The sequence below is a fragment of the Erigeron canadensis genome, chromosome 2, assembly GCF_010389155.1.
Source record: "Erigeron canadensis isolate Cc75 chromosome 2, C_canadensis_v1, whole genome shotgun sequence".
Lineage (NCBI taxonomy): Eukaryota > Viridiplantae > Streptophyta > Magnoliopsida > Asterales > Asteraceae > Erigeron > Erigeron canadensis.
This window is the reverse complement of record NC_057762.1, coordinates 3,002,912-3,147,090: the sequence shown is the minus strand read 5'-3', so window position 1 is coordinate 3,147,090 and position 144,179 is coordinate 3,002,912. Positions and strand designations below refer to the sequence as shown.

General features: G+C 33.5%; 12 protein-coding genes, 1 long non-coding RNA gene and 1 pseudogene across 16 annotated transcripts in view; 8 read left to right on the top strand and 6 right to left on the bottom strand.

Annotated features, from left to right (window-relative positions):
* Positions 1 to 39,906: 39,906 nt before the first annotated feature.
* Positions 39,907 to 40,554, bottom strand: LOC122587515. Its single transcript, XM_043759700.1, has one exon. It carries the CDS (start codon positions 40,552 to 40,554, stop codon positions 39,907 to 39,909), a length of 648 nt encoding a protein of 215 aa, XP_043615635.1.
* A 19,387-nt stretch (positions 40,555 to 59,941) lies between these two features.
* On the top strand, positions 59,942 to 60,343 carry LOC122586597. The gene is made up of 3 exons (XR_006322044.1): positions 59,942 to 60,028; positions 60,117 to 60,194; positions 60,289 to 60,343. It is a non-coding gene; the product is annotated as an uncharacterized LOC122586597 (long non-coding RNA).
* A 35-nt stretch (positions 60,344 to 60,378) lies between these two features.
* On the top strand, positions 60,379 to 61,827 carry LOC122587514. The gene is made up of 5 exons (XM_043759699.1): positions 60,379 to 60,463; positions 60,551 to 60,641; positions 60,726 to 60,811; positions 61,356 to 61,450; positions 61,533 to 61,827. The coding sequence occupies exons 1-5, from the start codon at positions 60,379 to 60,381 to the stop codon at positions 61,728 to 61,730; spliced, it is 555 nt and encodes a 184-aa protein (XP_043615634.1). The 3' UTR covers positions 61,731 to 61,827.
* A 768-nt stretch (positions 61,828 to 62,595) lies between these two features.
* LOC122587513 (lysine--tRNA ligase-like) lies at positions 62,596 to 64,759 on the top strand. The gene is made up of 6 exons (XM_043759698.1): positions 62,596 to 62,789; positions 63,059 to 63,155; positions 63,252 to 63,408; positions 63,878 to 64,021; positions 64,122 to 64,190; positions 64,703 to 64,759. The coding sequence occupies exons 1-6, from the start codon at positions 62,600 to 62,602 to the stop codon at positions 64,757 to 64,759; spliced, it is 714 nt and encodes a 237-aa protein (XP_043615633.1). The 5' UTR covers positions 62,596 to 62,599.
* Positions 64,760 to 67,809: 3,050 nt separating this feature from the next.
* On the bottom strand, positions 67,810 to 69,345 carry LOC122587512 (L10-interacting MYB domain-containing protein-like). Its single transcript, XM_043759697.1, has 3 exons — positions 69,007 to 69,345; positions 68,393 to 68,923; positions 67,810 to 67,887 (listed from the first exon to the last, which is right to left on the bottom strand). The coding sequence occupies exons 1-3, from the start codon at positions 69,343 to 69,345 to the stop codon at positions 67,810 to 67,812; spliced, it is 948 nt and encodes a 315-aa protein (XP_043615632.1).
* A 14,105-nt stretch (positions 69,346 to 83,450) lies between these two features.
* On the top strand, positions 83,451 to 84,350 carry LOC122587511. Its single transcript, XM_043759696.1, has one exon. The coding sequence runs from the start codon at positions 83,451 to 83,453 to the stop codon at positions 84,348 to 84,350; it is 900 nt and encodes a 299-aa protein (XP_043615631.1).
* A 9,366-nt stretch (positions 84,351 to 93,716) lies between these two features.
* LOC122586476 lies at positions 93,717 to 94,062 on the top strand. Its single transcript, XM_043758461.1, has one exon. The coding sequence runs from the start codon at positions 93,736 to 93,738 to the stop codon at positions 94,060 to 94,062; it is 327 nt and encodes a 108-aa protein (XP_043614396.1). The 5' UTR covers positions 93,717 to 93,735.
* Positions 94,063 to 96,406: 2,344 nt separating this feature from the next.
* LOC122589505 lies at positions 96,407 to 102,413 on the bottom strand. Of its 2 annotated transcripts, none has more exons than XM_043761803.1 (11): positions 101,897 to 102,413; positions 100,692 to 100,783; positions 100,318 to 100,508; positions 99,584 to 99,623; positions 98,820 to 98,901; positions 98,648 to 98,725; positions 98,431 to 98,556; positions 97,956 to 98,077; positions 97,609 to 97,648; positions 97,035 to 97,112; positions 96,407 to 96,951 (listed from the first exon to the last, which is right to left on the bottom strand). In XM_043761803.1, exons 1-11 carry the CDS (start codon positions 102,130 to 102,132, stop codon positions 96,768 to 96,770), a joined length of 1,269 nt encoding a protein of 422 aa, XP_043617738.1. In that variant the 5' UTR covers positions 102,133 to 102,413; the 3' UTR covers positions 96,407 to 96,767. The 2 variants fall into 2 exon arrangements, with proteins under 2 accessions (XP_043617738.1, XP_043617739.1); XM_043761804.1 differs by having other exon boundaries at positions 97,035 to 97,109; positions 101,897 to 102,412.
* Positions 102,414 to 109,666: 7,253 nt separating this feature from the next.
* LOC122589048 (O-fucosyltransferase 6-like) lies at positions 109,667 to 116,207 on the bottom strand. 3 transcript variants are annotated; one of them, XM_043761289.1, is made up of 11 exons: positions 115,962 to 116,207; positions 115,789 to 115,866; positions 115,600 to 115,690; positions 114,788 to 114,864; positions 114,608 to 114,696; positions 113,968 to 114,151; positions 113,714 to 113,895; positions 112,422 to 112,524; positions 111,631 to 111,962; positions 110,419 to 110,563; positions 110,209 to 110,326 (listed from the first exon to the last, which is right to left on the bottom strand). In XM_043761289.1, exons 1-11 carry the CDS (start codon positions 116,112 to 116,114, stop codon positions 110,303 to 110,305), a joined length of 1,458 nt encoding a protein of 485 aa, XP_043617224.1. In that variant the 5' UTR covers positions 116,115 to 116,207; the 3' UTR covers positions 110,209 to 110,302. The 3 variants fall into 3 exon arrangements, with proteins under 3 accessions (XP_043617222.1, XP_043617223.1, XP_043617224.1); XM_043761287.1 differs by having other exon boundaries at positions 109,667 to 110,563; XM_043761288.1 differs by having other exon boundaries at positions 109,667 to 110,563; positions 115,795 to 115,866.
* Positions 116,208 to 119,585: 3,378 nt separating this feature from the next.
* Positions 119,586 to 124,164, top strand: LOC122587497 (pentatricopeptide repeat-containing protein At5g42310, chloroplastic). The gene is given in 7 exon segments (XM_043759683.1): positions 119,586 to 120,706; positions 120,708 to 120,917; positions 120,919 to 121,395; positions 122,861 to 123,013; positions 123,103 to 123,174; positions 123,559 to 123,778; positions 123,855 to 124,164. Coding segments are annotated over 6 exon segments (2,100 nt in total). The 5' UTR covers positions 119,586 to 119,623; the 3' UTR covers positions 123,664 to 123,778; positions 123,855 to 124,164.
* An 802-nt stretch (positions 124,165 to 124,966) lies between these two features.
* Positions 124,967 to 127,006, top strand: LOC122587510 (annotated as a pseudogene).
* Positions 127,007 to 129,101: 2,095 nt separating this feature from the next.
* On the bottom strand, positions 129,102 to 130,463 carry LOC122587509. The gene has a single exon (XM_043759695.1). The coding sequence runs from the start codon at positions 130,461 to 130,463 to the stop codon at positions 129,102 to 129,104; it is 1,362 nt and encodes a 453-aa protein (XP_043615630.1).
* A 7-nt stretch (positions 130,464 to 130,470) lies between these two features.
* LOC122587508 lies at positions 130,471 to 131,560 on the bottom strand. The gene is made up of 2 exons (XM_043759694.1): positions 131,409 to 131,560; positions 130,471 to 131,329 (listed from the first exon to the last, which is right to left on the bottom strand). The coding sequence occupies exons 1-2, from the start codon at positions 131,558 to 131,560 to the stop codon at positions 130,471 to 130,473; spliced, it is 1,011 nt and encodes a 336-aa protein (XP_043615629.1).
* Positions 131,561 to 135,024: 3,464 nt separating this feature from the next.
* The window catches only part of LOC122587507, a 9,687-nt gene continuing 532 nt past the window's right edge, over positions 135,025 to 144,179 (top strand). Inside the window, exons 1-3 of the mRNA XM_043759693.1 lie at positions 135,025 to 135,204; positions 143,251 to 143,502; positions 143,687 to 143,866. Coding sequence (XP_043615628.1) covers positions 135,025 to 135,204; positions 143,251 to 143,502; positions 143,687 to 143,866 — 612 coding nt within the window. The remainder of the gene's footprint in view (positions 135,205 to 143,250; positions 143,503 to 143,686; positions 143,867 to 144,179) is intronic.

The window sequence follows — 144,179 nt, the reverse complement described above, 5'->3', positions numbered from 1 at the left end:
AGGATATAGACCAAAAATGAATGTGTGATTTTGACAAGTAGTTGGGTGCATGTTACCGAGGACGCAATCAAGGGGAATGGTCAAACGCAAAATGTGTTTTGGTCAAAAAATGAGACGTTGTTTAATAGGGAATCAAAAGATGGTCAGCGTAATGTAAGTCAACTTCATGGAAAATCGAACAAAATCAAATTCGGGTGTAAGAATTTTGGGTTTGTGTTTAAAAGGTTTAATGACAAACGACGGCAAAGCGGCGCCGGCGAGAAGTATATTTTTGATGTCGTCTATGAGCAATACAAGGCGCACTATGGGTCGTCTCAATTTGCATTCGAGAAATGTTGGGAAATCCTTAAAGGTTTCCCAACCTTTTGGAACGACCACGGGACAAAGAAAAAACAGTCACCGTGGGTGGATAAGGTGGATTTGGATGACGACGGTGAGCCATCAGAGGGATTAGAGCAGTTTGGTCAATAGCAAAACCCGGCTGTTGACTCGTTGTTTGGAGATGACCCCATTAGGAGACCATCGGGGAGTAATGTTAGCCAAAAGTTGTCCCAAAGTTCTGATGCAGGTTCGAGTGGATCATCCACCAGGTCAGAAGCGCTACTTGAACTCGACGAAATGCTCAGGTTGCAGAAGGAATCGATAAAGAAAACAGATGAAGATCGGATGAAGTTTGAAGAGGATCAGAAGGCAAGGAAAGCTTCTCGTCACAGGAAGGAAGTTATGGAGGCGTTTAAGTTTCTTCAGAACTCGGTTCCCACTGATTTACCTAGGAAGGAGATGAAAGCGCTTCTAGATTATCGTATGTCTTTGATGGATCAGTTTGAGGAAGACTTTCAAGCGATGGGGGGAAGAAGTGACGATGAAGATGACGAGTTGTTTGTTTGAGTTATGCTTCGTGTTGCTTTGTGTGTTTTCAATAAGTTATCATTATGTTTTATTGTATTAGGAACTTAATGTTTTCTTAATTGTGTTGTAATCTTTTTTTCTTTTTAAATAAATCTTGTGTGTTTTTTTTTTTATTTTTAATGTGTTCTTTTTAAATAAATGTGTGTGTTTTAATGTTAATTATATAGTTTGGTTAAATATATCTAGAAAAAAAATAAATGGTAAGTTAATTGATGATATGGTGAAAAAGTCCTGAGAAAGCTTGTCTTATAGGAAGGGAGAGTCATGAGGGGAGTCCTAAGTGGTGTGATACTGACGTGGCAGTAAAGAAGTTAGAGGACTCTCCTCCTTATAAGCAAAGGCCTAAGGAGGGGGTGTTCTTAGGATGTTTAGGAGAAAGAAAAGCTGTTGAATCGTGGAAGAAGTGTGTTCCTATAAGGAGGGGCCTTACAGGCTTTTGCACACTTTTGTTCTTTTGAGAATTGAGATCACCACAAAAATCCAAATCACAAACCACTTGCAATAACATATTTTTCATTTTAAAATATCACTTTACAATGTATATGTATACCTCTGTGCTACTCACTACCTATCTTTGCCATCAACTCCATTTTGACAGTTCTTCGTCACTACAACCCTAATCATGTAAAGAGGTAAATCTACTACTATTTCATTACAAAATAAATTTGTTTGAAACAAGGGAAAGGTTTACAAAAACCTAATAATAATGCAATTAAAACAAAATGGATATACATAATCTACTAAAGGGTAAAAAATAGAAAGGAAACCTATGATTGTGCATCCTACTTGTGAAGCCTTGTTAGATGCTTTATCGTCCTGTTCTTTGAATCTCGTTTTTTTACTTTTATGAACAACCCTTAAATCTATTTTTGTAAATAAAAAGAAGGTTCTGATTAACAGGGGCTCAGCATACAAATATTGGTTATGCGCTAATAAACATTCATTGCAATTGGGCCTATTGGGGTGGCTGAGCACCTCCCAACCCCTCCCCTCCCTCCGCTTTTGTTAATAACTATTAACACTATTTTAATATCCATTTCCAAGATCCACATGCATTGCAATATAAGTGATTTAATTAAATACAAACTAACCTCGTTGCGGTAGAAGAGTCCTGAAACAAGATTCCAAGTGTTAAAACCCTTCATAAGTGCATACACAAACAATGCCGCAACCAACCGAAACCGTTGAAATATCCTTAAGGTCTAATTTGACTCTTCTTCCATTAAGAAAGTCGAATTCGAATATCCTTTCTTAGGGTTATTGAATTCGAACCTCAACCAAACACAAAAAGGCAAGAAACCTTTTATTGAATAATTTAGGTTTTATTAAAACCCTAAATAAATAAACCTAAAACCATTTGGGGTTGTGCTTCTTTTGAGATTGTGATTTTCGAACAACACTTCAAAGGAGAAGATAATTTCACCTTTAAGTATGTGTTTAGGTTTTCTAAAAGTATAAGAATTAATGAGGGTTTTAGGGGTTTATATAGACATAGTTTCCTAATTAGATTCCCTTACATGGAATTCGACCCTCCTTCCCTTTTCTTTAGAACATTCGGCCATGAGGCCTTAGAGGAAATGGACCAGACTTTTCATATATTAATTAATCCACTATTTATTAATTTGAACCATTAACTAACTAATTATCTAACCCGTTAACTCATTTAACTAATTAAACTACTTTTAACTAATAAGTTATTTATCAACCAATTAAAACTTACTTTAGACGACTTTTATAAATAACAAGTTGTCGGTTTATGGTTAAACATTATAAATCAGGTCCAAAGATTCAAAGACATACGGTTAGTCGGGTTTACAAAAGTCACACAATTTCAACAAACTTAGTTGTTGCTATAATCTTAATGAACAAAAAAGAAGATGGCTATGATATAACCCCAAAGGAAGCGCATACATCCCTTGTAAGTTATGCAGATGGTATAGAAATATGGAAATATGCATAGTCCACCCATTACCCGGTTGCTAGCATAGAATTTTGTGAAACTATAGTTGGTGCTGATATGCATCTCGATGTTGCTCCCTTCTCATCTAAGGGTCCTATCATGATGGTTTCTGAAATAGTCAAGCCTCATATAGTTGCCCCTGGATGTGACATTCTTGGAGCATATGCATTTGCCATAAACAATGCACACCTATATAGAATGTGGTCTGCACTTCTCAGGTGTGTTCTCAAATTTCGAGAGTAGTTGCATTGATCAAAAAGGCGCATCTGGATTGAATCTGATGAGGGAGATTTGTTAACTTAATTTTCAAACAAGTTTTAAATTTATAATTACAAGGTTAACTTCTCTATTACACTCACTCACAGGCAGTGGACCCGTTCGTTCATAGTGTAGTAAATAGGTAAGACCTGGATCGTTCGCATGAACTATGTCTAAGAAAGTAGCTAGGTGTAATTCTAGGGTTTGGGGGTTGTCACGATTTCCTATTTAAACTAATGCAAATAAAAAGTAAATAGAAGTGGCAACCGCTTATTCAGCAAGAGGCGCAATCCGAAAGTAGAGTTGAAAAAGCAGATAGTAGTAATTAAATTAATATACTTGTTTGACATCTCCGATCTCATGCTAGGACCAGATTGTTTATCATGCCCATTGATAGACTGTTGGAAAACTTAATCACAAGTCAGATTCTCGTTAGATTTACTTTGCTTAAGTAACTAGTGCTATACCTAGACTCACACTACTCTTCAAACAAATTCTCGTTAGATTCATTGTTTAAGCTTTAATCATCTTTTAGTATACCCAGATCTTAAGTCATGACCAGATAATAATTCCCTCTGGTGACCACAGTGTTCGTTTCCATGTCACTGGATCGCGTCTGACATTGTTAAGCATCATGTTCAATTTGTACTAATTACTACGCTTCTGGATCCCTCAGTTATAAGTGAATCATTTTTTACATCTAATTATAGACCGACTAGTGTTTTCCATCTTTATTATTAATCCTAGTGTATGATTATAGACCGATCATCGAAATTAAATCAATACATTTAGGTATAGATCGAACCGATATAATATGAAGAAAAAGTAAAACAATGATCTACAATAAACAGTAAAACACACTCCAACGGATCTAACAAATAAAGTAAAATAGATAAACGTGTACATGATCATATCGATCAAGTATTCAACCTATTAGCTTACCATTATTAAAGGAATAACAAGGTCTGAAAAAATGAAAGACATTGCTTACCAACTGAAAGTAAATAAAAGAGATAGATCTAGGTAGAAGATAGGTAGACAATGAAGATCGGAAGGTGTTAGAAGCTCCAAAACCTCCTTGGAATATGCAAAGTCGACCTAGGGTTTGTAGGTGGCAGCTAGGGCTTCTGAATCGACTCTCTCTTAGAGTTTTGAGAGCTGCTTTGAGTATAAATAGGCTGAAAGTTGGTTGCTGAACTGGGCCGCCCGGTGGTGCTGGAGATGGGCTCCAACGGTGCTTGGCCTTGATGCTTATGGGTGTCAGCGGCGCTGGAAGCTCCTGCTGCTCTCCGGTTTGCTTCGTTTGACTCCTGAATCACCTTCTTGTTTCTTGTAACTTCATGGGCCTCCATGTTGAATTGCTTAATGCCATTTACCCTCATTCGCGTTTTATGTACCAATAGTTCCGGAATATTAACTCATTTTAGACATTGAAATGCGGTCTTTTGATAGGAGAATTTATCACAAAATGAACGCTCATCAGTTTCTAGCGGCCATTAATTCGACGCTAATGACGACCGTCGAGATGATTAAAGTGAATGGGGAAATATTTGAAGATGAGCAAAATTGTTGGGCAAAAATTACAACAGTAGGTGCGGATCATGTCAACCCGATAAAATCACCACGTGGTTGATATAGGTTGTGGAACTATAGGTTTTGTTAGTACGCATCACCACGTGGCTCCCTTCTCATCTAGGGGTCCTAGCATGATGACTTATAGAAATAGAATAGTCAAGGTTGATATAGTTGCCCCTAGATATGGCATTCTTGAAGCATCCTGATGACTACATACCCTATCTATTTGGTCTAGGGTATAAGGCAAATGAATTAAGTAAGTCAGATTGTAGGGAAAAAGTTAAAACTTGTATGGGAATTGAATTGAAGGAGCACACTTGAACTACCCATCTTTTATGTTTCACTTAGAAGTTGGAGGGAATAAAATCTTTTCTGTTTCATTTAGAAGTTGGAGGGAATAAAACAGTAATAGGTGCGGGTCATGTCAACCCGATAAAAGCTGCTAATCCGGGAATGATCGATCTTAATTTGACATACATCCTGATGACTACATACCGTATCTATATGGTCTCTAGGCTCTAGGGTATAAGGCAAATGAAGTGCGACGGATTGTAGGAAAAAAAAAGTTGAAACTTGTATGTGAATTGAAGGGGCACACTTGAACTCCCCATCTTTTATGTTTCACTTAAAATTAAGTTGGAGGGAACAAAACATTCTCCAGGACCGTTACCAATGTTGATGAACCTACATCAACATATGTGATGAGATTTGATTCAATTCCAAAATATACAAAAGTTGAAGTTGTTCCGAAGAAACTTGAGTTCAAGTCTTTAAACCAACTCATTTTGTATGCATTGGTCACATGACATGGCTTTTGTTTAGGTGCCAATAAACTTTGAGAGTGTATCGTTAAAGGTAGAATGATATTTGTAAAAGGGCGATAGATGATCCGTATATTCTTTTTTAGAATATTGTATTGTACAATATTATAGAACATGTCGATGATATATGATTAAAAATTTTATTAGAAAGGTTAGCATTTCCGACAAAAACATTATCGCACTTATTTGGCATCAGATCGAAAGTTATTCCCGAAATAAGATGTAGTACGATATAGTACCATATATATTAGCTGTTTATTTAGGGAGGGGGTCTCCCACCAACTGAATTTGCAATGACATGTTGCTATTCAGTCATTCACCAATTTGGTCCACTACTATCTTTAATGAAGATAGTAAGAGACGTAAAGGATATGGCATTTATACTTTCATATCGTATCTTCTATCGATTAAGAATTAGTTCATAAAGTGTATCCAATCGTCACCATGTAATTAACATCATCGATTTAATATAGAAAATAAAAAACAGAGAAAATAAAAGATGATACTTGTTCTGGTTACTTAATAAAAAATTGAGTATTTTCTCTTGACGTATGTGATCTTAGGTGGCTTTTCTTTTGACCATCTTAAGTTATTTAACCAATGAAGTTTAGCTCGATTCTCTTTTAAGACCTTCAAAGGCCATCTTGAAATTGTTCAATCATTTTGATAAATCACTTAATTAGAGGCTATTCATAATTATTCTTTTAAATTAGACGATGCCACTTAATTACATAAATAGAAAAGTAACAAAGTAAACACCCAATGTCATATTCTATAGGTTTTAGTCTCAATACTTTGATGATGTATGAGAGAGGTTACGATGTAGACAGTCTTACCTCTACCATGACAATAGTGTAGCTAGAGATATTGCTTCCAAGTTTTATCTAAGATAAAATAGAACCTCTAGCCATGTAAAACATGAGGATAGAACATATCCTCTAGTTAGAAGTAAAGTATTATTCGCTTATCTAATCTTGCTAATTTCAATTCCATTTGAATTTAAAATTTATTTTTAAGGGACAAGTCAATTTCATCTTAAATAATCTTAATTTAGTCTTAGATGTAAGCATATATACATTTATATATGTATAAAAGAATTGTAAACAAGTTGTCACTCATGAGTCATAATTCACATGCATATAGAAGCTGTAGTTTTTTGGCACTTAGAAAACAAGTTGCGGGGCACCCTTCAATCACATGCACCACAACTATGGTGTTTGATGTTCACATGCATAGCAACAAATGGTTTGCCCTAAAAGAAGAGAAAATGTAAATATTTGTGTAAAATGTATGCCAAAATAGATCTCTAATCCATGAAAAATATATTATATAGATTATTATTTTATGGTTCAAACTGACTAAAGAACTTTTCTTTTAAACAACAGGATATATTTAAATAAAACCAAACTACCAAGACGTTAGTTGGTCAAAGTACATTATACAAAGCAAACAACTAGAGATACAACAAAAGCGATCACAACAAAACTCTAGAAGCAACCCGAGGCGTTAACTGCGAGAAAAGTTTAAAAAATTTTTAAAAAACCCACCTAAAAAAGTTGTGCCATCTATTTTCATTCTTTAGGCGTTTTTTATACACTCCCAACCAGATCCCAATGACGATTCAAGACATAAGGTAAAGCCATGAATGAATCAAACATAAACAACACTAAGCAAGGAGCACACGAGCCGAATATTTTTTGAGGCCTTAACTTCAATAGTTTTTGTCCAAGCTGTAGATGTCAAATTGTCATCTTTCTTGTGTAGATTTATCATTTATGTATGTATTGTACTTAAAGGACTATTGTTGTAATTAGAAGATTGTTAGTTTACTTAGTTATTAAATGGTCATAACTTATGTAGTATTCTTTTTATATTTGAGATATACGAATATATTTTCTCTGTCCCATATTAGATATTTAATTTTGACTTTTTAAGTCGTCTGTTTTCAACTTTGACCTTAAATATTTTTCTTTGTACTATATAATTTTCATCAACTACTATATAACACAAACAAATCGTTTATGGTCAAAATTGTAAGGATAAAATTTGAAAAATCAAAATTGAACATATAATATGAATCGGAGGGAGTAGTAATTTTTATCAATTTTTTTCAAGTTTCTGTGCACATTACATATAACAAAAATGTTTTTGGTGATCTGAAATTTATAAAACTTAAACTTAAGATGTAAAGTGCTATACAAAAAGGATTCACGATACATTTTATTTCCCGCTTGTCTTTCACTTTTATATAAATATATTGGTCGAAGGTTAATGAATGAAAATAAGAAAAAGTCTAGTCGTAAGATGGCGGTGCATTATTCATGATCGAGAACATCAAATCTCATCTCATACAAAATAAAATACAAGTACAAACTACCTAATAAAGTATTTCAAAATTTTTTATTTAGTTTCATGAATGAAAGCTCCAAATAGTGGAATTTGGGCCCAATTTTTGTTTTCCTATATCTATGACCACTTATCCAGAAGTTCATACTCGTATATATGAATTGGTTGCATGCTTCATAAAACGGTCCACCCACATTAAAGTTATGACCATTTAAACAGCACACATCTAGCAAGCATTCTCAATACATGCATCGGGCAGTTCATGTATAATTTGTTTTTAATGATCATGTACTCTAGTATCATACCAATTATTGATACAATTCGGTTGATTTGTTCTATATAAATTTATATCTATAATATATTACGAACATGGTACTCGCGTAATGCGGTGGCGGTGGCTGGTGAGGAAGGCGGTTCAGTGGTGTCGGTGATGATATTATTGGTGGTGGTGTCGGTGTGAAGTGGTGTAGGTTGATGTAATTGTGATAGTGTAAATTTTAAGAAGATAAGGGGTTAAAGTGTTAACTATTAAAATAAAGGTTTAGAGTATAAATTAATTCATTAAGGGTAAATTTGGTATCTTAAAAAAACTCTTTCCATAGTGAGTGTTTATTAAGGGTAATTTAATAATTTCGTATGTAACTATTGTGTAACTACTTCTAAAAATGGGGGATGTGATAATTTTTATAAAGGAGTATAGATAGATAAAACAAACACAACCCCTTCCTTACTTAATTAAGATTTTAAAATACCTAAATTACTCTCACAAATCCAACATTCTTCCCATTCATCCATTAAATAAACCCAAAATACCCATAACAATTCCAATCCACACAAATCTACAATGAAACACTAATCTTATTATCTATCTACATCTATATTATATTATACATCAAATCTCATTTTATTGAATTTTAAGTTTCAATATTCTATAATTCATTAAAACCATAGTACATCAATAATTTACACTACTTGCCGCCGCCACCATCACCAGCAATCGTCGCCGCCAACACCGTCACCCCGCTACCACCGCACGCCAACATTTGTTACTGTCACCATCGTCGCCATTACATCGCCATCACCACTGTCACCTCTATCACCGCCATTACCGCCACCACCCGCCACCGACATCACCGTCGCATGGTGCGGGCCGGTACCCATCTAGTAAATTTCTATAAATATAAAAATGAAAATTGTTGAATCGGCTAAAATCGCATTTTGATGAAATGAATTCCAGCTGTCTTTATTAAAGTGGAAAGGTATATAAATAAGGAAAAAGAAAATAAGAGAAGCTCACTTTCAATCCACCGACTTTTAGAGAACTAGTAGGAACGAATAGTCAGCATAATATGAACAGGATTTATAAGTAAGATTAATGAGAATATAAAGTTTACATGTATCTAATCTTATATATAAATTTTTTCAAATTTTAATATTTTAATTAAAAAGAAACGTTAAGATTCAATCAGTTATTCATTATATAATAAAAGTTACTATAAAGTTAATATATGAAAGATTTTATAATTACGTTTAGATACATGAAAATCATATATGCTCATTTTTTTTATAAATAAGACAAATTAAAATAATATTAAAAGTAAAATTATATTAAGTGAAAAATTGGAAACAAGAAATAATTAAGGGTTCGCTGTCTCACTCCTATAAATTGGCCGAAGGTTTTTCCGTAAATAAAATTTCTATTCTTAAGGTAAAAATAAAATTTCTATCTCGGATCTCTTATACCTTGTGATAGTTGTGAAAGACATGATTGAGTACGATCGCCGCCACTAGTTTTTTTACAAAATTAATGTATTATAAAAAGTTATAGGTTTATTCTTCTACGGGACTAAAGAGTTCCTAGACATTTATTTTTTTAGTTGGTTATAAAAGATGCGATCATTTGAAAAGTATTATAATTCAATTCTTCTGGTGTTGATATGGATTTATCAAAAAAGTTTCTATGTAAGCTTTATTTACCTTTTAAAAGCTACTAGGATAATATGTTCATGTACCTATCTTCTTACTTTTACTGTTTTTGCTTTTCTAAAGAATTATTTCATGACTAAATGTTAACAATTGCTAATTAGATATATTAAAAGTCAATGATTTGAATCTAAACCACACTTATATGACGATGAAGCATATATCAGAAAGTTATATAATTCTTTGAATTACCTAATATACCCTCTACATTTAGCTACTACATGTGAACATGTCATCTATATCTATAATCTATACTATCTATATAAATAAACTACCACATCCCCCATTTAACTCTCTACTTTTGAATCACCTAATATACCCTCTACATTTAAACTAACACCACACACCTTATCCTTGAAATTCTGAAATTACCTTTAATAAAAAAAAACCCCACAATTACCTAAAACCCATATTGTTATAAAATCTCCATTAACTTTAAAACTATTGTTGAAGGTATTGCTACAGATAAGAAAAAACATCTTAATTATCATAGATTATATTACAAAATGTTTAAACAATAATTACCTTTTCATAACTCACGAAATTACGAACCAATTATGTCATTTGTATATTAGTATTAAATTTTAATATTTGACTATTTATTTTTTTTAATTGTCTTGGTCTCCTCCCCTACAATTGTAAGTGGTTATTTTTCATGTTTAGTGTTTGCACTTCATTATTTTTTTGCACCTAATCCACGATTTATTTTTAGAATGATATATATGGTTAGATCCTGCATTGGCGCATCTCATGAAAGTAAACTGAACGCTATAAACCGTTACGGTGTCTAAATCGTTATAGACCGTCGCCGCTGCAACGCGCAGGCACCACTCTAGTATATTATAAAAACAATAGCCCTTTTTATTTTTGGTAATATTGAAAATATGTAATATTTTCACTTGGCATCCCTTAAAAATACATTCACACACACTATCTCCTTAACATTAATGATTAAATTACACTATCAATCATTTATGTTTTAAAATATGTCTATTAACCTTTTACATCAATTATATACACAACTCAGCGTCGCTCCATCACCAACCGTTACCCAACCATCACACCGTCACCGTCATAACTACCGCCGCATCTCGCGGGTAACATGCTAGTATATATTAAATATGATGTACATTACTAATTTTTAACGATACACTATTAATTATGTTTTGTATTGTATTGTTATTGTTATATTATATAAAACAGTAAAGCATAGTTGGTAATGTATTGACAAAATTAATGATGTATAAATCAGCTCATATATTATAAAGTTATTATGAGAATTATTAAAGTATCAATTAAATTATATCTTTTCCAAAAAAAAATGAGTTTTATGCAAAAACACTACTTTTTATAACCAAAAACTCGATCCTAAAAACATTCATTTAAATATGCATGTGACATATCCAAGTCGCCCATTTCCACATTTTCCACAAATTGACCTAATGGATCAATGACCCAAAACTTTAACCTCAGGGTGTTGGCATTGTTTATGTGGTGGGCGAGTGGTTGGCATGGCGCTACAACCCTACGCCACCGCCATTTTCTTTTCACGCATCGAGTGGTGAGATTGAGTGGTTCTATTATTCATTCCATTCGCGTGTGGTTGTTTCTTCTCCTCCGTTTCCTTGTCTTTTTTTTCCTTTTTTTTTTTTTGTCTTTTCTTGTAGGAGATAGTATGGTGTGAGTGGTGGGTTGCCAACAAAATCTGGGTGAGTGATAAAGTTGAGGTAACATAAGGGGATTAGTTAGAGGTGAGTAGTGAGTGAGGGGCTAAGAGATGGGATGCCGACACCCAAACTATATCTCCTAACAAAAATGACTCTATAAAAATACCAAAACTAGTAAAATTTACATAGCACTACCAGTTACCCATCTTGCAATTGACTCAAAAGAGCTTAATAGCTTTGGCTACATACTTGGGGCGTTTTACAACAAGTTAAATAATATAACGCAACTTGTAAACCCCAAAACAAGGTTAATTCAATAGCTTAGGTTGTCATCTCATCACCTCCTTCATGGTCTTATATGCTCACTTTTGACACCCTAAGTGTTTGGTATGATGGAATGGAAAGAGAAGAAAGAGAATGCGAAAGACTTCCCTTGTTAGTTAAAATTGAAGAAAGGGAATGAGAAGGGAGAATCAATTTCATTCTCCCCATTCTCTACAAATTGTAGAGAATGAGTGAGAATGGAAATTAAAAATTTTATTTTTGTATATATTCATTCACTGTGGGTATAATACCAAACAACGGAATCCATTCTCTTTCCAAATACTCATTCTCTTTCTCACTATTTCCATTATCTATTACATTTTCATTCTTTATGATTTCCTCCTACGAAACACTCCCTTAAGCACTTACACCTACAAAATTGAATAACTAACAGGGTAAACAGTAAGCTTAATGACGATATCAAACTCATTCTATAAGGACAGTGTAATACAACTATGTGAGTTTGGTGTACTTATAGTTAAGATATAGTAGCTACCATATCTAGCCAACTCAATTAGAATTTGAATCTTATTTCTTGTATAATAGGTTCATCCATGGCGAAATTAAAACTTGAATATTAGTAGTTTAAGGGGTGTGATATGATATTCAACTTTTAGATGCTAACGCTCACCTCGATCATTTCAATGATGCATACTTGATGTGATTATTGGGTTTCAACTCAACTGGTATCGATTATCGAATGTTTTTAGTCTCATTAAAATGACTTTGGATGGATAAATACTTGATGCAACTTACTGAAACCAAAGCTAGAATTTCTCATTTAATGATGATTAATATCCTAATAATTGTAATAATCGAAATCATCCCCTTTTAAGATTTAAATTTTTGTAAATCAATTTTGAATGGTTGGTGAAACTATTATTGACCCACTATGAGCATGCCATGTGTAAGACCCTTCAAAGCATATGCTGTTAGGTAAAAGGTCACACACTTGTGAAACTTTACGATGGGCCATTAACTGAAGCAGCCCATGCTTGCATCAGTATAATTGAAATGCTGTAGGCCCTCTAAAAACTTGATGTTAGTCAAACTTCAGTGGCCCTCTAAAAACTTGATGTTAGTCAAACTTCAGTGGCCCTCTAATCCCTTATAAGCACTAATTTTGTTTAATATAAAAGTCAAATATAGTAGTATAGTATAACCCCATACATGTATTTAAATATTAGAAAAGTGAGTGTGAGACTCTTATGCATACCCTCACATACTAATTTTTAAATATTTTGAATAAATATTTAGTCCCCGTGTTTTTATGTTTTAGAAAATGGTTTGTGAGTGGTTTTCACCCAATTTATATGTCTAACAGACCCATATTCCCTTCCCCTTTTAAATATTATATATATATATATATAATTATTAAAACAGTAGGAAACCGAATGATTCTAGAGTCTCTAAAAAAGTCTAACCTATTTTATAAATTTGTCACATAGGATTTATCTTACATGACATATTCATATTTTTTTGACAATATTTTACTCTATTTATATATATCTTTAAAAAAATAAAAAATCCATCATATCTATAATTGATTCTACCTTACTAACAAAGTTTAGAAAATTAAACCACAAAATTCATTTGATTTGTTAACCGTTGAATGCATACTCCGTATTCTTTTATTTAAATGATTTAGATATAACTGCATACTCCGTATTCTTTAATTTTAGAATTTAGATATCTTTAATTAATATATTAATATAGTGGATATATAAATAAAGAAACTAAATATTCTAAAAAACCTAAATTTCATTAATAACAAAATCTTCAATTTATAGGAAATATATATAGATTTACTTACCCGATTTTTAAATCATATGTCTTAACTTATAGATTTTTGCATATATAAATAGATGAATGAATGTAAACAACGTAAATTTTTGTATTGCTTTCTTATTAGTCAAAGTGAATGTAGTTATGTTATGGTTTCTAGGTTTTATGTTTTCATGCAAAATAGTTTATATTAATACGAATTGGTTATTTATATAAAGAAATATCAAGCATACTGCTTTTTGGATGTTTTCTAAACCATTGAAATACAGTTAAGTTGGAGCTTCAATATGTTTATAGTAATTTGTTCCTTAAAATTGATGGGTTTTTTGTATATGTTATTTTTGTTAGGTTTTCGTTATCTAGACATAGAGGTCGCAGATTCTTGGTGAATAATAACTTTTTGAAACATCATTATCCAAAAGAACGGAATATATTCATTTTTGTGAGTAATGAATGTGAGTTTTTTTTTTAATTGTTTGTTATTTAGTCGATTATTTTATTTGTTAACTTTGTAAATTGGAATAATTAGATTCTATTTTTAAAAAATTCTATTTGCATAGCTAGCAAATTAAGTAAACAACCATTAAAATTACGATAACTAAATCACATGTTATTGATTATCAATGTTAAAAGTTTTGAAAAATAAATTCAACATCCACGCATCGCGTGGGTAAAAAACCTAGTATATATATATATATATATATATATATATATATATATAAGAATATATGATTGTTAAAAACCTAAACTTGAGTATAAAATTTCTCATATCTTGATATTTTAATCCATAAAAAACATGATAGCCCAACCATTTATCCATTATATAATAAATATGTTTATAAAATTAGTATGTGAGGAGTTTTATAACAATCATATATTCATTTTTTCATATATATATATATATATAGGGGTTGAGTATTGTAAAACAAGTATTAAAGTAAAACAAATAAGACAAGATCTTGACCCTTAGATCATGTTTAAATTGATAAACGAAGATTCACGAAGAAATTGATGCACGATGATTTTCATGATGCACAATGATCTTCAGTGTAGAGAAACCTATTGTTTTATTTGTTTTATTTTAATACTTGTTTTATTTTATCTAAAACCTATATATATATATATATATATATATATATATATATAGGGTAAGGTTAAAGTGAAAACCACGAATATGGAGAGAATCGTGAGAACCACTAGTTTCCCTCCATCTTTCTTCATTTTTGTGTGTTTTTTTTTTATTTTTTTTTTCACTTTTTGAAAATTTTTTTTGTTTCTTATTTTCTTTTAACAAAAACCCATTCCAAAAAAAAAAAAAAATTAAAAAAATATTTTTTTTTGTAAAAAATCATATGGGTTACGTATTAAGAAAACGTATGGATACGGTACGGGCGTTGCCTTACATCCATTCTAAAGGGGTTGTCACCGGACGCATATGGCAATGATATGGATTTGATGGGCGGCGATCCAAGAGAAGGTGACGGTTGTTACGGTACGGGTTTTGCCCTTAATGCTAAGGGCAAAGCCCTTAGAGATGATTTTTCAATGGTTCTCACCATATATGTGTTTCTCACTTGATCCTTTCACTATATATATATATATAAACACGTATATAAATAATACAATACTTTTTGTTAAACACTAATTTTAAAGTTACAAATATTTCAACGTGGAAGAGAAAAGCCAGATGAGAAACTTTGTCATCGTCTTTGAAAGCACCTGGTTTTGTCTATTAAACTAGAGCCAAAAACAGCAATCGCGATAAATTGTTACACTATGCGTCTCAGTTGCTTCTCTATTATAAGGAGTTGGTTTTTAACTTAAATGTGTTCAATATGGTGCGGATATGACAACTTATGCATATTGGTTAGATATCACCGTCTACATTCAAAAAGTCGTATGCTTTGGAAAAAGCTTGTACAGAAAGGGTTTTGATTGATAAAAAAAAAGAATTTATTTCAACAATTCAACCGATATTCCCTTAGGCATAAATAACTAAATATTAACGTGATATATAATTATTTATACATTCAATTCATTTGGTACAATGGAATGGAAAGGGTGAAAATAGAATGAGAAACACTTCTCATGTTTGGTTGTAATGGAGAATGGAAAAGAGAATCGAGAATAAGGAATCGATTCCATTCCCTCAATTCTCTATGAAATGTAGAGAAATTGATGGAAATGAAAATTTTTAATTTTTTTGTTTTGTTTTAGTGATGTTATATGTATTAAATTTGATTATTATTTAAACTTTAGTAATTTTTAATGGAAAGAGATCCCCTCAAGTTACTCCAACTTGATGGGTAAAGTTAGAAGGATCTTGATCCTTAATTTAAAATCAAAGGTTAGGATTCAAAAATAATTATTGAATCTTGACCATTGATCTTAAATCAAGGGTTGGGTTCTTCTTAACTTTACCAATCAAGTTACTATAACTTGAGGGAATCCTTATCCTTTTTTGATATATTCATTCTCTGTTTGTACCAAACGACGGAATCGATTCTCTTTCCAAAGACTCATTCTCTTTCTCACTATATTTATTCTCTATTACATTTTCATTCTTTTTTATTCACTCATACCAAACACCCCTTATAACTCCTAATTTTTTTTAGTTGTATATATATCTCGTATATACTTAAAGAAAATATATACTGTTGGACAAGACATTTTTGATCTAAAGTACAAATCAGATTATTTTCTTTTTAAAAAATGAAAAATAAAAGTTGAACGATGACGATCGCAAAAATTGAAAGCTTTAGTTGTTGCCTTTGTGGGAACGGCTAATAGTCAAAGAACGTAGTTACACGTGGGGTTGAATTTTAGCTGGCATTCCGAAGGGCAATTGGCATTTTGTTGTACGTCGTGTCCATCCATTATGTTTACGCTAATAAACAAAATTGGTAATGATTCAAGCCTAGTTTTAATCATCAAAATTTTTAAGTTAAGCTCGTTTAATTGATAATTACTTAGAATCGAGCTTGAATAGTTTTTGAAAAGTATGTTCGGGCTGTAGCTTGAATAGCTAGTTATTCATTTTAAAAAAACAAACAATTTGTTTGAACTCGGACTCTATATTTTTATGTTTTTGGGCAATCTTAGTTCAACACCCCGAAGTTGTTTAATTTGTTTAAGGCTATGTTTGTTTTTATCTGAATGGAATGGTTTAGCACTTAGTGCTGAATCGGTCAGTATTCTATGTGTTTGTTTTGTCCTTCTGAATACTGAACAAAAAAAAAAACCTGAACCATTCCACTAATACAACCTCAGAACCTCTCTTAACCATTCCCCATCCTCTCTTTTACTCTAATACCCTTCTTCCCCTTTTTTCATCATAGACGTTTTAATCCTTCCGATCCATCCATTTTAATCTTTGTTATTTTGATGCTCAACGACACCAAGGTATCTAGATTTTTCTTTTGCCATTCTCATCAATTATTTAGTTCTTTTTTTTTTCCTGTTTAAAAACAAAAACATAAGAATCTCCATAACCCACATCTAAAATATTTTCATTGTTCTATTAGATAACAGGATCCAACATCTTCATCTTCATCACCATTATCATATTTACTTTTGAGTTCAAGGTCTACTACATATTTATTTATGATTTTTATTTTTACTCTTATTTTTCATATTCATTTTTATCATTATTATTCATTTTTTTTTATCAACTTATCATTATTACTATTATTATTATTATTTTCATATTTTTTTTTTGTAATTGTTGATTAATTAATAATTATTAGGCTTTTCTTTTATAATTTGTCTATTTAAGTGTTTTGGTATATTTTTGTGTTTTTGTGTTGGTATTATGATATAACGAGTCTCTCTAACTTGTCAATTGCTATTATGTTATTTTATATTATGTTTAACATAACATACATTAAGAGAAAAAGTTGCATTTACGATCATTGTTTGTTGATTATGTAATTATCATCTATACATGTAGAAGGTTAAATGGTAATTTTTATCATTGAGAGTATCCATTCAGATTAGGAATCAAACATATAATTTTAATTCAGAACAAGAATCATTCAGAGCCTTTGAACCATTCAGGCTTAGAAATCATTCAGCACTAAATCATTCTGTGTTATTAAACACAACCTAACTTTTAAAATTCAAACTCGAATAATCTCATTTATGATCTTAAAAAATTAATCTTTTAGCTAAAAACTTATAAAATTCACTTTCGATAAGCTTCTTGAAAAATTAAGGTCCCATCTTGAAAAACAACCATCTAATTATCAGGGACGGAGCCAAAATTTTTTTACGAGGGGTCAAATTTAGAAGTCGTTTTTCATATTTATAAGAGTCGTATACGATAATATTAAACGCAATTGGGTCCTAGCTAGAGAATAGAAAATAGACGCCTAAAAGAAATGATGTTACTAGCTAATCTCATGAATATTAATTAAAAAAAACCCAAAATATATAAGTTTGTATGAAACAATTAGTTTTTTTTTACATTTAGTAGTTGGTTGTACTACACATTTATATACTTACTCAAATAAAGAAATTGCTTTCTTCAAGTTTTTTTTTTTTTTTTCTAAACTCAAGCTATACTATCTCAATGGATATATTTATCTCAAAACTAATGCTTCAAATACCAATGACTTTCAAATAATACACTTATGACAACGAAAATAACATTTGTATGTATTTCCTTTTTATTTTTTATAATTTTTTTTGAAGACAAATTATAAATATACTATTTAAATTAAAAAATTTTGCATTGTACCAAGATTGGAGTGAGGGCAGCTGCCCACACTGCCCCCACCTTAGCTCCGTCCATGCATGCTGCTTCTAGCAGCATACTTGTTATCCCCATAAATAAAAGGCTAAAATATATAATATTCGAAACTGCTAAAAAAATAAGTAACTTGGTCTACATAACATACATATAATCGTATAAATTATCATACGACGCGGATTTTTTGGTAACCGAAGACTATAAGGCAATGTGTTTCCAGTGAAGATGATGAGATGAAGATCTATAGTATATCATTTACAAAGAAATACTTCATAGATCCATTTTCATAGATCCACTTTCATTACCACTAATAAAGAAATACTCCGTAGTAATACTTCATATATATAACCTATAAATATGGATATATGATCGACCAAACAAGTAAACCCAATAACAATTATACTAGGTTTTGAGATACTATGTTGATTTCTAAAAAAATATTTGTGGATCTTATAATTTGGTTATGGCCGAATTTAAGCGCTTTACTAGAAATTACCCATAAGTGTGTATGTTTGTTTGGAGATGAGAAAAGGAAATGGCAAATCTGATCGGAAGGAAACATAGGAAACATATTCTGATTTTTCTTAGTTTTTATTAGGTAAATAATTATAGAGTTAATTGCAAAATTGTTCCATGTGGTTTACACACTTTAACAATGGGGGTCTCTTTTTAAATATCGTGGCAATGGGGGTCCCTATTTTGAGAAATTTTTGCAAGATTGGTCCCTTTTTAACATGACCGTTAGTGGGTGTCATCAAGTCTTAACAGAAGGGACCATCATTGCTAATAAACTCAATAAGGACCCTCATTACTAAAATGGAAAAAACATAGGGACCAATTTTCCAATTAACAACTTGATATATTTTTTGATTTAATTCATGAGATTACAACATACAATTGTCAGTGCGTTAGATCCCTAATTATAATTTTTAAGTTTTCTATAAGAGAATGAAAATTAATTAATACTTAATTTAAATATAACTATTAACATACTTTAGCTTTTCATGATTATTGATAATTAAATTATTAAAAACATATTCTACTAAAATATTCTAAAATTGTAAATGCTTCAATTGTTGATGATAATTAAAGGGTAGAGATCTAGAGAGAAAGACTCAATCCATAAAGCAAAGAAGGGAGAGAATGACCTTTTTTTTTTTTTTTTTTAATTTTCTTCACTCTTTTCATTCTTTTTTAAATTAACTCAATCCATAAAAAATAATTTTTAAAAACTAAAAATAAAAAAATATCTAACCCAAGTTAGTGAGTTAGACATGTAAGGGTACGGTACGGGCTCCTTAAGGATATTAATAAGGGGTAGCTGGTGGGAGTGATAGGTTTTAGAGAGTGATAGGTTTTAGAGAGTGATAGGTCATAGGGGTTGATGTGCAAAATCGAGCTTTAAATTTATAAACTAAAACTACCCAAAAACTCACTACTACGCACTCACGGGCAGTGGACCCGATCGTTTGTAATATAGTTAAGAGGTAAGTTTGAGTACGTTCTCAGGGACTGTGAAATGATTAGTTGCTTTGTAAAATAGTTTGGAAAACGGGTGTTGCTTCAAAATTCCTTTTCACAATTAAATAAATCGGTTTGCAAAATGATTGCATAAATTTAAAAGAATAGTTCGGACAGTATAATTAAAAGTCATCCACCCTGACTTCCCTTGACTTCAAATGTGATTGCATTTGATGAAGAACAAATTCTCTAGAGTTTAAAAGATAATCGCGACAAGATTAATCTACTCACGTGGTACCACCAACCGTGAACAAATTATCGAATCACCTAACTACTAGTCGAATTACCCAAGTCGGTACCACCAAAACCAAGACAATTCTTCTAATAATTAGTTTTATTGACTATGAAATCATCAATTGAACGTATGTGACAATAACGTGGTACCACCAACCGATATCAATCACGTTGACAAAATTAATGTTTTCTTAAAACGATATTCACTATCATACCATAAACTAGTGATAATTACTTATAGACGAGTAACCGTTTTAAAATCACATACACATTCAACTGGTACCACCAACGAAGAATCATATGCAACCAATACCGAAATTAATTAATGAAAAGAATTAATATCATCAAGATCACAGAACAACGATAATTAAATAAACCCTTTTGAATTAAAAATGTTGCAATCACATTATCCGTCTAGTTTCATCAAGGTGGATGATTAAAGAGTTAGCCACTCATGATCAATTCACAATAATGGATAAAATAGAAGAGAAACATGATGTACCAATTGTTTGAAGAAAATAAAATGCAAGACAATAAGTAGATACGATCTAGATGGGTGCCCGTAATATCTTCGATGAGTCCACCTAAGTGTTTCACTTGATTGGAGAAGGAAGAATCCTGATAGAGCAGCTCCTAGAAAGATTTTGGATAACCTGAAATTCGTCCCTAGGGTTTATATTTATACCCTCTCAACATCTAATGCAAAACCGACACAACTTTTGTTTTCCCGTGCACCCACTACGGCGCAGTGGGGTTGAGCCTTCCCTCACTGCGACGCAGTGAGGTGATCTTGACTTTGACCTTCTCTTTGACTGAGGCGCAGTGGCTAAGCAAACCACCACTGTGGCGCAGTACGTTTCCACGGCCTCCTTTCTTCTTAACCTCAACTCTTAGCCATCCCCACTGCGGCGCAGTGGGGATTTGTCCATAAAATTCCGTGGGATTTGGCTGTGGCGCAGTGGGTTAGCGCATCCCCACTGCAGCGCAGTGAACACTTGTACAAAGCCAACTTCTTTCGATCTCGATTACTTGCCAAACTTTGTCGTCTCTTCCACTCAAATCAACTCTCAACATCATAACGCACTTCTGGGCCAATAATCATCCGAAAATGTACCAAATGAACGCGTATCTTGTTTAGAGCTTGAAAACACTAACAAACACCATAAACGCGCCAAATGCATACAAAAACGACTTAAAACATATAGTAAAATGGCCAATAATGATGTGGGTAGTGGGTATAAATTAGTCACATCAAATCCCCCCACACTTGAGCATTGCTTGTCCTCAAGCAAATTCAGAATTTAAGCAGAAGTAATCCTTAACAACCAAACTATCAAACACATGACAAGTATAAAAAAGAAGCAACACCTAGCATGTCAAATGACAAAAAATGGGTGAAGCAGTTTTAATCTTAAATGAAAACTCGAAATGTTTGACAATACCTGAACAATCTGCAAGCCACGATAATCAACTAAGCATAAATGAAAACAAACGATCCTATCAATATCATTCTACTCCAGCAAACTTACTTTCGGGGTCGAATATCTGAAGAATCACTCATAGCTCAGTTGTGATGTATATTCTTTTACCATAGGCTTGAACCAGGATTGTCACTCCACCATTAAGGCGCAAGGATCAAGTACATTGTCAAAATAGGCATTAAGGGTGGGTGTATAGTTAAACTAAGGCTGTGTATATGAATATGTAAAATTGAATTGAGGGATGAAGGTTGATGATAATCGTGAAAAAAATGAAAAAGGATATAATGTATATGTTAAGTGTACAAAATAGTCTAATATAAACCCATACCATTGATTGCCAACAAACCACCAACCCAAAGCTGCCATCCCGCGAACACAACTCCAAATTAGCCAAGCAAAACCCGACACAATTGTGGTGTATCAACTTCAAACAACTTTAATCCACTAAGTCTTCCATATAAATATACAACAAATCTTCTACACATATAAAAATTCGAGAAATACTTACTAGTAGCCCAAGTTCTTTTTCTTCCCTTTTTTTATATTTTTTCTGTTTTTCAATTTTTCTCTCTTTTTATTCTTTTTGAACTACTTTTACTCTACTAGCAAGCACCCTCTTACAATGATGAATTATGTCTAATTACTTCACATTCTTTATTTAAACAATCCAAGATATCTTCAATAACTCGACCAAATGACATATCCTTATAGACAAGAATAACCTTCTAGACAATTCATTGAAGCTCTCCCAAACTACCTGAACAAACCAATGACAATCAATGATCCCCCATTAGACTATCGGTATAGTTTACAAGTATAAATGGGAATTTACAATGGAGTTGTTAAGTTACAAAGATGTGTAAGTGTGTTAATGTACAAAGAAAAGTGAAAAATTGTATGTATATGTGTATAAGGTTGTATAAGGGTATGGATATACAAAAGAAAATTGAAAAGAAAGAAAGAAAAAGTATAGGTCAAACCTAAAATGCCAATTCGTCATCCAATGTACTCGTCATGATCACTAGGCCAAGTTCTAGAATCAACACATCACCGGTATACTCTTATCAAGAAAAGAACCCGGAGATGGCTTAGAAATACCTCAAACACGCACATCTTAGTGCAGGGCATCAAAATGAAAACCCTTACCCCTGAATAAATCCAAGAGTCTAAGAGAGGGACGTATTTACGAAGCAAACAAACCAAAACCGTCACCTGACACACTATATATGAAACAATGAAATCTCACAATTGGGTGTTTTGGATATATATGAGTATGCAAGTAATGTTATCAATCCCGAAGGACTAACCCAATAACCGTTCAGGACACACTTCGCCAATTAAAAATTTTTGTCAAGGAAACAGTTTGTAGTAAAATTGCTTAATAAGTAATCCATTAAGTGTCAAAAGCAATTTACCATAAGGACAAGTTCAACTCAAGTTTAAAAATTAATATCAACTTCTATTATCCCGCCAAATTGATAGCACCGGTTTCAAACATGCACATCACAGTTAAGAGTTCAAAAGAGAGACTCAAACCCCTAGATAGAATCCAAAGGCCTACGAGAGGGACATATCAACAAAACTGATAGAAATCTCAATGACAAAACAACAAAAGTGATATACCCGGTAGCTTAAACCTATTTGCCACCCCCCCCCACTTAAGATGGACAATGCCCTCAATGTCCATATTCGGTCAAACAAAGGTAAATAGGGGTAAGCGACATAGAAAAACAAAAGCACATACCGGAATGAGGACACATTTCGTTTTGAAACAAGTTATCGACCCCGTGTCACAAATGGCACTTCCGAAATAGGAAGGACACTTTGGCTGGCGGGATAAAAAACTTGTGCCAAAACGGAAGGTGCGAGAGTAGTGTGTGCATCAAACATAACAATACAAATAAGGCGCTGAACTTACTGCCAGCATATGCACACCATAACAATCAACAATTTCGCCATAGAAATTAGATGGGAAGGGAATCCAAAGGGTTCCCCCCACACTTGAGTTGCACTACAGCTATCAATTACCTGCTCACATTTCATCAGAAAACCCATCATAATATCAAACATCCAATTATTATACCGTTATTGCAACCAACCAACAGAAAAAGAAAAACAACCACACATAATGTTTCAGCACCCCGTGGGGCGGATACAAACCAACCAAACGAAAATTAAAAAGTACGGAATAGGAAATTGTTCAAACAAATAGTACAAACCAAATGGCTCCTAACTCTTCAACTTGCAAGAATCACTTGATTGGAGATACGATCTAGATGGGTGCCCGTAATATCTTCGATGGGTGCCCGTAATATCTTCGATGAGTCCGCCTAAGTGTTTCACTTCATTGGAGAAGGAAGAATCCTGATAGAGCAGCTCCTAGAAAGATTTTGGATAACCTGAAATTCGTCCCTAGGGTTTATATTTATACCCTCTCAACATCTAATGCAAAACCGACACAAATTTTGTTTTCCCGTGCACCCACTACGGCGCAGTGGGGTTGAGCCTTCCCTCACTGCGACGCAGTGAGGTGATCTTGACTTTGACCTTCTCGTGACTGCGGCGCAGTGGCTAAGCAAACCACCACTGCGGCGCAGTACGTTTCCACGACCTCCTTTCTTCTTAACCTCAACTCCTAGCCATCCCCACTGCGGCGCAGTGGGGATTTGTCCATAAAATTCCGTGGGATTTGGCTGCGGCGCAGTGGGCTAGCGCATCCCCACTGCGGCGCAGTGAACACTTGTACAGAGCCAACTTCTTTCGATCTCGATTACTTGCCAAACTCTGTCGTCTCTTCCACTCAAATCAACTCTCAACATCATAACGCACTTCCGAGCCAATAATCATCCGAAAATGTACCAAATGAACGCGTATCCTGTTTAGAGCCTGAAAACACTAACAAACACCATAAACGCTCCAAATGCATACAAAAACGACTTAAAACATATAGTAAAATGGCCAATAATGATGTGGGTAGTTGGTATAAATTAGTCACATCAGGGGTGATCGGTGATTGATGATCTACTTAACAGGCTTCACCCTTATTCATCATGGCTCCACCAAAAACTGAAAGGCTTCCCCTATTGTTCACGGACTATGCCCTTTGGAAAGAAAAAATTTAAGAATTTTTTAAAATTTTTATATGAAAATTAGTTAATTAAAGAAGAAAAAAAAACTGAAAAAAAAAAACAAGCTAAAAAAAACAAAAAAAAAACGAATCTTCTCTCCCTTCTCTCCTTAAGAACCCTTCTCATTTGATCTCTATCCGATAAACAAATCCACATAATAACTTATATTCACGTTTTAAAATAACAAACTGTATTAATTGATATATAAAAAACATATTAAAATTTTTATTATGATCTATATTAAAATAAGGAAAATTTGGTCAAGATTCTCGTGATGCATAGTGAAGAATCACACGGGTTCTTGTACTCCAATGAGGTATGACAAATGGCCTATAAATTCTCTTTCCTTTCTTTCTTTCTCCCAACCTCTTCCCCATTCCCTTTTTTTTTCCTTTTCTAATTCTTTTCTCTTCTTAATCTCCCTTCTAGAATGAATTCAACTCCAAATTCATCCTAATATTTGGGGGTTGCAGTCAAGTACATGAGAAAAACTCACTAATAGACCCATATAAATTAGTTGGAATTTTCTTTATGAATATTCATTTAACCATTATATTCATCTTAGTCATGGCCATTTATCCAACCAACAGTTCCTAGATTCACATTAGTTCTGATCTAGAAGCTTATTTGCCATCATAAGAAAGTAATCAAAACGCCAAACAACTTTAAACTCCTGCTAGAACCTACCTATATGTGAAATTTAGCTCTCATCTATTTGTCAAATTTACCACAGTAAATAAAAAAGAACAAAATTTATCCTCCTGCTAAAACAAACATATAGTTGTAAACTACTAGATCCAGAAACCTAACCTTTGTTGTTAAATGGGAAGTTTGATGGTTGCATATTTGGATGTTGGTAACACCAAAGAGAGATTTCATTTGAGTCTAGGTTGTACGTTATACACTTGGGGCGTGTCAATATATTTTACATGTATGTGTGTGTTATACAGAGCATCAATTAATTCGAAGAAGTATTTTGATGTACTTGAATCTTTTAGCATGTTTTTAAGTAACGGCTAAAATGTATTATTAAAGGTGTAGTATAATACCTAGACTTGGTTACCCTAGACTCACTAATGAATCTTTTAAAAATATATATGAGTTTATTAACTAATATATTATATTAAAATAAATCATCCCTGTGGTTTGTTCACTTTCGTGGTTTACATCCCTCTCAATTAATTTTAGTGAAATTTGTCCAAACTTCATACTTTTGTTGCATATTACATCCTTTAGTCTGTTTCCGTCTATGTATCTCTGTTAAAACGCATTACGAGACCCTCACATGAGGGCATCTTAGTCTTTTACACAAGTAGGACCACTCTTGCATCTTTATAAATTATAAATATAATACTTATATTTATAATTGTTTATTTATTTTTCACAAAAACATACCTCTTGAAACTTGTCTGCAAATACTTTCAAGTTTTAAAGAAAACACACATGCATTGTGAGAAAAAAGACAAAATCCAAATCCTGCAACCATCGATTTTCACCACCACAAACAACCACAATCCTAATCTTATTGCCCCACCCATCCCATCCCTCCAATACTAATAGTAATTTCCCCAAATTTGATTCCCTAATACATAAATATACATCCAAGAAATGGAAGTGAATAAATAAATAAGAGATCTTACGGGTAAAAATGATGGGTATGGTGGTGGTCTCATGCGGAGGTGTGTGTTTTGGGTTCGGTGGTGGGAAGCAACTGTGATGTGGCATGCCCCACCATCGCCACTCTAAATCCGGTCATGCAACTGTGGTGGTGTGTGTTTGGGATCGGTGGCAGGAAGCAACAGTGGTTTGTGTTTTGGTTTGATTGATTAATGTTTTTTAGAAATAATCGATTGTTAATTTGGGGATCTAATGGATATTTGTAAATTGTCAATGGGGATCTAATGGATTTAATTGTCAATGTTTTTTAGAAAGAAGGTCCAATACCATTTGAAAGTTGAAACCTTTACACAAACACTACCATCTGTCATTCAAACAAGAAAGCAACACCACCACCACCAGAAGAACGACCTTGTCTAAGTTTTGATTTGTACTTTTTTTTCACGTAGTTCTCTTTCTTCTGTTGAAACTAGGTAATTGACATTCTCTTTTTGTTACATCTGTATCTACACAAGCCATTGCAATTTTTCTTGTGCCAAGTGACAATATTAGTCACTACCCATAATTTTTTATATGCATAATGAGTTTTTTGTTTAAGACTTGAAGTGTATGATTGACATTTGTAGGTGATGACTGATGATGACAATTGGATTAAAAAAGAATACATTTGTTTATGTTTACTTATTTATTTTATTTTTTAGCTATAAGAATGTCTTTTTTTGTAGCAAGAATGGTCCTTGCATGTGTAAAAAGACCAAAATGTCCACACGTGAATGACATATGATAGATTCTAACGGAGATAAATTGACAGAATTAGACTAAGGGATGTAATATGCAATAAAAGTATGAACTTTGGACCAATTTCACTAAAATGAATGGAGAGGGATGTAAACCATGAAAGTGGACAAACCACAGGGATGATTCTTGCAATTAACTCTAAAATATATTTGACAAACCATAAGTAACTAAAGACAGTAAAGTATATGTTATCCTTAACACGATTATAAAATCTTAAAGTATCGACTGTGAAAAAAAGATATTTTAAAATTATAATATATAGACAATAAAATTATATTATTATTTGAAACCTTGAAATTACAAAAAATATTTTGTATATAAAATAATAAATAATTTGTATATAAAATTACAACAAAATATCATTAGGTATTTTCTTTACAAAAAAATATTTATACAAATTAATAAATAATCATCTTCTTATTAAAGTTTTATTAATTTGTATATAAAATAAAAATGATTTTTTAATTACATTCATGTGATTGATCAAGTTACAAAAAACTAATATATAAAATGCAATAATATATTCTATATTTATTTTAAATTGTGATATAAGTATCTAGTTTTAAAAATATTTAATATATATATATAAAAACTTAATATTCTATATTGAACCATATTTTTAATTTCGATACGTTATTTATAATATTATTTTTGAGCTAAAATAGTTTTAACATATCTAACATTATTATTTCTAAAATTACAAATATAAACTTAAAAGTATTTTTTTAGAAAACCAATGTATATATAAACAACTTCATTAAATTAAGGGATTATCACCTGGGAATGTAACTAACTATGCCAAAATGATTATGTTATGTAACTAACTACAAAAGCGTTTATGAAATGTAACAAACTACGTATTTTTGTCTATAGTATGTAAAGGTTTACCGGTTTAACACTTAGCCGGTCGGTCACCCACATGCTTAATCCCTTAAAAAGTTGTACACTTGGCATTTTATCCTTTGACTTAATTGACGTGTATATTTTGATGATTAGATTAAATTACAATTTTCTTATCTGCTACATAAGAAAAGAAAAAAATATAAACACAAAAACAAATCTATCACGGTATATCACACACTTACATCGACAACTTTTTACACCTTTTTGGCTGGAATTTTGACCGAATTTCATTTCTTTTCGATTCCCATCTTCTGCTACATTTAATTCTTTACAAATCCATGTGTTAATCCTTTCCTATGTTGCTAGCATAAACAATTTACGGTCATCATATTCACAATTTGATCCAGATCCAAATCCAAATCAAAAACCCTAAAAGAGACAACCACATAGTACAACCACCAAAACCCACCATACTGCTGCTGAGCACTGACCATGGCAATATTCATAAGGAGCGACTAAGGGTTGTGAGATGGCCACCGTTAATCACAACACCCACCATCTGGAAATAAATATAGGGTTTGGAAGACTTTAGAAGCTGTTTGATTTTGGCAGAAAAGATGAAGAACAATGGCTGCCGAAAAAACTGATTTGCAGAATACGGCCTCAAACACGGTGGCCGAAAAACCGTTTTTTGAGTTAAGACTTGAAATTACCACATATCGACTCAAAACTTAATCCCGCACAAAACCTGACCAACGGTATTCTGATTTAAAAATTGCCAGAAAACTAGAGAAATCGTCAGAAAATTCAACCGTCAACAAAACTTGAGCAATCGGAGAATTAAAAACATGAACGTGACCAGAATTGCACCGCGAACGAAACCTTGTGATTTTCAAACTGATTCAACGCCAAACAGCCACGAATTTGAAGAAAGAAGTTTAAGAAACTTTGGTTGTTTATTTTCTATTGGGTATGGTGAATGTATGTTTGTATATATTTGGATTGGGTATGTTATAAAGATATAGAGATAGATGGATCAATGGAGTTGATATATGAAGAATGGATGGATCTGATATATAAATGAAGATTAGATATGTTAGGTTTTGATTTTAATTTAGGTTTAAGGTGGGTGGATCTTGAGATCTGCTTCTTTTTTTCCCCATTTATGTGAAAGGGGAGGCTAAAAGAGAAAGGAGAAAATATTACATGGCAGCTGACATGGATAAGTTTAGGCGTAACCGGTTACTCTTCAATGGTAATCGGTAACTTACATACTATAAACGAAAATAGTGATTAGATTCTCCCTTGAGGATGGATGGGCATGCACATCATCGAATGAAGAATCACCTCCAAAGATAGTGATTAGATTCTCATCAGAGTCGAGAGGACACCTGATGGTTTCCAAGGCTGCACCTGGAGCTGGCATGGCCTCCCTAAAGAGAGCCATGGGACTTACAGAACCCATCTGTCCAAGGACAGAGGCAGACACAGATTCTGCAAGTGTAATGATGTTGTGTGAATTAGATTGCCCCTCAACCAAGGTGTGTTGTGTCACCAAGGTATCCTTGGGGAGAGTAATTGAGGCCTGTATCTCATCTTGTGATCTAGATGAGACATTGGCAGCCTGTGTAGACTCAGAGTGTAAGAATAAAAGATTCTGACCAGCTTGGGAAATGGCAGTAGTGTCACCTTGGCGTTCGATACTACCACTCTTTGGCTGATCATCCTCAGAAATGATGTGCAAAGACTCTGACTCTTGTTGGATCTGGGCAGGATCCTCTGTTGTCCCTTTAATGATATCACCAACCTTTTGGGAGGCTGATGATGGTGAAATGGGTGGACTCACAGTATGACCTTGGGAGGAGGTCTTTCTTTCAATGTCTTCCCCTTGTTTGGAGGATTAGACAGAAGCAGTTGTTCCCTTTTTCTTGTCCACTCTCTTTTGGGAGAGTGCAGATGGGTGTGGTGAATTCGGCTGATCAGCTTTGGTGATTGGGTAAGCTTCGGAACGTTCCTTAGCTTCCAAAACACCTTGGGGGACCTTGAGTCTGATGATTATTGCATTGTCAACCCCAGAAGTTGATCCAGATCTCTTTGAGCGTTTCTTTTTAGCACTGGCAGACACTAAGTCCTCAACAGTGTGTCTTTCAGATTTGGATTTAGAAATGGTGGATGAGGGTGTATCTACAATGGCTGATGATGTGGCCAACTCTTCACCCTCAGAAAAAGAAGAAGAAGTAGATTTGGAAGAGTTTGAGGGTTTAAGAGATTGAGTACCTTGACTCTCCTGATTTGCAGATTGAGTGTCAGACTCAGATCGCGTCGAAGGAGAGTCAGCTTCATCACGTGCTTGTTGTTCCCTCTCTCTTTGCCTGCAGAAATCAAGGTAAATCTGCATTGCTCGGGTTAAACCCTGCGCAATCACCTTGGGACTATTAAAGATATTAGTGTTTATGGCCTTACATTCAACAGTTAGGCTAGTTGCCAAACTAAAATCATCATCAAGAATTGCTTCTATGATGAGTGCAAGAATCCTTCCATAGGGTATGGTAGAGGTCTTGTTGTTGACTCGGACCACTAAGTCTTTAAACAGAATTTCAGCATAATCTACTCTGGTCATAGTGACCATAGAATGAAAATTTTGTAATTCAAGCACATTAGGCTGATCAAAGCTGCCAGCTTTCATTTGTAAAGTTTTAATAATAGTACTTAAAAGATAATACCAGATCCCAGTTAAATATTTCAATTTTATAATAGAAGCCAAAGGACCAGAATAGTCACAGATTTGTAAAATGTTTTTAGCTTCAGTGTGGGATACAACACTGGCATAATTATCTTCATCCATATAATCAAGTTCGAAAGCTAACATAAGCCTTTTCTCAGTAATAATTACCTGTTTCTTACCATTGAGAATGGTGCCTCGAATCACAACTTCTTCGTTCTTAGTTTTTCCCACCACACAGCTTGCCCAGAATTCGCAGAGCATGTCCTAATACACCACGTTTGGCTTCTCAATCAATACCTTGCCAAGTGGATGATGCCATAAGAAGGAAACAATTTCATCATAGCCCCTAGCCCAAGAGGGTGGATGAATATTGGCAGAGACAAGATTGACAATCTTGATTTTACTTGTATCAGAATCAGCCGGGTTAACAACTACATTTGACCCACAACGTATCGAGGAAGCTTAGCTGCGCTTGTCGGAGCTGGGTGTTGAAACCCAGATTCGGATGAAGAATCATTAGTATTATTGTTACTAGCAGATTGCGATGAAGAAGATGAAGCCATTTAAGATAAAGAAATAAGATAAGACAGAAAAAGATTAAACAACAAAATAATTTGATGGAACAGGACACAGAATAGGTGAAAATAAGAAATTTGATTTGATGAACAGAAAAAGCAATTAAATTGGGTTTTAGGTTATAATGAGTATTTATATATTCGGAAAAAATAAATAAATATTTAAAATAACCTTTTGGAGGGAAGAAAGAGAAAAGATTTGATTGGACAAAACAACTAGTGGGGTGTATATTTACAGAAATATACTGTTACCACCACATGTGTCACATACCAATTGAACAGAAAATCGATAAATAAGTAAACTAAATATTCTAATCTAAATAATAAAACGCACTGAGATATTTAATAATAAAAATAACCACTAAGCTGGGTCAGACTCAGCTTACTTAGTTTTACTTGATTTTCACCAAGTAAAAGAGAGCAGTCTGGGTCGACACAGCTTACCCTCAGAAATTTGAAATTCTTTAAGGGGTTAGATTTATTATTACTTAGCTCACTGCCTCTTACATATTTAGCATACCAAGCTTACTTATAAGATAATTGAACCTGTTTTCATCCAATGGCTTTGTGAATAAGTCTGCAAGTTCATCATCAGTTGGAATAAAATGTAGTTCAACATCTTCTTTCATCACATGATCTCTGATAAATTGATATCTGATATCAATGTGCTTAGTCCTAGAATGGAGCACAGGATTGTTTGAGATTGCTATGGCACTTGTATTGTCACAAAAGATTGGAGTCTTTGATGCAGTGACACCATAGTCTTGCAATTGAAATTGCATCCACAAAACTTGTGAACAACAACTTCCTGCAGCAACATACTCAGCTTTTGCAGTGGAAATGGAAACTGAATGCTGCTTCTTGCTAGACTAGCTTACAAGTCTGTTGCCAAGCAATTGACAAGCTCCTGAAGTGCTTTTTCTATCAATCTTACAACCTGCAAAGTCAGAATCTGAATAGCCAATTAGATCAAATCCAGAGTCTTTGGGATACCAAAGACCTAGATTGGGACTACCTTTAAGGTATCTAAAGATTCTCTTCACAGCCTTAAGATGTGATTCTTTAGGATTAGCCTGATATCTTGCACAAAGACATGTAGCAAACATAATATCTGGTCTACTAGCAGTCAAGTAAAGTAATGAACCTATCATACCCCTATAAGCTGTGACATCAGTAGGTTTCCCACTTTTGTCCTCACTCAGTTTATCACCAGTTCCCATTGGAGTTTTCATAGGTGAGCAATCACTGAAACCAAATTTACTCAGCAAATCTTTAACATATATACCTTGATTTATGAAAATACCTTGTTTGGTCTGTTTTACTTGTAAACCAAGAAAATAGTTAAGTTCCCCCATCATGCTCATTTCATACTTTTTAGACATTAAATCAGAAAACTTTTTGCAAAGTCTTTCACTGCTAGAACCAAATATGATATCATCTACATAAATTTGTACAAGTAGAATTTCACCTCTATATTTTCTCACAAATAAAGTCTTGTCAACATTACCTCTTTTGAACTTGTTTTCAAGCAGAAATTTGGACAAAGTATCATACCATGCTCTTGGAGCCTGTTTGAGACCATAGAGGGCCTTGTCAAGCTTAAACACATGGTTAGGAAACTTTGAGCTTTCAAAACCTAGAGGTTGTTCAACATAGACTTTTTCTTCCAGTTTTTCATTCAGAAATGCACTCTTCACATCCATTTGATACACCTTAAAACCTTTGTGAGCAGAATAAGCCAAGAACATCCTGATGGCTTCCAATCTGGCCACAGGAGCAAAGGTTTCATCATAATCAATTCCATCTTCCGGTCTATATCTAAGAGCGACCAATCTAGCTTTGTTTCTGGTCACTACTTCTCTCTCATCCATTTTGTTTCTGTAGACCCACTTGGTTCCAATTATAGTCTTAGAGTGATGAGGTCTTGGAACCAATTTCCAAACCTTGTTTCTCTTAAACTGAGTTAGTTCATCTTGCATTGCATTTACCCAAGAGGGATCTGACAGAGCTTCAGCAATATCAGTTGGCTCCACTTTACTAACAAAATTGACAAACATGCAAAAATTGCATGTTGCCTTTCTTCTAGTCTTCACACCAGATAGAGGATCATCAATGATTTGATTTATGGGATGACTCTTTGTCCATTTGATTACACGTTGAGCAGAGTTGCTTTTTTGAACAATGGGATGATTCAGATTTGAAGGACTAGCCTGATTAACTTAAGGAAATTGTTGATCAGCTTGTCCCAAGACAGGACCTGAGTCAGTTTGGGAGTCATTTAATGGATTTAGAGTAGGATCAGCTTGCTCACATTCAAAGAATGGTAACTCTTCTTCTATTTGCTCCCCCTGAGTTTGAGCATTAATTTCTTCAACAGGTGGATTAGAGGGAGGCTCATTCTCAGGAACAACCAGTTTTTCAAAGTTAATTTCATCACCTTCAGAATGAACAATAACTGACTTAGAGCAACCTTCATCAATATTCACATTTACAGAGTTTTCAATAGTTCTTGTTCTCTTATTGTATACTCTGTAAGCCTTCATCTGAGTAGCATATCCAAGTAGGATGCCTTCATCTGTTTTTTCTTCAAACTTGCCAAAATGGTGTTTCTGATTCAGAATGTAACAAGGACTGCCAAACATTCTTAGGAAACTAATTTCTGGTTTTCTCCCCCTGAGAAGTTCATATGCAGTTTTCTGGTGTCTTTTCACAATAAGAGATCTGTTTTGAGTGAAGCAGGCTGTGTGAATAGCTTCAGCCCAAAAATGAGGCTTGACATTGTTTTGTGCCATCATGGATCTGGCAACTTCAATCAGGGTTCTGTTTCTTCTTTCTGCAACTCCATTTTGTTGGGGAGTTCTTGCTGCTGAGTATACTTGTGAAATACCTTTCTCACTGCAGAATGAATTGAGAGTGACATTCTTGAATTCAGTGCCATTGTCACTCCTCAACTGCCTAACAGGCCTTTTGTATAGTATTTCAGCTTGCTTGATGAAATGAATAATACTATCAGCTGCATCACTCTTATGCTTCAAAAAGAAAACCCATGTATATCTTGAATATTCATCAACAATGACCAAAGTATACCTCATTCCATTAAATGAAGGAGTACTTATTGGTCCAAACAAATCCATGTGCAGCAAATCTAAACAACTGTCAATGGTTGAACATGTTTTTGACTTAAAGGAAGCTTTGTGTTGCTTACCCTTTTCACAAGGACCACACAACTTGTCCTTCTCATATTTTATCACTGGCAGACCAGACACCAAATCTTTCTTACACAGCTTGTTGATGTCTTTGAAATTCATATGAGACAGCCTCTTATGCCACAACCAATTCAACTCATCTTGATTCTTTGACATGAAACATACTTCTCTTGTCACAATTACACTTCTCATATCAAAAGAATACAAGGAATCATCTCTCTCAGCAATTAACACCACATTACCTTCAAAATCCAGAACAATGCCCTTATCAGCTCGGAATCTTACTTCATAGCCAGCATCACACAGTTGACTTACACTTATCAGATTGTGCTTCAAGCCATTCACATAAGACACTCTTCTAAAAGTAAGGGGACCATTTGACAAAATACCAAATCCTTCAGTTCTTCCTTGGGAGTCATCTCCAAATGTAACACTAGGACCAGCGCTTGTCCTAAAGCTACATAGCAGGGACTTACATCCGGTCATATGCTTGAAACACCCACTGTCCAAGTGCCAGGTATGTGCATCGTGATAGCCCTGCATTTTGCAATAAGAGATTAGTTCAATCTGGGAACCCATCCAGAGATGGGTTCACCAAAGCTGACCATTGGGTCTGACTCAGATTTAGTGCTTGAACTAACATTCTTATCACATTTTGAAACCCACTGTTGCCTAATCTGACCCTTCCCAGATTTGAAATTCTTTTTAGCAACAATAAGAGTTTCCTTTTTAATAAAACCTTTTCCAATACCAGATTTCTTTGATTCAGACCTTAATTTGCTTTGATCAACAATTTTAAGATCAGACACTTCAGCCAGTAAACTATTATCATTTGAAATCTCACCTTTTCTGGACTCAACGTACTTGACAAATATTTTGTCAGATTCAGACTCAAGGTGGTTTGAATTGGACACAGATTTTGTTGGTAAGACATTTCCTTTTGAATCAGACTTCTCATTTTTTAAAACCTTGTTCTTCCCTTTTGGAATGCTATGATCTCTAACTTTTATTTTATTTTTCTTTGACACAACATTATTTGTTTTTGACTTTGAAGTTGACACAGATTTAGTAATTGTTAACTTTGATAAATCAAGAGTTTCCTTAGGTTTTAGTTCAATTACCTTATCTGATTCAGACACAGCTTCCGCAATGGTTTGACCAATAACATCAAAATCTTTAAAACCAATACCAGACTTCTGAACCAGTCTGATTGGTTGAGAACTCTTTCCTTTGGTTTGAACCTTAGGAGGATAAGGAGGCTGATAACAAGGTTCCATGGCACAGACTTCACTGATAGCAATTGCTCTATCATAGTCACCATAAAAAACAACTTGTACTTGATGAGGAACTTGAATGTTAACACACTTTGCAGCCCTTTTAGAACCAATACACCATGACTCAGTTATCTGTTTGATTTTCAAAAACTTCTCATCTGAAAGTTTAACTTCAGTGACCAAAATTGAGTTTCGTTGTTTTTGATTTTTAATTTCAGATTCTAACTTTTCAATGGTGAAATTCTTTAAGTCTAGTTCTTGTTTCAACATAGAAATTTCTTTCTTATGTTCTTGATTAAAATGTTTTTGCAAAAGTACCTCATCACCAAGTCTATTTAACCTTGACAGCTTATCTTCATTACTCAAATTGGAAAAGATATTTACTTCAGGGGGAGTAGTCTGACTGGTTGAAGCTTTGTGAGCTGACTCAGATTGCTCTTGAAATCTTGTGAGATCTTCAGCAAACTTCTCTTTGGCCATAAGACACTTCTCATTTGTGTACTCTTCATCTTCTGAAGAAGTATCACTTTCAGCCCAATCTTTGGCTATCAGACTCTTCTCATCTTTCTCAGCATTCTTACTCAGCTCAGCAACTTGTGCTTTGAGAGCTTTGTATTTTGTCTTGAGCTTGGAGTATTTTTCATTTCTTCCACCTTTGGATGACCCAGCTTGCACAGACTCCTTAGATCTACAATCACCAGCCATATGTCCAGTCTTACCATACTTGTAGCAAGTGACTTTGGACATATCAAATGGTTTCTTGGTCTTATCAGCTTATCCACTTTTACCTTTTCCTTTAAACTTTCCAAAGGATCTCCTTCTTATCCTATCAACCAACATAGCCACTTCATTGGCTAACTCATCACCATCGGATTCTTCAACTTCAGATTCAGAACAAACAGATTCAATGTTAGAAATCACAGAACACGATTCATTGATACAGGGAATGATCTCATTGGATATTGAACTAGGGTGTTCAGTCATGGATGCAACAAGTGCAGTAGGAGGCTGACTATAAGAATCACCCATAGCAATCAGCTTTTCAGCCTCTGAACATTCTTGATTATGGAGTAAACCAAAAAGTCCAGGGAGATCAAGATCATGATACACAGAAAGTAGTTTTACAGAAGAAATATAATTGTTCCACTTTGGTGGTAATGAATCTAAAAACTTGCTTTTCAAAACTTCATTTTTCTTGGTAATACCAACAGTAGCTAGATCATTAACCAAAGCATTAAAACGGGTATGAGTGTCTTTTAAGGACTCGTTCCTCAAAGAGAAGAATCTTTCATACCTCCTTGTTAAGGTGGTAATGGTAGATTCCATGGAGGTAGAGCAACCTTCAAACATGACAGTCAAAGTATCCCACATCTTTTTAGCAGTAGAATACATTTTAATAGAATGATAAATGTTCTTTGGCACAACTTGGACAATGAAGTTACGTGCCCTCACATCCAAGTTTGCAAGTCTCCTATCCTCATCCCCCCAATCTGCCCTATCTTTGACAATGGTTTTAACTGTGGCAGGGATGGTTGGATGACCATCCCTTACCACTGCATCTACAACAAGAGTCTGTGTAGGTACATAAGGACCATCAGTCAAGATATCAGGCTTATTGTGGTCAATGGATTCAAGGAACAAAGACATACGACCTTTCCACCAACTGAAATCATCTTTATCAAACATAAGTGGTCGGGTTGATGAACCATTATCAACATAAGATGACATTATGCTTTACTTAAAGGAAAATAAGCAAGGATCAAGTCAAGTTAATTCTTAACCCCTACTCTGATACCACTTATACAGTCCCAGAAGTGTAACAGAATACCAAAGTATAATGTACACAAATAGTTGTAGAGGGGGGGGGGGGTGAATACAACTTTCGTTTTTCCTTAGTTATATATTATGAAAATAGTTTTAAAGATTCAATTATATATATTTAGAGCATACTATAAAGACAAGAATCAATTAAAACAGTAAAATAGAAAGTAAACATTCTTAGACACAGATTGTGTTTTTCAAATGTAATCCTTTATTAAGAAATGATCTATACAAAGAATTACAGGTTTGTTGCGGAAACAAGATAACCTACAATATCTAAACAACCCCTGAAAATGACAAACAACAATCAATAAGTTTCTTGCTTAAGAGAAGCAGCCCAAGCTGACTCCTCACAGGCTAAGCTGTGTATAACAGTAGAGAAACTTTCTGTAAAGAATGAATCAAAGGAATGTCACACATATGCCTTCAAGGATTGTAGCTTTTATAGGCGAAAGCTTTAGATTCACTTGGTGTCCAAATAAGCCACGTCTTCAATTATGGTTGGACGATCAAAAGGAAATAGGATTGTGCCTTCATCGTACTTGTGGTCCCAAACCAGCAACACGATATTTTTGATCGTCTATTGAGAGTATGGACACGCATATGTAAATAGACCACCAACCTAGATTTAATGAATCTTTCTTATCACGCCATACAACATTACTCAGCAAATCCAGGTTGTTATCTTCACTTGATTGTCAGACACAGATTGCTCGTTTGTCAAGAGTAAATCTGTCTAAGTGTTCTCCAAGCTGACTGCAATCCCAAGCTGACTTCCACTATCAGCTTGATCTTCTATCTTCAATCCTCCTCTTCGACTTGGATTGAATGCTATTCCCATTTGATGCAGCTTGAACAATACAGCTTCCATAAATTAAACAATTACAGAGTATGAAGCTTTATTCTGGGTCGCAAGCTGTGTCAGCTTTGACATACCCAGATTACAATACAAGAACCAAAATAAATTACTAGTGTTTACCTACAGATTTGTCATCATTAAATTTACATCCTTCATTGGGACTCAACAACTACCAACTCCTATAAAAGAGTTAAACAACTAAAACATAAGCAACGCTTAGTGAATGCATACACATATAATCATAATCATGTCATTTCAAATTGTGCATCAAGCACCATATAAGCCTAGCAAGCTAGCCTTTTCATACAATTCAAACAACATACATTCATTTTCAACATGGCCATGGACAATTTGGCTAGTAGGAATTTACCCACCTACTAGCTCTTGCAAACAAATTGACTAGTAGGAATTTACCCACCTACTAATTCTAACAAACATCTATCAAATAGGTCATAGGAATTTACCCACCTATGACCTCTAATAACAAGAACATGATTATCTGCATATACACTTACCTCAAACTTGGCTAGTTGACACAACAAGGCTACAAGATCAACAATTTATTCTTCAACACCTATACAAGAATAATCACATATCATCTATGAGTTCCATGACTCAACTACTTACAACATCTACTTGCATTCAACAACTCTAAGATTATGGTGTTTGGCTACTAAACACTTTTCCAACAAACTCCAAATTATAATGACAGAACTTTATTTCATGATTTCTATCCAAACACCACCAAATATGAATTTCTTATTATGGAGGATTTTTCCACTATCAACATCTCTTTAAATTAAACTAACAAATTCCCAATTCAATATATTAGGGTTCTTGAAAATCTCATTTAACAAAAACCCCCAATTCTAAGGTTAAGAACCCTAAATTTCAATAACAAAAAAAACTAGGGTTATGAAATCAATACCTCAAGAATGAGAGACAAATAATTAATTTCTAAATTTCTAAATCAATACCTCAAGAATGAGAGACAAATAATCAATACCTAAATTTCAAATTGAAATTTTTCCCCTTTCTCTTCCTTAATATTTCGGTCACCACCACCTCCAACAAAGCCCCAAATTTCAATTTCTAAATCAATTGGAGATGATTATTGTTATTGTTTCAAGATTACAATTCTTTAATTTTAGTTTTGAAGCTTCAATTGCATGGATTTTGAAGGATTTGAGAAAATGGAGTGGTTAGAAGAGAAAAGAGCTTGAGTGAGAAAACATGAATCATCAACTTAGTGGCTGGCTTTTCTCCCTGCTAGCCACGTCCCATATTGTATTTTGTGGGTAAAATACCCACTAGCCACAACAGTTCCAACTAAATTAACCCCTTAGCTCAAAACAAAATACTAGGAAATTAATTTAATGTCAAAACTACAAAAATGGTAAATTTTCTATTACCTTAAAATACTGAGATGTTACAAATCTCCCCCACTTAGAATCGATCACGCCCCGTGATCCATGCCATGTGCAAAGACGGGTAGTAAACCAACATGTCATGCTCCGTTTCCCACGTATACTCGGAGTTCTTATGGTGCTTCCATTGTACCTTGAAAGTGCGTACCGTCTTATTATTTATCCTTCTCAACTCTTCTTCAACTATAGCAACGGGTTCCTCGACATAAGTTAACTTCTTGTCTAGTTCGATTTCATTTAGTGGAACACACGTTGCATCATCAACAAGGCATTTCCGAAGTTGAGATACATGAAAAGTGTTATGAATACGAGATAGTGCTTTGGGTAACTCCAATTGGTATGCAACTTTGCCAATACGAGCAATAATCCAAAACGGGCCTATGAACCGTGGACTCAACTTTTCACGTTTGTGAAATCGTAGTAAACCCTTCCATAGAGATACCTTTAACATAACCCGATCGCCAACCATAAACTCAATGGGCCTTCTTCTAATATCGGCATACGACTTTTGTCTATCTTGAGCCGCCTTAAGTCTCTCACGAATCTCGTCTATCTTTTGCGTAGTTTCAAGAACGACATCGGTTCCTCCTAATTCTTGTTGACCCACTTCTCCCCAACAAATGGGAGTTCGACATCTTCTGCCATAAAGTATTTCGTACGGTGGCATCTTAATGCTAGAATGGTAGCTATTATTGTACGAAAATTCCGCCGAAGGTAAGTATACAAGCACGTAACATATCTTCTAATGTTTGGATGGTTCTTTCACTTTGACCATCCGTTTGCGGGTGGTATGCAGTACTAAAATCTAACTTAGTATCCATATCTTCATGAAACTTCCTCCAAAAATGGGAGGTAAAACGAGTATCCCTATCTGAAACAATAGACACGGGGATGCCATGTCGAGCTACAACTTCTTTCACATATATATTAGCTAGAACTTCAGAAGATGATGACTCAAGGATTGGCAGAAACAAGACACTTTTCGTTAATCGATCTACAATTACCCAAATGGAATCAAATTGATGTTTGGGCTTCTTGGTAAGTTTGGTAATGAAGTCCATAGTCAAATGCTCCCATTTCCATTGTGGTATATCAAGTGGTTGAAGCTTCCCATATGGCTTTTGATGCTCCGCCTTAACTTGTAAACAAGTCAAACACTTTTCCACATACTTGACAATGTCACGTTTCATGCCCGGCCACCAATAATCGACCTTCAAATCTTGATACATTTTCGTTGCGCCGGGGTGGATAGAGTACTTGGACTTATGTGCTTCATCAAGAAGAATTTCCTTCAACGAGCACGAGAATGGAATCCAAATTCTCCCATAACGAACCATGAGACCACGAGAGTCCTTAGAGAGATGTTGCAATTGCCCTTTAATTCACTCTTGTTTGGGGTCGCGTTTCAAGGCTTCTTCTTGAACTCCCCTTATTCGTTCAAAGAAATCGTTTGTAAGCATTACCCAAAGAGGTGAAACATGAATTGAAAAATGACAGCTTTTTCTACTCAAGGCGTCGACTACCACGTTGGCCTTCCCGGGGTGATACAAAATTTCACAATCGTAATCCTTCAATAAGGCTAACCACCTCCATTGAAGATTATTAAGATCACGTTGTTCAAAGAAATACTTAAGACTTTGATGATCCGAATAAATGGAGAATTTAACGCCATACAAGTAATGACGCCAAATCTTCAATGCAAAAACGACCGCCGCAAGCTCTAAATCGTGGACGGGATAAGACTTCTCATGAGATTTTAATTGTTTTGATGCATAAGCGATAACTCGCCTCTTTTGCATGAGGACACACCCAAGACCATTGAACGAGGCATCACAATACACTGAGAAATTTTCAACTCCATCCGGCAAGGTAAGAATAGGTGCTTGACTCAACTTTTCTTTTAGTGTTTGAAATGCACCTTCTTGTTCACTTTTCCAATTAAACTTCTCGTTCTTCCAAGTCAATTTTGTAAGAGGTGAAGCTAACTTAGAAAAATCTTGAATGAATCAACGGTAATAACCCGCCAAACCAAGAAAACTACGAATTTCCGTCGGGGACTTGGGAGATTCCCACCTCATGATTGCACTTATTTTCGCCGGGTCCACTTTAATTCCTTCTTGATTGACAACATGATCAAGAAATTGAACTTCTAGCAACCAAAATTCACACTTCGAGAATTTGGCATATAACTTCTCTTAACGAAGGGTTTCAAGAACTTCACGAAGATGTTTCTCATGTTCAGAAGGACACTTCGAATAGATCAAAATGTTGTCAATGAAAACGATAACGGATTTATCAAGGAAAGGACGACATACACGATTCATAAGATCCATGAAGGCCGCTGAAGCATTTGTCAACCCAAAAGGCATGACCATGAATTCATAATGGCCATAACGAGTCCTAAATGCGGTTTTTGGGATGTCTTCTTCACAAATTTTAAGTTGATGGTACCCCGATCGAAGATCAATCTTTGAGAAATAAGAAGCTCCTTGAAGTGGATCAAAAAGATCATCAATACGCGGCAAAGGGTACTTGTTTTTGATAGTAACCTTATTGAGTTCACGATAGTCAATGCACATACGTAAACTACCATCCTTCTTCTTAACAAACAAGACGGGAGCACCCCAAGGTGAACTACTTGGGCGAATAAAACCCTTATCAAGTAGTTCTTGAAGTTGATCAATCATCTCCCGCATTTCGGTTGGAGCGAGACGATAAGGAGCCTTGGCAATAGGTATAGCACCCGGAATGAGGTCTATTTTGAAATCAATTTGCCTTTCGGGAGGGAGTCCCGGTAAATCATCGAGGAAAACATCTACAAACTCGTTCACAATAGGAATTTCGGACATCGATTTAGATTCCTTATTGGAATCAACCACATGAGCTAGAAAAGATTTGCACCGTCGAGAGATAAGTCGACGGGCTCGAGCAAAGGTGCACAAGGGCAATGAGCCTTGATTTCTTTCACCGTAGATGACCATATCCCTACCGTTAGGAGCTTTGAGGTGAACACTTTTATTGGTACAACAAATATTTGCCTTATGTTGGCCAAGCTAATCCATACCCAGAATCACATCAAATTCTCCCAAACCCATCAGAATAAGATTAGCTTTGAAAATTTCGAAATTGATGGTTAAAATACAACCTAGATACACATTTTTAATCATGTAGGTTTGATCACCCGCTACCTCCACCAACAAAGGGGGTTCAAGAAAAGACAATTGTAAAGGGATGCATTTAGTGAATCGAGTAGCAGCAAAGGAACGATTTGCTCCGGAATCAAATAAAATCTTAGCGGGTGTGTCATGAACTAGAAAGGTACCTGAAATGACATCGGTGGATTCTTTAGCTTGAGCTACCGAGATTTGGAACAATCTTCCCCTCGGATTCCCTACTTGTTTCGCCAACTTTCTTTCATTAGCCTTTCTTGCTTCGACTTGCCTTTCTTCTTCAGTCAACAAAGGGCAAGCACTCTTCATATGTCCTTCGTTGAAGCATTTGAAACACACGGTAGGCTTGCTTGGAGAGATTGATATCCCTGTTATTATTAAAGAAAAAAAAAGAGGGATAAGGATTGAAAACTTTAGTTAAAAGGTTTTTTGGAATATGCCACTCACGTGTTTTGACTTATATATCTTTGCTTTGGAGGAATATAAAAGGGGAAATGTTTTCTATGTGTAGGATTTTTTTTCCCTTTTGCAAAAGAGAGAAATTCATTTCCATGCCAAATATGAAGAAATACAATCATATGTAAATGGTTTTCCTGGGAAATTAATTTATCCGCCTTCCTTAATTCGCTGACTTACCAAACGATATTTCATTCCCACTAGTTACGTTACCCGGGCTTCGCCCCGGGTGACATAACGTTGTTTTCGAAAACCTCATACACACGGATGTTACACTCGTTTGTTTTTTTGTTTGAACGTCTGTCCGAAAATGTATGATCGTGTACAAACGTAAAATATAGTAATCATTTACATGATCAATTCTCTTAATAATTGAAGGAATTAAAAAAACAACTGTTAATCATGTAGCTAACTATATATGTATAACTAGAAAAAAAATGTGGCAAAACGAAAAAAAAGAATGAAAACACACTAAAAGTATACTATTATATATGAAATATTAAAAGAAATGGAAAATATCATATAAATCATTGTAGAAATTGCACAAAATAGAAAGACAGATAAACGCAGATAGCATATTAACTTTATACAATATATTGTAAAAAGCTAAAAACAACTTAAATAACGACAACTTTAGTTAAAAGTATAAAGCAAAAGTAAAAACAAAAAACAAAAAAACAAACTCATTTGAGAAATATGGACATGATTTGCATTAACTTTTGTAACTCGCGTTTTACATTATAATAGCATCTAGCGATAGTTAACAACCATTTGAGAAAATGACTTGGCTCTCAGTTAGAAAAAAGGACTTGATTTCCATCCGTTATTGTTACCTGTTAAAAACTCAAACAAAAGTTAACGGATGTAAAAAAAGGAGGACTATTATTGCAAGATATTAAGCAACAACGACTAATAATGGTGGAAAACCCATTAAAAACTCAAACAAAAATTAGCAGCCGTTAAAAAAGAGGACGATTGTCGTAAGATAATAAACGGCATGGACTAATAATGCAAGAAAGCAATTTAAAAAGTAAGGAAAAAGATTGCTCAAATGAATATGGGCTCCATCAAAATAATAAAATAAAAGCAACAACGACTAATAATGCTAGAAAACCTATTAAAAACTCAAACAAAAGTTAGCGGCCGTTAAAAAAGAGGACGGTTGTCGTAAGATAATAAACGACATGGACTAATAATGCAGGAAAGCAATTTAAAAAGTAAGGAAAAAGATTGCTCAAATGAAGATGGGCCCATGAGAATAATCTATACCATATTATACAAAAAATAGCCCCATGTTGAAAGTTACATGGGAAATGTCTAAAATACCCTTAAATATATATTACATTATTAATCCTTAATATTTTAAAATCTCTCAATTAACTCTTCTATACTATATTATAAAAAGAATAGCCCCATGTTGAAAGTTACATGGGGGAAATGTCTAAAATACCCTTAAATATATATTACACTATTAGTCCTTAAACTTTTAAAATCTCTCAATTAACTCTATACATTAAAGACTTTTATATCATTTATTTATACCACTTCTATATTATATTATAAAAAGAATAGCCCCCATGTTGAAAGTTACATGGGGAAAGGTCTAAAATACCCTTAAATATATATTACACTATTAGTCTTTAATCTTTTAAAATCTCTCAATTAACTATATACATTAAAGACTTTTACATCAATTATTTATACCACTCGACACCGCCTCTACCACGAACAGTAGTCACCCACTAACATCGTCGCCGCCACAAATACCGCCGCATAGCGCAGGTACGTGCTAGTAAAATAAAAGAACATATGAGGTGGCTCGCAAGTTCACGTACGGGATTTAAATGTATGTACTAGTGCTTAGACCCGCGCGATGCGCTTTTAACCTTAATTAAGTTTTTTAACTATAGTTCAAGAATGTAACGTTGAATATTATTTACATAGATTGTATAATTGTATTTTTATTGTTTGGTCATTTAATAAAATAAAAATACAACTATTTTAAGATGAAAACACTTAAAAACATTATTCTAATGCATTAAAAGTTCATAAAACTAACATATTGTATAAATAATTATCATTATTTAAGTGTTTAACAACACATTGATGCGTTAAAATAAAAAAAATCACGTTTTTTGTTTTGTACATCCATTTTGATGAATATGCATCCAAGATGGATGCACAAAAGAAAAAACATGGGATAATTATTAAATGGTTGAAATTTACTTGGACACTATAAGAGATTAGTATGTACCAAATGATACCGATTAGGAAGCTCCTATCCAATTACCATATTTTTTACACTATATAAATTTATACACTATATATGTATACATACATATTCACCAATAAATATAAACACCTTCTAGCTTGTAAGACACTTGTTCTTGTTCTACGATCAAGAAGTGAGAATGAATTGAAGTAAAAAAGAACTTTGTCTACACCAATAAGGTGTGAAAATAGTAGATTATGATGGGTAAAGTTCACAATAATAATTTTAAACAGGTCACCATGCTCAATTCTTTGTAGTAGCCCATGATATATAGAACTGCTTACAACCTTTCTTATAAACAAATTTTTATACTTTGGGATTATAAGAAGATTAATGTTTGCTGGTCAATAAAACTTGGAAAAGTTTAACCATCCAATTTGAGTTGATTTTGCAACTTATGACAAACAGATTTAATACGTGTCTCCCAAGGGTCTTTAGTGTAACTTGATTTATATTACATCACAATCCTATGTTAACTAAAACACCTCGGTTAGTATATTAAAGATGACAAAATGGGAAGTTTGAGTAACAGGTCAAAAAAAAAAATTAAAAAAAATTTAACCGCCAATTGACCCGAAATGGCTTTATCCAAAGTTTAAAAGTTAATGTAAATACTACTCCAGTACTCCGTAAATAGGTAGTGTTCATATATGATTTTAAAATTGTCATATAAAACAAATGCTAATTAGGCAGTGTTCATATATGATTCCAAAATTGTCATAAAGAAATAATGATTCAAAAATTGTGATTTATGATTCCACAACTATCATATTTGATTCCAGAATTGTACGCTGTAGTAAAAACTCGAAGAGCACAATTCTTTCAACGTTTATGATGTTTCCCTATCTCTTTAAGAACATCCATATTGATTTCTAACGTCTTTAGACCATACAACACACCGGCGAGATATTTGACATTTTTAAACTGCCTCTTTTACTCATTTTCATCCGTGAGACCGCGATTATGCACTCAACTCTAACAATGCTTGTACAAAATCATCGTCTCCAATTTTACCCATAACAGCTGGATTACTTCCAAATACATGATCGGCTGCACATCTAAGAGCCCTTACAAACTTCTCCGCGGTCCACAATGACGCCTCCTTCATATGTTTGTGTGATTCCTGTTCATAATTCTATTGGCCACTCTTCTTGATGGCACAAAGGCATGTTGAATCAGTCCAAAACAGAAAACTAAAGGAGACCATGCGTGTGTAAAGCTTGGCATCAAATTCTAGATCTTTTTCATTAGCTGTATTTTCAATCCAGTGAACCCCTTTGACATCTTGCTAGAAAAGCATGTACCTTTTAAAGCTGACCAAGAACGCATTGTCTGTTGCTTGATCTTTAACTCTTGCTCCAGTTCTTGACATCACTCCAGCATTGACTCCTTAACCTACAGATTAAGCCAAAAAAGCTAATTAATTTAATATAAAATGCAAATGGTGCCAACACATGACGATTTGTGTCTAACATGCTCGATTGTGGTGTATCCAGGAATTAGCTTCTCAGCAAAAGCGACTTCATACAGTCAACATGGTACTCGTTTTCACACTAAATATATGGGTAAAAAACAATCATTAAAATCCAAAGGAACTCGGAATCAGTGTATACCACAGACCAAAAACTTATTCTGAAATGGCAAAGCACCTGATCACATATGATGACAGTTATAGGGCTGAATCTAGGCTTGCTAAAATCATGTGCCCTACAAATTTCAAGAGCACATGAAAGTGTAAATGTCTAAATGCCCAAATATTTCACCACTGATAAGTTGTATAAAAAATACCAAAGATTGTGTGGAAGATGTTCAACGGAATAAAGTTGCCCAAGGTGTACTTTAATATTAACAATAAGCTATATACTCCTTGCCCCATCCCATTGCCGCCCATACTCAGAAAGAGCATTTCAACAACGGTGTTGCTCAACACTGAATGCCTAGCTGATCTTTTCCTAAAAGTCCATTCTCTTTTATCTGGACCTTTACTCTTTACTCATTTCAAGTAAACTACTAAAACTTATATGCTAGTCTTACAATATCTAAATTTGTATCCCTAAGATCTAAATATCTAATCAATAGACATACACATTCCTATATGAATCAACTTGGTAATCAATTCAACATTTACAAATGCAAACCAACATTCCAATTCTCAGAATAAAACACACACACACACACACAAATCACACATTGCCTAGATTCGGGAAATCTTTTTCTGCTTTTTTTTGTATACATTCTTAAATTCAAGATAATGCTTTTAAATAGAAGTACTCCATCAAAAATAATAAATATTTAATCAAGATTGCACCTTTAATCAAAACTTAATGTTCTTACAAAATTTTTACATATTTTTTAACCATCAAAAAACATATCACATTTTTTTGAGAATTCTTACAAAAACTATCATGTACCTATTCTAAAAGTTTTTAAAATTCACAATGCACACAATAACTTAAAACTAACCACAAAAATATCACATTTTGAAAGAGGCATATAGATATAAATAAAAACCGATACATGAAAAAATTACGTAATTAAAAATAGATCGTCTACCTTGGCATATAGACGAAAAGTTGACCACGTAGTACTTTTAGAATATTAAACCTCCTTAGATCAGTGTATTCAGAAATATATAAATAGTTGATTAATAGAACTTCTGTATCATATATTTGACATATAAAAGTATATTGGGCCAAACCAACCTGTCTTGACATGATTCAACACACCCAACATAAACCGTTTTGACTCATTACTCAACCTGCCCATTTTTTCACTAATGTATATTAAAAGATCTAAAAGGAGTACCCACCAAGAGAACACATGGGTACATCTGAAATACGAATCACCAACCCTTCTGCAATAGCTGTTTTTCCAACCCCAGCTTGATCGAGGAGAATTGGATTATTCTTAGTTCTTCTACAAAGTATCTGAACAATCTTTCAACTTCAGCATGTCGGCCAACCACGGGATCAATGAGCCCATTACATTTGGATCTTGTTTATTGTGCTTTATTCATCAAAATAATAAACAATACATTGATCTAGGAAGAACAAAAAAGAGAACTTGAAGGACTAAAAAAACAGTTATTTTTTTCTTGATCATGGGACCTGCCGGATGCTTTAGCAAATGATGACCTTTTTAACATATAAATATTTGCAATCAATATTTGCATAGAGGAGAGACACATGAGGAATAGGTCTACTTATTTATTTTTTTAACTATAAATAAAATGTAAAGCATAAATGAACAGTAACGGTTATGAATAATTTTGCCAGGCTCGTAAAAGATGAAGCTACAATCTCAAGAGATCAATTTATAATAACTAACAAACAAAAGACTAACCTCTCGTATGATAGTGACTTTCGCTGTTGGGTCTGTGTGCTTTAGTACCATGTTATGGCAACTTACTACAACTGCATCATCTAACTACAAATGCCTCGATTGTGCCTCCATTACCTCATTAAACCTTTATGGGCTTCTTCAATAGATTTGGTTAGAAACTTGTGATCTCTATCCAAAATGATTGCATAATAATTATCAAAGTTAGTTGATTAGGGTAAATGTGGGGAACCCTAGCCCCAGTAACAGAATTGGATACCTATCGACTCACTCCTTATGAGCCATATGATGCCACAGTAGATAAGGACATGTGGTAATCTCATATATGACTCTATAAAGCAAAACTTTAGAGCAATTTATAACCTTGTTATACACATATAACTACTTTTAACCCAAATTACCACAAAATCAAAACCATAATCACTTCTGCAAAAACTCTTAAGTAAATAATATTATGATATTCATGACATAAGTATTGAATGTACATCAGAATGCCTGCCCCTTTAAAATATATACCCATGTCATGTATAAAATCTAACTAAATAAAGATTGCAGTATAAAAGCAAGCAGGATCAGAGAACTTAAGAATAAAATCCAGTATACACGTATGGTATATGCATCTCATTGCAAGTGAGAAGAAGAATCTGGTTATGTAAGGACTCACAACTAATTTAATACGATACGGAAAAAATGAATAAAATTTAAATAATAAAACTATCTGTTTTGTATCATTTAAATACAGTAAATTATTTGCAAATCTAGGCTAAATTACCAAACGAACCATATCAACTCTTCATGATGACCAACAAAAACAACAAATAATTGGTTGAGACATTGTATCAAACAATTGGTGGTCATGTGAAAAACAAATCACTATCAAAATCTTAGAAAATATACATATTTTCAACTCACAGAAATCCACGTGGAAGATCTTTTCAACTCACGGTGGAACAAGCAAGAAATACGGATGACGTTGTCACAGGTACATTTCTTGTATATAATGTGCCTATGCGTATTCTCTTTGATTCGGGGGCAAATAGATCATTTGTTGCCACTAGGGTAATTCATGTTATTCCCGTGCCTAAGTCGTGTCTAGAAAATGCCTTGCAAGTTGAGGTTGGAAATGGTAGGATGGAATTAGTGAAGGATGTTTATAAAGGGTGTGAGATCAAGATTTCTTCGGAGCTCTTTCAAGCCAATTTAATTCCTTTTCCGATGGAAGAATTTGATGTAATTTTGGGCATGGATTGGTTGAGCTCTTGTAACGCCAAAATTGCGTGTGATGAAAAGGCGATATATTTGAAGAATTCTAAAGGTGAAGACTTGGTAGTTTTTGGTGATAGAAAGGAACGTTCCATTGCCATATGCACTTTTGCTCGTGCCAAACGCTATATGTCTCATGGATGTCATGCCTATCTTGCTCACATCGTCGATGTTGAGAAAGAACCTCTATCCTTTAAAGACATTCCTATTGTAAATGAATATGCTGACGTTTTTCCTGAAGACTTGTCGGGCATTCCTCCTGAACGGCAAGTTGAATTCTCCATTGATCTCATTCCGGGGGCTAACCCCATTGCTAAAGCTCCTTACCGTTTGGCTCCAACGGAAATGCAAGAATTGATGAAGCAACTCCAAGAGTTACTTGATAAGGGTTTCATTCGACCTAGTAACTCTCCTTGGGGTGCACCGGTACTTTTTGTCAAAAAGAAGGATGGTAGCATGCGGATGTGTATCGATTATCGTGAACTCAACAAAGTCACCGTAAAGAACAAGTATCCTTTGCCTAGAATCGACGATTTATTCGATCAACTTCAAGGAGCTTCATATTTTTCTAAAATTGATCTTCGTTCGGGTTACCACCAACTCAAAGTACGTGAAGAAGACATTCCTAAGACCGCCTTTCGGACTCGTTATGGTCATTTTGAGTTTGTTGTCATGCCTTTTGGACTCACAAATGCTCCCGCGGCTTTCATGGACCTCATGAACCGTGTTTGTCGTCCTATGCTCGATAAGTCCGTGATCGTTTTCATTGATGATATTCTCATTTATTCCAAAAGTTCCTCCGATCATGAAGTTCATCTAAGGGAAGTGTTGGAAACTTTACGTAAGGAGAAACTCTATGCCAAATTCTCCAAATGTGAGTTTTGGTTAAGAGAGGTGCAATTTCTTGGTCACGTTATTAATAGTGAAGGGATTATGGTGGATCCGGCTAAGATTAATGCGGTGATGAAGTGGGAGCAACCAAAGAATCCGTCGGAAATTAGAAGTTTTCTTGGTCTAGCGGGCTATTACCGTCGTTTCATTCAAGACTTTTCTAAAATAGCTTCCCCATTGACCAAGTTAACCCGAAAGAACATCAAGTTTGAATGGAAGAATGAACAAGAGATGGCCTTTCAACAACTTCGAGAAAGATTGAGTCAAGCACCAGTTCTTGTTTTACCCGATGGTCTTGAAGATATGGCGGTGTATTGTGATGCATCATCTAATGGCCTTGGGTGTGTTCTTATGCAACGGGGGAAAGTCATTGCCTATGCTTCAAGGCAATTGAAAGAGCATGAGAAACGGTATCCTACTCATGATTTGGAGTTAGCGGCGGTGGTCTTTGCTTTAAAAATTTGGCGTCATTATCTCTATGGAGTCAAGTTTACCATATATTCCAATCATAAAAGCCTCAAATATTTCTTTGAACAACGAGATCTCAATAATCGCCAAAGAAGATGGTTAGATCTTTTGAAAGATTATGATTGTGAGATCTTGTACCATCCCGGAAAGGCTAATGTCGTGGCGGACGCCTTGAGTCGGAAGAGTTCTCATCATGCCTTAGTTGTTTCTCCTCTTTGGGTTTTGATCACTAACGACTTCCTTGATCAAATTAAAGAAGCTCAAGAAAAGGCCTTGCAACGGGATCCTAAAAGAGAAAGAATTCAAGGTCAACTTCAATATTTTACTAAGGATTCTCGTGGCCTTACTCTACGTTTTGGGAGGATTTGGATCCCATTCTCCTGTGAGTTGAAGCTAGTTCTTCTCGATGAGGCTCACAAATCCAAGTACTCCATCCACCCCGGTGCTACAAAGATGTACCACGATTTAAAAGTAGAATATTGGTGGCCCGGAATGAAGCGTGATGTGGTGAAGTATGTTGAAAAATGTTTGACTTGTGCTCAAGTGAAAGCAGAACATCAAAAGCCTTATGGCACGTTGCAACCCTTGGAGATACCCAAATGGAAATGGGAAGAGATAACCATGTCATGTATAAAATCTAACTAAATAAAGATTGCAGTATAAAAGCAAGCAGGATCAGAGAACTTAAGAATAAAATCCAGTATACACGTATGGTATATGCATCTCATTGCAAGTGAGAAGAAGAATCTGGTTATGTAAGGACTCACAACTAATTTAATACGATACGGAAAAAATGAATAAAATTTAAATAATAAAACTATCTGTTTTGTATCATTTAAATACAGTAAATTATTTGCAAATCTAGGCTAAATTACCAAACGAACCATATCAACTCTTCATGATGACCAGCAAAAACAACAAATAATTGGTTGAGACATTGTATCAAACAATTGGTGGTCATGTGAAAAACAAATCACTATCAAAATCTTAGAAAATATACATATTTTCAACTCACAGAAATCCACGTGGAAGATCTTTTCAACTCACGGTGGAACAAGCAAGAAATACGGATGACGTTGTCACAGGTACATTTCTTGTATATAATGTGCCTATGCGTATTCTCTTTGATTCGGGGGCAAATAGATCATTTGTTGCCACTAGGGTAATTCATGTTATTCCCGTGCCTAAGTCGTGTCTAGAAAATGCCTTGCAAGTTGAGGTTGGAAATGGTAGGATGGAATTAGTGAAGGATGTTTATAAAGGGTGTGAGATCAAGATTTCTTCGGAGCTCTTTCAAGCCAATTTAATTCCTTTTCCGATGGAAGAATTTGATGTAATTTTGGGCATGGATTGGTTGAGCTCTTGTAACGCCAAAATTGCGTGTGATGAAAAGGCGATATATTTGAAGAATTCTAAAGGTGAAGACTTGGTAGTTTTTGGTGATAGAAAGGAACGTTCCATTGCCATATGCACTTTTGCTCGTGCCAAACGCTATATGTCTCATGGAAGAGATAACCATGTCATGTATAAAATCTAACTAAATAAAGATTGCAGTATAAAAGCAAGCAGGATCAGAGAACTTAAGAATAAAATCCAGTATACACGTATGGTATATGCATCTCATTGCAAGTGAGAAGAAGAATCTGGTTATGTAAGGACTCACAACTAATTTAATACGATACGGAAAAAATGAATAAAATTTAAATAATAAAACTATCTGTTTTGTATCATTTAAATACAGTAAATTATTTGCAAATCTAGGCTAAATTACCAAACGAACCATATCAACTCTTCATGATGACCAGCAAAAACAACAAATAATTGGTTGAGACATTGTATCAAACAATTGGTGGTCATGTGAAAAACAAATCACTATCAAAATCTTAGAAAATATACATATTTTCAACTCACAGAAATCCACGTGGAAGATCTTTTCAACTCACGGTGGAACAAGCAAGAAATACGGATGACGTTGTCACAGGTACATTTCTTGTATATAATGTGCCTATGCGTATTCTCTTTGATTCGGGGGCAAATAGATCATTTGTTGCCACTAGGGTAATTCATGTTATTCCCGTGCCTAAGTCGTGTCTAGAAAATGCCTTGCAAGTTGAGGTTGGAAATGGTAGGATGGAATTAGTGAAGGATGTTTATAAAGGGTGTGAGATCAAGATTTCTTCGGAGCTCTTTCAAGCCAATTTAATTCCTTTTCCGATGGAAGAATTTGATGTAATTTTGGGCATGGATTGGTTGAGCTCTTGTAACGCCAAAATTGCGTGTGATGAAAAGGCGATATATTTGAAGAATTCTAAAGGTGAAGACTTGGTAGTTTTTGGTGATAGAAAGGAACGTTCCATTGCCATATGCACTTTTGCTCGTGCCAAACGCTATATGTCTCATGGATGTCATGCCTATCTTGCTCACATCGTCGATGTTGAGAAAGAACCTCTATCCTTTAAAGACATTCCTATTGTAAATGAATATGCTGACGTTTTTCCTGAAGACTTGTCGGGCATTCCTCCTGAACGGCAAGTTGAATTCTCCATTGATCTCATTCCGGGGGCTAACCCCATTGCTAAAGCTCCTTACCGTTTGGCTCCAACGGAAATGCAAGAATTGATGAAGCAACTCCAAGAGTTACTTGATAAGGGTTTCATTCGACCTAGTAACTCTCCTTGGGGTGCACCGGTACTTTTTGTCAAAAAGAAGGATGGTAGCATGCGGATGTGTATCGATTATCGTGAACTCAACAAAGTCACCGTAAAGAACAAGTATCCTTTGCCTAGAATCGACGATTTATTCGATCAACTTCAAGGAGCTTCATATTTTTCTAAAATTGATCTTCGTTCGGGTTACCACCAACTCAAAGTACGTGAAGAAGACATTCCTAAGACCGCCTTTCGGACTCGTTATGGTCATTTTGAGTTTGTTGTCATGCCTTTTGGACTCACAAATGCTCCCGCGGCTTTCATGGACCTCATGAACCGTGTTTGTCGTCCTATGCTCGATAAGTCCGTGATTGTTTTCATTGATGATATTCTCATTTATTCCAAAAGTTCCTCCGATCATGAAGTTCATCTAAGGGAAGTGTTGGAAACTTTACGTAAGGAGAAACTCTATGCCAAATTCTCCAAATGTGAGTTTTGGTTAAGAGAGGTGCAATTTCTTGGTCACGTTATTAATAGTGAAGGGATTATGGTGGATCCGGCTAAGATTAATGCGGTGATGAAGTGGGAGCAACCAAAGAATCCGTCGGAAATTAGAAGTTTTCTTGGTCTAGCGGGCTATTACCGTCGTTTCATTCAAGACTTTTCTAAAATAGCTTCCCCATTGACCAAGTTAACCCGAAAGAACATCAAGTTTGAATGGAAGAATGAACAAGAGATGGCCTTTCAACAACTTCGAGAAAGATTGAGTCAAGCACCAGTTCTTGTTTTACCCGATGGTCTTGAAGATATGGCGGTGTATTGTGATGCATCATCTAATGGCCTTGGGTGTGTTCTTATGCAACGGGGGAAAGTCATTGCCTATGCTTCAAGGCAATTGAAAGAGCATGAGAAACGGTATCCTACTCATGATTTGGAGTTAGCGGCGGTGGTCTTTGCTTTAAAAATTTGGCGTCATTATCTCTATGGAGTCAAGTTTACCATATATTCCAATCATAAAAGCCTCAAATATTTCTTTGAACAACGAGATCTCAATAATCGCCAAAGAAGATGGTTAGATCTTTTGAAAGATTATGATTGTGAGATCTTGTACCATCCCGGAAAGGCTAATGTCGTGGCGGACGCCTTGAGTCGGAAGAGTTCTCATCATGCCTTAGTTGTTTCTCCTCTTTGGGTTTTGATCACTAACGACTTCCTTGATCAAATTAAAGAAGCTCAAGAAAAGGCCTTGCAACGGGATCCTAAAAGAGAAAGAATTCAAGGTCAACTTCAATATTTTACTAAGGATTCTCGTGGCCTTACTCTACGTTTTGGGAGGATTTGGATCCCATTCTCCTGTGAGTTGAAGCTAGTTCTTCTCGATGAGGCTCACAAATCCAAGTACTCCATCCACCCCGGTGCTACAAAGATGTACCACGATTTAAAAGTAGAATATTGGTGGCCCGGAATGAAGCGTGATGTGGTGAAGTATGTTGAAAAATGTTTGACTTGTGCTCAAGTGAAAGCAGAACATCAAAAGCCTTATGGCACGTTGCAACCCTTGGAGATACCCAAATGGAAATGGGAAGAGATAACCATGGATTTTGTTACCAAATTGCCCAAAACGCCTAGAAACCAATTTGATACAATTTGGGTAATAGTCGATAGATTGACGAAAAGTGCTCTATTTCTACCCAATCGTGAAGCATCCTCCTCCGAAGTGTTGGCAAAGATTTATGTGAAAGAGGTTGTAGCTAGACATGGAGTTCCCATCTCCATTGTGTCGGATAGAGACACTCGTTTTACTTCTCACTTTTGGCGGAGATTTCATGAAGATATGGGCACCAAGCTCAAGCTTAGCACCGCCTATCACCCTCAATCGGATGGTCAAAGTGAGAGAACCATTCAAACGCTTGAAGACATGCTTCGGGCATGTATAATTGACTTTGGAGGCACTTGGGATCTTCACTTGCCTTTGGTAGAATTCTCGTACAACAATAGCTACCATTCGAGTATTCAAATGCCACCATATGAGATGTTGTATGGAAGGAAGTGCCGGTCTCCAATATGTTGGGGAGAAGTAGGTCAAAGAGAAATAGGTAGCACGGAAGTGGTATTGAAAACCATCGAGAAGATTGATATAATCAAGGAAAGACTTAAAGCGGCCCAAGATCGACAAAAGTCTTATGCGGATAAACGGAGAAGGCCAATTGAATTCAATGTTGGGGATCGTGTTTTGTTGAAAGTTTCCCCATGGAAGGGCGTTTTACGATTTCGAAAACGTGGAAAGCTAAGTCCTCGTTTTATTGGCCCGTTCAAAATTTTGGCGAAAGTTGGCAAGGTAGCATACCGCTTGGAGTTACCGGAAGAGTTATCGGGAATTCATCCTACGTTTCATGTGTCCCATCTTAGAAAGTGTCTCGCCGATGAATCTACTTATGTGCCTTTAAATGAAATCGAAGTTGATAATAAGTTGAATTATATTGAGGAGCCTATAGCCATAGTAGAAGAAGAGCTTAGAAGAGTACAAAATAAGACAGTGAGAACGTATAGAATTTTGTGGAAGCATGGCAAGATGTCTGATTGTACATGGGAGTCCAAGCATGACGTCCTAGTTTATTATCCGTCTTTGCATATGGCTTGGATCACGAGGCCGTGATCCGTTCCAAGTGGGGGAGAATTGTAACACCCCAAGATTTTAAGGTAAAAGAAATTAACCCCTTTTTATAGTTTTGACATTAAATTAATTTCCTAGTATTTCATTTTTCAATATGGGGATAATTTAGTTGGAACTTTAGCGGATAGTGGGTATTTTCACACCAAAATTGGAGATGGGTCGTGGCATCTTCTTAGATTGCCAGCCACACCATTCCCTCCATACTCACCATTCCACTATCATTTCTTCAAGCTCTCCAATCTTCTTCTTCTTGTTTCTATCAAATCAAATTGTAATTCTTTCTAATTCAAGGATAATAATAATAATAATCATCTTTAATCATCAAAAAATTGAAAAATAAGGGTTTGTGAGGTGTGGTGGTGGCTGAATTTTAGTAAGAAGAAAAGGGGAAGAAATTGTGATTTGGAAATCCTAATCTTTTATCTTCCATTTTAGAGGTATTGATTTCTTTAACCTAGTTTTTATCTTTTCTATTGAAATTAGGGTTCTTGGAGTACCAAAAATTGGGGATTTTGCTAGAAAGTGATTTATGTATAGTTTTTCCCCAAATTCTTATTCATTCTAGTTTGTTATTGAGTTGCTTAATGTAATTAACTAAGAATATGTGTTGAGATGAAAATATTGATCTTAAGAAAGTGATGATTTTTACTAGTTAAATTATTGGAAGATAAAAGTGATGATGTTGATGTTGGATTGAATCCAATAAACAATTTTGTGAAAGAAAAGCAACTCAATGACAAAGTGAGGTGATTATAGGTTAAGAATGCTAGTGAAATGTTAGAACGACTAAGTTGAGTTAGTCAAGATTGTGAATATTAGCTTATATGCATATTATGATGTGATGATAGGTTGAAAACTTGTATTTGTGCATTGACATATTATCGAGTGTTTGTTCGAAGTTGCGAAGGAGGTGAGTATATTTGCATACCTTTATGTTTATGTTGGGTCAATTGACCACCATGTTGAAGTTTGATTGTCCATGAGTGGAAAGACCACCATGTTGAAGTTTGATTGTCCATGTGTGGAAAGACCACCATGTTGAAGTTATTTGTCCATGTGTGGAAAGACCACCATGTTGAAGTTGTTAGTCCATGTGTGGTAATTGATTGGCTTGTATGGATCCATAGATGTGTTGTTAGTGTGCAAGGTGAATATGTAAATGTGACATGACGATGTCATAGGTTACATGTGAAAGTCCTTGTACTTTGCCCTCCTTCGTATCCATAGATGTATGCAAGTATATTCTCTAAGTCTTTGCTTATATTTTAGTTGCTTACCCTTTTTATAGGTAGTTCCGGAAGAGGGAACTAGGATTGTTGATTTGAAAGTGTTGATTTAGAGCTTGAAGTGGTTGAAGTAAAGATTTGCAAGATTTGAAGGTATTTAGGTCATTCATGGATGAATGACAAGCTTTTGGGTTTAGAGGCTTAGTTATCCCTCTCCTTTTGGCTCTTGGTACATTTTGGGTTGGTGGTCATATTTTGTTATATTATGTAAAAGATCAGGTGTAAAGCTTTTTAGAAAAGATGTAAAGTTGCACTTTGGGCGAAAATTGTGTCAAAATGGGTAAGATGACCCGTTTACTTGTAGAAACTTGGTTTGTATAAATGGATAGTATGGAGACTTTTGGAAATGTAGTGTCAGTTGATTTATGTCAAAACTAAGTTGCTAATCAGTTGTCGGAAGCTCGGTTTTGAGAAAAAGGGGTCGAAAGTTGTTCAATGTGTCAAAAGTACGAAACCTGAAGAGGACGGCCTTTGTGCAGAGGACGGCTCTTGTGGACGGCCTCTGCAGGACACAAAAGCCGTGCTCCTCTGTAATTTTTACACTTTTTTTACCGAGGCATCGTTTGATCTTTCCGGGACCTGAAACTCATACAATAGACTTATATTAACATTCTAAGAAGGTTCAATTTGTCATTTTTTCAAATTTGAGAACTTTGAATTTTGGCGAAAATTGGCCGTATTTTTCTAAGTATAATTTATCTAATTTGCGTTTCTTTTCTTTTATGTTCATACTTTTGGGATTAAATTGAGTTGAGGCGTTTCATCATTGAAGAAAAAAAATTGGATGAAGAGATCTCTTATTCTCATCATAAAAAAAAAAAAAGAGAAAATTATATTTTAGGAATGTATACGTAAAAAAAATTGATCGCCAAAAAAATGGAAAAATAAATTATATATGTATATTCTGATCAGATTTCCCCCCTAAAAAATCGGTTAACCCCCTTTCAAAAAAAATATTTCGGTTAACTAGCGGAGCATTAGCAAGCAATCAATTCATTAAAAGAAGAAGAGAAAAGTGAGTTTTTTTTTAATTATAATTTTATTATTAAACCTAAATTATTGATTCCAGTTTTATATTTACTTTTTGCTTTGTGATTACTAGGTATCTTAAAAGGGGAATCAATGGAGAATCCGAAAAAAAAGTGAGTTTTTTATTTTATAAATTGATTTATCGTAATTGTAACTGCAATTTTATTATTTTTATTAAACCTAAATTACAGATTTCGGTTCTTATATATATTCAAGTTATTATCATTATTATTATTATTATTGTTTTTTTATTGCCAAGGATTTGTAAAGAGAATGATATCCAGTTAGATATGTCTTCTCCCTCTCCTTCATCTAGTACTGAAAAGTGAGCCTTTTTGTTTAACATTTTTGTTTAAGTAATTTCCCTTTTTTAATTTTTTTTTTTTTTTTGATGAAAAATTGTTTTTATTTATCTATTTTAGGGACTCTGAGAAGAGTATTTCTGATAGGAGGGCCTTGCTTAAAAAGTGAGTTGTTATTACTCCGTATCTTGTTATCTTATTATTATTAATATTAATGTTGTTGTTATTGTTAATCTGCCTCAGGGCATATGCTGAAAGGAGGAGGGCGGAGCGAGCAAGGCAAGAAAGGGATGGAGAAGAATCGCAATATCCTGACGTAATAATCAAATATCTTGAAAGTCAGGTAATCGCCGACTTTAAATATACATAATACTACAACTGTAATGAATACAACAAGAAGTAGTACTTTATTATTATTATTATTATGATAGGCTATGCGGCCTAAGCCTGCTCCTAAAAAAGCTTTTGAAATCCCGATCTTAGAAGATGATCAACACTTGGATCCAACTGTACGTAAACTTCTTCGTTTTGGTTATAAAAGTTTGAATTTATTTACCCTTTCGATCAATCTTCACCATGAACAACACTTGTTCCCACTTGCAGTATTATCACTTCAAACGGTTGAATGCAATTGCAAATCGCAAGTACACAGGAGGCGTTGCTTATACTAACAAATTGGTTATCACTGGGACTATGCCCATTCCTGACTTTATAGCCAAGTATAAAAGCATGGAACCCAACAACTTTTGTCATATGTTCCGTGATCATTGCCTAGCTGGTGAGCACAACTTTTGCTTTACTTTTTTATCATCATAATCTGACATTATTATCTATCATGGTGATTTACATAAGTTTATTCTTCCAGGGAGACTTATGAGCAAAGTATATTCATCAGACGTTATAACGTATGAGTTGGTTGGTTTTGGTGGACAGATTCAGGTCAAGGCTTTTCCAAGGTAATTTAATTATGTGTTACATATTCATATTATTATTTTCCGAAGAAACTACAATTCTCCACTGAAGTACACATCTTTTTTCAGGTTTGCTTTTGTATCAGAAGATTACTTTCTTGAGGTGCATTCTGATTTGAGAGTTGGAGACTATGTTTGTTTTAGAGGGTTTCCAGGTTGGCTTGTATTCGGAGTCGAACCTTATTTTGTGAACCTGCTCCACTCATGCTTTGTAACTTTTTTTATTATTAAATATCCCATGTGATTTGGTTGATGTCATTGATACACACTCGGTGATATCATACAGATTTATTTACAGTTGCCCCGAATGGGTTAGTTGGAAGAGCTAGGTAGGATGGATAAAACATCAAATGTCTGGCACTAGTTTAGTTCACAAAATTTTAGTTCATTTTTGTTTCTCATTTTTTTTTTAATCTATTATTTTTTTTTACATTTTTATATTTATTATTATATTTTCCATTAATTATATATATATATATATATTGAGAGTAAATGTTCTCTACCTATATTATTATGCTTTATTCTAAGGCTATATCAACACGTGGGATCGCTTTCTTAGCTATTTTTTAGAACTAATTTTACAAGATAGACATGAAATTTAACCCACTTTATATGTAAATGGATCAAATTTACCATTTCCAGATTTTTTTTGAGTTCCACATTTTTTCCCTCACTTTTTTCTTTGTTTTCCTACGTCAGCAATTATCGCAAGAAAGCTGTGTATGGTGCCACATTTAGTCAGGCGTTTGTCGTATTGTCTTTATAAGATGCCACCCATGCTGCCCGTTATGGAGGTAAAACTTGTGGCAGCAAGTTATCTTATGCGGTATGCCATGTGTTTTGTTAGTGACCTAAAATTGTATTTACAATCTACAGGAGTTTGATGCATCAACTCCAGAAAGTGGTGGGTCTCCCGGTGCTTATATCTTAAAGGATCAGGTATTCAATACTAGCGTCATGCAATATGTAACTCCACAGTTAGTGAACAGTTTATCGATCCTTTCAAGAATAAATTCCTCGATTTTAGGAAATGTCCCATCTTTAGCGTGTCAAATGGGCTTAAGTCTGTTGTGATAGATATCAGGGCCAATTGGTTTCATTTGGTCAAATAATATGAATCAAACTGTATTTTATAATGAATAAAACTGCTTAATGACATTTCCTTATAAAATTAATTGCATTATTTGTTTATGAACCACATGGCGGGTCATTTGGCTTTTGACTGGCAAGCATAATTTTTCAGCCGGTAATTTACATTATTCATTCATTTTACCGGGTTGCTTACATACAATGAACCCAAATAAAGTTTCTTTCCTACAATAGTAGCTGAAGACAAGTTACATACATACACAGATACTCTTCCCTAAATATTAGTGTGCTTCCTGCTTTTGATTATATATATTAAAAATAATGTTAGCTTTTTCTAACATAAGTGGTACTTCAATGAGTGACACTGCATTATCATTTGTTGATTGTCACATAATGTCTGTAATCATATTGGACACTTCAATTGTGTTATCATACAACTTGACTCCCTGTTCCAACTGTTACAAAATTACTCGTTAATCCCTTCCATATTCATTTTCCCATTTTAACTCTTTACCTCCTGACTAAATCGACTCATTATTGTGGTAGGAAACATGCTTTTGTCCACGTTCTCAGGATCTGAGATCCCCGGAGATCAAAGTGATATACGATACACGGACAAAAGTTGTATCTTATATCAGACACTTCCTCGACAATCTTGGTTTTCTGAAGGTAAACCCTGAGCTGTTGTTTTTTTTTTTTTTGTCTGATTATAATTAGTGGTTGTATATATAATTATAAGCATGTCTTTTTATTTTCTATTGAAGGTCGATTCTCCCATATTAACCATGGTTCCAGGTGGATCTGATGTACATCCTTTTGTGAATCCTTACAACGACCTAGGCATGAAAATTTTTATGGAAATTGCTCCTGAACTTTATCTAAAGCAGTTCATTGGTGGTGGAAAAGAACGTGTATATGTAATTGGACAACTATTTAGGCATGACGGGATTCGTCTGATACGTTGTCCTGAGTTCATGTGTGAGTTTTATATGGTTCTTGCGGATTACGACTATTTGATGAAGCTGACTGAAGAAATGTTGAGCGGTGAGGGCCGTATTCTATTTCTGTCTGTAAAATCTTAGCCGTCGAAATGATTTTACAGAAAAAAGACTTACTTTCAACATTAGTCTAGTTTTCTAAAATCAACAAGAAGTTGAGGAACAATGTCAAGCTGCTTTTGACCTCTTTCCTTATAAGCTTGTCATTTTCATGTATTTTACCTGTTCCGCGTGACCTGGAGTAGATTGGTTGGAATTGAACCAGGCATGTTGACTTGTTTTTGCGACTATGTTTACTAACACATAATGAACCAGGCATGGTGAAGGAGCTGACAGGTGGCTACAAAGTTGCATATTATGCCTCTGGGTGTGCTAATAACCCAATTGAAATTGACTTCACTCCTCCTTTCAGGTCATTTGCTTACTGGTGTACATCTTTGGTTTTATTTCACAGCCTTTTCACTTGTATTTTGCAACTGTTTTACTCAGCTGATCCAAATGTTTTCAGAAGGATTTCAATGATTGAAGAGTTGGAAAAGGTGGCAAACCTTAGCATACCCAAAGACCTTAAGAGTGAGGAAGCTAGACAATATCTTGCTGATGCATGCAACAAGTTTGATATCAATTGTTCACCGCCTCAAACGACAACACGATTGTTGGAGAAAGTAATGGTTCTGTCTTCCAGCATCTGTTATATAGTTAATATCGGTGGGATATCGTATCAGTCCTCCTTCAGAATATCGGTCCAAATATATATATATATATATAATATCGTATCTGTCCTCCTTCAGAATATCGGTCCACATATATATATATATTACGATATCCCACCGATATATACTTAATAATATATATACTTTATATAATATATATATATATATTATATAAAGTATATATATTATTAAGTATATATCGGTGGGATATCGTATCGGTCCAACAAGCTTGAATTTTGATATTTCTATCAAGTATAAATTATATATATATATATATTGCATAACATTAAATTACCGCTATCCTGCCCTGATAACCAATATCTCAAATACCCGGGACTGACATTTGATTCTCAACCGCTATAAATACATAGGTTCTCATTAATGTATATCATGATATATGTTGCTATTATATATTCTTCAGCTTTCAAAGCACTTTCTAGAGGACATGTGTGTCAATCCTACTTTCATTACGGAGCACCCTAAAATAATGAGTCCACGGGCAAAATTCGTGAGAGACAATCTAGGATTGACTGAACGCTTCCAATTGTTTATTAACAAGTTTGAGGTACGACAACTAGTTTTGTGCAATTCTGACATTTCTAATTATGTACATGTTTTATTTACGCTTCTTTCTGTTAATCCTATGTTTTTTTTTGTTCCTTTAGCTCCTAAATTCATACACCGAACAAAATGACCCTGTGTTGCATCGCTTTCGATTTGGAAATCAAGTAAAGGTACGCCACGTCCTAGTAAAATGTGCCGATATTGATATGTAGAAGAATTTGAATTGAAGAGTTCATAACCCATTATTTACACCTGAATGGGTTGTTATATTAGCCAAAAAGCAAAGGGTTGAAAGTGGATGGAGGCTATTTTTAATTTGTTAAATCTTTTGATTTTTTTTTAATATTTAATTGTGTTTGACTTTAGTAAGTCTGTGCAGTCCAAACTTAATATCAGAATCGCCTAGATGAGGTGGTACAGTGTTCACCAGAGTGTATTTTTAGCTATTGAAATCTTCTAATGGAGTTTTTCTAATAATATACGACTCACTAGTTACTTGTAAGTTCATTTTGTCAAACGGTTTTCCTTGCCAGCCTTAGCCAACCTGACCCGTGCGTATTCGTAATCGTACCAGTTTGGCTCAAACGGGTCAGAAATCGCCCAAAATGTACTGTTAATGTATTTCAAACTCATTTTCTTAAGAATATTTGATTATAATTTAAACAATATATTCTTTATGTAGCTTTTTGTAGAAAAAGGGGTACGCCCAACCCATTATGAAACATTTTGGAGTTATTAACCCTACTTAAAATCAACTGTGAAAAATTCATCCAGGATCAACAATCAGCAGATGGGCAAACAGTGTTATCTATGGCTCTTGATTACGGTTTGCCAACAACTGGTGGGTGGGTTTTGGGTATTGATAGGCTTACAATGTTGCTCACTGATTCACAGAACGTCGAGGTTTGTGGTTTTAATTTTTCTCATTTCTCTAGTGTTTTAACTTTTTTCATTGGTAATGATTTTGAGTACTTTGGTACTGACCGGTCAACTTCATTCGTCTTTGTCAGAAGTTATACTTTACCGACCATGAAACTAGAACGACACCATGAACAGTACTATCAAAGGTACACACATCCCTCTGGACTCGTCTTCCAATTTCATTTGTTTGATGTGCATATATACACATCCCATTTTGTTAATGTACACATTACTATAAGTGTTGGAATCTTAAAGTCTATTGTATTACATAGAGATTATAATAATGTGTACATTACTGCAGGGGCGGATCCACTGTAATAAGAGTGGGGGCAACTGCCCCCAATAACTTTGAAATTGTTAATGCAAGTGCTATGAGTTTTTAAGGTAAATATGGCTCAATATTTCTCGTTGCCCTCGACTCAATATTTGAATGCCCTCCTCAAAACAATAAAATAATGATAAAGGCAATGATACAAGCCAAAACTGATGATTGAAATCTATGTAGAAATGAAGTTTAAGATATTGACATTAATGGTGGAATATTGGTTTTGTGTTCTTGAGAGAACAAAGAAGATGACGACATAATGGTACAAAAGTCTTTGACCCTTTTTTCCAATTATTTCAATAAAACCCTTTATAATTGTTTATAGTTATAGATCTTGCCCTTGAACTTTATGATACATTTATTCAATGCCTTAAATTCAATCATATATATAAATATAAATATATCTATTGTTACTACCATCTAGCTTAACACTTAATAGGGTTTTAAAGTTTAAAGTTTAAACCACTAAAAAAATGATTGTGCTATTTGTTTACAAAATTTAATTGGGGTATTTTCAAAGCGTTTCGTATGGGGCCTCAAAAAGTCTCATGACTCGCCCTATCTATAACTCATCGCATTCGTGTTACATTTTTGTTATCATGCCCCCATTATATAAAAATCCTGGATCCGCTTCTGCATTACTGATTTGTTACAGAAGATATTGTGGCAAAGTGAATTTAATATAAATGTCTGAGGGTGAAGCTGAAGATTGTATGCCAACTCTGGAAATGGTTACTTCGCAAGAAGCACTTGTTGCTTATGCAGTCCTAAAACACTACACCTGAATGATGACATCTTTTACTAAGTTGTACTAGATATTGTATTATTTAAAGATTTAGTATTAATACTCTTGATGATTCTTGAAGAGGCAACTGACAGTTAAGTTTATCTATGTAGCTACTTCATTGTCAACTTTTTTTAGAACATGTGCTGAGCCAACTAGTGTATAACAAATGATTCGCCCTTTTGGTTCAGGATCAGATTTCGCTCGTCAAATTTGATCAAAACAACCCAAAAAACTAGGAATACACACAATAACTGGAGTAGTGAATAGTGATTGAGAGCCAAAATCATGCAATAACTTTCAGAAAATAAACACAATATCGTCTAGATAGACAATGGGTGCTAGGGCTTCTTTGGAGTAAAATGAAATGTAATTGAAATGATTATGATTTAGGAGCCCTAATTTTTAATGTGCAGCCGATACAAGTTTTTGAAATGCACACTTAAGACTCCAGCTGTAATAATGCTTCGACAACCTTGTTTAAAAACAAAACATACGCTATGATAACATATACGACTCTAACAACATTTCTAATCATGCGTGGTACTCGCCACAAACAAAATTATCGGGCACATTAAAATTATGTGACGACTTAATAGCAAGCCTGACAAAGTTAACCTAGACAAAAGAGATCATTTTTCTAAAATAAACTTACCAGGTGTTTGGTTGGGAGTTGCCATAGAAAAAAGATATCATTTTTCTAAAATAAACGTTGGGTGTTTTACTATTTGTTTAGGAGAAATAAGACCGGAGAGATGAGTTGGGAGTCATTTCCGTTTGGTATGCCAAAGCAATCACTTTATATAACTAAGGGCGTGTTCGTGAAATTTCCATTAAGTGTTGTGTGAATTAAGTGTCTGTCTGGATTTAGTGTGTATGAGACGGGTAAGACAATAAATAATTGTTGTTTGTTTTGTGTGCTAAATTAACTGACTGAATAATTAAGATTACAATAATGCCCTTAAAATTTAATAATTGTTTTTTTAAAAGAACACTTCTTGAATTAAATGGTTAGTTACGAGAATTTAAAACTGTATCGTTTCATACTAGTCGGTTAGCAATTTCATTACGAAAATTTGTCATATATTGAGTGCTTTGAGTACCCCATTGTGTTCCATCCACTTCTTCTTCTGCATTTTCTTCTAGTTGTTCTTGAACTTGCTTTTCAGACTGTACTTCGCTGTTAGCTAAAATATCTTCTTCCAAAAATAATTGATCGTGAATTTTCCATTTTCTAATATAATTATGGATCGCAAAACAAGCAATTACCATGTTTCGTTGTGTTGAAAACTTGTAAGGAGCCATTTTACTTAAGATCGGAAATCTGTTTTTCAAGACACCATAAGAACGTTCAATGACATTTCTAAGCTGCGCATGTGCATGATTGAACTTTTCTTCCTTAGTTAAAGCACGTCGGCGTTTAAAATCCGCTAACCAATATCTTGTATTGCGAAAAGGAGCTAAGAACCCACGAGTGTTTGCATATGCAGCATCACACAAATAATATTTATCTACAAAGAATGAAAGCATTAAAATAAAGCATAAATATTTTGATACGTATAGAAAAATACTATAGTAGATGCTCATAAAGATAAGACATACTATGTGGAGGAAATGGAAAACCAGAAGCCGGGTTAAATACAACTTCCGTTAATATTCTAGAATCATATGCAATTCCTTCCCATCCAGCCCAAACAAACGTAAATATCATGTTGAAATCGCATATTGCTAATACATTTTGATAGCACCGACCTCCTCCTCATCCTCGATAAGCGGTTTGTTGGTTAATAGGCACAATGGCATGCACAAGAGTTCCATCTAGCGCGCCAATTGCCCCCTTTATTAAAGGAAAAATAAAATAATGGTTAACTATAAATCTTATTCTTTTGAGGAAAACTATAGAGATTTAATATACCGGAAATATATCTCTTAATCTTCTTTGTCGATTTGACATATTTGAGGTGGAATCAATAGGTGTTGGTCGTATGATCTCTTTTGCGAATTCCATCATTCCTCGTAAGACCTCATGAAAACAACTATGTATAGTCTCCGTAGAATGTTGAAATCTCCGTTTCAATGCTCTAATACGATCATTTTGTCCTATAACAGTTAAAAAAATTGCCATTTTTTCTTCGACAGTTATATAGCGACTATCTTGCAACCAACTTCTTTCCTTGAAATGATCGCATAAACTGATAAATGCATCACGAGAGAGACGTAACATTTCTTGACATTGTGTATTGGACCCCGTTAATAGCTCTAGTGTATAGGCATGCCCACTTAATGCCGAATTGTTATCCTTTATCCTTTCTATCCTTGTATTATATCTTCGTCTCACAAACCAAAATAGGAGAACCAAAAATAACATTCATCTTCATCCAAGCTTGCCTATAATGATCATTTGGCTCGCAAAAAATTGCGAGTGCAACATCATACAACGGATCAGTATCTTCCCACCCAATCTCATTCAACTTTTTAAGACAATCATCAAATGTAGGAACCTCAAATTTCTGATCCTTTGAATGATGTTTTCCAGCCATTATCTTCAAAACGCCAATTATTTCTTCTTCAACGATCGCCATCATTTCTTTACCCTTCTTCTTTTTATCAAGCTTAGGTTGGGCTGAGGATTGAGGTGTCGAGGATTGAGATGCTGTAGAAAACGGTTGGGGTGTATATTCAAGAATATCCGGATCTTGTTCTTCTTCATTGACAATAGGCTCAACCACGTGAGGTTCATCCCTAGGCATTGGTTCATTCGAGCTCGGACCCCAACTTTTTATCCCTGTAGCCATTGCTCCATCAAAAAGTTTTGCACAAAGATCAGGAAATGGTAATGTTGTGTTTCTCAAAAATTCCACGTGTTTATTTTTCTGCAGTCAATAGAACATATAACTACATGCGTACATGGATATCAAAACCAAGGGAAAGGATATAAAATAATTAAGAAAGTGACCTTCATTTCCATCTCCCATTCTTCGTCGGTTAGATTAAACATGTTAGTAGATGAATCGTAAACATTCCCAGTTTTGTTTCTTAGTAGTAACCATGCTCCATATTTCCCCTTGAGATAGTCATAATGGTTTTTCATTTGCTTACGGTCAACAATCAAGTTATGGCTGTCTTTAAGGACATCCGACACAGTTTTCCATGAAATTGTTTTCAAACTTCCACCTTCTCGCCCGTTAACAGTTATCTCATGGATGCAAGCCTCGAGAAACGTTTTCACCACATTCAAGTTTTTCCAACTAACTCTAATTCGTTTTGATTTGTCGGTCTCACCAGTTTGATCCATACCTAACACTATAAAAGCCCACATGACCCTCAATTAAGCATTCTATGTTATAAACATTACTCATAAGTTTAACAGTTTATAGATTAACATAAAGCATGTCAAATAAATATATATGAATTATTACATGTTGAAAGCATTAAAACCATTTTAATAAAATCGATAATTTGCTGCATACATGATGTAACTCTATAAAGCTAAAGAACAAATAAAATTGATTACAATTTGATCGATCAATTTATTAAGAGAAGAACACATAATAAATCAAGAAGACATTAAAATAACACATATTAGAAAAATACCAATTGTTAAAAAAAAAAGGAGGAAAACGTACATTGGTTAACTTGATTAGATGGTGAAGAATATTGGGGAGATAATGACAACTCTGGATATATATATAGAGATAATTAAACTCATATAACTATTCTAAAAGGTTTAATTTGGCGCCATACATATTTATCAAGTTTACCGCCAAATGATTTTAATGATCGTGGGAGGTGTGATGGGAATATTAGGGAGTGGATAGTGGGATAGTTATCAAGGATAATTATGTAAATTATCAATTAGCTGTACTTTTTAATTAAGTGGTGACTTATTAGATAAGTCCTAAACAAACATGATTTACAACTTAGGCAATTAAGATTAAGTCATGCCTTATGGATTAAGTGGTTATCAAACACCACCTAAGAGAAAGTATTAAAATGTTTATGTGTCTATCTTTTTGTGTTTTGAGATCCTAGGTGTAAATTAATGGTTAATTTTGACTTTTTTATTTAATAAAATTAATATTATTTAAATTTGGAATGTTAATAATATAAATAGTAAATTTATATGGAGATTTTGTTATCAAATACTATTTTTATTTTCTTAACAAAACAATTTTAGTTTGAATTAATTTTGGATATTTTATTTGAATTTTAATATAAATATAATTATATTATATCTATTTTGCTTTGTTTTATTTATTTAACCACATAGGCCACTTAAAGTTTTAATTGTTTTCCTTTAGACCATCCACTTATTAAAAGGGAATTTTAGGCCATTGAAGTTTATATTATTTTTCATTTAAGACAACCTAGCCAAGAAACTACATATTATGACAATAATGCTTTAAAAATATGGTAGAAAAAAATATTTTTTTATTAACTCAATTTTACATGTCATCATAGTTAATTAAATAAAGTAAAATAACTAGATATTTGGATTATCAATTGGTGTTTAAGTATCGATTTGTGGGCATTTTAATCAGGAAAAACACAAACTTATAAGATTTGTTAAGAAATTTCATAAAATGCTATGATTATTTTATAATAATGATTTTGTTACACCGATTTGATGCCATATAATTGTGAACCCTATTTTCTAGAGCTAATGGATTATTAAAAATCTAAGGGTTTATTTTACTGAACAAGTGATGGTGATAAAATGCAAAGTTATTTTAAAAGCTTTGTAGATAGCTATTTATCCATCAAAATTTAGTAATATGATAGAATCAATACAAATTACAAGTACTCGTATTTAATAAATGCAAAGTATTTTTTTTCTTCCATATTTTAAAGTACCATTGTCCTAATATGTAGTTTTTTTTGGCTAGATTGTCTTAAATGAAAAAAGATATAAAATTGGTTGGCCTAAATTTCCCCTTTAATAAATGGATGGCCTAAACGAAAACAATTGAATCTTTAGGTGACCTATGTGGTTATTATCCCTTAAAAAAATTATCTTGAGTCATATGACATATATCTAAAAGTTTTCATCCTTTTAAAATATATGTATGTTATAACGCTTAATGAAAAATATTTTTTATATCAACTACAATTATATGTTAAACCTTTTTGAAACATTTGATAGCTCAATTCTTAATTAGTATCACTATCAGTTAACTACGAGAAAAATATGTTTTTTGTTAGATGACATTTTTGTTTTTTTTTATCACAATGGATTTTTAATGAGGTATCATTTCTTTTATTTAAATTGCTATATCCATAGTTGTTAAACTCGTACGAGTCACGAGACGACTCGTACAAGTCGAGTCAAAATAAAGTAAAAACGAACTGAATCGGTGGATGATTAACATGGCTCATTTTTTTTGTACGAGTTGTTCCGAGTCGTGTTCCGAGTCACGAGTTACAAAATAGTTTATTATTATTTTTTAGTTATTAATTTTTTTAATTTATATTTAAAACTAATTGCACAAAATCTTTTCGCGAACTTCTGTATATTTTTACCGCGTTAGTTGTCAATTCTTCGTCATTGAGATTCATAGTAATTTAGATTAATATTTAGGTATAGATATTACCTATTTTTTCTACTTTCAAACAAATTTAAATGATTGAAGTTAACCCATATATATATATATATATATATATATATATATATAACTAATAAAACAATAAGAATCCTAGCTTTATAAAGTCATCCAACTCAACTTAAAAATATTTTTAGATTTTGCCACGTAGGAATTTTCTTACGTGTCGCCTCCATATTTTTTTCGAATATTTATATACAATATAATTAAATAATAAAAAAAAATATATTTTAAAAATATTTTTAGACTTTGCCACGTAGGAATTTGCTACATTATCGATTTACATTTGATTTATTTTTACACAAATGGTGTTGTTGATGATATCAAAATATCTTAGGGTAAATGTTCTCAAAAGAAGTGTTTAATAACTACGGTAGGTTGAGTGATTGTAATATTGACATGTCAGAAAAGTCAAAAGGTGACCAGAATTTAACCATGAACTATAACATAATCAATTTCTACATAATAAACTTATAGAATACCTATTTACTAATGTATAAAATAACCTTTATAACTAGCCGCGCATCACGCGGGGTAAAATACCTAGTATATATATATATATATATATATTTCTTTGGGAATCAACATATGCTATTTATTATATCTTTAAAAGCAGTTTTCACAAATGATTTGTAATTTATAAATTCTGTTAATATAAATAAGTACCTAAAATATTATTATCTTAGCGTCTGGAAAAATAATGGTTCATAATTGATTACTTTTGATTATTTTTGGGCTAACATCTAAATTGGGACAAAGAGAATATTTTTTTAAAAATATACTTTCAAATACTTAAAATTTTTCTATTAAACAAACTCGTGTTTTCTCGCGAGATATAAAACTATGGTTAATTATAACAAAGAAAAATATTTTCTATATGAAATTAAATTAACATACAATTAAACTAATGAAATTTATTTTTCTATAATTCCAAATTTTTATATTATTTCATCTTAAGTGTGTCAATAAATTTTTCTTCATAATTGTTGACTAATTTTTATTGTCAAAAACAACAAATATATAATAATTTTTTTGAAAACTTCTTAATGATCTTACTTAACTCTTACTTAATTTACTAAAAACCAATTTTGTTAAATTAGTCGTGGTTTCCGCGAGATAAAAATCTAGTAGTTATATACTGCATTTCATTGTCTAAACATAAGTGTATAAATCTAGTAACAAATTTAATTAAATAATCGTTTATAAATATTTCAAATTTTCTTTCAATTGTCTATTTATCAAATACATATATAAAGTTTATCATACATTATATATATAGTGTATATATATATATATAGGGAATGGAATATGTGGTTATCATGTAGTTAAGCTTAGGTATGGAACTTCTCACATGCTATTTTTTTATACCATTAAAATCATGGGGGCCATGTGATTTATTAATTTTATAACAAATATTATAAATGACATATGTGAAGGGATCTACATCTAAGCTTAGTTACATGATAGTCATATGCCACTGGGGTAATAGCCAGTGGTGGAGGGCTTGTCCTTTCTTGGTGTAGGTGTGGAGTTCAAATCCCACCCGTGAAGTTTTCTTGGAGTATTAATATTAACACTACTAATATTTAGCCGTTAAAAAAAAATAAACAAACATGATAGTCATATATTCACTTTTTTTCATATATATATCTATATATCTAATAAAACAGTAGTCATCCTAGCTTTCTAAAGCCATCCACCTCAACTCAAACTATCTTCAGACTTTGCCACGTAGGATTTTTCCTACGTGTCATCTCCATATTTTTTCCAACAATATTTATCTATTTACCTGAACTCAAACTATCTTCAGACTTTGCCACGTATGATTTTTCCTACATGTCATCTCCATATTTTTTCCAACAATATTTATCTATTTTATCTATAAATCTAATAAAAATAATAATAAAAAATTAAGTGATTTTGTTTCTATGTTATATTTTTCAGTACCTATAAATAAACTTATTATTCCAAAACAATAACTTAACAATTTGTTATATTAAACAAATCCCATATTAAAAAGAAAGATTTTCAAATTATTTTGTTTCTATGTTATTTTTTACAATGAACACATTTATTGTTCCAAATCATGAACATAACAATTTAATGTTTCCACAATATTATATTTGCAACATTATACTGTTGTATATTTCAAGTTTAATGTTTATGTGATATAATATGCACATTATATAGTTCTATTGCCGATTTTCAAGTATATTTCTTTGTCCTTTTTAATACATACATGTAGATACATGTATTGTTTTAAATCAGTAACTTAACAATTTATTGTTTGTATAAAGTTGCCGTCTAAGTTTAAGAAAGACATTGTATAAAGTTGAATCTGTTGTTGATATATGAGCGGAATGCTTATAGAACATCTCAAATATAATATTGAAAAGTCACCGATTAATTTACTGACCCAAATTCGTATGCTTATTAAACTTAACCATTAATTGTTATTTCGATGTCTAATATAGGTCGTGGCCAACACCATATGCACTAGAAAATGGTAGATAAATTTCATGTTTTACTTATAGGCTTAGCTCTTAGATTTGTTCTCACATATAAGCTACCATGCTTTTGTGAGCGAGATAAGATACTCATAGTGGCATCATTCATCTACATGAAAATCTTAATTTAACTACATAATATCTAATATATGTTTATGCATGTGATTTTGGGTTTTAAAGATTCATGTAAGTTGATTTTGTTCATTCTTTTTTATATATAATTTTCAAGACATGAGTTTAAAATAACTTCAACTATTTCAAATATTTTGATATTTCTTTTTTAGATAGATGCAACATTAATTGGAATATAAGTATGTTCTTTGCAAATTATTGTAATATTAATTTGGATTCTAATTATATCACTCAATTACATTCTATCTAAAATTCTTATTCCATTCTTAATTCAAGAATACATGATAAAAAAATTTTTATATACGCATGACAAGGTATTTCTTACCTCAAATGTAAATATTGTTATAATCATATGATATGTAGGTGTAAGTGTCTACTTAACTGTCTGCTTTCAGATAATAGATGTAACAAATTTGCTCTGAAATCGTTGAGGTTATATGTTTAAGGTTACAAGAATTTAACAAAAAACTATTAAAGATGTTTTTATATTGAACTTTTATTGAATTATTTATTGTAAATTTATGTTAATCCGTGCAACGCACGGGGAAAAAACCTTGTATATATATATATATAATATAACAAAGAAAGACTTTCATTTTTGACCCATATTAATTTTTTTAAACTTATCTTATCTACTGTAAAATTCCAAGCTTTTAAACTTTGGCCATTTACTTTTAAATATGTTTAAAGCTCATGGTACAAGTCTTTATGCACAATATGATACGACTATATAAAAAAACATAACAAAAATACAAGTTATAATATCACCCGAGACGACGGCAACAACTATAGCAAGTTCGTTGATTGGCACTTGCTTTGAAAGCTCCTGTAATCCCGTCACATGTCATGGTTGGTCCCAAAGTTTATGAAATCTGATAAACATATTAAAATAGCATAAAATAAATAGACTTATTCATATAAATAAAGGGAAAAACAAATATGCTATATATCTTTTTTCATTCCCTCTCACAATCTTTCCCACCTGTGAATCATATGTCTAAATACAAAATCATTCCCCTCATAAAATCATGCTAGAAGCATGCTGGCTAATTAGATGTAAATTGATTTTAACTTCACTACTGTGTCTATACTCTATAGGCATGCCCGACCTCTCAAAATAAATGAATTCTTCTTCATATAAACTAATATTTAAAAAACGATCCCCCCAACCCCACCACCATACACATTAGTATTTGATGATTAATTTGATGAATTATTTAGCATTTTAATCTTCAATGTTCATGGCGATTTTGGTTTTTTCTAAACCTTAAAAAGTTAATAAGTTAACTTTAATATTCTCCACTATGAAGATTTCTAGCTCTACTGAATCTTAGCAGACAAACTTTAAATTTAAATTTTTTGTATTTCATCCAGCTTTAGTTAAAAAAATACAGTTGAAAAATTATTCAATATTCATGATTCATCTAAAGTTCTTTTTTATACATACGTTTTTTTAATAAATCCGTTTTTTTAATTCCTTTATTTCAATTGGAATACGTATATTATTGTTACTGATCGAGGGTCATATGATAGTGTTTCACCAATATTATGAAATCTTCATATGAGATATATTTAAAAAATGATATTTTACCACTTTATGACCTATTTAGCGAACTATTTAAGAATTTACTCTTCATCTATATTGGTACAGTGGCTACATTTCATTTTCTAAACCTTAAAATTACTAGTAGGATAGTATGCCATCAAAGAATAATTCTAATTTTGCCGGTAGGGCCGTAGATAATATAAGTATCCATTTACTTCGCAAAAACAAAATATATAAAATCAGCTTATATCAGCCCAATGGACCAACCTAGTTAGTCCACTTTTAGTTAAAGGACATCTAAATTACTATTGTCATGGGCTTTCAGACCTGTGATTAACTTATTGCCTTATTGGATTAGAAGGTAACGAACCTACGATGTAAAATAAAAACTAATAATCATTTTACTTAGTTTGAAAACTTCCCCTAACATTATACACCGTACCTCTAAACATAACAAACATAAACAACCATGCTCAACACCGTCCCAGTATATGTGAAGGTGAGATGTATACAGTCTTATTTCTACCAGTTTCCATTTGGTTTTCAGGCAAAACGTTTTCAACTTGATCTCCAACTTCTCCCATAGCATTATACCTCTGTTTATAGTTATGACTCATTGTTAATACCAATAATTGGTTACCATGACATTATATGTCAGTTTATTTAATGTAGCGCTAAAGGAAAATTATACATAAGAATTGTTGATTAATTCAATAATGGACTTCTATCGAGATTGATTGCATTACGACTCAATATTTTGTTGATGGCTCACAATCTAATCTAAAGACTTCACAAAATGCTCAAACTTTAATTCTGTTAATCAAACTTCAACTTGTAATAACCTTATCATAAAATCGCAAAGGCCAATATTGATACTTTTTTGTAACACGCCATCACATAAACGGAAAGCATGAAAACGTTAATCGTATCTTGGATGCCTTACACGTACGAGAGAGCATTATAAAAAAAATTTCATTTGTTAACACTTGGTTATAAAAAATGTGAAAAAATTTATGAATTTAATCACATATAAAAGTGTGTAGAAAGAAAACACATTTAAAAGTGTGAATAAATTTCAAAAGTTATAACTTTTTCACACTTATAAATGTATAAACAAAATGCTAACACTTAAAGTGAACAATTATCAAATATTTTCACACTTAAAAGTATGAAAGTCAATTTGACACATGATTTCTTCACACTACTCTCCATGTGTGAAGAAAAAAAAGGTGTTATAAATTAACTTTCACACTGTTAAGCGTAAACAATTGATATATTTTACACACTTGAAAGTGTGAACTTTTCTTTTGTACATATATAAGTGTGTACATATTGTGATTTTGAAAATTTTTTCACACATTTAAAAGTAAATTATTTCTATACACTTTTAAATGTGATTGAATTAACAAAATTTTTCATACTTTTTAAAAGTATGAAAAAACAAGTGTGAGAAAATGACAAATTTATTGTAGTGGAGTTTGAATGAAGTCATGAAGTTCTGCTTGCTTATTTTTGTTATAAAATATTTTAAAGTTTATATTTAACAAGTATATGATTGCTCATGAAAGAATCCTACGCTATTGGTTCAATTCATATTTGTGCCATTTGGGCCAGGTGTTTGACACATAAAAACTAAAGAATAGTTATTTTAGCGTCATACAGTAACGATATTTCTAACAAGTACGAAGGGTATGTAGTTAGAAATGGTCGATCTAATAATTTTGAACTCGCAACGCAGGAGAAAATTAATTCTAATCCAAATCGATCCTAACTACAAAGAGGCAAAACTATTCACTTTTTTTATATTTTTTTATTTGACCACTGGATAAATTTAGATGAAGTATTACATAGTGTTAGAAGTTACAGTATATAATAGGGTTATTTACTGAAATAGTACCTAGACTATTCACTATATTACTGATTTCATACTTATAATTTTAAAATTACTCTCATCATACCCCAACTTATCAATTCTCCACTCGGACAATACCTGACCTGACGGGCGTCAGTTTGGCCGTTAAGTTGGGGTATAACTACCGTAAATTTTTAAACTTTAGGTATGAAACCAGTAATATAGTGGATAGTACAGGTATCATTTATGTAATTAACCATTATTATTATTATTATTATTATTATTATTATTATTATTATTGTTGTTATTGTTATTATTATTATAAACATCATTTTATTAGAAATTCATAGAAATTACAAGAAATTAGTGGGAAACCGAGATACTATATGGGCCCCCACTCTTCTAACTATAGCAAAACCAACCCTACTAAATATATGAGCAGCTGCACGTGCTCCAATGTCTTAAGTCACGGAGAACTTTCGGATCCGCTTTAGTATAGTCACGACATCCTTTTCAAGTTCCCCAAAAGAAGAGAATGAGAAAGGGAGAAATCCATATCCAATATCCGCACACTTAGTCTTATATTTGACGCGTTTACGTTGTGCAACATCATTCACCGCGCTATAATTTGATATATTAATAATTTTTAATAAAAAATTAAATATTTACAATAATTTTTTTATAAAAATAAAGTATTCTTTTATAAAATGAAAGTAAATATTTACAAAAAATTATCAATGTACTTTTTAAAATTATTTATTCCTAAATAATACTTTTTATAATTAAAAAAACAACAACAACAACAACCATAATAATAATAATAATAATAATAATAATGGTTAATTACATAAATGATACCTGGACTATCCACTATATTACTGGTTTCATACCTAAAACTTTAAAATTTACGGTAATTATACCCCAACCTAACGGCCAAACTGACGTCCGTCAGGTCAGGTATCGTCCGAGTGAAGAATTGATAAGTTGGGGTATGATGAGAGTAATTTGAAAGTTATAGGTATGGAATCAGTAATATGGTAGATAATCTAGGTACCATTTCAGTAAATAACCCTATGTAATATTAAATTTAAGCTAGGCTTATTGAAACGAAATTATAATTGATATCCACAAACCTTTCGATTTAGGATGAATTTAAATCTTGGTTTATCTTTTGAATGGCTAATATATAATTATGAAAAGGCATGCCAAGGTCGAAACTTAGAAAGTCATTATAGTAATGAAAGTAAAAACTTGACCATAAAGGTCAAAAGAGACTTCTTAAGCCAGCTAAATATCCAAAAGTAAGACAATGATACAATCAACCGAAAGATATCACATATGTCCGAACTATTTTTATAAATAATCTTATTTCGATTGAAAATCATACGACTAAAAAAAGGATTTTTATAATGATAGTCCTAAAGGTTTTTATTGGTAACCTATTATATGCATAAAAATTAATATTTTATACATTGAAAATCACTTTTTAAATTTTTACGTAACAAAGTATAAATTGCACTCAAATAGTCAATACTGACAGTTCTTAGGGTTATCTAAAAACCATTTTATTTTTAATTTTTTGGTTTTTTAGTAACTTAGTTAATAGCTAATAATCAAATTACATGATGTGTTTTCCCAGCCCCTAAGATGGTTGAGTAATACAACTTGTAATAAACTGTAACATTCGCGACTTTTGACTATGTTAACTTGTAACGAAACGAAATTTAAGGTATGATTAAATGATAAATTCCGGAACGTTTTGACATGTTTTAACGTAATGTTGAGTTAGATTGTGTTTACGGTTATGTTTTAGCATTTAAATGGGTAACGAATAGCTATTGGTCGAAGTTAGCGGAGCGGGAGCCACATTTGGACCTCTTTAGACCGGCCCCCAACTCCCTCCCCCTTACTTTCCCTTTTCATTTCTTTCTTTCTCTTTCTCTCCAAGGTGAACACCAAAACACCTCCTCCTTCCCTCTAAATTCTTGGATTTTTCTATTATTGTTTGGGCTAGATTAGTGATAAATACTTCATCATCATCATCAACTAAACATCATAGCAAATGATCAAACCTCCAAGTGTAAAAAATCTCCATTTTTAGGTCAAGTTCGGATTCAAAGGCTTTTGGAAGATTTGGTAAGTGAAACCTAACTTAATTTCTCCATTTCATGTCATTAAACGTGTTTCCTAGTCAAATCTTATGAATTCTTGCTTGATTTCGGGTCAAAAATGGATTTGGTTTGATTTAGGGTTTTGGTTGAATTAGAGGTGAATCCGGGTTTGTATGATGTTATGAATCGAAACTAAGATATGGGTTTTGTTTATTCATGTCAAATGATGTTTGTTTATGCTTCAAAGGAGTCTTGGAACTTCCTAAATCGATTTCAAAGTCAAAAATTGAGTTTTGGGGGTGATTGGCTCGTAATTCTGCTTCAGCTGCTTGCTGGGTGCGCCCTGGCCTGACTGCGGTGCAGTGGGGCTGGGGTGGCCTGACTGCGGCGCAGTGGCTAGGGGTTGTGGCGCAGTGAACCCCCTTTCAGCCAAACGTTTTTTTATGTCAACTTCAAATGCTTATAACTTTTGATCCATAAATCCAATCGAGTCATAGGACCTATCGTTGGAATCGTATGAGAGTCTACTTTCTCATGTAACATCCATTTGGGATGAATCTATATCCATTTCTAAAAATGTCGTGTTAAAGCGTCCTTATCCTTGTTCGGTTGAACCATAAAGACGTTTGAGCGTCGTGGCATGACCAAGTCGAGTCCCGATTGTCATTCATAGTTGAGTTACCTTTCTAAATCTCCAACTAGGGTTTGACTTGTGATTTGTAAAATGTGTATTTGATAAGTGATGCACACGAAGCGATTGTTGGGCGCTTATAGTTTGCCCTTAACTTGTTGTAGCTGCTCCAGGTGAGTTTCGTAAACCCTCCCTACTCAATTGAGATTTGGACCGAAAAGTGTACGTGCTTGTTTGATTGTTGCTTAATCGATTGATTGATTGTTCTGTTGACACATTGACTTGTTGCTCGGTTAATTATGCTTTCGCTTATGAATACACGTTGTGATTTGGTTAGTTGTACATACATATAAGACGAGCTTACTTTCAATGAGTTGGAGATGTGGTGGGAAGGCTGCAGGTGACCCTATATATAAGCATCAAAGGTTCCTTGAAAGTAAAATCGTATGAAGTGTATGTGCATTGTGTTGTTGGTTGATGGAAAACGTTTTGATATGGAACGGGACATAGTACATTGCATGATAATATTTCCCCCTATAACGTATTATAGATTTGTGATTTGATAACGATTAAATCCATCTTGATGGCATAATGATAAGTCCACGATTTGTGGTATAATGTTGTTAACGATAATGTTTAACGTGTATAATGTATATGAATGTTTAGTTGAAATGTAACATGATATGACGCATTTGAAATATATGTAAGTCGTAACGTGATATGACGCATTTGAAATATATGTAAGTCGTAACGTCATATGACGCATTTGAAATATATGTAAGTCATAACGTCATATGACACATTTAAAATATATGTAAGTCGTAACGTGATATGGCGCATTGTTATCATGTAAGTCATATCGGTTCGTCGCACATTATTTATTATGTAAGTCATGTCATTATAACTATGATTGAACGTAGACGTTGACTTGTATTGATTTGTGATAGCGTGGAACCTTTTAGGGTTCCCTTGGAATGTGATTAGGTATTCTAATCCTCGTATATCGTTAACGGTTGTTATCCCGACACACTTATTTCCTGTTACTTGTCCCTGCGAGCTCACCAACTTTATGTTGACCCGTTTTAGTACACTTTTCAGGTGCACATGTTAGCACAAAGATGTATTGGATGACTGATTGCTTGATTATACTAGAATTGGATTTGGACTTGGACTTCTTGGATCCGTGATTCATTATTCCCGATTAGGGTTTATGCTTAGATGTGATCCAGTTACTTGCACTACCGAATGGTTTGTATATATGTATTTACTTGATCTTTCTATGCATTTAGTTTTACTCTACATAATTTCCATGTCATGCTGTGCTTTTTTTGTGATATCCCATTATTCCGCCTTGTTGGGATGTTACATAAACCATTTCACATTTTTCACATAATCAAAGGTCAATAAAATTGAAAACATGTAAAACAAGAGGAGGGCATAGATATGAAATTGGACCATGCATATAGTATAATTATGTAACTAATTAAACTAAAAAATAATTGAGTCTATGATTAATGTGGTTGTTAGTTGATTAGGCATAATTAATTCAATCAAACAGGGGAAGAACGTGGGAAACATGCATTGTCATGTTGTTTGCTTAATCTTGACCTATGTTCTTCACGTGCCGTTACCACGTACTACCTTAAATCTTAACTATAATTAAGGTGTAAATGAGTCAATACAGCTCACGAATTATTCGAATTCGATTCGGTAAAAACTCGTTTCGAGCCGAGCGTAAACGAGCTCGAGTTGAATTCGAGCTTAACTATTGACTCGGTTACTAATTGAGCTCGAGCTTGAACTTCGAATACATAACTCGAATAAGCTCGCAAGCCTAAACGAGCTTTCATATATATTATAATAATATAATAATATTTATGCATATTAATTAATATATTATAGACTAACGAGTTTTTTTCACGAACTTTTGATAATCGTGCTTAGTTAATTTACCGAGCTCGAGCTCGATTTTGTAGAGTTTTTTTTGTCAAACGAGCCGAGCTCGAGCTTGTTTAACATATCACAAGCTAAGGTTCGATCGAGTCCGAGCTTTTAAAATGAACTCGAGCTCTAACTTGGCAGTATTCGAGCTCGGCTCGACTCGTTTACACCACTTATAATCTTGCTTCTAAAATATCTTACTAATTTCACTTTGGTAATTATTGATACACTTACGTTATTATATATATATAGTGTAGTTTTTACATATTAGTTTTTGAAAACAATTTCTTGGATAATTTTTTGCTTCTTGCTATAAGACATCTTAATTTGACATAACCATCCCGTAGTCACCCATCATACAAAGAGAATATTTATACTTTTTGTATGGTGGGTGTTTGAGGAATTATATATTAATACTTTTTGTATGGTTCCGGTCATAACGAGTATACTTCATGTATAAATGCATAGTGCGTATAGCGAGTGTTTATGTCGAATTGATAAGTGTGTATAGACGTTCCCCCATTTTTAGCTAGCAAGAGGATATAGAAACAAAGATTACATATTTAAAGAATAATGGAAGATAGAGTTATGTACATTTCCTACTAGAGATCGAAACATATTAGACGCTTGATGTCGTCATTGTGTTATTGGATGGGTGGGGGGACTCTTTTGTCATCGATGATTTGTCCTGATCACAAAAAATGTATAGAATTGAGAGAATTAAAAAGTAGTTATACAAAAACATATACACATATACATGTTCATTATATTCCGTACTACACTTGTAAACTTTAAATTTGTAATAATGTATGGTCAAGCTTTATGGTATATAGTTGACAATGGTTAAAATTTAATGCTTTTTTGTTGTCTATTTGGGAATGAAAAGGAGTATAACTGTTATTCAATCAGTTCACAGGTGAAAACACCTAAGCGGCACCACCCACATGCAACGCGCTTTATAAGTTTTGACACTATATATATAAACACTCACCCCATTACACAATTGTATCACATAGAATCAAAGAAAACAAAAACAACTAAAAAAAAATATTATTCGATCATCCAATGATGACACCAAAAATGGTAGCACATTTCCGGCGATCCGTTTCCTTTTCCAACACCCCATCGCCGCCATCACAACCGTCATCATCCACTTCAAGAACCGCTAGTAAAAGGCTCCATTTTAGATCCACAAGTCTTCCCACAAGGTCCCACCCTATACTCTATCAACTCAAATTCCACCTTAACCAACTCAAATCCCAATGGGTATCTGATTCTGAACCAGAATCAATTCATTCTGGTAAAGTTTCAGATGCTCTGGTCCGTTTACGGACCATATTGGAGTCTCTTGATGACCTTCTGGATTTAGCTCCATCAAGAGACTCCTTGCATCGCCACCCCGATTGGGTGGAAAAGGTTCTAGAAGACTTTCTTGTGATGGTGGACGTCTATGGAACCTTTTTGATGCAAATATCGACGTTAAAACAATGCAGTGTTGCAGCACAACTTGCAACTAGAAGAAAAGACGGGTTGAAAACCCTTGATTGTTTAAAGGGTTTGAAAAAATCGGGGCGTGAAATCTTTAAGCTCATGCCATTTCTCCAAACTATTCGAGAGAATCACCCAAATGATCCAATTGGATCAGATGCAAACCCCGATCTTGATATAGTTGGAGTGATAAAAGATGTAATACAAGTGATTATTATGATTTCCGAAGCGATTTTTGGTGGGATTTCTAGGTCATTTGATACTAGAAAATCCTCATGGATGATGGGATTGAAGAAATCAAAGAGGGAAAAGGGGATCAAAGAACTAGAAAATGGAGTTTGTTGTTTAAGAAATTACAAGAATGAAGTTTTGAACAAGAAAATGATGCATGAAATGGATCAATGTATTGATGGAATTGAAAATGGAATTGAAAAGGTGTTTAGGAGTTTGATAAATACAAGGGTTTCTTTGCTTAATGTACTTACACAATAGAGTATACAACACAGAAACTAATTGACGGCTTTGATGATGTAAATCTTGATTATCTTTTTTTTTTTGTTTTTGTTTTTATACTCCAATTCAAAATGATTAAAAGATTCTTTTATTTTGTATACATATATATATGTCAAAGAAATTAAGTTTAAAGATACATTATATTGAGTGGTTTAATTTTTGTACGTTTGCATGGTTGCACAAGGTTTCAATTGTATTATAAGGTACCTGCTCGCTAATAGAGTTTAATGAGGAATATGATATCAAAGCTGTACCTATTGTGCTTTTATTCAAGAATGGTGAGAAATGTACGTGAGTCAGTGGTTGGGACTATGCCTAAAGAATTTTACGTTGCTGCCATTGAAAGGGTCTTGCTGTCATCTTCGTCGTGAACTATTGAAGTGGTTGTGTAAAATTCCGGTGGAAAAAAAATTACATACTTCCAATAAAAACGGTTGAAGTTCATTAAACACTATCTACATTTCATTTACAAAAACTTGCCTTTCGGGAGATTAATCCCAAAATATATAGGGCGCGTTTAATTTAAGAAAAGACCCCTGTTTTTCGTTTTTGTTTTCCAAGAAAACAATGAAAACAAGAAAAAGCATTCAAATTGTATTTTCCTAATTAATTTTCCAAGAAAACAAAAATCCTTGTTTCCACTTTTGAACTAAAATTAGAAAAAAAAAATTTTTTTTCGTTTACTATTTTCTGTTTTTCAAGTTAATAAGATGGAGAAATAGAAAACAAAAACATGTGAATCTGAACATGTTTTCTAGTTCAAGATGGAAAAATGAAAATTATATCTTTTATTTTGAACACATTTTAAAAGTTTTCAAAGGTTTTTTAGAAAATTAGTAATAGAAAACTAGAAAACATTTTCCTAAACACGTATAACTTTTTAAATTAATGAATTGAAGCACTTAAAATACGCACCGCCGCGGTCAAGTCCATTGGTATAATCTAGTTGTTATTAAATCATGCTATAAACATTATAATTGAGATTTAATTGATAAATTTCAAGGTCATCGAAGGTTTAAATAATGATATGAGCTCAGATAGTTGAGTCATTTAAATAGTTAAATGTTACCCATTAGACAGATTTTTGAACTTTTACATGTGTAAATTTATACTCATTAATCCTTAGTTATAAGGAAATATGTATAGATTTTCTTTGGAGATCTTCTTATTGGTATATTTTTAGTAATCGACTTTTCTGGCTAGATGAGCCCTCCCTTTTTGATTAAGATATATATATGGGGGATATGTCATATTCGAAAGTCTCCATACCATAAAAAAAAACCAAGTAATATTTTAATGCTCAATGCACCCGTACTAAATATATTTTATGGGTCATTAATTTATCTTACATGAAAAAATAAAACAAAAGATGGAAATGATAATTTTAAAATTTTTTATTAAAACATCTTATAATTTATGATTAAACACTTGTGTGACTTCTGTTCTGACATAATCAACCCTTGAGTCCATCTAATAGAAAATTTTCTCTAAACAAAAGGTACGTAGAAAAAAAATGCATATATATGCAGCTAGATGCAATTATAAGACAAATTCTGACATATGAACTGGAAAATGTATATGCAATTCAGATATCTGAAGAACATAAACAACAATTTAGCAAGTTGTATGTTGTTTATAGAATTATAGCTGGACTATTAATATATTATCGTATAAAACCAAAAACATATTAAAAAAAGCATATTTTCAAACACACACTGCACATGGTTTTTCTGTTCTCAATTCTATATTTTATATACTAGTATACTACTTGCTTGGTTTTCAAAAATGTAATGAGTATATAACTAATTAAGTTCTAAGATTATTAGTAGTTTAAAAAAGTTGATTACTATAATAAGGATATAATGCGAGTTAGTAAGGGCTAAAAGTTGTTCTAGCTAGTAGTCTCTCCAACTAGTAACATTCTATAGAAATTTTTATTTTCTCCCTTGTGTCTCTCCCAATCAAGTCATTGGATAATGCATTATATGATCATTATGCTTTTACAAAATATTAATTTGAATATTATTTTTACATTAAGTAATACTTGCTTAAAGACTTTTTAACTGACCATTTTCATCAAAAGTAACGACTTTGTTTGATATACACAAGCTAGGATGGTACCAAAAAAAGACAAGAGGGGTCAATGTTCCTTTGGTGTTTACGTTTAGCTATGGAATTTAATTTTTTTTTATGGATACTTAGCTCTTTCCCAACGCTACTTTATTTTCAAAGTTTTCTCATCATTTTCTAAAATCTTGCATTGCAATAGGATTTTCTCAACACATTTTTTTGAGAAAAAACCTTTTTATTTTGGGCTAATTGATTGAAAAGTATTTCATACTTGTCACAAAATCCTGTTTTAGGACCAAACTTCTAAAATGTCTATTGTGAGAAACCAAACCAGAAGAAACTTCTATTAAGGGTCTCTACCGGCTAAGATATAATGTGGAGCAGGTTATTGTTTACTTGGCACCTATGTGTACAACTGGGACCCTTTGACCTCTATTTATTTAATTTATATAATAATAAATAGGTATAATATATATATATATATATATATAACATAATACTTGCATAAAAAAACACACTTTGTAGCCATTCATCATTTCATCTACCTCTCTCCACCCTCTTTTCTGATTCCGGCCACCCACCGCCGGGCCGCCGCCCCACATCGCCGGAAAAGCGAGATACACCGCAAAACGCTACAAAGATAACTTCCATCGTCATCTAAGCAACAAAGGGCATCCATCCACCGCACCGTCGCCGCCGAACCACCTGAAAGTCACCATCACGTCGCCCCCCATTTCACAAGTTCTAATTTTGAGTCGAACCCATGTCACCGAAGTGTTAAGTTCTCATAAAATTCATATACCCACATACCCCGGCGGCTTGTTTTACGGCCAATATTCGGCCATCCGGCCGTCAAATCATAGGTGGACTGGATCGATTTGTTTGATCCTTTTTTCTTTCATCTTTCTCCTTCACATGTTTTATTTGGCATGGTAGATCTGTTGATAAGTAAAAATTGTTTTAGATGGTGGTTGGCAGATGGTGGTCGTTGGTGGGCAACATGATGGGTAGCGGATCTTGGTGTTGCGGGTAGTGACCGAATATGCGCCGCCATTTATGGAGAAGACAAGATTGTGAAGCTGCTTATGGAGAAGAACTAATGGGTGGCTGTTGTGGTGGTTATAGTTGGTTTCTTCTAATATTGTTGATTTTCTGTTGAATGATTATAGTTGGTTTTTTAACTTAAGAAATGCAGATGAGGATACAAGCTCATGATTATTGCCTTCATACTATTTGAGTATTTGGTATTGGAAGCTAATTAAAAGTAAATGGAAAATGATATAATAACATAAAATGACATGGAATATACATTTAACCAAAAATAAATAGAAAATGAATTTCAAAAATAAAATTTACTGGCTACCTGATCGTGGACTCTAAATAGAAGTTTCTCCCGGTTTGGTTCCTTACAATAGACATTTTATAAGTATAGTCTTAAAACAGGATTTTGTGACAAGTTGAGGTACTTTTCAATCAATTAGCCTTTTTATTTTCTCTTGAGAAAATGGGAGAAAACAAAAACAAGCATTTTCAGGTTTTCTTTTCTTTTCACACATGTGACATGTTGAACTTTTCAACCAATTAAAACAAAAGAGTTCTTTTTTAATTATTTTATTTTATAATAGAATATTTGAGAAAGAAATGAGAAAGCAGTGAGAAACAAATATGGTTGGTAATATGCCTTATTTTATTCCATTTTCCCACAATGTATTTAGCTATTTTTAAGTAGTTTTCGAGCCGTTTTCGTATACATTTTGTGCGTTTATGGTATTTGTTAGTGTTTCAGGAAAATAACAGGTACTTAAGCGTAATTCTGGAAGAAAACGACAATTTGAGGCGAAAGGAGTGCTTACGGACATTTTACAAGGCAAGAGACTGAATTTGGGTGTTGGTTAACGAAAGTCAAAGAGGCACTGCAACGCAGTCTTGGACTGCGCCGCAACACCGAAACAGAGATTTTAACTGTACCGCAGTGTGTCAGACTGCGACGCAGTGGGTTTCAATACGATCCAGCACAAAGTCAACAAAAGTCAAAAGGTCAATAAGTCAACAGAGGACTGTGACGCCGACGAATTTTTGAATTTTTTTAGGGCAACTATATAAAGCTTGCAAAAACATTCATAAAACCTACCTTTTACTTTCCATCTGTTTTCAAGTCCTTTTGAGGAGACTTTTCATCAGTTTTATCATCTTGGAAGATCGTGATTACGATTGGATTCTTTTCGTTCATTGATTTTGATTTCTTTGATCCAGTAACAATGAATTCTTCATATTTGATTTGTTATTCTTATTTCCATATGAGTAGCTAATCATTGTATCATCCATCTTAATGAAGTGAGACAATATATAAGGATTGCACTACTTTATTAATTCAAAGTTGATTTCTATTATCGTTGTGTCGTGACCTTAATGATTTGATTCTTAATTAATCATTTTTATGATGTTGGTGATATGTATGTTCTTCGTTTGTGGTACTAGTTGAACATATATGTGATTTCAATTAGTTATCTTTAATAAATTGTCACTGATTCATGGTATGATAGTGAATGTCATTTTAATAAAAAAGAATCATTTTGTCAACGTGTTGATTAACGGTTGGTGGTACCACGTTGTCTCCACATAGATGCAATTGTTAATTTGATAATCAAATAAACTAGTAACTGGTTAGGGAAGTTGTTTTAAGCATTGGTGGTACCGGATTTTATAAAGGAACTGATTAATTAGACGATTGAAATGATTTTACAAACGTTGGTGGTACCAGTTTATGTTTTTACTTTGTCAGGATTATCATTTACAACTTAGTTTGATTTGAACTTCATTTATGTGCAATTTGAACATGTTGTTGAGTGGATTCAAGATGGATGTCTTTTAAATTATTGTTTTAAACAAAACTCTTTTTTCGATTAATACTGAAGGATTACTAACTGATTTGACTAACTAATTACAAAGTGACAGTTCGGTTACAAAAACCCCCCTCGTTTCCACTTGAACTACTTTATTTTTACAATTGTTCAATATAGTCTTTGTGATCGACCTCGGATTTACCAAAGTAACTATACTGTTTATGAACGGGTTCACTGCATGTGAGTGTGTTGTAGTCAGTCGCTAGGTGATTCGTGTTTATAAATTTTAAGACTTGATTTCACACATCAGTTGTTAATTATATTTTCTAAAAAAAAAGGATGAGAAAGAGATGATGTGATCATATAGAGCTGATGTGATCATATAGAGCTGATGTGGCAATGAGAAAGAAATAAAAGAATTGTTAGGGTTGGGTAAGGCGTTATGTTCTTTTATATGTTTCTAAAACTTTTTTTTGCCGTATTTTATTTTAACTTTAATGGATTTTTTAATACAAAATAATTGAGCAACTCAAATGAACATTCTGTAAGAGTACGATTACCTTTCGATGCATTAAATCTTACCTAATTGATGTAATCCTGTTATTTTTAGAGCATGATAGATATTTTTAAAAGTAATTTGAAGGTAGACTTAGTCTAATGTAGAAGAACAAAACTAAGTAATCAAACTATTAAATTAGATTTTATATGAGTATAATAATCTAACCTACTAAAATAATAACACTTGTTTAGCTTTTCATATTATCATCATCAATGATAACAATGATAATTGCAGTTTAATTAGTTAGTTTCCAAAAGAATAGGAATCCAGGTATATTGACATAGCTTTTGATCATTGAAGGCTTATCTACAACTTAACTTAATCATCTGGATTTGTATTAGATTTCCTTAACATGACAACTACTTTTAGCTCATTAGTTCTTATCTTCTCCTTAGTCTTTCCCTTAAAATTAAGAGCTAATAAGAGCTAAAGGATGATTTAACTGTCATTAACTAAACCAACTTGTTGTTCAAAAACCTTAAAGAAATAAAGAATGTGTTGTCCTCTCTATCAAAAGTCCATATTTTCCGAAAAGTATTCTATGAAAAGTCACCAAGTATGTTAGGATGGTATCGAATAATTTTTATATTTCTATATAAAATGAGACATGTGTATATGTAGGCTAATATAGTTTCTCAAACAAAAAGTTCAATTATTTTTTTACTTAGGAAGAGTAAATAATGCATCTCCGGACTTACTCCGATGAAGATCCTGAGCTTTTTTCTAACATGAATTGTGAAGTTAGCTTTTTTCTAACATGAATTGTGAAGTTAAAAAGATCTTGACCATTAAATTTTAATTCTTGATTTTATTTTAAAAGTTAAAGTTTTAACAATTCAACGAAAAACTAGAGAGAATCTCTATTCATCCGCCTCAATATAGATGCACATGGTCTTAAAGTAACAAAAACAATTCTCCAAACAAAACGTGCATAGTGACGGTAAAATAAAATTACGTTAAGTTATTTTGCCATTAATAAATGCTAAATGAAGTCCTTATGGCTTCATTTAATATGCATGAAAAAGTTGTACGTTTCCATACCAAAAGTCCACTTATGATTTTTAAAGTAAGTATACAACTATTTAATGCACCTTATCAAAAACCCTTGGGGCTTCATTTAGCAAAAACCCTTATTTAAAATGCATTGCTTACTAGTTACCACCCTTCAATTAACGCTTATCTAAGTTATCTTTAATGTATATGATACCACATAAAAAAAAAAATTGATACCACATCAAAAAAAAAAAAATTATAATATTTAAAGTACATGTAGTTACTTTTCCGTTCGGATTTGAAAGTGATTTAATTTCTATAAATGTGTTGAACTTTTTTGTAAGGTGTTTTATACAAGGTGTATAGATTTTCATATAATCAATGGTGGTAGTATACATAATTACTTTTGGCCTTTTGGGTATACACTATAAATTTATATTTTGGAAAAAGAATATAAGGCTATTAGACATTTAAATTAGTTGAAAAACCTCTTATATATCATTTTTAAAACCATAAAATACACCCAGATATTTATTGGAAATATTAAAAAATTATTATATTAGGAGTTTTTTTACTTACATAACAACTTTACATTCACTTTTCACTTTTCGAACTTCATATTAAACTTCATATTCACTCAAGTTACTTAAGTTACTTTTCTTCTATATTTTAGGATGTTTTGCATGTAATGGTATTAAAATATATGCATAAAGTAACAAAAGTAGTAGTGTGCAACCACAGTGATGGTGACCTACTGGTAAAAAAAACTATAGGCTTCTAGTTTGATTATTGGAAACAGACAATACTAGTTGTTTACCTCGTGCATTGTCGTAAGATACGTTTTTGGAGAGCGTCTAAGTGAGTTGAGTGAGAAAGTGAGGGCCCTAAGGAAGCGGAGGTATACAATAAAATTTTGGTAAATTTATGTCAAATATTCGAACTCAAATTTTAAAAATTACAACTAACCATCTAACAATAACATTAAAAATATTGTAAAGAAATAATAAGTCGTATAAGAACACAAATAATAATTATATTAATGTTTTAAATGTTTCATGAATGTAAGACATAAGTATGATGAAAATTATTATATATTCAAAACGTTATATATATGTATAAAAACGGAACAAAATAATCAAAAACTAAATCTTTACCAGTAAAATCATAACTGTGTACAAATTGTATGATGAAAACCTAAGAACCCAAAATTTTAGTGTCAATAAAAATAAAAACAAAAATTTTGATATGGGATACAAGTTAAAAGATAAAAACTTTCATTAAAAAAACAGCTAAACATGTAGCAATAATAATGTAAAGAATATTAAGATGTATAAAAACATGAACAATAACTATATTAATGTTTTAAATGTAACATGAACGTAAGATGTAACGATGATAAAAGTTATTGTATAATGAAAACACTATATGTATAAAAAGACAAATGAAAATAATCAAAGACCAAATGTTTAAAAGTAAAACCGTAATTGTGTGAAAGTTGTTTAATGAAAACATGATAATTTAAAAGTTTATTGTCATGAAAAAGAAAGCGAAAACTTTGACGTGGGATAAACGTTAAAAATTAGAAATTTTAAAAGATTAAAACAAAATTTGGTTTTAATTTTAAGAGTTAAAATGACATTTGGTTAAAATTAATAAGTGCTTTAAAAACTTGTACATTTCATATATTAAATACTTATACATTTACATAGATTTTTAGTAAATATATAATATCCCTTCCGGCCATATATGGAGGTTAAAACAAAAGTAATTATGTGTGCATAACCGCATATCACCAATTTTTGTTATATACATAGATATTACGTGTAAAACGGACAATTATCATTCTGGATATTAGCCTTTACATGTAAAACGCAAAAACCATGCATACATATTTTCCGCAAATGTTGTAGAACTCTCTCTTTAAAAGTACACGTGCCGCTTTAATAAAGCTGCACAAAAGATGTCAAATTGGTAGATAGAAAACCATATGGGATAATAACATGGTAGTTTATTACTATTTATGAATTATGATGATGTATACAGTATATATGAGATTGATACAACCTTAAGACTGATATATATCTCTATATACATCGAGATAGTCAATTTCTGACCGAATTCGAGCTTTACTCGATCTAAATTACTCGAATGAATCGAGGTAGCAGCTAAAATCATCCTTTAATGAAAATATCAAAACATTTGAATTACAATTGATGCACAAAAAATACTATAAAACCTCATCAAGACATATTACTTAAATTTATTAATTTACTCTTAATAAGCTAGTTATTAGATATCAGACTGGCCAGTGATATCAATATCACAATCACCAGAAGATGGTGGTGGCTTATTTCTAAGCTCCGCCATCTTATTGGTTGGTTCAGATGGTCCATCTTATTGGTTGGTTCAGGTGGCGTTGACTGGAACCAGTTCCGATTCCAAACTGGTTCCTAATTTACTCTTTTACATGATTTACATAATACTGCACCGGAGTAATAATTTATTCCATTATTACTGTATTCGTTTAATTACTACATTTTTATTTTTCAAAATAGATAGTAATTTACTACATTCAGTTCGTTCAATCGTCCTACTATTCGGGACTTATTGAAAGAGTTGCAAACTTAAAACGCCGCAAGAACTTTTATCACTAGACAAAGTTGGATGACTACCTATGACGTGGCTGTGCAGTTTCATACGTGTTTCAACAACACGTGTCCTAAAGAAACAGGTGGCATTTCCTTGTAACACTCATGCATGGCACCCAAAAAATATAAGGGAATAAATTAAGTACAACTATTTCATATCATACCAATAAAAACAAAACAAAAACAAGGCCAAGTTTTTTTTCCACAATATATCACAAATTAAAAACAGTATTTTTTGCTAATTAAGTAAGATGGAAAAAGAACGTGACAAGAAACAGACACGAGTAAGATCGAAAGATTCTGGCACCGGCGACGACGGCAATGACAACAAGTTGACCCACCCAGTGATCTCAACAATGAAGCCACTAACCCATGAAGCATATGGTGGTGGGATGTACGGAAAAGATGATGATCAAGTGCAACAACACAAGAAAAAGAATCATCCACCGGCTAGTGAAACACAAAGTGCTGATGGACCATCTGAACCAACCAATAAGATGGCGGAGCTTAAAAATAAGCCACCACCATCTTCGGGTGATCGTGATATTGATATTACTGGCCAGTCTTATATTCAGTAGCTAGCTTATTTAAAGTAAATTAATAAATTAAAGTAGTTTGTTTTTTGTGTGTTAATTTAGTGTGTAATTATAGTACTTATGATATTTTCATTCGAGGATGATTATATATAACTAAGAGGCATGTTTGTGAACATTATTTGAAGCTCGAACTCGAGCTTAAATGAGTTTAGTATTCAATGCTCGGTCACAAAACCCATTTACTAATCAAACTCGATATGAACCATATTAAGCTCGTGTTTGGTTTAAACTCGGTTGTGATCAACTCGTGTTTAGCTGGTTAGTAACCGATGTAATTAGTGTTTGAAAATGATAATTTGTCAATTCATATGTATGATAGAATTATTTTATTTTTATTATTTTTGTCAAAAATGACAGGCGTTAAGCAAAAAGATGCATGTTCATGAAAATCTATATCTATCATGTACGCGAAATTTCTAAAACTAAAGCATCTCATATGAGTTTAATTGGACATATACACATCGACTGAAGACAAGAACTTCTCGTTTTAACCTTAAGTGCGTCATTAGTCTACTATAAGCAGCGCCAAAGGTAAGTTTAAAAAAAATAAAAAATAACTTGGATCAACTGGGGGCCTCTATGGGGGTTCTAGGAGAGGGCCCTTTTTGAGGTTCTAAGGGAGGGGGTGTTGGTTGGAGACCTGGATTGAATCTCAATTTATAGTCTCGGGTATTAACCTCTTTTATAGTCTCGGATATTAACCTCTTCGGACGTGTGCGGTTGGAGACCTTCGGGTTCCAACCGCTAGCATACTGTCCACTTAGATGTCGCTGTTATGATTGGAATTACTAACAAGATGTCGCTGTTAGGATTCGAACTACTAATAAACTAACACGTCATTATGTCGCTGTTAGGATTCGAACTACTAACAAATTAACACGTCGTTCTTAAAAAGAAAAAAGAAAACCAATCCAGATGAGTTAATTGAAACAAATTAACTGAATAACCGCAAACCAACTTCTCATTTTCACTTGCCAGGTTTCTTCTGAAAGTTGGAGCCGTCTAAGACAATCTTACCAAGTGCATTATACATGTATTCTTTGGCTAGATTTTAAAAGAGAAAAAGAACAAAATTGCAAGATTGCCTGAACCTAGTCAAGCAAGGGCTGGGCGGCTGGGCCTAATAAAAAGAAATTGACGGGCTAATCAAGTAAGGGGTAAGGGAAGCTCTTTACAGTATATTAGTTATTTTTTTAATCGACAAACTATCTAACTCCTCGTTAGGGTGGACAAAACAAGACTAACATATTAAGGTGGACGGTATACACGGGTGAAGGAGCGGTGTCCGGGTGGAATACTACCCCGACCCTTTGGTGACTGGCTAGGGGGTGAGAAAACTGGTGAACATGGTAGCCATGTCTTCCCCATCTTCTTATCCATTATTTTAAAAAAATTACTCGTAGTTTTTATTTGAACCAAAAAAAAAAAAGAAAAAGGGTCGAGAGATGAGGTAATCCTTGCAAGTGGGGAAGGGTGGTGAGGTACTCTTCCACTCTAACACTATGTTCTTGAGTTTTGTTAAGGGAGGAAAACAAATGAATCCAAATGATTGTAAAATAAGTTGAGTTCTTGAGTTTTTTTTAAGGAAAGAAAGGAAATGATAAGATTTGAAAGGATTTTTTTGTTGTTTTTAGACTAAAAATCTTATTCTCATTTTTGGGATGATTTGAAAGGATTTTTTTTCTTCTATTATCATCAAATCATTTCATTTCATTTCCTTTAAAACAAAAATCAAGAAGAGTATAAGGCCTCATCATCCAGATTAGAGCCGGAACCAGTATTTCACGTTGAGGGGGGTTCAAACGTATTTATTTCCCGATCGTTGTATATAATATAATGTAATGTGAAAGACATAACCATTTAATAAAATGTTAGTAAAATAGAACTTTATTGCGATGGTTTACTTTTATGGACCAAATGTAAAGGTTGTACATGAACTGTCATGGGTAGAAATCAAACATTTATAGATTGGGGATGGCTTGCTTCAAAAAGACATTTGTATTAGTTGGCTATAAGCTAGGCTTGGAATGGAAAACATGAATGGTTGGCAAGGGCTAAACACCCCAGTCCCCCTACTAGCTCCGCCCTGTATACCGTCCACCTTAATATGCGTGGATTATAATCTAAAAAGGCAATTTCAGTTGAGAATGCAGCCTTTGGAAGCATAATAATCGAGTATACAAGAATATATAAAAGAAGCCAACTTGGAAGCCACCACATTTTTTTTCAACCAAATCCGACATCACTTAATTTTTGAATGCATCCAAGGAAATCTATGCTACAATCAATTATATCTCCATTGTGGTGTAGTGAAAAACAAGCTTACTTTGAGGTAAACAGAAAACAAGTTTTAATCAAGCATCAGACCCAACTGGGAAGAGGGGGAGGGGGGTAACTTGACTCCATTCTACCCGTTTGCAATGCTAATTAACGAATCACCGATCTTGCAAAAAGACTAGAACATTTAAAACCTACACTACCCCTAGATATGGGCATCACTATGGAATGAATGAGCAATGTCTATCAGAGAGGGGATGAGAAATAAACAATACAATTACTATGAAACTAAACACCATATGACTAAACCAAGAACGGAAATAATGAACAAGATGGACCTTTGGTGCATCCATTTCTCGGGGTCTACTTAACAAGTTACAAAAATATGCGGCAGGAGGTTTTAATTGCTGTCAAGGTGGTGAAGGGCTATCATCTTTAGGTGGTGAAGGGCTATCATCTTTAGGTGGTGAGGGAGAAGAGGGCGGCCCAAAATCAGGATAGGGAAACACGCCTGGTGGTCTCTCTTGTGGTTGAATTGATAGCAGCTGGCTCGAGTCACCAACAACATCAGCCCACCCGTAATGAGGTTCAGCCCTTCGAATAACAAGAAAATGATGCGAGTCAAGTAGCTGATGATAATTCGTACGGGTTTTAACCAAACAAACAAAACAACTTACTCGTAGTAAGTTTCTTCATCTACAACAATATCCCAACTTTCACCCGTTGTGCTTTTTCCATACTTGTGTACCTTGCTGCTAGAAACCATGATATCAATATGTCAGATTTGGATCCTAAAGCATACTATATTCTAGTGGTGGAAATTTGTGCGATGCTAGCAGGTTGGGTTACAGTTTAACGTGTGTTTTCTTTCCATGGTAAAACGGGTCGGGTGGCTTTGGCCGGCCAAAACACTTTATTATCATATTTTAAAGTTTTCTTATAAATAATTGAGGTGCTATAAAAATTTTAAAAACTACAATGCTATATTACTCCATATTACAATAGAACTCTGAACATTTTTTATGAATAATAGTGAATTGGAAGGTTTAATGCATGCCAATGCATTTTGGAGGATTTTCGACCTGTGTAGTCTATTTCCTTTCAAGTCAAGTATATCTTGACTTGGACCGTTAGAAATAAGAGATAACTCGTCAACTCATTGTATGTGAACAGGTCAGAATCACCAAATCTGCTACAAACCAGAGACTAGCAAATATAAATGAAGTTAATTCATTTGCTTAATGAACATACCCATTTCCAAAGTGTTCTTCACCCCATGTTCTTGACCAACCTGATAAATGGACAGGAACAGATAAATAATTACTTGCCTACCAAACTCAAGCAGGTTAAATTTTCATATATAGCTCTCTTAGTTACACATAAACTGCAGCATTCCATTTTGTATGGGTAAATAGTCCGACATTTCCGTTTGTAGAAAGTTTTCAGTTTTAACGCCTGACATTTCCATTCTTAGAAAGTTTTCAGTTTCAAGTACCTATTTGAGCAATGTCATCATATAACTAAAGAAAATTAAAGCTATATTAGATTGGATATAGAGATTCACTTTTATACTGTAAAAATGTAAGAATGAGACGTACGTTCACCAGCAGGTGATACATGCCATGTTTCTCCTTGACGGGAACCAATACCCGCAAAAAATTTCTCTTCCCACTTGTCTCCCCATTTGGTTCCGAGTTCAGTCTCAGCCCATTTGTCGGTCCTGGCAAAGCACAGACTTTAAAACTCCAAAAAAAAACACTGGGACATCTCAGATGCCACTTTAGAAAAGATTGATAGATTTTTTACACTATCCACTTGGCTTATCATTGCAACTAAAGTACTAAACTACCTTTCTTAATATGTTAAACAAAAAGCTACACCTTAAAGGGTAATGTTAGAATTTAAATTATGAATGCGACTGCTTTAAAGGGCGGAAGTACATCAAATGCGATCTTGTATACCATGTTTTGTAAAAGGTGATTATACAATTCTAATTATTTGATATACCATTATCACTTTCAAAACAGCAGTCAAACACTTAATAAGCAGAAATTGAAGTTGTTCATATAATACCATTTGAGAACAGATCCTCTTCCGTCATAGTTCTCTCCCCATTTCTCCCACCATGATTGTTCATTTAGTCTACCATATTTATGTGCTCCTTTCTCGGTCCACCCCTTGGCATCGTATTTCTCCCACCTATAAAAGTTATCATTGTACTTTGTCATCTTAAACTCATTGTCTCATTCATATGTAAAGTGCAGCCACTATATAGGGAAAAAGTGCATACCAATTTTCATACCAACCCGCATTTTCTGTGCCTGATTTTGCTTGCTTTTGTGCACTTCGTTCAATCCTTGCTAAGTTACTGCGGTTTATAGAACCAAATTATGTTGGTATGATGAAAAGTGAGTTTATCTTGATAAGTAAAATGGATAACTTCTTGAAATGAGAATATTAACCTCCATTCATCTTGGTGGAGAACTTCTCGCCATGTTTCCCACCATGAATCCCCTTCAGAATTTCTTCCAGATTTCTCAACACCTGTATCATCACCGACGTATTATCTTACTACTTACTAGGCATAGTTCATGTTTCTTTTACAGCAATTAACTCTGACTACCTCAGATTACATGAGCTTAGGATCATTCCATATGGCATTAAAGGGTAAGGGATTCTTCTAGAGGATATGTGCGTTGGACTCACATTATGTAATAAGAAAAATCAAAATAACAAAACATAATGTAGAAAATTGTGTGTGAATAAACTTCGCAATTAGATGCTTATGGTCGTGATTTTCAATTCTCATGGTGTTTATTGTTTGAAGTGTTCTGATTTTCGAAGAAATCAATGAGTTTAATAATAAAGGTCAGATAAACATAACCAGGTACTTTGAACCTCGCATTTGATAAGCAATTTCAATGTAATCAATATCAAAACCATATATTTAACCTCTAAATGATAAGATAACAGTAAGCAGAGGCAGGTTAGCCAAATATTAGCAATTAATTATGGCACGAATCAGATAATAACTTTTAATATACATATCCAAAGTGACTTTCTATGAATCATATAACCACATCAACAACCACATAAGGATAGCTAGAATCCCAACGTAACATTATGTGTAATATTTGTTCCAATCAAATGAAGTTAAACATATAGCACCATTGATAACTAGTTTAGAATATTAACTGAAGGAAGAAATAACTGATAAATAGTATACCTAGCTCTTTGTATCCGCTCCAATCACTTTTCTCCCACCACTGTCAATGACATCAAATAATCCAATTAATGCATCCACCTGGGACGATACTCGATAATGTCACTTACATTACAAATACGCATAAACTCTACAATGAACAAATATTATAAATATGAACTTTGTAGAGCAAAGACGCACATAAAAGATTATTTTGATGTAATCCTTAAGAGAGCGTGTATGAATAAAGAAATTCAAAGATCTATATACGCCATTTATTGTTCATTACGTCAATATTGGCCAGTATCAGCTTCCTAAAATTCACATCTAGTTTGAATACAATATGATTGATGCTTTTTAGTGAAAAAAAAATAATACAAGTTCTGTTTAAAAATTTGACATCTTCAAATAATTGTTTAAATCTTATATAAAATTTTGATAAAGATAAGAAAAGGAGATCATGTGCACCTATATGATAGTACATCAATTTCTTTGTAATGATGAGAACGAGCATTAATAGAATATGCAGCTTAACTAGGGATCTTTTCTTCAAAAAATATTCATGGAAGTAAATAGAAAAGAATGAATTGGGAAAGAAAACAAAGCAGGTACCACGACTTATAGTAGAATAAAGAAAAAGGGTATAACAGGATTCTATTATGAGCTTATATGGTTACAAATCAAAAGTAAAACGGTGATTGTCCATCAAATGGATTAGTTATATTCAACTTCATACATTAATTAGAAATAACTAATACCGTTTCTTTCCATTCTGAAGATCCGTCATCACTACGACCACCCATCTTTGTCCATCTACATCTTAAACCATTTTCACCAAAATCTTCACCACTTTCTCTATACCAAGTACTACCATCCTCATTGACTCCAGATTCATTGACATGTTCATTTAAACTAATCCCCCAGTCCTTCTCGTTTGCAATGCCGGTGTCTATAATAGAACAACACACAAATAAACAAAGCTAGCAGAAAGAAAATACCAAAAACAACCCATAAAGACACGAAATAATGGTATAATAATTCGCTAATGGCTATATCGTCATCAGTCACTTATTGAATTTGCATGATAAATTGATAATGCATACTGAAAGTTCGGGTTGGTGTCATAAGTTACCTCTTTTTGGTGGTGTGTCACGAGACTGCGGCCCAGAATTTCTTGGGGTACAACGTGGAAAGAACTTCTCTTGCCTTGTAGGCATCAAAGATCTGTAATTAAATTCAAGTTCAGTTTTCAAACTTTAAGCACTACGAAGTCACCTAAAAGCATAACACAACACGACAAAACAAAGAAACGGAATATCTTGTAAAAACTAATACCAAAATTAATAACACGATTTCATGAAATGGTTCTGATTTTACTAACAGCAGTCACTCCGTTATGCCCTTTTCTTATAAGGACTGCATCTTCGGGTTTCCACATCAAACATATAAATTTGTGCCTTAATATTAAACATTAGCTCATCAAATGCACAAATTTTAGGATCCATGCCATAAATGTGCAGAAATTACTATATAAAAAAATTGCATTTCGGAGTAACCCATCACACGCAGTTCCTTCATTTGGGTAAGGTATGATACTTCCTCTCATCTCAAAAATATACTACCATGCCCAAAAATGCAATCTTCCCTTTACATATGCATATGTCTCTAGCAAAAAAGGTTCATAGCCGAAGCCCTGACTCTGTGGTCCTACTGGCTATTCCCAAGAACCACCATTAGGCAATGTTCAATTGTCTTTGAGTACTATCACCCCTAAGCTATGATCAGTTGTCTTTGGGTACCACACCCTGTGGATTGAGAACGGATTCGAACCCCTCTCCACAGTGGCCCACAAAGCGTTTTACACTAAGCAATGATACAACCATGGTCGAAGCCCGGTGGTTTTAAATTTTAAAAACTATATAAATTGGCTAATCAACATTATCATTTCATGATTCTCATCATCTCAACCTCCCACACACATTGTCATAAATGGTATTGGGACACATAAACGTGGATGACGGTATTGGGTCTCATTCTTTTTTTTTAGTCATTAAGTGTTGAACATATTAAGTGACTCAATGTATAAATAATGTCTGTATATATTAAGTAAAAAATAGGTTATTGACGGTTATTTTGGTTTATTAAGTCAAAAAATAACATGAAATTTGACTGAATGCATTAAGTTCTTAATTATTAAGTCTATTAAGTTAATAAAAAAAAAAAAGAACAGGGCTAGTTCCTTATATAAATATGTATGTGTGTGTATATATGTGTATATATATAGTATTAAGTATAAAAAGTTGAAATTTTCAAAAAAAAAAAAAAAGGAAAGCTTACTGAGATGATGATGCAAAGGGCAATGCAGGAGCAGCTTGAATTCTAACTTTATCATTATTATTACTACTAATAATAATATTACCATCTCCACATTTCCTACCCGACCCGACCCGGATCGGGACAACCTTGCCGGAACAGCAACACTGAACCTTACAACCCTTGTTTCTGATCAAGACCCTTCGCCGGAGAAGTACCGACAACCCAAAGGCCGGCGAAACCGCCGGATTTGATGCCATTTTGGCACACTTTTTTTTAACTTGTCTTTTTTTAGTTATCAAGAAAATGCCATTTAACACCAAAAAGATTTTGACCCACAAAAATACATACAATTAAAACCCTAAATTCTTCTGCTTTTTATATTTATGTATACTTACTAAAAAACAGTTGAAAGTGTGAAAAGAAAAAACAAATATATTAATATGTTTGTGTGTGTGTGTTTTTCAAGGAATGAAAATAGAAGGGTTGAAATGAAAGATGGTTTTTTTTTTAGGATTTTTGAGATTGTAAAGTGGGAATAGAATGGAATGGAATTGAATTGGAAAGAATGGAATGAGATGATGATATATATTTATAAATTTGTTTCAGAATCCCAGAGAGTTGAAGGTGGGGCTCCTGCTTTTTGGTCATAGCATATCCTATTTTTCCATTCATTTCTTGACACGTGGATAAGTTTTTATTTAGTAAAATAATGTTGGTTACTGGCCTAAAATAGTAAAATGTTACATTTTTTTTTTTTAAGTATCAAAATGTCATAATCTTTTTTAACCATAAAATAATATAACATGATATTAGGTAAGGTTCACATGAGAAATATTCATATATGAACATAGATAATCATAAGTATAACTTCATAGTTCACATATATAATTTACATATAAAAATTAAGTTATAATATAGAATTATCATCGTTATTTCAATTCAACATGTGATACATTAATAATTGAGCCCTAACAAAGAACTAGAGATAGTTCCAAATATTTTAGAATTACAACCAAAATAAACAAAAAATCTAGACGAACTTAAAGTGTTAACTGCTAACAGTGTAACAAGGGTTAAAAAACTCGTATCAATACAAAAAACCGAAACAAGAGATAAAGCATCGAATTACACTTCGTGATATTTTTAATGCACCCTAAACAAGCTCTAAGTAGGGGATAAAGCAATTGGAAGAAATATACATACTCATTGATCATGATCAATTGGATGTTGAACACCAATTATATATATCTATAAACCTTTATAAAAAGTATTGGGATTAAGTTTTAATCACTTTTTTTTTATTCTCATATTACCTTCCTTAATTACATTATATTTTACACCCCTTCCTCTAAATGTCAAATTTACCCCTATTAAAATTTAAACCATATAAAAAAAAACAATATCACTTTTTTCAGCTGATCTCCCTATCGCAACCTTTGTCATCAATTCATCACCATCAACAACTAAATCACAACCCCCTCTCTCCGGATTCACCGCTCCAATTACCGCCGCCGGATTCCTCACCATCAACAAACGTTTTTCTAATATTGACAGCCGCCTTCTAGCCGCTGCAAACGTGCGGGTACCAGGCTAGTATATATATATATATATAAAAGTTTTAACTTTGAATGGTCACAAAATCATTTATTAGTTTAGCATGTTGCTAGATGATAGAACTCAAAGGTTCATTTTAAGATACATTACAAAAAATGAACATAAAAAAAATCAAAGAAATTTAAGAGACTAAGTTAAAAGATCTTCAAAGTTTTTCACCTTACTGATAGCAACTTATCCATGTTTTTAGCCCAAAGAAAGCCACTTAAAGCCATCATCTACTCCACCATGGAAGATAGGTATTTAAAACGACATTTTATTCTATTTTTATTTTTAAATTACAAGTACGTTTGGGTTGAAACTTTAGGTTCTCAAGAACCCCGCTATTAATTCACACCACAAATATGAGAGTGAAACTCAAACTCATATTGATTCTCTTAAAATCAAAAGACTTACCAATAAACCACCAACCTCATTATATTATGGAAGATATTGATTACCGTTAGGAAATATCATTGTGTTAACAACTTTTGATCACCGTTTTGGGATACCACTTCAAAGCTTGCAGGGCATCGCCCTTGACTCAACTCATCAACTTTCATTAGAGGCACGATTAACTCTATTTGGGCCAAATATCACATTTATTTGTACATATATAGCTTTGATATTTTAGACCCTTGTTTAAAACATAAATATTTTCATTATACATAGACTCTTCTTTGACTAGACATGCACTATAGTTCATTCCAAAATAATCTACCTATGCCAACTCGGCAACTCTTTTATTTTCATTCGGAATTATTAAACGAACTAATTATTGATATTTAATACCTATTGACAACTTTGTGCACAAAGAGGTGTTAAACTCAGTAACCATGGTTTTTTTTTTTTTTTCTATCATCTATACTTTGTAATAAAACAAATCATTTTTTTTCTTTACATTTTCTGGTTTTGAAAAATTAAAAATACACTTTTTTTTTAATCACTAGTTTAAACATCTTCATCTAATAATATACTTATAATATCATTAATGAAATAATTTACCGTATAGAGCTTCCAACACTTAAAATAACTACAATATCCCATTTAACATCAATTAATTTTACATTCACCATCATCGTCGCCTCCATTCCCATCCCCACTGCCGCCCCCACCACCGTCACCACCACCACCTCCACGATCACTACCGCCACCGTCGCCGTATTGCGTAGACATAAGTCTAGTAAACTATTACATGAATCTAAATAATTAAAACCCCATATACTATTATACATACAAATCGATTCTGCAAAAAAAAAATCTGAATAGGCCAGTTTTTATAAAAAAAAATAGTATTTAACAAACAACAGTTTAAAGTACAATAAACGCGTTTTTATCTATACTATCTTATAAAGCATTTTGTCTTTTTTGAAAATATTAATTCATGATTTAAAGTACCTAAAATACCCCTCTTCTTTATTCACTAATTTAAACATCTTTAGCTAATATACCTATAATAACCTTAAATATCAATCACTCATTTTCGTCTCTCTCCTCAAATCTCAACCACTCATTTTTTTTTCTCTCCTCGATAAATCATTTTATTCATCTGATTCATTCAAAATCTTTTATCTCAAAAACTGTATATCGATAAATAATAAAAATTGTATGGGTGTTCTTAAAATTCCATGGTCTTTCATTAAAGATGTCATTCGATATACTTTCGACGATTTTTTCATTGCGAGGGCGGAACCCGTACGGATAAAGCATTTGACTATCATACTCTATGACTTATCACCTCCTATGACCTATCACCGTCGCAATGCGCGGGCACTTTCCCTCGTAGTAACAAATGGAGACTGGTTTTAAAAAGATAATTAACTAATCTCTTTTCATCAAGACTCGTTTTTATAAAAAGCATATCTCTAAATCCATGTAAATAAATCAGTTTTAAAAACAACACATCTATAAAATACCTTTTGAAAACCGGTTTTGCAACAACGCGTCTCTAAACCAGTTTAGTTTTGGGTGGGTCATGAAAAATATTAAACTTCCTTCCAAATTTTCTAGAACTAAATCTCTTAAACGTTATCTTTTTTCTTACCAATGTGTCATCACAAAATCGTATTGCCACAACTCACAACATCCATCCTCTTGGCTATCGCCACTCGACCAAAAAATGGTATGTTTCATTGTTTTTGTTACATGGGTTTAGATTTAGGGCTTGGGTTATTTTTTTTTAAAGTTAATTTTTATTCACAGCCTACACCACTAAAAAGTGATGAAATAAACTGTACAAATATACCATCTATCTGTATTAGTGTTTCTTATTTAATTATTTAGTAGATTATTGAAAACTATAATTAATAATTGCTATTCTTATAAAATTTAAAACTCAAGCTCTCAAATGTTATGTTATTTGTAGACAAGTGCGTTTAGTAACTTATCTATACTCCTTTGTAAATATTATCACACTCCTTATTTTTAGAAATAATTACACCATAGTTATATACGGAATTATTATCATTAATAAACACCCATTATGAAAAGAGTTTTTATAAGGGATAACTGTATAAAATAGAAAGCACCTTTCGACCAATTCATGAAAATAGCAGTGACCTTTAAAAGTTTTGTTATTTAGAAATGAACTTTCATTTATTACCGGAAATAGCAACATTTGACATGTGGACATGGTGACATGGACATTTTTGATTACGTGGCATTTTTTAATGACGTGACATTATGTTTTATTTATTTACTATTTAATTTTTATCAGTCATGTCATTTCCCCTCAAAATGGCTTTGTTTCAGTTTCGGTTCCGGTAAGGTATTTTTTCTCGTCATTATATTCTGAAGCTAATTTCACCTTCTTTTCATTTATTTTTGTTGTGTCTCTTCCATTTTCAAGCATTGAGAAGTTGTGTATGAAGATCATAAAGGAGACATAGATCTATATCTTCTTCGTCTATCTCGAGTTTTAAAATCTCTAAAACTAGATGTCAAAACGTCTTTGTTTTCGTCGGAGAGAGATCCTGCGGATGTTCAGGTGAGACGAGAGTTTCATAGCCATATTTGGTTCGTTTAAGAAGAGTTTGTCCACACATGAGATAGATCCAGATGACAAAGGTTCAGAGGTTTTCTCGAACTCGAACAAACTGTCGACAGTTTCTAAGTTAGTTGAAGAAATCGAAGAAAAAACCATCTCCACATCCAACACTGACGAGGTGTTATAGTAATCCGACTATAAATTAAAGTTCATTGCTAAAATTTAACTTTTAAAGGTCATTGTTATTTTCGTATTGTTTGAAAGGTCCTTTCTATTTTCTGTGTTATAAAGAATGACACGTCATTAAAAATGCCACATAATCAAAAAATGTCCACGTCACGTTATCCACGTGTCAAATGTTGCTATTTCCGGTAATAAATGAAAGTTCATTTCTAAAAAACAAAACTTTTAAAGGTCACTGTTATTTTCGTGAATTGGTTGAAAGGTGCTTTATATTTTCTGCAGTTATCTCTTTTTATAAAATACCAAATTTACCCCTAATGAATTAATTTACACTTTAAACCTTTATTTTAATAATTAACACTTTAATCCGTTATCATTTAAAAAAATTCCACTATCACAATTACATCAATCTACACCACTTGACACCACTACCATCACCAATATTATCATCACCGACTCCGCTAGACCGCCTTCCCCATCATTGCACGAGTACTAGTAATATATAAAGAAAGTATTTCCCCTTAAAGAAAGTCAACCAACAACCTTAATTTATGACGAAAGAAAAACCATAGGAATATTGTCAGGATATTCAAATAAAAATGCATTGAATAATTAAAATTTGACAAAATACTTTGAAATGATAATGGATAAGGTGGCCACGGAGGATATTAGGTGTTATTCCAGTAAGTGACATGGCAGTTATGGTTGTAGTTTATGACACGTGTCAAGTACAAAAGACCGTTACATATGTGGCTTTGAACTAAAACTAGGAAACAAAGTAACGAAGTACCAAACCCTTGCAAAAACTTGCTCCCTTGGTTTGTTAGGATTATATAAAAATAACCGTCTAATTTTAAAGACACAGTGACGTGTTTAGTTACGAAACACACCCTTTTTATCATTTTTGTTTTTAAAAAAACATGAAAAATTGACAACACATTTTAATAATAGTTATTTAAAAAACAATGTTTTCTATTTTTAAATAGAAAACTTGAAAACATTTTTTTTCTTATTTTTCATTTTCTATTTACACACTCCTTCTTCCTTCACATCTTTAACATGTTATCTAGTTCTCTAATTAGAACGCATTTTCAAAGTTGTTATTTAATTATAAAAAATAAAAGCCCCTTTGATTCTTTCAGATAATTTAAAATAAAAAAATTAGAAAACATTTTCTAACAACCAAACGGACTCATAACTGAATAACTTTATTCTTTTCTAGTAATATAAAACGAAAACAAAATTCATATGTACATATAAAATAAGCTTACTTATATATAGTTTTAAAGAAACCTATAAAACTTGAAACATATAAACCAGAAAGGAATTAGTATATTAAATTATAAAACGATTTATACTAATTGTATTTTATGAACTTTTAAATTGATGAATTATGTGTATTCGGGTATATATATGTAGCAACCATATAAGTTGTCACGTGTAAATTTTCTTATTAGTTTAATACATAAAGTGTATATGATTTCAAAATTCATTACATACCATGCACAAGATTAAAGTTCGATACACATTATAATAATTTGTATACAATTATTTACATTATAAGGTATTAATCTCAACAAGAAAATGTGAAAATTTTGAAACTAAAGAGTATTTGTGTTTGTGGGCTTCGGATAAGTTTGATGTCAATTTTCTCCCTTTTTGGAGTGAAAAGTACCCACAAGATCTCACAAAGATTGTATTGTAACCTTCATTCTCATGGTCCATATTTGAGGATCGCATACATTTGAACCCTACCAAGAGAGAATGTAGGGATTAGAAACCTTTTGTATAATAAATGGTTTTTAGACTTTGTAATGTATGAACAGTTTCATGAATTAATAGATATATTTTCGTCTTTTATACCCTTTTTAAAAAGCTTGTAAAGGAATATACATTTTATTATCTAATCAAACTAAGAACATCCACTTTCACAAAAGTTATAACATCTTTTTCACTAATTTTTCTTAAAAAAGAGTTTTATATCTACATTTATTACTATTTTGAATAAAATGAAAATAGGGATAGAAAGTACATTTGTGGGGAATTAAAATGAATAACTAAAAAATATATATATCTTTGAATAGCTTGAACTTGAAGGATATATACAAAGCTATTAAAATAAAAAAAAAACCTTTTAGTTACAATTATTAAAAACTTTTAAATGACCTTTTACACACAAAAAAGTCTTTATTCAAGTTATGATCGGAAATGTTCTAACTTCTAAGTTACAATCAGTCTATAGACGTACGTCCAACAATCCAATACAGATTTAAACTAAAGTAATTTGTAGCTAATAGCCACCTCATATTTGTACTTACACTTTATGTTTATATAATAAATATAGTATTCAATAAGATGCTTATACTTGCTATTATAATCCATGTTATAAAAGAAAAACCAAAGATCTTTTAATAATGGATTTTTATTCGAAGAGTGCATGACTGATTAACTACATAATTCGAAATTTTTCATAAACAAGTAGGAAATTTTGTAAGCGTGAAAAGGAGGAACAAATATCATTGTTTGAATAAAACATCATTGTTTTCATTTTGCTTAGATGACTTAAGTGTGTTTTTGTGTAAAAGAATTATAAAGATGATGATGAATATAAAAAAAATGACCAAATAGAATGATACTTGGTCGGTGTCTTTTAGATTGGATATATAAGGTGTAGACTGTCGACATATGATCTTACGTGCAACTTGACAAATCTACATGGCATTATTGGCTGTGTGTAACGCCACGTGTCAACTTGAAAATGAGTAAAACAAAATCGAAAAAAACGATGATGTGCTCCCAGCCCAATGAGAGGTGAAACAATCTCTAGCTACACACTTTAGCTTTTCCCGAAATCATGATCGTAAAAAGAGACAAGTTAAATCAATAACTTTCAAACCTTCTTTCGTGTGGTAATCCATAATTAGCCTTAACCAATAAAAAATTAAAAAAATTCATTAAAAGTATTTTTCAGATCAAGGTAATCACATAATTAGGCTTAACAAAAAAAAAAAAAAATCAACATAAGAATATTAATAAACGAACCTAGAAACATGATTCAAACATGTCATTAAAAACTGATCTAAAACTATACTTAATACATAATCAGTATACAAATAACAAATAAAATCTAGAAAAATATTAACAACCTAAAAGAACGCTCTTGTCTAGTACAGTACTTAACATGATATAACAGACAGTACAAATGGTAAAATTTCCATGGATGCTACATGTAACCTTCGGACATGTAGTCAATACAAAAACAACGCCTTCGACAAGGCGAGAGCCTAACTTGGCGGTATTGGTCTGCCGATTCACGACTATATCTACATAACTTACCCCCAAAACGACACAACAAACACATTTGGAAGCCGGAATTGCTCTTTCATCGTCTTTTGACTGTTTTCATTGTGATCACATCTTGGTGACTGTTCTTAATCTTCTGTGCCTCAAGTGCTGAATAAACCATGTATTGTTATTGCAAGTGCTTTCTTTAATCCGAAAGCAACTCTTCCAAATCGTTTTCCTCAGACATCAAATGAACATCATCCACATTTGTGTCGTTGAGAAGATACTGAAGATTAGAAACAATACCATCCTCATCTTCATCCATGTTATACGACTCTGTATCATCGTCTGGATATTCATCATCCCCAGCTTCATCTTCGTCAGAAATCCCATTCCCAATTTTTCTAGGGAGTGATACCAAATTGGCTTTAGCATTATTTTGTTCACATATACAAGAAGTCGGGTTTTCATGAAATTCACCTCTTCCAGGCCTTACCTCATTCGGCTCCCCCATGAAACCTACTTGATGAACCCGTACCCTTGATGAGAATTCTTCCCATGTCATGTTATCTCGGGCCATGAACAGATGAGACAGTTTTTTTGCATTTGGTCGTATTGTTGGTTTATGTCCAAAGTATCTCCTGTTAATTGTAGATCAAATAGGACTGATTGATTGATTGCTCAGAATCACATAATTAGGTTATAACTAGAGATATAATACTCGATGTTGATAATGACTAGTATTTTACAGCACATACTCACTTCCCCCACATATATATGTATGTATGTAATTTTGATATACCAGTTGTTTGCAACTGGTATGTAACTAATTACTCATATTAGCATAAAACGGGGTAATAATATATAAAATTCGGAAACATTGCTGGTCCATGTACTAAGTATCTCTTGTAACACAAGCCGATACAAAGTATTAGATTTACAATTGTTGGGACCCAAATTCATCGATTAAGTGTCCATTATCAAATTTCCCTAAGTAGATTTTTATGTTCTGCATTCTTTTAAATCTGATATTACATAAAATCTAAGATTTCATTTCATCACATGTTATGTCACTTGTAAATTACAATAGGCATGATTTGAATTCAGAATTTTTAATAATGGAACCTGTCAAGATTGTATACCAAGAGATATATTCGTTATATATTTTATTTTTCTCCCTGAAGTATGTACTCTCCTTTGTTTACTATGTTTCTGCCATGTTTTATCATGTGTCCATATAGGGAACTTAAGATCAAATATACTCTTTTTAGCGATGTGAATCTGAACTCTCCAGAAAAGTGGAAGTTCTAGAACTGTAATGGTTACTTGGTTAGACTTGGAGGTCACAAAATAAGCAGATCAGACAGGTTAGGTAACATGACTGAAAGGCTAATGTTTGGTATAGGCTGAAACAGGATGACTATGGCTTGACCCATATCCCATAGATGCGTTTTATCCAAAAAAACTGAACTATTTATAAGTTTGTCAAATAGGAAAAACTCTAATATTTTGAACAAAAATGAATTAGGAGGTTTACACTATAACTATCACTTTCAACGGATTTTAACCTGTTTGACTTGAATTTAGCAAATCTATAATAAGCTACCAGCTTGACCAGTTAAAGATTAAGAATAGAACCATTTATAACTAAATGAGTCAAAGTAGCTATCTCTACAAATGGCAAACTGAAAAGAGAGGAACAGCATACCTACGTCCAGCCAATATTTTCGCCATATTACCATTGTTATTGGTAACAAAAACATCGCTCTCATCACACACCATAAAGTCTAATGCAGCCATACGAGATGAAAATGGTAAGAACGGTTCGAGCTCTTCTTTGGTAGCTATGGTGTCTTTTGAGTGAATGTTTGGGAAAAGCGCCCTTAATGGAACCAATGTTTCATCCCCACCATATACTTCACCAGAAGCCACATATATATGAACATCTTTATCATAGCCAAGTGCTCTCAACATCAAACCAACTTCTTCAGGTGTTAGGGGGCATTTCCCTTGTCTTCTTTCTTTCTCTGGGTCGCTAATCTGCAAAAAAGATCGTAAACCATCAGGCATTCATTTAGTGACTTGAAAAGAAAAAAAAAATTCAAGTTGAATTTTATTTGTAGATGAATCCGTATTCAAGCCACACATACAGCAAGGTTGTCTCAAGTGTAAAGCTGATAAAGCTAGGATTTAGACCCCTGATTTTTTTAAGGCCCCATTTTTGTGCGATATCTATATATAGAAGCCTGTTTATAAAACCAAAGAAGTCTGAGTCTTTTTTTGAGAATTACGGAAACTATTTAATTACATTACAATCTATTTTTCTAACAAAATGGTTCGGCAGGTTTTATGCATTAAGTTACACTTTGAGAGAATTTTAACTCATCTCTTTAAGCCAACTTTTTTTGTTATTTTTCCTGATTGACCCAACATAACCCAATCAACCAATTCATTTGTAAATGGTGCAAAATTTCTGCATGACTGAAACCAGAAACATACATGTAAAGTTTTCCACCTCTTTCGTATTTTACTAAGTTCTTTTATTTCCTTCTGTCCTCCACCATAATAGCATCCCGAGAATGCAAGCATATCAGGTTCAAACCTGTAATAATAACAGGGCGTCTTAACCATAAGGCTACTAAAGCAAGTGATTTAGATCCAAATTTTGAAGCCCTAAAATTATACATAGTATATAAGTATATATGTATTATAAAGGTACTAGTCTTAACCATAAGGCTGATAAAGCAAGTGATTTAGGGCCAAATTTTAAAGCCCTAAAATTTATTATACATAGTATATACGTATATGTATTATCTAAAATATTATAAAGTTTACAATGTTATTATAGACATCTTTTGCTAAACATAATCAATAATTCAATTAGCGTCGTCAAATATATTTGTCAAAGATAAGTTAGAGTTTAGGCTCTTAATAAGAATGGAAATGGGAGGTTTTCTAGAGGACAAAATACTTGTTGGATAAATATGTATGTTACCCTCTCATCATAATTTCATAATAGAATCAATACTCAACTTTTTGAATGATGTAGTATAACTTTTTAGCTATAGAGAAAAGTTTGTGTTTCATCGGTATTCTATTTATACCACGAATTTAAAAATTCTTACCCTAGAAGTTTATAATTCATTCTCCACATAGATCATCACAATTATATTCACATCTATATATGAATCTCATCTTTGAAAATCCAATCAAAATACTAACAAAAGTGTCCAAGTTTGAATAAATATGTGTCGACTATATACTAATTGTAAATTCTGTAACTTCTGTCTCTCAACTCTTCACAATTTCAAGTTAACTCAAAACTAAATCTATTGTTTTACGCCTTTTAGCTAATTATATCTTAGTAGTGATTATGTAGCATACTAGCATTTACATCAAATATATTGTTAAATAATGTCAGCTTTTAATATATTTTTATATTTTTGAAAGGTAGTCAGCTTTTAATATATGAATCTACTTCCCAAGGTATTAACTAAAATCCTAACTACTTACTATAAACTCGTATTTTATAAGGCATCAATCAAAAATCTCGCTTTAGGCCTCTAAAGACTTTAAGACGGCCCTGATTATTAAGATTGAGTTTGGGTTAAAAAACTAAAGATAAAAGGAACCAAAACACTAATGGGTAAGAAGGATCCAACTGGCCTAAGATTTAACTTTCCAATTTAGTGAGAATCTAATAAAGTTATTCGTAGCCCACTAATGATAGCAGTATAATGCTCTCTGCCTCTCTTGAACAAAGAATGGTGGAAGGACCGACAAAGGCCTACCTCAAGTGCAGAGAAACAAAGTGTTTGCCCATTTTCCTCATCCGATTGACCAACACTTGACCCATCTTAATTATGGGATCAGTGAACCTCAAAGCATGGTAGTTTACCCTGCATCTAAGTTTCTGAAAATCAGTTTCTAACTTGTTAGCAAGTCTGTAATCAAACTTGCTCAGCTGAACAGCCTGCAAATAAAATAGATGCATATAAGTTGTCGCTAATTCTGAAAATTATAAAATAAAACTCACAAAACTTACGCGCCTCTTCGAAAACAAAGGGAGAACACGAATATAATAGCATCTCTCGTTACATTTTCTAGGCACACGAGTACTGTATGGAGACCATTTCCGGCCTCCCTTATGAGGAAGTTCTCTAATAATTTTAACATCTTTGGATAATTGTGATATGAACCAATCAACATCAAATATCTCGGAAAAAGTACTGCAAAAAAGACCATTATCAGTTATATACAACTACTTAAGGGCGTTTGGGTTCACATTTTGGAACCACCATCTGATTATTGCGACTTTGTTTTGATTGATTTGATGAGTAAATTATGATGCTTCTGCTTACTGGTTTATTAGGAAGTCAAATAATCAGTTTCACAACAGCCACAACAGAACATATTATCTAAGGGTAAAATAAGCTACCCAAATCTTAGATACTTTATTTTCATTTCACAAATGTCGCCACTTTAAAAAATAAAATAAAAAACTGGTCATGTTAGGATTTAATATTCAAGTTAACCACAACCCGCCAAACACTGTCTGATTATCATAACAAAAAACACACGCAAACTTACACACCTTATAAATTATAATACTATATGTCTGGGGAAAAAGTTACTGTAAATCCACATACCCACATTTTATGTTGAATGATATATCAACAACTAACCTAGCATCCTTCCAGAAAGATTTCTTATCCAGTTTAGGTACAACAAGAGTAGCATTGAGAATACGTGCAGCAACAACAGCATCTGTGATCTGAGAAAATGAAAATGGGTAAGATAAATATAAGCTAAAGAATATAAACAAAGCATAAGCACCTTTAACATATAGAGATATTTAGACTCACCCCAGTTCTTTGTTGGTTTAAACCTCCACTAGTTGCAATTAGCAAGTAGCGATTAGGCCGTGTAATTGCTTGAGCTTCTGCGGTTTAAGAAAACAGCCAAATTGAACCCACAATTCGACAAAACACAACCAGAACTCTACGTTTTTGCAAAACTTAGGGGGATGTTTGGATTTGTATTTTAGAACTGAATATTCAGTTATTTTTAGTTTTAGTCGCAATAATTAGTTTTATATATTTGGATACACATTCTGCTTTACAGGTCAAAAGTTTTGAAAAACAAGCTTCACACCTACTGCAACTAAACTATCAAAAAGAAAACATTGAAATTACCTAGTTACCTCTTATTTATATAGTCATTTTACATAAGGATTTCTTAAAGAATCAAAATTTAGCAAACACTAAACAGAAGCATATAGAAACACTAATCTGATATTGGCCGTTTAATTCAGGTGCAAAAATCTCAAAGGTCTAAGGGCACTAAAAATGCATACAAGTTATCATGTCATCAAACTTATAATTCATTTCATTTGAACGTAGCTGACTTCCTATAGTTTGTGCACCGACCAGATGACGCGTTGTCACGTCAGCAAAAAGTTGCCGGTTACCAGATGAAAAAAAAGCGAGCAAATACATAACAATATCAATGAACAGAATGTTCCATTACATACACATAATTTAGAAAGCGGGTACACGAAACAACAAAACAATACTAATTAGGATACATTTTGGTGTCCACTTGGACTTAATAGAAAACCAGTTTTTCACAAAATTCATATCGAAACATCCCCACATTTCGTTATTTAAACACTTACTCGGAAACTGAATGGTGGCATTACTACATCCAAAATAATATCTTGACATACTTGTACTCCATAGATTCCTTTCACTAATCTTGCTACTAGTCTAAATAGAAAAAATAAATTCATAACTAAATTAGATCAAAAATATACTCAATGCCCACTATACGAAAACATTCACTATACGAAAGTCGAAAACCAAACCGGAACTTTGAAGATTGAGGTAACCCTCCTCCTAGTATCAACATTATCTTCATCTGGGTTAATCCTAGTATCATTAATCTGACAATAAAGATTCAATTAAACAATTAAAGATCAAAACTTGATGTCAATATAATGATATATATATACATATGTATATATATGAAAATACTTACATGGGTTTGTTTTTTGAAGTGTAGAAAGTGATCTGGGTTTGGGGCAAGAAAAGAAAGTAAGAAATAGAGAATGAGAATGGTGCCAGAGATGACCGGAATTAGGTGACGGAAACGGTGGTGTTTGTGATTGTGACGCCGCCGGTGACCGTCCATGATGACGGTGGCGACGGCGGAGTATGGTTGAGTGTGTGTTTTTGTGTTCTGGTGGATGTGCTGTCAGGGAATGTAAGGATTAAGGAAGTGTTATTCAATTTTTTAAAAAGAGGTTTTTGCACCGCAAAAATATCTTGTTGAACTTGTTGGATTGCCTAGTTGGATCCGGTTAAATAATTGAACTTGTTGGATTGACTAATTAAATTTTTACATGATTATCATTTACGATAACAGTATCCGTACGTTGTGACGATGATGGAGATGATGGCGGAGTGGTGATATAATGGCGGCGACAGTGATGAGCTACTCTACCTGACAGGCTCCGCCCTTAGCCGTACGGGATCCGTCATCGGATTTAAAAATTTGTCAAAAGTATATCGAATGACTACTCTAATAAAAAAACATGAAATTTTAAGAACACCCATATAATTTTTATACTTTATCGATCTGTGGTTTTTGAGATAAAATATTTTGAATAAATTAGAAGAATAAAATGATTTATGGAGGAGATAGAAAAAAATTATTGGTTGAGATTTGAGAAGAGAGAAAAGGGTATTATAGTTATTTTAGGTAAATATAGAATAGATATGAATGACATTTTGGAGAGGTACTTAAAATCAACATTGAAAATTTAAGTTCAATATTGAAAATCAAGAAAAAATCTGCTTTATAATATATATATAGATATATATATATATATATAGATTAATAAAATTTTTAATAGTTAAATAACCGAAAAATCTTTATCTATTAAGATTTCTAATAGTCAACGGTCTGGGTTTCGGTTTTAAATATCATGCATTGTCGCGTTTTGAGTTTTGTCCAATCAGGTCGGGTTAGTCGGATTTTGGCTGGTGCTTATATCTATTTTGTGGAATAAGTATCACCTTATACTCTACTAAACGAAATTAAAAGATGATGTTTGAAATGCTTGTTTGGCAAGTGATTAAGGGTGTTACCAAGATAAATGGTATTTTGTGATAATCTAACCATTTGGTTAGCATAACTTTAAAAAAACTTCCAATGTAAGTATATAATTTGAATACTGTTAAATCAAAATTGAATCTAAGGTGCAGTTTGGTTCACAAATATTTTTGAAAAAAATTAGAATCTGTGAAAAGAATTGGAATTTAAAGAAATTGGAATTGGAAAGTTTTAAAATATGTTTTGTGTTTGAATAACAGAATTCAATGGAATTCAGTTAAAGGAATTTAAATATAAATCATGTAAAATGACAAAATTAACCTCTATTGTAATTAACATATTTTTATACATCTTTTTGTTAATAATAATAATAATATTAATAAATAAATTAATTAATTAATAACAATGATGATAACAAAGACTCAGAGAAAAAAGACACTATATACAAATAATAAGACTACCTATCCATCTTTCTGTTCTCTTTCTTTTTCACTTTAACATCATCATCTTCTTATCCAGATCCCATTTTACTTTCTTACTTCTTTTTTCTAATTTGTTGTTTCAAAATCATTTAAACCTTACTAATAAAAAAAAATGAAAAGAGATCACAAAAACAAGATAGATATGATTCTAAATTTCTAATCATCGGTTGTGGCTGCCATGGTGATAAATGGTGGCTACCGTGGTGGCAAATGGCGGCTGACATGGAGGTAAACGACAACTGCCATGGTGGTAGCGAGGTTGGTGGCAGGTGGCGGCACATCAACATTGTAGGTGATAGGGTGATTGCCATGGATTTTCTAATCACTAGCGGCGGCGCCAAGGCGGCGGGAGGGTTGTGGTGGTGGTTGCTGGCGGGGTGGTGGCAAAGTAAAGAACAATGGTTGCAGCTGAAATACCATGAAGAAAATGTTTGTATGCTTTGGGGCTTTTTTGTAAAAATGTTTTTCCAATGGAATTAAAACTTTCCATGGGTAGATTGAAGGATTTGTAAATTCTCTATTTCAAGGAATTTGAGGAAAAGTTTTGAATTTCAATTCCTTATTTTTTTTCCAACCAAACAACGAAAAGCATTGAATTTAGATTTTAATTCCATAAAATTCCTTGGAATTCCATTAACCAAACATCCCCTAAGTCTCATAATTTCTTTGTAAAATATCTCTTTCTATCAGAAAGTCTATGTCTATCATTTTTTTCTCTCTTTTCTTTATGTTCATAATTTTATATTTCCTCTCTTTTTTTTCTTCATCTTCTCTTGATCGAACTATTAATGTTTTTAAAAAAATTACTAGCTAATGCAATTAAAATATTGATAGGCAATTAAGATAAGTATAGTAAATATTATTTCATATCAATATTTTTATATCATCAGATGAAGTTTCTTTTGTAAAATAATAATAGCACATTATATGTATAAAATTTAGATCCATGCCCCACATCTTATATTCCCTAATTACATCTGTAGTTTTCCTAATCTTCGATCCTCAAATTTATAGCTTCATTTATATTCGCAAAGACAAAACTCTCATTTCTTTCTTCACCACAACAAATTATTTTATTTCTTTCCTGTCAAATGTTGTATCTAGTAACTTCGAAAATTAGCATTCCCATAAAAATGCTACGGTAATGTATTAATTTAACACTTGAATGACATTATGGTCGCAATGTTCCCCCAATCAGTAGTTATTCTCAAAATATAACTCTTCTTTTAACATTCCTCCTACACGGTCTTTGAAAACTCAAAAGTGAAAAATGATTATGAGAATCTGCCTATGCTTTTGTTTTGATAACATTTCATATTATCATTTTTACTATTAACCATAATTGTTGACACATATGGCTGTGTTTTCTCGTAAAAACCATACAATCTTACTCCAATGTACTTCTGCAATGTTGTCTCTATAATTATATCAAATACTCTTAACAGAACTCTACATTTTTATCATCATTCTTCTTTCACATCATTCTTCCATTTGTATATTAACAGGAATAGGAACTTCTACTAAAAATGGATACTGATCTACCAACTCAACAGGCCAACTCCATTCTTCACTATCAATCATATTACATGTATTTTGATATTCATTAATGAAATTGAATCTGAATAAATAAACTTAGATTTCATAGTTAATTCCAGGTAAATTGAAAAAGCTATGAGGAAAGGTAGAAACAACTTATTTAATTCCTATAAGTTGTGTAACATTTGAGTGTTCCCTCATCGGTGGTTCGGTGACAATGATAAAAGTTTTTATCAGGTCAAAGTAACGACAATGCTTAGATTGTTATAATTTTTAATATCTTTTTTTCACTATTTTCGGTCGTTTTTAAAAGTCTTTTAGCATTTTATATTTTTATTTCTTATTTAATTGCACAAATATATATATATATATATATCTATATAAGTTTAATGTTAATTAAACATCATATATTAATTTAACCCATAACACTAATAAAAATTGTTACCGTATCATTTGAAATATATTTGATAAGATGAAGGCCCTATATATATCCAAATCCCACAAACACTTGTATAGAAAATAGAAACACTACTTCATGTTTTTCAAACCACCCAATATACACAAAAAATGAACAGTCTCCTTCTCCCTCCACCCTTATCCACCACCATCTCCACCACCACCACCACCACCAAATCCTTCCTTAACCACCACCACCAACCACCACTCCCTTCAAGCCACGTCATCACCCACTCTTCCCTCCGTTCCCCTTCTTCCCCTTTCTTGTCCGAAAACGACACCCTCACTCAATCCGACGTCGTTTCACAACACTTCCCTCACCGCCAATACGATTTCACCCCATTACTCACCTTCCTTGCCACCACCAACTCACCCAACTCGCCCGACTCACCTGACCCACCAGCCTCACTGGCCCAGACCGAGTTACGCCTCGCTGAGTCATACCGAGTTGTCCCTGCTCCACTTTGGCACTCGCTTCTTAAAACCTTGACGGCACCCACCTCGTCAACTTCATTCGAAACTGCTCACGCGCTTGTCACGTGGCTTCAGAAGCATAATTTATGTTACAAGTATGAATTACTGTACTCAATTCTTATCCACGCGCTTGGACGCGCCGAAAAACTGTATGAAGCTTTTTTGCTTTCACAAAACCAAGAATTAACTCCTATTATTTACAATGCTCTTATTGGCGCGTGTGCGCGTAACAATGATTTGGAAAAAGCTATTAACTTAATGAATAAGATGAAACAAGACGGATATTGTAGTGATTTTGTTAATTATAGTTTAATTATTCAGTCATTAGTTAGAAGTAATAAAATTGATTGTGTTTTGTTGGAAAAATTATATAATGAAATGATATATGATGGTATTGAATTAGATGGACAATTGTTGAATGATTTAGTTTTGGGGTTTGCGAAATCGGGTGATTTGGACCGGGCTATGTCGTTTTTAGGTGAGATACAGGGGAAAGGGATGAACCCGAGAACGAGTACGGTGGTTTCGTTGATTTTGGAGCTGGGTAATGTAGGACGGGCTGATGAGGCCGAAGCGATATTTGAAGAGATTAAGGAAGGTGGAAGTGGAGGAGGACTAGTTGTGCCTAGGACTAGAGCGTATAACGCGGTTTTGAAAGGGTATGTTAAGAATGGGAGTTTAAAAGATGCGGAAATGGTTGTGAGTGAGATGGAACGAAATGGGGGTTATGCCGGATGAACATACGTATAGTCTTTTGATTGATGCGTATGGGAATAACGGAAGGTGGGAAAGTGCGAGGATTGTTTTGAAAGAGATGGAGGCTAGAGGTGTGAAGCCGAGTTCGTTCGTTTTTAGTAGGATTTTAGCTAGTTATCGAGATAGGGGTGAGTGGCAAAAAAGTTTTAAAGTGTTGAAAGAGATGCAGAAGTGTGGGGGTGAAGCCGGATATACAATTTTATAATGTGATGATTGATACGTTTGGGAAGTATAATATACTTGATCATGTAATGGCCACGTTAGAGAAGATGAAAGGGGAAGGGATTGAGCCGGATACTGTTACTTGGAATACGCTTATAGATTGTTATTTTAAGTCGGGGGATTATAAAAGAGCGGAGGAGCTGTTTGATGAAATGAAGCAAAGTGGATGTTCGCCTTGTACGACAACGTATAATATAATGATTAATTCGTATGGGTTGCAAGGGAAGTGGAATGAAGTTAAGAGCTTGTTGGGGAAGATGCAGAGTGAAGGTTTGTTGCCTAATGTTGTTACTTATACTACATTGATTGATGTATATGGGAAGTCGGGGAAGTACACTGAAGCAATCGAGTGCTTGGAAGTGATGAAGTCTGCTGGTATGAGGCCGTCGACGACCATGTATAATGCCTTGATTAACGCATATGCACAAAAGGTATGCTCGCCACCTTGTATTTATATATCTTTTTATGCATACATTGGATTTTGTTTGTTGTCTTGTGCCTTCTTTTAGTTGATAAGGGGATTAAAGCTCCCACCAAATTCTTCCTATAGTTTGGGAAATAATGCAGTAGCGTAAATTTATAGACGTTATCTATAGATGTTAAAAAAACTAGGTCGTTGAGAGGAAAGCTAATCATTTTTGACTAGTGCTATAGGCATTCAAAGAGTACATTTATAGACGTTATCTGAACTTAGAAGACATGTTTCAGTCGAGGAGTTAAAACTAGAAAAGGCAATTTTGGCCCATTTAAAACAAACGGGTGAATTTATGCCAAGCAGTTCTGAATTGGTTAAGCTAAAAGACTTAACTGAAATGTAAACGGGTCAAATGGGTCGAACAAGCTAAGAACCATCCTAACTGTATTCAAGTGCATCTAAGTTGTATTGTTAGAAATAGTTTGTTATTATTGTAAAACCGTATATTTTTCTCATTTTCTGTTGGTACTTGACACAATACTAATACATGCTTTATTAGAAAAAAGTGAACTAAAGAAAATGATTCCAGTTTGTCTCGTACTCAGTTATGTTAAAGGCTCAAGACACAAAAGGTCCCTACTCCGTAGGTCTAGGCGTATTTCATTGCTAGGCACATTATATCAAATAAATTCAAGAGTAAATATATAGAAGTAAACAACTATATGGCACTCGAAGTATTAACCATAATTAAGTACCATATGTAAATATCAAAGATAGCTAAATTATTTACTCAAAATATTGAACATAGTTCATTTCCATATTCCGATGTGTCATGCATAGCTGAAGAAAGTAAAAAAAGCAGGTAGAGTAGAAAACATCAAGCCATAAATTATAGTCATTAAGCTCCTAATCCTCATTGAATTGATTCTTCATTCTTACCTATAGAAGTCAGAAAGCTTGAAAGAAAGGAATTACAAAATTTGATGGATATGTCGACTGAGGAGCTGAGATTAGTGGAAGACATAGTTTCTAGTGTTTTTCCTTTAAAGCATAATATATTAATATGTAGGCTCTAAAAGACTAATAGGATCCAAATACCCAAATTTAGTCGACAACAAAAGAGGTAATTGCCGAAATATTTACCAGGCGCACCTAAGCCCTTAAACCAAGTCACTGCACCTGGGTGAGACTCTTAATGTGCCTCCCAAACATGTAAACAGACTCATGGTTTGAGTCTGGTGGGCCATGACTCATGAGCCTAGGCGTGTGCTTTTAATTACCCATATTGATATGCAACCTCCCTTTTGCCATGCAAAGTCAAAATTGTAACATTTTGTTGTGGATAAATATGAATGTTGTTTGTGTTATTGTAAATGGCTACCAGGTTAAGAACGACAACGTTAACATTCTCGGTAATCAGTCTGACGTTTTTGTCAACATTCTAAGCTTCTCTAACTTTTTTGTATTTAATTATTGAACAGGGTCTATCAAATCAAGCCGCTAATACATTTCGGATGATGACAAGTGATGGTCTGAAGCCTAGCAATTTAGCTCTCAATGCGTTAGTCAATGCGTTTAGTGAGGATAGAAGAGACGTTGAAGCCTTTGCAGTTTTACAATACATGAAAGAAAATGCAAGTGTTCTTCAACTTTTCCATATCTTGATCATTGTATCACCCAAGTTGCGCCTAAGCTAATTTCATTGTTACTGTGTAAATAACAGGGCCTGAAACCTGATATAGTCACATACACTACTCTTATGAAAGCTTTAATTCGTGTGGAAAAGTTCAGTGAGGTAAGAATCTGCAGCTTCTTTTATGTACAACTATTATAAAACACAAAGGACGGTCATAAAATCTGGATTGTTCTTGCTGAAGTACAGAAGCATAAAAAGTGAAATTTAAACCTAAGAATAGATAATTATATTTTGGAATAGTTTTAGGCATGCAGAAGGGGGGTCTATCCACAAGATGATTTTAAAATGTTTGGCCAAAATAGATTTCAAACTTATTCCTGAGTAATCTAAACTTGCTACCTAAGTTTGTAATTGAACAAAGTTAACAATTTCGCTCGATTTAAAATATAAACCTTGAAGAGTTTTGAGAAATTTGACTCTTTCCTTTTTTTTTTTTTAAGTCATTGCTGAAAAGCATATAACCTAAATTGTGCAAAATTTCAGGTTCCACATGTTTATGAGGAAATGGTACAATCTGGGTGCACTCCTGATGGAAAAGCCAGGGCCACATTAAGGTCTGCCCTGAGGTATATGAGACGAACCCTGTAAATCATAGTTCAGTATGAAAGAAATTAAAGTATTCAAAGGCACTTTGTTACCCACCATAAACCACATGCTTGGCCACCGGTGTCAATACTCGACGGCAACACAGAATACACACGAGGTCAGTCTCTTGCTCAACCTTTTCCACCAGAAATCTTATTAAGATGTTGGATTCTTACTTTCTTTGTGTTTGACAGGTGTGACATGGATCAGACGAATTGTGTTGTAATTATCACGTACATAACTTCAAGTTGATGCTAAGGCCACGAGTTGATACAAGGATGCAATATATTGAAGATTCGTGCACAACCGAAGTGTAATACATACCATTTTCTCATTACTTTCGTATTATATTTGCACATACCCCAGTTGTAGGAGTATTTTTTCATCAGACAACAGTTACCTTGGCATCAAACTGTAGTCAGTGACAAGTATTACCCTAGCCTGTAAACCTTAAATGTATATTCTGTATATCTTGCTATACATGAAATAGATTTACTTTTTGAATTCGTATGATGAAGTTTTGTTTATAAGCATTTGTATGTGAAATGTTTCTAACAGAGGCAGCTAAATAGCATACATAGGCGGGTTAGATAATGGATCAGAACGAATTATGTCAAAAACTAGTACAGTAATATGTTTCAACAGTTGAAAGGGGGTGGATCAGTTTTACTTTAAACACTTCTTACAGAATGTTTTCTAAAAAATCATAATTTGCATATCAAACATGATAACAAAATGTCAAAATCTATCCGATCGTATTAGCAATCCAATCAATTTAATCTAACGATTTAGGTTTTATGCTAAGAAACTCACCATTTAGTAATTATCAACCCCTGCTCGTGCTGCCATTTGACCTCTTACTTTTGAGCTAGTTTTGTTTTTTTTAGCATGTTGATATGTTAAAGAGAACAAACCTGATCGAATTTTTAATAAGCTGAAATTGACATCTAGCATAGTGGTGCTATTTTAAGCTGTAAGCCTGTAACCCTTCTTGTCTAACAGTCTATGCCTCTGAGCCAAATTTCAATGTAGTATTGCACCTGCTAAGACAAGAAAATCAAAATAAAATAACAGCAGGTAGTTGATTCCAAGAAACTTAGGTAGTTTCAGCATATGCCAACTTTAGTATTAGATATACCCATGCAGCCAAGAACAAGAATGTTATAATACCAATATCCCGTTCCAAATTGATAAGGTTACCAGTATACAATTAGTCATCCAGCTGTCTAGACAAGAAAACGGCTGTTGAGACTTTTAAGTGTATATCTAGTTATCTACTATAATCGACCAAGTAACCTCTTGAAAGATGGCAATGGTTCAGATACTATCTAGTGAAATCGTGAAACCATCTTCCCCAACACCACAACACCTAAGAACGTTCAATCTTTCTGTCTCGCATCAAGTTGTTCCTACTGCTTACGCCTCAGTCATCATCTATTATCCCAGTCAAGATGGTGAGGCTCAAGCAGCTAAAGAGATCATTATCAGAAACATTAACTCAGTTTTACCCTCTAGCTGGGACTGTCAAAGATGACTTTACCATTGATTGCGATGACATTGGTGCTTACTATGCAGTAGCTTGCGTCAGTACTAGTCTCACAGAGTTCTTGAAACATCTTGATTTGGACTCGATAAATCGTTTTCTCCCGTGTGACCCTACTTTCAATGGACCAAGTGTAGGAATTCATGTGACTAATGTCCAGGTTAACATATTCGAGTGCAGTGGATTTGTAATTGGTTTGTGCATTTCGCATAAGATCCTTGATGCAGCTGCACTTGCCACTTTTTTGAAATGTTGGGCTGCACTACTATGATGTAAGAAGTGAGTATTCTTTTTATGTAACTTTCTGCATGAATACAAGCGTGTAATACTTCAAACTTATTAGTGTGTAGATTTCAAAGTTAGAACCTGTATTTATGCATGCTTATGAAAGAATATAATTACCAAATCCTCTTCAGCCTAGCAGTATTTGAATGGACCCATCAACCAGTGGTGGACCCAGGGGGTGCCCGGGGGGCACGTGAACCACATAAGTTTTTTCATGTAGTGTAATTTTCGTCCAACAGTATGATTTCTAAGAATATGTACACGAGGTCCAAGAGAAAATGAACAAGGTCCAAATGTTTTGTGAATCTGATACTTTTCGGTCCTAAGTCCACCACTGCCATCTACTATGAGCCTATGAGGTCGTCGGTTCTGTAACTATTTGGTGGACCGGAAAAATAGAAAGAATAGAGTAGGATGTGTACAAGTTGTGGACACTTGAAATTCGACAATTTAATACCTTTGTAGTTGAAAGTGTGAAGATTCAGTTGTAACTCTTTACAAACCTTCCTTACGAGTAGCATCAGTTAAGTTTATTGTAGTACTTGCAGGCAAGAAGAAGTTTTGTATCCTGATCTAACCACACCTTTCCTACCTGCAAACGACACTCAGCTCAGAGGTTTATCGATGGGTATATAGGCATCTTTGATTAAGATAGGAAAATGCAGTGCAAGGAGATTTGTTTTTGATCATTCTGCAATTGCCACACTCAAGAGCGAGGCAGCCAGGAATGGAGTGCAATATCCAACAAGCGTTGAGGTGGTCTCTGCATTTGCTATGGAAGTGTGGCTGCATCTAGCAAAATATGTGGTTTCACGAAGACATCTTTGACCCACGCAGTCAACCTAAGAAATAGATCAGGAAACTCCCTGTCAGAAAACTCTATCGAAAACTTGGTTTGGCTAGCTAGCGCAGAATCTGGAACTGTGACCGACATGGTCTTGCTTGACCTAGTAAACCAGGTAAAATCTCAGAATCTGGCAGCGTCCTGTATTCAGTAGTTCACTTATATTTAGGTTTTAGCCATAAATCAAATATTTTTACTCCCTGATTAGTAATGTAATGAATCTGTAAGCTTTGCCCCTTGCCTTTCATAATATCGTAAGATATATGGTTTTGGCACTATAAGTAAGAGGAAGTATATTGGAAATCAATAGTGAGTTTGTGACAACTACAAGGTGAAAAGGGACACAAGTGATGAACGAGTCCCTTGAACGGATGAAAGATTGTGGGAAGAAGAAGAACGTGGATTACATTGGATTTACGAGTTGGTGTAAGATGGGATTTTATAAGGTAGATTTTGGTTGGGCAAGCCGATATGGGTTTGCAGTAATGTGGCTCATGGTAGTCCAGTGTATATAGACTTTGTTTTTCTAATCGACACAAGATAGGTGATGGAATAGAAGCATGGGTGAACATGGATGAACAAAAGATGTATATATCCTTGAACATGATTCTGAACTCTTGGCGTTCACATCACTTGATCCGAGTCCTCTACAAATCTGTGAAGTTGCTATCTAGTGACTAATTAAGCATGTTAACATTATAAGCTTTTCTTCTTTCTGTATCAAGCGTGTGTATACTGCTTGTTTTAGTTCTTATCGCACATAATAAAGTATTCCATATTCTTGTGAGAACTACCTATCATGAACTTTGCTGACTTGTTTAGGGAGCGGCTTGGTTTCACCAGTATCAATCATGTTAGTTACATAAATCATGTAGTATACGAAATATAATCGTATATGGTTACTTTTAAGAATCCATGTTTGCCTTGAGAATCAACATGTATGTGTCCCGTTTGGGTTTGATATCTTTCGCGTGCTTGCCCCCGACGTTGTGCAATTTCTGAAACGGCTTCAGAAAGTGGTTAATAGTAATTCCTTGTCTCTTAAGGCTGAAACGTTGTATTTAGTAGGATCGACTTTGCTATTTAAAAGGGGGTGGTGCCCTAGTGGCACATCTTGTTGCCCAGCTACCTGCCATTATATTGCAATGCCATTTCGAAGCATAGTGAAAAATAGTTAATATTTACATCTTAATTAGATACTTGTATGTTATAAAATTTATAGTGACAATGATTAAATAAAACAATTTAACTATGTTCCATTTTAGTGAAGACCCGTTTTAAATTCCAAACGGATGGTGTAACATGAGACACTCAATTAGTTCTATGGTTCCATTGTTTCTTGGTAGCTGATAATGTTTTGAAGGGGACCCACATCTTTGATCTAAAATAACTCTCTTCCTGTCGTAACTTTAAATATAACGTATTGTATGTTTTAGCTATTAACAAATAAAATGAAACCCAACCCAAATTTATGGTGCACATAGTTCTCCAAAAAATGGACTGTAAGGAAGAGAAACAAGCTTGCAGGTCCTAATGACCAAGGGATTGCTTGAGCGGAATTTGGGTGAGCGTTCCGGTGATCCATTCCGTGTAAAAAAACATATGCTTGACGTATACAATCCAGTTTAAAGTGTCAATTTGATAGCTTGTGTATTCACATTACTTTGTAGCCTAACGCATTAACCACCTGTATGGATAATAGAGGACAGAATGTTTCTCATTCGACAGAATGTCTTTCCTGTTAGAAAATAGGATGAATTGGAAATATAATGTTGATGATAGAAGAAACCAGTCAAATGAGCCGAACAGGTTCAAAGTCGCCTATACTTAACACAATTGAAAAACTACATTTTGTCAACTGAAAAAAAAACAGAAACACAAATACATTAACAGTTTAACACAATTGGATCTTTAACAACCAGAAAAGAAGGTGGAACACATTTTATCAACTGAAAAATACCAGAAACGCAAATACATTCACAGTTTAACACAATTGGATCTTTAATCACATGTTGCATTACACTAAAACAACATAACAGTTTACTTTCTTGAAGATGCGACGGTCTGCCCACAGTTTTGTTTTGCAAGAGTTTCATGTAGACCACTAGAAAAGAAATGCCGTTGACTATGCTGTTGCCAAGGACCATAACACTCAAGAGTGACCAGCTGCTGTTAAAGTCAGTCAGGATACACGTTTTTAAAGTGTTGTTGAACAATAAGTCAGCCACGCCCATAGGATGCCCCAAAAGCTACATCACAAACAAAGTGAATGAATGAAAGACAGACCATATGACCATAAATTGTCATGCAATGATATCACTTACATTTCTTAAAGAAGCAACAGCGATGCAAATGGCCATTTTCCAAAAGCCGAATAAGTAATGCCCACCATTTAACAGCACACTATTTGAGATGCGCCTGGACACTTCAGCTTCAATTGAGAATAGACATATCAGATAAATGTTCTAATGGTACCAGCATATGATATACAACAAAGTGAATATGCATGACAGATATAGACTTATCGATATACTCAGAGATTTGCAGAATTTCTGTATAAACAATGTTCTTCGTTTCTCTAATATTAGGAACATCAAAAGGAGGTGGTCTAATCAGCACTTTTGCATGTTCTGCTGTCGTTGCACGCGAGAGCGCAACATAAAGTTGCCCGTGAGAAAAAACGGGTTCTTTTAGGTACACGCCAACAAAGTCAAGTGTTTGACCTTGTGCTTTGTTAATAGTCATTGCAAAGCATAACCTGATTGGGAACTAAATCCGTTTGAAAGGAACAATATCAGTTGGAGGCTGCATAGGTATTCTATGTATAAAAACTTGTTTGCCAGCAAAGTCTCCAAAAGCAATCTCAGCATGTATGACATTTCTTCTCAAATCTTTGCATATTAATCTAGTCCCGTTGCATAAGCCTTCAGTAGGATTCAAGTTTCTTAACAAGACGATAGGCGAGTTTGGCTTCAAGAGAAGTCTATGAGGTGGCATACCATCTGGTGTAAGTGAATGCAAGTAGTCCTCATATTGAGTTTGGTCATTTAGATCTAAAGTTTCATCAAAACTGGTATATTCTGTTGGCTCACCAGGGAATTTTTGTATCAAAAGGTCATTAATCTCATCAACAAATATATTTTTTGTTGTCAATATGGCACGATTTAAAGCACGTGAGTTAGTGAACGACTGAATGTTTGGATAGACAGAGTCAATGAGGGCATCTAAAGAGTCATCTTCTGAGTGTTTGTCAATGAGCATGGAGGCGGGAATGTTGATTAGGTCATCGTCATGTGTTGTTTCTGTTCCATCGCCAATTTTGAGTAGAAATTTACTGAAAGAAGGATCTAACAAAGCTCTCATGTTCTCTTCCAGGCGTAATATGTGAAGTGATGGCCATAATGTAGAGTTGGTCAGACATGCAGCTATAGTTTCCGCTTTAGTACCTGTGCGCACTATGGGGAGAGTTTGTCTAAAATCTCCACCAAGAACAACAACTTTACCCCCAAAAATTTCCTTTGAGTCCATAAGATCTTGCAGAAGATCATTTAAAGCCTCAATAGTAGTTCTTTTTGCCATAGGAGCCTCATCCCATATGATTAGCTTAGAGTCTTTAATAAGAGTTGCCAAAGAACTTTGTTGGCTAACTCTACACGTCGATCCATCTGTCAAGTCAAGCGGTATTTTAAATCTTGAATGAGCCGTTCTACCCCCAGGGAGTATTGATGCTGCTATGCTTGAAGTGGCCGTGGCTAGCGCGATATGCGCTTCTGATCTAATCTTTGCTAATAAAGCCCTATACAGATAAGTTTTCCCTGTACCACCAGGGCCATCAACAAAGAAAGCGCCACTTTCATTTGCATTAACTCTCTGTATTATTACATCAAATGTTATTTTTTGTCTTTTGTTGAGTTTTAATATTGCATCAAGATCTTCCTGAGAGACTACAATAGCTTGTTCCGCTCTAATTTCTCTTGTTTGATCTTGGAGGTCGGCATATGAGTAATCTTGTGGCACAAGATCAAATTCATGAATGCTTTTGCCCATGGACTGCAAAAATCCATTCACCTGCAATAACGCCTGTGTCGTAGCTTCTCTACGTGTCATCTGGTTAAACAGGTCTTCCACCATTGAATCCTCATAAGCTAACCACAGATCTCGAGGGTTGTTGGGACATGTATGGACATGTATAAACCAGAAGAGTGGCAAAAAGTCTTCTAAGTTCATAGGGAAAGTGGAAAGCAGAGGCCTCTTGTAAACATAATTGCTGACTATTATCATCTACCAAATAACCACGTAATAGGGCCGCTTCCCTAAAAGTGCCAACTTGATGGCCGTTACACATTTTCAAATCACTGAAGGACTTAGGACAACGAACTTTTGACAATAGTATCCTCAAGTAATACCTTTCACCTTCACTTGAATGAGAAGCAACTATGCGGCCTACTGAATCACCTAGGCCTCTATGTTTCCAAAACTTTTGGTCTTGCAGCCAAACAAAATGATCCGGAAACTCAGAGTAAGTCAGGTTCAAGCTTTGGGCCAACTCATCAGTCCTATTCATAAAAAAGAATTCAGTAAGCATGGTTTTTCTTTGGACTGGATTCTTCAGCACATTGTTCAACCTGTCCTTTTTAAAAGTCAATGGTTGATGATTCTCTAAATGCAGTTGTAAATGTATAACAACAGGTTTTATCTCACTAATAGAGAACCTGTAAAGCCTCCAAGCTGCTTCTGGAGCCGACACCCATCTGCCTGACTGGTATTGGTCTATTTCATCTATCAATGTGGAACCATTATTCGATGACACAGCAAAATGTATTCTATCATAACCTTTATATATGTACTTATATATATACTTGACTACCTTTATTGTCGCGCATATTTCCACATTGATATGACAATCAAACTTTGCTAGCAAGTAGGCATTGTATGGTATCACCCATCGATTATCAAGTGTAGCTTTCCTACCTTTGACCGCTACTCCATTATTTCGCCTTCAGTAAATCGGGTATGCATCAGAAGTTTGAGTAGTCTCGTTAGAATAAGCCTTTGGATATGCATTCTTGCAGGTACCATTCTTTTTCCATACAAACATTATCAGGGTTTAGTGTACCACACGGGCCATGAAGCATGTGCTTGACAACCATCTTATACAAGTGAGGATTGTCCTTCTGATCTGGTATTTCCGCCGACACAACCTCGTCATACTCTTCTGGCCGATACATCTTGCATTGAGCTTTCAATATGATGAGGAAATGCGCATGGGGAAGCCCTCTCTTTTGAAATTCTATAGCATAAGTGTAGGCCGCTACTTAACCAAATATATGTTTTTTAAAGACTTCTTCCTTTAGTTGTTCAAGTTTTGCATGGAAAGTTCTCACAACCAGATCTGCCCTATTCTGCGATTCTTCTTGTGGCATTAGAAGGGCTTTGATTTCTGGCCAATTTGGGTTACATGTCATTGTCAAAAAGATATCAGGTTTCCCAAATTTCTGATGCGTAATTTACAAGTGCCTGGTTAGTATACATATTATTTGACTAACCTCTAGTGTCGGTTAAGATAATTGGAGACCGATTAGCAGTCCCAATATGTTGCGAAGAACCACCGGCTACACGAAGTGTATTAATTTCTTTGGAAGCATGGACATAGTTTCTCTTTGCTCTTTTTCTTTTCCATCTTAGAATAGACTCTCTCCTATAACTTTTCTTGTTGGTGAGTATGATATCATGGGTTAGTATGGGTTCTTTGTATGTAGAGCTCGAGGAAGCTAGAGCAGTCACGACCTCCCCATGGTTAACATTACCATGGATTTCAAATAGCCTTGCATTGAAAGCCTCATCAAGCCAGTTATTGTAAAATTGGTCATCTTGAATGTGTTTTCTTTTCTGTCCCATATTTCGACTAGTAAAATGGGGCTTTAACACGATAATTACTCTGTAAAGAAAAGCCAGGAAAATCAAATATCTAGTTCAAACGATACTTATTTGTAACAGGATTGACACAAAACATATAAAGCAGTAATTATATCTAAAAGGGTTAGTTGGCTGCACATACTTGAAGCTAAGAAAGCCGAACCATTCAGTTCTATATTAACAAGACCGGGCTCCAAGATGGCTAACTCTGTTTAGTGAACATAAAAACAGAATTAGAGATAAACTTAAAGCACACCAAACCCTCAATTTAAATGAAACACCGTGCATTAAAGATCAACTCATCTATCCAAACACAAAACGTGCAATAAACAATCTCAATTTAAATAAATAAACTACTAACAACAATCTATCCCCTTCCATTCGGTAAAGAATTAAAAAAAAAAAAAAAAAGACAAACAGTGAGTGAGTGAGATGTAGTTGGACGCGGAGAACAAGGAACACACTGTGTCACAATATTTGGGTCCAAGTGCCCGACGTGGCTTTTTTCTTTATATATTACAGGTAGGTATAGATATACTAGTGATCATCTGGCTGTGCAAATGCACAGTTCACTAAAAGCTAGTATTATGTAATGTAATGCAGGAATACAGAGTTCTGATTTATATATAATACGCATGACAAAGTGATCATTACTGTTTATGTAATTCATGATTAGTGCCGAAGGCGTTAGTTGATCAAACTTCATATAACAGATCAATCACCATCGGATTTTGTGCACCAAAATCAAATAAGAAAAGCATAAGTTTTATTACCATTCTTTTTAAAAATTTTGCCTTCCTAGATTGGGCTATAAATTGTTATTTTCACGTGTCTGTGTTACTGATTGGCTTGTTTGTTGAGCAAATAATGAACTTTCTTCTCAGAAAGAACAAAAATTGTTTATCTAATAATCTCTCAGTTTCAAAGTAATGGGTGACTAACCATATCGACATCAGACGATGCAAGTTGTGCCTTACTTGAAACTAGTGCTGCTGCAAACTCTTCAGCCTACAAGATCAAGAAAGAATGACTATTTAATAATCTAAAAGATGGGCAAACCCCTACTATAGATGTTTAGTATTTAACCAGTTGTCAAACCTTACGGGCTATAGCATTCATTGTTTATCTGCATTTTCTCTTTGGTACCGTGCAATCATTCTTCAATCGCATGAACATCTTGAAGAAAAAACATGAACACATGCAAACTTGGCAAAACTGAACTTGGTTACTGTAAAACAGAAGTACAAACTAACTTGCTCATGTCCTCAACTTCCTCTAAGTAGTCATTATACTCTCTTAAATACTTAATAATGGAAAATCCTCTACCCTTCTATTATATCTATGAAATCATAAGATAACAAGTGTATAACATCAAATTATGACGTACATAACATCGTAAATCAAATGTACAAATGTCTCTAGTATAATGATGTAAATATACTGAAATTGTTATGAAGAAATCTCTTAGGTTTTTTTTTTTTTTTGAACAAAATTCCCAATAGTTCCTCCAAATAAGTGTGACAAATTACGATGAGCTAGCCACTTAGGCCATTTTTTGCCTGCAGATATACTTTTGCTAAGAGCCCTGTCTATTGTTTCTCCATTTATCTTCTCCCCGTATCAAAGTTACGGAACAAACCCACAACATTTTGGAATTGGAAAATCAATTATTTGATTATAAATATAACACAACAAGCATGAAGTTCATTTGACTAAACTAAAAAAGTCATCCTGTTTGACACTTAAACTATAGCTTCATATATAAACATATATGTGTGTGTGTGTGTGTGTTTGTGTGTGTCTCGAAACCGTGTCCAATATGGCCTAGTGGTAAGGCATAATACACCCTGTTCAAATCTCAATGGGTGAACATCTTTGGACTGTCAAGGAAAACGTCTAAGAACTGACCGGCCACAGGAATACCGGTTAGGCCACATACATCATAACCATTGGCTTGACTTTCCCCAAGTAGTCTCATACAGTATAAAAAAGTCATACATATAAAAGGACACACATTATTCCATATTTGAAGTGATGTATATATTATTGATTATAAATCAAGTAAGCAAAATAACAATAGTACAATACTCTAAAAGCAAAATACACACATGATTCTATACCTATTGAAATCATCTCCTTCTTTATTAAGAAAGCCTTTGACAATTTTTTAAAATAGTATCAACAATAAATTGCAAGCTAATTTCACAAAATATCCCATGAAAAGACCACACTACTGTATTAACAAGGGAAAAATACATAAAAAGGTAACCTATTTACTTAAAATTCTTAAAAAGGGAACCTATTTTGTTTTCGTTTATTTAAAGGATACAGTTTTCCTAAATTTCCTAATAAGGGGAAGATCGTTAGTTTTAGACGCCAGTCAGCCGTTAACATCGTTAGTTTGCTTACGTGGCATTACTAAAACTATTATTCATCTTCTTCTCCCCCATTCTACTCCATCCGCCGGCCACCCCCTGCAGAACCACCATCGTCTACCACCTCTCCCTCGTCGGAAAACAGATCCGGCAGCCACCACAAACAACCCTCTAGGATTTTCTTCAACTCTAGACTCCAAATACTCCATAACCACCACTGCTCCGCCGTTGCTGCTTCTGTTCAACTTCCAGCCGCCGCCACTCGACTCCATAATCTTTTCAAACAAAACCCATTTCTTTTCTTTTTAAAAACCTAATGTTTTCTCTTTTTCTTCTCTCTTTTCTTCCCGTCGCAGCCACGTACCGCCGTATCATCACCACCCTACGACGGTCCAGGAAGAATGAGGAACGTTCAAGCTTCTAAACAGGTCGTTACAGATATGTCCATGCTTAGGTTTCATGTCGCAAACCCTAAAAACGTTTCTCACTTGTTCCTTACCCTCCTGGAAGATTATGGAGTCGAGTGGTGGCAGCTGGAAGTCGAACAGAAGCAGCAGCGGCGGAGCAATGGTGGTGATGGAGTATTTGGAGTCTAGAGTTGAAGAAAACCCTAGAGGGTTGTTTGTGGTGGTTGCCGGATTTGTTTTCCGGCAAGGGAAAGGTGGCAGGCGGTGATGGTGTTGCAGGGGGGTGGTTGCTGGCGGATGGAGTGGAAAGGGGGAGAAGAAGATGAGTAGTTGTTTTAGTAATGCCACGTAAGCAGACTAACAATTTTAACGGCTGACTGGCGTCTAAAACTAACGATCTTCCCCTTATTAGGAAATTTATGAAAACCGTATCCTTTAAATAAACGAAAACAAAATAGGTTCCCTTTTTAGGAATTTTAGGTAAATAAGTTACCTTTTTATGTATTTTTCCCTATTAACAACTTATACAGTCTACTAATGTAAGTTGTACATTGGGGTAAATTTATCAAAAAAAAGTGGTATGGATATCACCTCCCAAAAAAAACCCACACAAATCTAAAATACAATACTTTAAATCTTAATTCGATACTTTTAATCTAGGTTCTTGAAAGGGAACCAGGACATTTAGGGTGCGTTTAGTTGGGGAAAACATCTCTTGTTTTCCATTTTTGTTTTCCAAGAAAACATGAAAAACAGAAAACGCGTTCAAATCATAGTTTTTTAAAAATTTCCATGAAAACATAAAACATTTGTTTTCCACTTTTCTGTGGACACTTCTCATTTTTCATTTTCTAAATCTTGAAAACCTCAAATTATTTTTCATTTTCTAGTTTTGAATGCGTTATCAAAATTTTCATTTGTTTTCTAGAGATAGAAAAACTTCTTTCATCTTCTAGAAAAGTTAAAAATGGAAAATTAGAAAACATTTTCCATAACATAACCCGCCCTTACTTTTTTTTTCTTCTCATTTTCATAACATTATATGATTACTCCATTAAAGAAAAGAGGTTATATAATGGATATATGGTAGTAGCCTGTAGAGTAGGCCAAATCCAAGAATATAAGATAAGAAATAAGAGCATCCACAATGGGAAAAACTTTTCAATAGTTTTTTATATTGACACCTTCACGATCCATTATTTTTAACCTATAAAAAAACTATACACTCCAATGAAAAGGTTTTTATAAAGCTTTTTTTCTCTCTTAAACCAAAAAAAGGTTTTGCTCAAAAGGTTGAGAATCCTCAACCTTTACCTCAAAAAAGTCTTTTACTCCAATGATAAAAAGCTTTTACTCAACCTCCATTGGAGATGCTCTAACAGAGAAATATGACCAATTTTCTTTTCTACTTCTTCAATGCAAACTTACATTCTATTTAAATAGGAAAAGAAACAACTACCGAGTATCTTAAATGCACTTTATTCTGCTACAAAAAAGGGAAACATGGCCTACCACTATGCACGCATGAGAGATAAAATAACTATCCTTAAAAATTGTTCCACTGCTCCATGACTTGTGCTAAACATTCTTGACCAAGTCCTCAACTTCTTTACTAGTACATGGGTCTTCACTTGGTTGTGGGTTGGGCCTTGGATCCAATATCGTATCAATATATATATATATATATATGGGGAAATGAGTATGGGGTTGTCCCCCATCTAAGCTTAGATGGGGAACCCCTCACATTTGGTTTTTATAATCATAAAAATCATGAGGGGCCATGTATTTATTTAAAATTCAAACAAATATTAAAATATTTGTATGTGAGGGGTTCCCCATCTAAGCTTAGATGGGGGACAACTCCATACTCACTTTTCCCTATATATATGTATATATATATATATAATACGTATTGCTTGCAGTTCGGATTTCGGAACTGCATCGATTAAATTCAGGGGAGGATTTTTGTTTAATTTATCACATGAAAAAAAAATTAGAGAAGAGATGTGAGAGTGTGGTGTACTCATCATTTGCCCATATCTATACTATAATATAAAGCAGATTTCCTCTAGATTTTCAACATTAAACTTAAATTTTCAATATTGATTTTAAGTACTTCCACAAAATGACTCTCCTCTCCTATCCATTCTAAATTTACCTAAAATAACTATAATACCCTTTCTCTCTCTTCAAATCTCAATCAATCATTTTTTTTTCTCTCTCCTCCATGAATTATTTTATTCTTCTAATTCATTCAAAATCCTTTATCTCAAATACCGTACATCGATAAATTATAAAAATTATATGGGTTCAAAATTTCATGCTCTTTGATTAGAGTGGTCATTCGATATACTTTCGACGAATTTTTAAATCCGAGGGTGGAGTCCGTACGGTTAAGGGCGGAGCCCGGCAGGTAGATCACCCCATCACCACCGCCGCCGCCATTACATCACCACCCCGCCATCACCTCCATCACCGCCGCAACACGCGGGTACCGTTCTCGTATATAATATATATATATATATAGATGATCTTATGATGCAACAAATAATTAGTAAAATGTGCCGTTCTAAAAATAAATATTAAAAAAAAAAAATGTAAGTGTAAAACGAAGGCTGCGTAGCCCAAAAAACTTCAGGAAGATCCGAATGAAAAGAATCAACGAGAGAATTATTGTATAGATGATGTCTCTTCAGCTCCCCCACATTTGCTTTGAAAGAGAAGAAGAAAAAGAAATGGCGGTAGCAAATTTAGCAGCAAACAGTAGACGACGTGACAAAAATAAAGGGTGTCCAAAGACTCACGTGGAAACAGAGTCAAACTATTTACACTGACTGACGTGGCTATTATCTTGGATAAAAGTTAAAAAGAGAAAAATTTTAATGGGTAAAAAACGCAACTATTTAAAATATTTATACCCTAAATTCGTTCTTTTTATCTATATCCCTAATATATATAAATCTCACTTCAAAATTTGTTAGTTATTGCCTATGTGGCATGCTTAAAAATGCAAGAAAGCCCAAAATCATTACAATATTGCTCCTTGGAAGGTCTACGGATTAGTTACTTTTATAAGAAGTTCAAATTTTTGAAAACGGATTAGTTATACTTTCAAGAAGTTCAAATTTTCGAAAATTTGAATATGTAACCGTTCTTGTATTGCTTGTGGCGGTTACTTCCTTGCATGTCTATGTCTATATAAGGCCACTTCCATTCAGTTTTAAAGCATTTCAAAACGTAAACACATAACAGATCAATTTTAGCATGGCTTCACTAAACCATGTTTCAATTAGAAATTTGCGTCCAGATAATAAGCCATGTACGATAACGGTTAGAATTTGCGGCTATGGAAGCAACCTCTATATGGAGATGTTAATAACATAGGTAGTATTGAGATGATCCTGATGGACGAACATGTAAGTATTCATTGTTTGTGAATTTTTCTTTTTTGATTAGATTACTTTTTAACATAACTTTCTTTCGAATTTATAACTAGCTTTTTAACATTCTAATGTATAAACATTTTCATTTTAACTGTTTGATAAAGTGGTTGTTGTTGCAACAATCGGTTTTATTCCAACCGACCAGTCATGGTATTCAATGGAATGTGTGAACTGTTCTCAAGAAGTTAAGTTGACCGATCTCTACATGGATGCAGTCGACATTATTGATGCTTTAAGGGACAACAAAATGTGGATTTGTTGTTCATGTAACAAGGAAGGAGTTCTCATCAATACTAGGTATATATTTATATTTCATATTAAAACTCTATAATCATTAAGTTGTGTGGTAAAATTGTATCTCTGTTTTTTTTTTGTAGGTTTAATATGCAAGTTAGGATTGTAGATGCCACTGGTACTATTGGAGTTAAAATGAATGATCAACAAATTTCAAATCTTATACAAAGAACATCCTATCAAATTTGTGATGAAAATTATGAGGTATATTTGGTTTATTTTAGTGCTAAATAAGACTAGTCTATGCATTTTAAGTCATTAACTTTTTTTAAAATGGTCATTAGTTGTAATAGGAGTACATTTACTTCGCTACATGCATGCTTGAACTGGTGTTAAAGAAATTATTTAAGGTTATAGTGCATCCACGTGGGTCTATATATCAAAGTGGGGGAAAATTCATAATACCTATCACATCCAGGTAACCAACATAATCCTTCTTATATGCGCCTACTATGGGCAATCAATTTTATAATTTCTCTCCGGCATGCAATGTACGCATTTTAAGCCCTCGTATATCATTAATAAATTTCAAGGTATATCTAGCATTTTTCTTCTTTAAATTAATCAACTCATAAGAATATTTTTATTATGTCCAACTCAGTTATATTTATTCATCGATATAATTTTAAAATAAAGTTTAAGAAAAATTATTTAGGGTTGTCCGTGCATCGCACGGGGTCTAAGAACTAGTTTATTTATAAAATTTATCATACAAAATTATTATAATGGCTTTAATAAACACTTAATATAAAAAGAGTTATTATAAAATACTAAATTTGCTTTTAATGAATTAATTTACACTCTAAACATTTATTTTAATAATTAACACTTTAAAACTCTTATCTTTTTAAATATTCGACTATCATCTTTACATCAAACTACACCATTTGACACTGTCACGACCACCACTAGTACCGTCACCGACACCACTAGATCGTTGTCTCCACCACCGTCGCCGCATTGCACGGGTACCATGATCGTTTTGCTTTAATACATTGACACCAATTGTTTAAGAAATTACAAATAAAATGCTAAATCCTGCAAATTACATTGACACCAACTATTTAAAATATTTTGCTAAATCCTGTACTCGATAAATGGTTTAAAAGGAAATGGTTAATGAGCTCAAGCCCAGGACGTGTCAATAAATCGTCAAGTTTAGTATTGACACTAGCTACTGCGAAGTAAGCACCAACGTTGTCACACTCGAAACATCGTCTTTTATGGTCCCGGCTAAAGGGTAGAAAACTAGAAACGAGTTAACGTTTTAGATAACGAGTTTTTGTGCACATTTAACCGTTCTTGGACGGTAAACTTGCTGACATGGTCTTGGTTTTGGTAGTACAGTATGATGAGTGCATAATGGGCGGGATGAGTTGATCTAAAATGGAAAGATTGCATAACTTTAGGTGTTATGGTGTTGGTAAAGATGGTTTGATGTATTCCTTAGAAATAATCTCCAGGGGCGGCTCCACAATGGGGGCAGTGTGGGCAACTGCCCCCATTCCAATTTTGATACAATGTAATTTTTTAAATGTATATTTGTAATTTTGTTCTTAAAAATATAAATAAATAGAAAATACATACAAATGTCACCATCGTTGTCATACGCCTCTCCTTTGGAAGTATGTTACTTATATTGGAAGCATTAGTTTTGAGATAAAATCCTCTATTGATAAAGTAAAAATCTTGAGTTATTTTGATTTTTAATATAGTTTAAAAAGAGAAGTTGAAAAAAGTATTTTATTTGTTTGAGTTAATGTATCATATATTGATAAATAATATAGTTGTATGTGAAAATGATATTTTCTTTTCAAATTATTATGTAATAGTAATCACAATAGTCAGGTGAAAATTTATGTAGAGACTAAATTGCATATCATTGATTTCGATGAACTTATTTTATGTTCTTTAATATAATGCAACCCCTCCTTCTGCACATTTGCCAAAATTGCAAAGACCAATGTTCAATTTTCCATAACTTGTACTCACACGAGATTATTTTAAAAGTCCATATGTTCTAATTCTCATGTGAGGGTCAATTTTTTTTTTAAATTTTTCCTTCAAAAATGACTCTAATAAATATAACAAGAGACTTTTAAATTTGCCTCCTTACATAATAAGTTCTGGCTCCGTCCCTAATAATCTTAACACTCACCATTTTGGCTTGTATGTTTTAGTAGAGATAACAGGCTAAAAGTTAAGGTTTTTAAGTAGAGTTCGAGTTGTTAAATAGCTTTGTAAGTTTTTAAGTGGTGTTGGTGAAGATGGTTTGATGCATTCTAAAGTAAAATGGCTTGTATATATTATCTAGTATGAAGATCTAGCAAGTTGGTTCGACTTAAGATGAGACAAACAAATTAGAGAGCCTGGTTCACATGTTAATGACAGTCATATATGATCGCTTTTAAGGATTAAATATCCGTCTTGTGGGTAAAATGTGGTTATTTGAGTGTCTCCCCACTCCAATTGTGGGTCATTGGCGATTAGGGCCTCTTAAAAATATCTAACTTTTGTAGTTATGATGACAATAAAACGGAGTTTCTATGAACTTAAATTGATAGTAATTGTTTTCTTATGATCCATAAAATTACAAAAATGCTTAAATGTTGATAACGATAACAACTAAAAAAGTAGTTTGATGTAGATTATTCTTATTATTATTAAAAGAAAATGATTTAGTGTAAAGTATCAAAGTACGGATAAAGTTCCGACAAGTGATTGTGTTGCTAACTATGAATCTAGTGTCCGACATGACATATTAATGAGATGAATTTAAGTGATAAATTTACACTTTACATGTATTTTGATTTTTGAGTGACGAATTTGCATTAATAAAAAAGTTAGTGACAACTTTGACCTTTAAATATGTATTGAATGACAAAATACTTAACTTAAAGTGAAGGGCTTTTAGCTTGAAAAGTACCTCAACTTGTCAAATTTTACTTTATTGGGGTCCAAACAAAATTCTGTCCTATTATGGGAAAAAAAACCGGCTAAACCAACTATGTTGGGCTTACCAACAAGTTGCCGGTCGTTTTCTATTTTTTATTTAATTTTATATTTAATAAAAAAAATTATGAGATTTATGACATATCATCGGTCCATGTCATCATCAAAATCACTTAATAAGGCAACATCTAACACAAAAAAACCCAGCATACAAAATTAAACAACCTAAAATCACAAGAACATCAATCACCTTATGATGATAATCCAATTAACATATTAACGTTTTTCAATCCGGTCTCCACACTTCCCTGTTTTCAACTATGTTTTCCCCAAATACATGCTCATGCTTCAGAACATTAGTTTTTAGTACAAATTAATAATTTCAACAAAATCACCAAACGAGGTATCATTCATCATATAGTACAAATGGGCACTAACAACCTGCACTTTTTGATTGAATGTAGTAATGAGGAAAAACATACAGCATGAATAAAGGAGGTATCACCAAACTAATGAATCCTCCTTAAAATTGATTTCCCATCAAAGAATAAATTTGCTATATCATTGCCTTCTTTAAAAATTAACAAAAAGAAGTCAAAAAAACCAACCATCATTACAAACGAATCTGATCTGGATATATATATATATATATATAGGTTAGGTTAAATGGCAATCTTATGAAAGAAAGGGGGGAAAGGGAAGCAGTGGAATGGTGGGGGAGGTGAAGAACAGAGAACAGAGATAGTGTGTACTTGTTAAAAAATTACACACGTGGATATTAAATTATTAAATAATTAAATAATGTATAAACCGGATAGAAAGCATCATTTAGCCGGTCAAATCCCAATATAGTTAGTTTAGTTGGTTTTTTTCCTTCATAATAGGACATAATTTTGTTTGGACCTCAATAAAGTAAAACGTGACAAATTGAGGTACTTTCCAAACTAAAAGCCTTAAATTGAATGACAAATAAGTTAAAATTTAACGTGTCAATTTTAATGGAAAAAAAAAAAATTTCTATTGAGAATCTAAGATCGTAAAAGATACGAGTATAAAAATTTTTAAAATTTTTCAAAGTGCGGGAAGAATAAAAGTGAAAAAAGTATTTTTAGAGCGGTTATTTAAAATTACAAAATCCATCCATATAAACAGTTTGATCAAATTTAGGGTTCAAACAACCCCCGTTGATTCAGGTATGCTCTTTCAACCGCTACTCTTATTAATTATTCATTTTTATTTTTATATTATTGATTTACATATTAATTCAATCACTTTATTTTGTTGTTGCTAAATTAGGGTTTAGGTTTTTAACCAATTAAAATGAACTTTCCAATTCTCGCTACCTCCTATTTCTATGTAAATTATGTACAATATTTAATTTACTCTATTAAAATGAATTTAATTTCCTATTCTGTATATATGTGTGTATATATATATATACATATATATATATATATTATGTTTCAAGTAACCATAAATTTTCCAAAATGTGGGATCTTTTGTAACAATTGTGATATATTGATCGGTTCAGCGGGTAAAAGCGTTACAACCGTCGCTGTTTAGGAAAAGAAGATTTATGAAAAAAAATTATATTGTCTACAAGGGTTATGAACCTCCAAAGTGGTTTAAAGGTTGTTTCCATTCTCTAAACAAAGTTAGTGTCTCTTTGTCCTTATGTGAGACATACAAGAAGTATGACGAGGAAGATGCTCGTGAGACTATTAACATGCTTCAACAGCTCCAGAGTGCCAAATTTCTTACGCTTAACTTTGACATTGTTGAGGTATGTTGATATCTTATTGTCATCTGTGACATGTTTTTGAGAAATTCGTGACTTAAAACTCGCTATTCGTTTTTGGAAAATCAATCTCGTACTTCCCTGTCAAAAAGCAAAGGAAAAAACTTGCAGTGGTGAACTAAGCACATATGCATGTTTAATGTATGTCTTTCTTGTGATTTTCGTGCAGTGCCTTTCCGCATATCCAGATTTGGTGTCACACCTTCCTTCACCTTTTAGCAACTTGATTTGCTTAAAAATAGACCCCTACATGAGGTCTGATGCATACAAAGTAAACGTGTCTACCGAAGCTATAAACTTCTTGCTTGAGAACTCTCCAAGAGCCATGTTCATCATGGATATACCTGAGGTATTTTCATCAAGTAGTTTCAATGCAATCCCGTTATTGTTTCAGTGGGTCGGGTCATAATTTATAATCTGCGTAATGATCTTGGTAAGTAGGTCCATCTGACAATGTTCTGATTATGTCAATATTGATTGTCATGGTTTCGAATGGAAATTTGAAACTTCTGGTTTGGCTCTTATTTTGCCACAAATGAATGCCTAATCTGACTTTTACAACCTATGAACAATGGCAGGAAATATTAAATTTGTGGCACTATGAAAGAATATATTGATGTAATAATCAAAAAGGATATGAGATTTATGTCGTGTTTTTTACT

Bases quoted from the DNA above. Each gene is read 5' to 3' on its own strand.
- LOC122587515 (XM_043759700.1), bottom strand. From the start codon at position 40,554: ATGCCACCGTACGAAATACTTTATGGCAGAAGATGTCGAACTCCCATT.
- LOC122587514 (XM_043759699.1), top strand. From the start codon at position 60,379: ATGCCCATTCCTGACTTTATAGCCAAGTATAAAAGCATGGAACCCAAC. The intron at 60,464-60,550 runs GTGAGCACAACT...TTATTCTTCCAG, and splicing joins CCGTGATCATTGCCTAGCTG to GGAGACTTATGAGCAAAGTA. The intron at 60,812-61,355 runs GTTGGCTTGTAT...TTCCTACGTCAG, and splicing joins TTGTTTTAGAGGGTTTCCAG to CAATTATCGCAAGAAAGCTG.
- LOC122587513 (XM_043759698.1), top strand. From the start codon at position 62,600: ATGGAAATTGCTCCTGAACTTTATCTAAAGCAGTTCATTGGTGGTGGA. The intron at 64,022-64,121 runs GTACGACAACTA...TTGTTCCTTTAG, and splicing joins TGTTTATTAACAAGTTTGAG to CTCCTAAATTCATACACCGA. The intron at 64,191-64,702 runs GTACGCCACGTC...TTCTTTATGTAG, and splicing joins GATTTGGAAATCAAGTAAAG to CTTTTTGTAGAAAAAGGGGT.
- LOC122587512 (XM_043759697.1), bottom strand. From the start codon at position 69,345: ATGGATCAAACTGGTGAGACCGACAAATCAAAACGAATTAGAGTTAGT. The intron at 68,924-69,006 runs GTCACTTTCTTA...TATTGACTGCAG, and splicing joins AATGGGAGATGGAAATGAAG to AAAAATAAACACGTGGAATT. The intron at 67,888-68,392 runs GTTTGTGAGACG...CCTTTAATAAAG, and splicing joins TTTTTGGTTCTCCTATTTTG to GGGGCAATTGGCGCGCTAGA.
- LOC122587511 (XM_043759696.1), top strand. From the start codon at position 83,451: ATGGTAGCACATTTCCGGCGATCCGTTTCCTTTTCCAACACCCCATCG.
- LOC122586476 (XM_043758461.1), top strand. From the start codon at position 93,736: ATGGAAAAAGAACGTGACAAGAAACAGACACGAGTAAGATCGAAAGAT.
- LOC122589505 (XM_043761803.1), bottom strand. From the start codon at position 102,132: ATGGCATCAAATCCGGCGGTTTCGCCGGCCTTTGGGTTGTCGGTACTT. The intron at 98,902-99,583 runs GTATACTATTTA...GTGATGATACAG, and splicing joins GAGCGGATACAAAGAGCTAG to GTGTTGAGAAATCTGGAAGA. The intron at 97,649-97,955 runs GTACGTCTCATT...TCCATTTATCAG, and splicing joins TGTATCACCTGCTGGTGAAC to GTTGGTCAAGAACATGGGGT.
- LOC122589048 (XM_043761287.1), bottom strand. From the start codon at position 116,114: ATGGACGGTCACCGGCGGCGTCACAATCACAAACACCACCGTTTCCGT. The intron at 115,691-115,788 runs GTTTGGTTTTCG...TTTTCTATTTAG, and splicing joins CCTCAATCTTCAAAGTTCCG to ACTAGTAGCAAGATTAGTGA. The intron at 113,896-113,967 runs GTAAGTTTTGTG...TTTTATTTGCAG, and splicing joins CTTTGTTTTCGAAGAGGCGC to GCTGTTCAGCTGAGCAAGTT.
- LOC122587509 (XM_043759695.1), bottom strand. From the start codon at position 130,463: ATGGTGGAAGACCTGTTTAACCAGATGACACGTAGAGAAGCTACGACA.
- LOC122587508 (XM_043759694.1), bottom strand. From the start codon at position 131,560: ATGTATCGGCCAGAAGAGTATGACGAGGTTGTGTCGGCGGAAATACCA. The intron at 131,330-131,408 runs GTACCTGCAAGA...GATTTACTGAAG, and splicing joins GTTTGTATGGAAAAAGAATG to GCGAAATAATGGAGTAGCGG.